Below are 132,418 nucleotides of genomic sequence, written 5' to 3'. Positions count from 1 at the left end.
TGCAGACTGAACAAATTACTATTTATGTAATGTTGAGATGAGATAATAGCAATCATTTGTTCCACGTCTTTCACAGACAAAGATAGTTATGCAGCTTACCTCTGTCCATTGCAGGCGGGATGGTGGTCTCACAGGACTACTCAATGAAATCACCAACTCAAACACAGAAGGTATTCCAAAACCCTCAGTTTTCATGCTCTTAAATGTCCATTGATGTGTTTGTACATTAACTCTCCTGTATCTCGTGTTGTCGTAGTGCCTAAATGGCTTTCAGTGAGTTCTGGTTTCACACTGGCGTTGCTCCGATGGTTCTCTTCCTTTCACGGCTCCCTGTTTCCTCATCTCACTGTAAGTTGTGCCCGCTGGTTAAATGTGTTGTTGACAGCTTAATACACTTAATTACCAGATGTTTTTTGGTGATGCATTTCAAATGGGTATCATCTGTTTTTCATTTGTTCCATAGATGAGCAGTGAGAACATGCTTGCTGAGTTTTCACAAGTGCTGAATTGGTAAGTGCCAACTTTGTGATCAGTAGTTTTATTTTTGCTGTCAAAAGTCAAATGATTGAAGATGTTGTTTATTATGATAAACTGGTGCTGAGCAGACATGCTGATGAAGGCTTGACAGTTTAGTGAATATTAGTATAACTGGACAGTAATTGCTGCAACAAATAGTTGATTCATCTTTCTTCGATCAACAGAAAATTGATCTGCAACAATTTTGACAATCAATTTATCGTCTAAATCTTTTGTTCAATGTTACCAAAAATGTGAGGCTTTTCTGTTTTTGATAGTCGTTAAAGTGAACGACTATATTAGATTTTTTAACTGTTGCTTGATTAAAACAAGCCACTTAATGATTGAAACACGGTAGGATCGTCACGTTTTTCAACTCTTTAAAACTGTCAAGACAAATGTTTTTGTCTCAAGTTTGTTCACTTCAATCAATTATTTCAATTAATTTTCTTAATCCCTCTCACTTGACCAGGTCTGACTGTGTGGTGCGAGCCTTTGCCTGGCATCCCCACGCAGATAAATTTGCCGTAGCCCTGCTGGACGACTCCATTAAGATCTACAACCCCAAAAGGTATCGCGGGGCGGCTGTGAGTCGGCCTCGTAGCGCAGCGCTGTTCTTTTATATCTCTTCGTCGTCCTGTGACAGTTTGATTTTCACCACCTCCTTCTGAACTCTTGTGTCTCAGTGCCACCACCCCCACACTGAAGCACCGTCTCCAGAGGAGCGTCGCAGCGGTGCAGTGGAAGCCGCTGTGTGCGTCCGCCCTCGCTGTCGCTTGTCAAAACTGTTTACTGGTGTGGCACGTGGACCCCTGCTCTCTGTCAACCAGGTACGTAAACTCCAGGGTAACTTTTTTATGACGGTTTTACTGTTTATTTATGGTCCTGTTTTTACTTTTACTATGTCTCTTGTGTACCCTCTGCTGCTGTAATGCTGCAATTTCCCCACTGTTGGACTAATAAAGGATTATCTTATCTTATCTTATCTTGACTGCAGAGCTTGAGAAGTCGTCAAATCACTTAAATCAAACGTTTTTTTGCATGTGGTTGCTGAATGTTTTGAGTTGTTATACTTCTCTAAATTGCAAGTGACACTGAAGCGACCGTGCAGGAGGCTTTAAAAGGCTTTAAAATCCTTTTTGTGGTTTTGTTGTCGGCACCATGACTGCATTAGTTTATAATTTGTCAATCCAGTCATCAATTTACTGGCACTTAACTAGATTCAGATCATGATAATTCCCTAATTGTTTAACTATGAATTATTGTTATAGAGTGCTGAAAGAAGTCTGACATGAGTGGGGTTTTTGGGGGTTTTGGGTTGGAAGCCTGAAGGTCTGTAGTTAACACAAGCTGGAGAGCTTTTCATGTTTTGTTCTGCGGTATAAATACATCAATGAATACTTGTAGGTGAGTTTTGTGATCATCTCTATTTACATTCATGCTGTCATAAAAAAAGCTCTTAAATTCAACTGCTGTCTCTTCTTCCACGGTGCTCGTCATCCTCTCGACCCGTCCAGGCCTTCATCCGGTTGCGCTCAGGTTCTGTCTCATCCCGGTCACTCTCCCGTCACTTCCATCGCCTGGTCTCCCAGCGGATCTCTCCTGGTGTCGGCCTCGCCCATGGACACCGCCATGATGGTACGACCTCTTCTTCACCCTGAAGTCTGGTTCATGTTATTTATGGATGGATGGGGGAAATTTGTTGTGAGAGTAGCGCCCAACACTTTACAGACAGACACCAAATGGCATAAACTAAATGCATAAAATATAAGAACAGGGATGAAAGATATATATATATATATATATATATATATATATATATATATATTTATTTATTTATTTATATATATATACATATATATATATATATATATATATATATATATATATATATATATTTATATATATATATATATATACATATATATATATATATATATATTTATATATATATATATATATATATATACATATATATATATATATATATATTTATATATATATATATATATATATATATATATATATACATATATATATATATTTATATATATATACATATATATATATATATATATATATATATTTATATATATATATATATATATATATATATATATATACATATATATACACACACACACAATAGAATACAAATAACTGTGCAGTGTGTATTTAAGGAAAATAATTTAAGTTTAAACAGAGTGCAAAATGCAAAGTATGTGTAGTATATATGAAGTGTAAATCAACAAAAATGTGAATGTTTACAGTGATTAATTAGTCCAATAAGATTCACGCTGTGACCGCTGTACCTTTTTCTTTTTGTTTTGGTGCATGAATGTACTTCAGGTTTGGGACGTTGCTTCAGAAAGCTGCGTGCCTCTCCAGCGTGTTGGAGGCGGCGGCGTCACCTTCCTCTCCTGGTCCCCTGACAACAGCCACGTCCTGGCCTCCACGCCGTCGGCCCTGTTCAGGTTAGACGCCGTTTATAATCGACCTTCCCTTCTTTTTTTTTCGAGCTACTTCAGCACATTTCATTTGAACGATATGTAAAGCTGCCAGTGAACATGTGTCAAATCTTCTCGATCATGATTAGTGCGTGTGGACACCGAGACAATTGCCAATTACTGTTTTATGATAGAGGCCCGCTCGCCTATAATAAATATTTATGAGCATGTAAGGGATTAGTGGCTGGTGTTATGAGATTATGAGTGGACGGAAAGTTGAGTTTTTACTCATCGACGAGAACAAACCTGTCTGTCTTCAGGGTTTGGGAGACCAGGATGTGGACCTGTGAGCGTTGGCCGTCGGTGAAAGGCCGCTGCCAGGTGAAGTCTTGTCACCACATTTTAACATTATTGCTCAATTAGGTAACAAAAACATATCTGTTTCTGTTTTTCTAATAAGAATGAGTTGTGTTGTTTTTGTTGGGGGGTTTGTAGTCCGGCTGTTGGAGTCCAGATGGGAGTCGACTTCTCTTCGCCGTGCAGGGAGAGACGGTCATCTACGCTCTGACCTTCGGCGATGCACCAGGTCATCTGTCTCACGCTTTACATAAAATAGCTTGTGATGCTGCAGAACGTGCAGCCACGTCGGTACATGGATGAAGAAGTGAATTGATACGTGATGCGACGATGATAACTTGTTTAAATTGACCTGTATGATGATGTCATTATTAAGCAGGCGTACCTACATGCACATCTAAAGGGCCTCAGGCAGCAGCAGTGGTGGCTGACCTTTCAGAGACGAGCTTCGACACACCAGACGGCGACATCATGTATGTATTCTAGCTACTTACTGAAAAAGTGTCCAAAAAGGCAAGATGTTTTCAAGCCCCTTGTTCACAAAAAAAAGCATTTTTTTGCAGCAATTGATGTGCACAAATCAGGAGGCAAGCGGTGTTCAGTGCTGCTTGACTTCCTATCAGCATATAACATCACAGCTACTCAGAGTCACTCACTGTCTAATTTGTCGTCCAGTGTTGGTGGAGAGGTCCACTCGTTGTCCTGGGACCCAACAGGAGAGAGGCTGGCAGTGCTTCTCAAGGGTTTGTCTCACTTTTCTTCTCTTCACCCCGATGAACCCAATCAGTGTTTCTTAGTTTTAATAAACTCGTCTCGGTGTCTAATCTCTCCTCAGGTGATCCACAAGCAGCGGACCGGCCTGCCATCATAGCCGTGTTCAAGACGAGAACCAACCCCATTTTTGAGCTTTTACCTTGGTTTGTGCTTTAAGTGTTTCATCCTCGTGGAGCTTCAGCGGAGCTCAAAAGTGCTGCGTTTCCCAGAGTCGTACGACGAGTACTGAACGTTTTGTTTGTTCTGTGTTTCAGTGGTTTTGTTGAAGGGGAGCCCGGCGCAGAGCCGAGGCTGATGCAGTTCCACCCAAACTTCCAGCACGGAGCGCTGCTCACTGTGGTCAGTTTTACCCTAAAAATATTCTATTTTAGTCCGTCATGAAGAGTTTATGCAGCTCCTGAGATGTCAGGAAAAAAATCACGGAGTAAATTTCCACAATTAATGAAAAATTTAAAAGTGTTATGCTTATTTTACAAAACATTTTCGCTTTGTTAGTTCTGAAACATTTATGTATTTGATTGTGCGCCGTAAGGAGAAGTTACACACTTTAACTAAAAGTTGTATTGTCTCAACATTTGATTCTGGAGGCTGTTTAATCTTTTCATCATGGAGTCATTTCATTGGTTTTATCATTCGGAATTATTCGTATAAGCAGATAGGAAGTAGAAGTGATATTATAGTTTAAAAAAAAAGTCCTCCCTCCTGGTTTACCTTGATACGTTGATACAGGTACTGAGTAGCGTTCTATGTGGTATTATTAATGCTCAAACTTAACTTGGTGGACCCTGCAGAAACACTGATCATATCAGTTTCTCCCTCTGGACTCTTATCGCCTCCATGTAACACTCTTTCTCTTTCTCTCTCTCTCTCTCTCTCTCTCTCTCTCTCTCTCTTTCTCTTTCTCTCTCCCCTCTCAGTGTTGGTCCAGTGGGAGAATCACCCACGTGCCTTTCTACTTCCTGAGCACCGGCGTCCCACATTTCGGCCTCAGCGGTAGTCCGTCACTGCCGCGGCCTCAAGAAAGACCAGCGGACTTTTCCAACCAGTCGCTCTTCACAGAGCTCATGTCGTGACGACACACACTCACATGTCATTTCTGTTATAGTGGATTATCAATAAATGTGTAAAGTTACTGAGACTTGTTTGCGCCTATATTGTTTAAATAGACACCGTTACCCTCAAAGTTAAAAGACTACGCCGTCAATTTAAGCATTACATTTTTATAACTTTGTCTCAATGAAAAGCTTCTTTTATACTTTATACCTTTTTAATATGGTTCTTAGTGGGTTTTTGATCTGTGGCGTGTTCACAAATAAAGTCTCACAAAATAGACAATATTGTCTAAATGTGCTCAGGTATCCCACAATGCAATGCACAGAAGAAATGTAGCAGCTGCTTCAGGGAAAAATAGATTGTGGGTGATCTTGAATCAGCTCCAAAATATCTTGGGGGGGAAAAAATGATTACATCTTAGGAACAACATGTGTGTTGCTTTACAAAGTCACACCTGGACAACCAATGTCACACACATATTGTATAATTTCCAGTTTGTTGTATCAAACTGCTAAACCAATATTCTGTGGCGATTAAGAAGGATGTCGGATGGATCTAGTAGAGCTTCCTTTTTTTTATTCCATGCATTTTTTTTTTTGGTTTTAGTTTTTTCAAAACCTTTAGTCATCAGCCCTGATTTGAGTCAGTTTATCAGATGTCGTGCAGCTCTCTGGGTCCTCAACAGGAATTATTAAGGAACTATTGTTTAATAAACACACATTGATGTGTAAAATCAGTAGACTTGCCCTCCTGTTGTCCTATATTTCTGTTATAATTCAGTCCTAATTTTTATCGCCCTTTTTTTGAGCATATTGTCAGTCATAACTTTTATTTGCACATGTACGTCTAATATTTGGAACAAGAATATGTAGCTGTGAAGGCTTAAGTCAAGCTTTTATTACTCTGGGAAGCTGGCCGCAGCACAAGACGCAGAAGCACGTTACTCTACAAAATACTTGATTCCAGTCAAGAAAATGTTCTTTATTTATGCCGATTAGTTCAGACAAAACAGGAGCCGTCTACGCCCGGCCCCACCCTGACACTGCAGAACAAATACAGTACTTTTGTTCCTGTTATGAGAGTCTCTCATATGAAAATACACACTTGCATCACAGTCTTTAACTTTCACACACCCTCAAATGCATACACACACACACACACACACACAACAGCCAATGCACCCACAGTCAAGAGTAACAAAGGATTAAAACAAAAAAAAACATTTAAGCACACATGAATGGTTCTGATGAAAGAAGATGGAGGTCCCCACGGCGTTTCTGGTTTTAATTCAATTAAAAAAAATCAACTTTGTTCTTAAATTCGGTTTTGGTTTTTTTATTTTCCAATTTACATCAATTAGGAGAGTGTAACAAAATAAAAACAAAAATGATCATCATAAAATTAGTTCAAAAAACAAATGTACACGCCCTCACACACACAGAGACAACCCACCCACCCGATCCCGACTCCCCTGTCTTATCCCGACTGCACCCCTCCAGGGTGGAGTGTGAGTGTGTGGTGTGAGGCTAGTGGGAATTGGGGTTTGAGTGTCGAGGGTGGGGGGGTGTTACAGAACTCATAGCACCTTCTGAAGAGAGAGCAACCCAAAGCAAAGATGGCCGTTCAGCCCCAGACTCAAGCAAATTTCTGGTCAGCTCAGATTTTTTCAGCGTGAGGTAGCTCTAAACAATCTGGATGACTTCAATAAAAGAAATTAAAAACAAATTTCCCTTAAATTCTTATGAAAAAAAAAATGTAATTTTTTTGAGAACTGGGCATTTCTCTGATGGGGTACGTTGAAACACACACACATCCCAAATGTAACCTCACTTTCCAAAAAAAGTGTTGGTGTGCATAAAGACACATGTACACATAATGTGGAAATATATATATAAAACCATCTGGTTGTTTATAAACACAGACTTTTACAACAATAGAACCAAGGATTTATAATACACAGTAAAGTTTTTTTTGTATTACTCCTGCTCACGATGTACAAGCCTGGAGCACCTGGATTAGGTTTTACTGAGGATATTTATTTTTGGTCTACACTGATTCAAAATGCCGTATTTGCGTGTCAGGAGGGAAACATGGAGGGAGGTGGAGTAGGACTGGGACAGAGCCGGTGCAGGTTGTTTTGTAGTGGAAAGGTGGGCTTGTCTTACAAAGTAAACCCGTCCAGTCCGACCTCAACTCTGCCCCTTCAGGTTAGACAATAAATAAGTGACATCAAGTCATGTTTCTGTTCTCCATAACTTGTTCGCTTGGTCCCTCTTCCTCCTGGCTCGGACTCATTCCCTGTCAACTGTGTGGGGCCATAAGGGGGCCGGGGGGAGGGGGGGGGCATGACTGGATCTCAGGGAGCAGGGTTGACAGAGAACGCTGGTGTGGTGTACAGATATTGCCGGTGCCCTTCGGTGCTGACATCCAGGGTTGTACAACTTGGAAGAGCACTTCGTTGTGAGAGGAAAAAGCATCAATTTTCTTTCTTTTTTTTCATAAATTTCCAGTCTTCTTTATTGTGGAAAGTGTGTGTGTAATGTTTCATGGTTGAGTTTATTTATTTCCGGTGTTTTTTGGGGGGGGGGAGGTGAGGGGGCCATTGTGATATTCCACTTTACAAGAAGCAGACTGCGCCTACTTCGACTCCGAACTCCTGATCCGCTCCTCCGATGTCCATGGGAGCAATGTCCACGATTGGCAGACGGGAGGTCTTCTGTGTTTTGTACTCAAAGACAGTCTTGCCCCACCGGTCGGTGTGTTTCTGTTGGTTGAGAGTGCAGGAATGTGTTAACGCCAGCCTTGCGCCACAATACCGATCAAACTCTATTTTGCAAAAAGCCTCACCTTGCAGCCGTCCTCCAACACGGTGTACGTGAAGCGACTGGTGCCCTCCGCGCGGAGCTCCACGTCGTTGGCGCCCTGCAGCTTCAGGCCCTTCTTCAGGTTGCCCGCGGCCTGGTCCATGTAGGCGATGCTGTTCTTGCAGTGGTAAGTGAGTTTCTGGGACGCCTCGGTGGACAGAAGCCTCAAGAAGGTCAGCTGGACACTGGCGGCGTTGGCGACGGAGCCGTCTTCAGCGTAGTTGAACTGCACGAACACGGGACAGGTCGACGAATTCATTAGCGAGCACACGGGGCATCTTATATCGCGTTTAAGGTCATTGAGTCTCACTTCAATGGACATTATCCGAAGCATCGTATTGGTTAAAGTGCACTCACGTGGAATCCTCCGTTCATGGTCTCTCCGAACCAGACGTGTTTGCGGTCGTTGCCCTTGCTGGTCCACCAGTTCTTCTTCGGTACCTCGGGAATGCTCGCAGAGACGCAGGTCTCTCCGCTCTCCATGTTGCAGAAGACCTTGATGGCATCAGCAATGCTGCCAATGTTGGGATCAACCCAATAGTTACCTGGAGAGACAAGAAACGTGGGTTGATAAGGAGTGACGCCTGTGTTTTTATTGTGGAAACAGATGGTTAGCCTGTTGAATGGCTCGCGCCCAAAGAACATAGATAAAAAATAGCAGGATTATCTGACAACCTGCCCCTTTTTTAAGGGTAAGGACCTAAGCCCATATCAGCAATTCTAAGTCCGGTTTGGACAGCAAGGGTGCTTGTCTTGGGCCACGACGGGAGATGAATCTGGACTTCTACTTACCGCTCTTCCACTCGGGGTGGCACAGTTTCAGGTCTCTGCAGGTGCGAGCGGGGTTCTTCTGGCTGCCGTCGGGGCTGCGCAGGTTCTCGATCTGGCTGTTGAGGGTCTTCAGCGTGGAATCGACCTCCACGTCGTGCTGCCTCAGGGAGCTGGAAGCCTCGTCGGCCCTCATGTACCGGAGAGGATCGGGGGACTTCTCGATCTGACCCATACCGGCAAAGGCCGACATGTCGATGCCCGGACCGGGAGGACCGGGTGGGCCGGGGGGTCCGGCGTTACCGGGAGGACCCTGTTTAGCGGGAAACGGATCAGGTGAGTACTCCGGCACAATCAGGCGCAGAGAGACAGTGTTGAAAAAACACAGTGGAGTTAGGACATGTTACATACGGCAGGACCACTTTCTCCAGAACGTCCACGGGGACCGGGGGGTCCGATGGGGCCAAGCTGTCCGTTTGATCCGTCTTTGCCAGCAGGTCCAGATGGTCCAGCTGGGCCCTGTAGAGACAGTGAGTGTAAGTGAAAGCCAGTGTACGCTAACATGTGTGCGTTTATCTGCAAACAAAACTTTATACATAACAGATTTGTGCTTCCTATTCAAAGAGTAGAACTGTGCTGGTTTCTTTCTTTTAGATCCATCATGCAGTCTGAATAAGAAAAAAAAGACAATCTGATTAAGCGATTCAAATAGGCGAGCAGTTCCTCTTTATCATCTCCATCCCCTTTTTTGCCTTATTATGCATGGAGAGTATTTGTATGGTGACATTTCTCTTCATTTTCCTTATCAGACACAGTGCTTAGCTAATCTAAAATAGACATTGAAGTCCATTTCCGATCTCTAGTAAGAGTGGCCCCTCATGTCCGCCTGTCTCTTTTCTGTGCAGAGAGTAATTACGAAACGCCTCGGCAGCCCATCTTATCGCGGCGGCGTGTAATTAAAGCGCGTGGCCTTCGCGTGGCCTTCGCTGTCCCCGTCTCCGTCAGGTGATTTGAGAATTACAAAAAGACGAACCCGTGCCCTCCATCACCATCACATATCCAGAGGTGTTAAAACTGCAGCATGGAAATGGAAGAAAGAGTTTTTCCCTCTCTTTCGCTCTCTGCTTTCTCACCTTAGCTCCGCTTGATCCGGCAGGTCCAGCGGCTCCAGAGTCCCCAGCGGAGCCCTGTGAGGACGAGGGGGCGGGGTTATAGACGGCAGAGGAAAACGGATCAGAAAGTGCTGTGGGGGGGATGGACTGTTAGATTTGGATTACTCACAGGAGGTCCAGGAAGACCCTGCAGACCAGTGAAACCACGGTGGCCCTTCTGTCCCCTCTCGCCAGCCTCGCCGCTCTCTCCCTTGTCTCCACGTGGTCCTTGGGGTCCCTGGAATAAAGTTTTTTAATGTGTTAAAATGCACACTGGCCTATGTGTGGCACTTTAAATAGGCTTAATTTAACCTTTTGGAAACCGTGCACGCAAATCTTCCTGCCCCCAATTGTAGGTCCCAGCATGCCCCATTCAGACAATCTTTTTGCATAAAATACATCATTTTTCCATTTTTAAACCAAATGACACAGGTTTTTTGACTAAAACTCCTTCGTAACAGGCCAAGGCTTTGTTTTATTGTGTTTGTTGTTGCAGATTCCGATTCTTTAGGTCCTAATCTTTCCAAAAAAGTGTCTTATTGACCGCTCCAGGAGGCATTTTTGGGGAATCTGGCTAATATCATGCTGAATGTTCATAGTTACGATCAAAATCTCTTCTTTTTTTTTTGCAGATATATATTTTATTCCCAAGACTTTGCTGAACAAATGCATACAACACAGGGGAAAAGGAGGTCTGGAGCCAAAATATTTAATGCGTTGAAAACTGTGAAACCGTTTTCAACGCATTAAATATTGCTGCCGTTAAGAGATGATGATACTCACAGCCATGCCTCTAGCGCCGCTTGGTCCAGAAGGTCCTGCAGGTCCTTGAGCGCCCTGATGAAAAGAAACAATGGCGTGGGGGTCAAAACGATGGATCCGTGCCTGTCTATTGTGCCTGCGGTCTCCCCACAGGATGCTGCGTTACTTACGCCCTCTCCTCTGTCTCCCTGCTTGCCGAGGGGTCCGACGGGTCCGGTGGATCCGGGGGCGCCGGGAGATCCGGGGGCACCAATGGGGCCGGTGTTACCTCGCTCTCCCTACAGGTCGGACGACAAGGCGAGGAATCAAGGAAAAAACAAACCAACAGCTCCAGGAGACTTTTGTCAAACTGTGGGATTTCCTGGACTAGAGTTGTATGTAGGAGGCTGAAGTCTCTCACCTTGACTCCAAGAGATCCGTCTCTACCTGGGGGTCCATCGGATCCAGGGGTACCCTGAGATACAGAGACGTCTTTTTTTAATTCAAATATTTCTTTTAATGGATGGAGATGACAGTATTATTTCATACAGCCGTAACGTGACGCACAACTGACAGAAAAACTGTCCTGACATTCGTAAAACATTTTGTTTGTCGTTATTGTTGTGTGGGTCTGACCTCTCGGCCAGTCTCTCCAGAAGGCCCAGTGAGACCAGGGGGTCCCACGGGTCCAGGGGGTCCGCGGTCGCCAGAAGAGCCAGAACCTCCTTGTTTACCAGGCTCCCCCTAAAACACAGAGGGAATAACTCCATTAGATTCCAGTAGCTCCTTTGACATCGCAGGGAAAATGCCTCACATTTAAGGCAGAGGTACAGGAAGATTAAGGTTCATCTGACTGAATTTAGTGGATATTAAAACATGTTAAAGAGCAACCAAATATAAAACAAAGACACTTACAGAAGGTCCAGGGAGACCAGCGAAACCTCTCTCTCCACGCTGACCGGGCAAACCAACAATACCGCGAGATCCAACCAGACCACTAGGACCTGTAGGCCCGTCCACACCCTACAGAGGGGGAAGAGAAGACTTCAGTGAGGTGCAGTTTTCATTCAGTTTATTTGTGAATAACAGAAGGTGATCGAGACTGAATGTTCTCTCACAATGTTTGTCACCAGTTAACCTTTTGGAAACCGATTTATGTTGCAGATTCTGATTCTTTAGGTACTAATCTTTCCAAAAAGGTGTCCTATTGACGGCTCCAGGAGGCATTTTTGGGAAATCTGGCTCATATCATCCTGGATTTTCCTACTTTTGTTTAAAATATTGCTATTGCTGAACAAATACATACAATATACACAAGTATTGGAATTAATTTGGGGTTCTTACGATGACTCGAACACAGGAGGTCTAGAGCCAAAATATAAACTCACAGGCTGCCCGATTGTTCCAGCCTCTCCCTTCTCTCCCTGCAAGCCGATAGGGCCACGGAGACCGGCGTCTCCTTGTCTTCCCGTGAGGCCGGCGTCACCGCGAGCGCCCTTCGGTCCGTCTTTACCAGGAGCGCCGGCGGGGCCAGCAGAGCCGGGGTTACCCTGTCGTGGATAAAGAGAGAGCGGATTTCAGTGAGTTTAGAGCAGAAACACATTCAGAAAACATGTGTACAAAATCATTTTAGAGCGACTGAGTGAATAGATTTTCACTCATAGGGATGTGTTATTGATGAAACACTCACATTGGGGCCAGGAGATCCAACTCTGCCAGCAGCACCAGGGAAACCAGTAGCTCCCTTTCAAAGAGAACAATAGTTCAGTAAACATCAACATGAAATATATCTGTCTCTCATGATCAATGACGAAGATACAATAGGTAGATGTGTTATCACCAGGAAGGATTCAACCATCAATGCATCTCAATTCACTGGCGTCTGATCTTAGACCTCTAATGTGAAATGTGCAGAGTTAAAACCACAGAACTGCTCTGAAGCTTATAGACATTTAGTCGTGTCACAGCAGGAAAAGCAGCAGATGTAAATAACAAAACCTCCCTTTCACTGCTTCAGTGTGTGGAGCCATCGCTAATGTTACTACCATTGTAACACAATTGTTTTCAAATATCTGCAGTGCAAAAGGCTTATAATGTTAATGTAAACAATAACATCTAGCGCTAATTGTACAGTGATATATATAATGATATATATATATATATATATATATATATATATATATATATATATATATATATATATATATATATATAAAGTGGGATTTCTTTTCCTCGTCTTATTTGAGAGCTCAGAATCTTTTGCTGCTGTGAAGGCCTGTAAAGCTTATTTCAATTCAATTCAATTCAGTTTATTTTGTATAGTTGCAGCACATTACATGAATATGACAAAAACATTCATATAATAAGCGGTAGGCATGGACCACGAACCAGATAGCCACAGTCCATTGTAGCATTGTTAATGACACAATGAACACAAGGGATATTATAGGTCTTACACATAAATGTCCACAGACGACTTAGGAAGACTCTATCAATATTTTTGGGCAGATCAATGTAGAATCATGTTGAATGTAGATTGACAACAATGTCATTTACTGTCAGTATCACATCTAACTTAACTCTGATGTTGTGTTGCATCTTCACATGTTTAGACATTTCATTACATAGTTTTAGTGAATGAATCTGCATCCAGCTGAAGTACTTTGCGATGGATTCTTCAAGTGATTGCGTAACCAAAGACATTACTCACAGCAGCACCCTGAGCACCGCGTGCTCCTTTAAGTCCAGACACACCAGTGGGTCCCTGAGGAAGAAAAACAACTATTAATTATGTTGTTATGACTCTGCAGTGCCTTCTGATCACTGTTGAGATCCTTAAATGCAACTAGATCAGGTTCCTGGACCTTATTTATATGATACAGATAAAAGCACCCACCACAGGTCCAGGAGCGCCAGAGGGTCCCTGAGGTCCAGGAGAACCGCCTTCTCCCTTCTGTCCAGACTCACCGAGCTCTCCCTTAGCACCGGGCTGACCGTCTGAACCCTGGAGAACAGTGACAGTGATATTATCATCTTAAAACCATCCTTCAGTTCTTTCATTTTGAACAAACGGCTCTGCGGTGACTTCACTCACAGGAGGTCCAGCGAAGCCGGCCGGCCCGTGAGGCCCGACCTCTCCACGGTCGCCCTGCAGGACAAGAGAGCTCAGGGTGAGATGTCTATGCAGCTTTTATTACTATTCTTTGACAGTTTAAAATCCTATTAAAGTCCTATCTGAGCATCGGCGGTTCGATCCCCGACTCCGCTAGCCCATGTCGATGTGTCCTTGAGCAAGACACTTAACTCTAAAATTGCTCCCGTAGCTGCGCCTATGGACTATGAATGGTTGATAATACTGATGTGGCACCTTGCATGGTGGCTCCTCCCATCAGGGTGTGAATGGGTGAATGATGTCATGTAGTGTTAAAGCGCTTTGAGTGGTCGGAAGACTAGAAAAGCGCTGTATGGGTCCATTTACCATTTATGACAGCAGTACTTCCAATCCTTGTCGCTTATTAGCATATAGAAGTGTTTAAGGTGCACATTTCCCCCGAGTCTGGCTTCCTTACACTGTCTAGCAGTTGCTCATAGAATTCATTTTTAAGATGTTATTGATTATGTACAAAGCCCTGCCCCGCGTTATCTATCTTACGCGGAGCTGCCTTGTGTTCTTTTATTTTGCCTCTTCTGATTGCTGTATGATGATATTTTAAGCAGATCATGGAGACTGGACTGTGGAGTGAGCTGCTTGAAGAGATCAAACTCTCAGCTTGTGAATCACTTCCAAAAACCCACCTGTGTTTTAAGACGCTGTAGTTTGTGTTGCTCTCTGTGTTTCTATGCGTTTAGTTTTTGGCACTGAGTTCATATCATCCTCCTTCGTAGATCACTTTGTAACAGGTGTTTTAATGATGTGCAGTATGATTCAAAGGGTATTATTAGTATCATAACTGTACACGTGACAAACAGAGGTACTTACAGGAGCACCACGAACACCAGTAGCACCGGTGGGGCCAGTGATTCCAGTTTCACCCTGGACAGGAGAGAACCAGCAGTCAGTCAAACCAACCAACACATGTCAACTCCATTGGTAACGTTTTCCTTTGATGGTCATGTGTTACTCTTACCTTGGCGCCGTTGGGTCCAGATGGGCCAGGAGGACCGATGGGACCGGTCAAACCCTGGGGAGAGAAAAAGAGCATGGGTACCAGTTATAGATCAAAGAGTTCGGGCGTGATCGAGGTGGGATTCTTCACACGGAGACCAAAGGATTCATTTTGAACTCACTCTTCCGCCGTCCTTTCCAGAAGCTCCCTCGGGTCCTTTCTGTCCATTGTCACCCTGTTGGCCAGAGAGGAAAGCTGCATGAGGCCTCTGGTCTAATAAATATCCCATTTGACTTGAGAACTACTACTTTGCAGAATCCAGCACTCACTCGGTCTCCCTTGGCTCCTGTGATGCCACCGTTTCCTCTCTCTCCGGGCATACCCTGCAGGCCGGGGGGCCCCTGGGATCCAGCAGAGCCAGAAGGTCCAATGGCTCCCTGAGTTAGGATGAGGAGATAACGTGTCAGTCAAGTGTGTTCATGTCTACTGGTTTCCTATGAACTAAATGAGTCCAGTGGTGACGTGCTGGTTCTTGTTTTTCCTGGCAAAACAAGAAATGTATAAAAGAACATGAAAAGCTGCTGATATAGTTTCACTCGTTCATCTAAAAGATGTCGACGTGTCTCGAGACAATGAGCACTTGACCAAAGCTGCAGGTCCAACATGTCCACTAAAGAATTATTCCACTGTCGAAGCTTTTTTCTTTGAAGGAATAGTTTGGCATTTTGGAAAATGTGCTCGCTGAGAATTAGATGAGAAGGTCTTTTATGTCTGTACGGTAAATATCAAGCTGTGGCTAGCCAGTTAGCTTAGCTTAGCAGGTGGGGACAGCTAGTTTAGCTCTGTGCAAAGTTAGCAAAATGTACTTAGCAGCACCTCTAAAGCTCTCTAATTAACATGTAACCCCAACGATGAGGCGTCTTTTAACCCTCTGGGCTCTGCCTATGAGATACATACCCATGTTTTACATGAACGATTGCAGAACAATCTCAGCTCTCTACATAATGAGCCACCATTGCCATGAGGCAAAAGTGTAAAGAGAAAGAAATTTTCTTGAGTGTTCATTGGTCAGTTTTTTCACAAAATGTCGAATGTGAATTGACAAATTACAGTGAAGGATTTCATGTGACGGGTACTTTTTTTTTTGCACCGCCAATGCCTCGTGTATCTCGCTGTGTGAGTCGCGTCAGATGACGCGGGAGGAAGACAAAGGAAGCTGGAAGTCTACTGTTTACGGTAGAAGTTGAGCCATATTTCTGGGATGTATAATCAAGAAGATTGAATATTTACAAAACGTAAACATTGTCAAAACGCGGATCTGCGTCGGCAGGCTCGGAAGCGGTTAAATGTTCGCCTTTCAAGAGCATCAAGGGGATCAGATATTCTGACAAGAAATCCACCTTGATGAAAGATTCGCACATATATGTTTTTTTCTTGAACCACAAACATAAATATCGTCGACTCAGAGCAACAATTTGATTCTCAACACGAAGTCGGTATCGAGGTCATCCACCGACCTTGGGCCCGTCAGATCCAGGTGTTCCTGGGACTCCACGAGGTCCCTGAAGACCCTGAGCTCCAGCGCCGCCTCGCTCTCCAGGGAAACCACGCTCTCCCTGTGAGGAGACAAGGAGACTCTGAATCAACACGAGGAACTAGAGGTGGGAGCCGTTGCTCGGAAGGAGCGCTTGTTGTACCCAAATTATGAAATGTATGAAAACACCAATGTAAATCACTTGGAATATGTACTTAGCAGCACATGCAAGTCATGAATAGCTCTGTGTGTGTCTCATCATCGAATATGAAGCTTTAAGAAACTCACTCTGGGTCCAACAGCACCAGGAACTCCGCCCTCTCCAGAAATACCCTGCACAGAGAGAAGAAGAGTAACACACATCTCAACTTCTGCTGAGCTTTCACTGTTCGTCCCAGTGAGAATACGACAATTAATCGTATAACAAAGTCATTTATCTGAGCTCCGAACGGAAAGAGGATTTTACAGAACTGTACTGTAGACAGATCTGTTAGTTATGGTTTCATTTGACAAAAAGTTGTGCTGAAATAAGATGCAACAAGTCTAAAATCTGAAGTTTGACTTTAGTATATTAGGGTTTTTTTGTTTTTTGTGGCAGTATTCACATTGATCACAAAAGCAAATGAGGCAGGAAGCGAACAATATTATATACAAAGAGAAAAATAGACATCTAGAAATATGAAATACACTAATACAAAACCTGAGAATAGAGACTATAATGATAACTAAACTGTTGTTTAACTACGAGAAGAATATTTGATGCTCAATGTATGTTTGGAAGGTGAATTACCCATTTTAACTCAAAGTTTAATGTTAAAGTTTAAAAATAATAAGATGTATGTATGTGTTCAACAGCCACTTGGGGATTAGCATTAAGCATTATCAATGTGATCTTCCTGTTACAGAATCACATTCATTCATGTTTTACAGTCTTTAACCAGCTGGTTCAGCTCATCCTTCATTGCTACATGTGCTGTTATTTTCAGGAGTGGCTTTCAGAAATAAATCTGATAAATTTGTCATGACGGTGGTGCATCACAGAGTCGAGGACACGTATAGTTTGTGTGGTTTCGTTGTCGGCCACAATAGACCAACAAATTAAGCAGATTCAGAGGAGCAGGCGTGTCACTCACTTGATCTCCAGGCTTTCCACTCTCTCCTGGGGCTCCAGATGGTCCAGGCAGACCCTGGACAGGAAAATAATTTGTTATATGATATCTATAAATATAGACCCAAGTCTGCTCGCATCCTGAGTAACTGTTTAATCTAATAAATATCAATCATTCTTATAATCTAGCTTTGATTTTTCTGTTTTTCCCGTACTGGTGTTTTCTGGATTGTGATGAGGAAAATGAGGAAAAACTCACCTGGAAGCCAGAAGGTCCGGCCTGTCCTTGCTCTCCTCTCTCTCCAGCGGGTCCCTGAGATGGACCCGGACACAAAGGGATCAGTCAGGGACGCGAAGAGCAACGTGAACACACATCTCACACAACGAGTAACTACTCTGAAACACTCACAGCGGGGCCAGAAGATCCAGTTGGACCGGTCTCACCATCTTTTCCAGCCAGACCCTGTTCAAAGAGGATTTAGATGATTAGAAGTGACCCAGAGATGATGAATCCCTTCGTGACGAGTTTAAGTTTTTAAAGAAGGTTAAGTATTTTAAGGGGGAAATGTACTCACTCTCAAACCAGGACGACCCACAAGACCCTTCTCTCCTGCCTTTCCAGCTTCACCCTGTCGAGAGAGAAGTCACCTTTAGCTTGGAGTGCTACAAGCTAACAGTTGTGGTAATATTTGTCTTCATTATGCTGCATGTACTCTCTTTAAAAAACTCACATTGGCTCCCTTTGGTCCAGGGAATCCCATCACTCCGGGCTGTCCTCGGGCTCCCAGAGGGCCGGGTGGGCCGGGGCGACCGTCCTCACCAGAAGCACCCTGTCAGAGACGCGAGGTGGGGAGTTGAACACTTGTGTGTGTGTTTGCAAACGTTCTTCCATCCAGTTCATTTTGAGTCACACTACAATGTCTCGTCTTATTCAATACTGTGGTAAATATGGGTTGGGATATTTCCTGTGTTTGTGCAATAAAGTGCTATTTTCACTACTGGGGAGCCACTCGGCTTGGGTCAGCTGAAGTATTTGTGTGTTTAAGAGTCTAATTATATCAGTAAATGTGGAAAAAAAACACATTCTCACTTTTTGTTTAATTTTTCTGTACCCAAAAATGTGTATAACTTGCGGCCCCTGCATGTAATACCAAATCAAACTGCTGCTCGTGACGATGGGATATCTTTTGCTTGGGGATCTTTCAAATAATCCTAAATTATGATCTTTCATAAGCATGACAGGATGAATATCGAACTCACTGAGGCTCCAACTTTGCCTTGAGGTCCAACATCTCCGGGACGTCCGGTGAGACCCTGCGAAAGGAAGGACCGCACATTTTAGAGCTCATCGGCTCTAAACACCCCTCTGGTTCTCTGGGTTTTCAGACAGAGACAAAGCGTAACGCTCGGCCGACCGCTCTGACTCACTCTGGCTCCGGGGAGGCCGGACTCTCCTGTGCGTCCCGGATCTCCTCCGACACCTTTGGGTCCACCGGCACCAGGAACACCTCGGTCACCGGGGGCGCCCTGGAGGGAAGATGAGATATCAGCAGGTTCAAGCTAGTTTTATGACCGAAATGCCATTTTTTTCTTTTTTGGTGGTGCAGCGTTCAGATGATGTGTTCGTGGCCTTACCTTAGCACCGGCGAGACCGTCCTGACCTGGGAAACCACGGTTACCAGGAGCGCCCTGTAGAGAATCAGAGTTACGTTGGATTAGATTGTGCATGAAGTAGCTCCTGGCGATCCATAATGTCACTTTTTGACTCTCAGAATCAGCTTTAATGGCCATGTACATTTTTTACAGACATAGAATTTGACACTGGTGGTTGAAGCTGTTCCTGTGTCTGGTGGTTTTGGCGTACAGTGCGCTGTAGCGCCCCCCAGAGGGGAGGATTTCTATTGCTATCGAACGCCCTGATTGACTCACTCTCTCTCCTGGAGGTCCGAGGGGTCCAGCAGTTCCGGGCTCTCCTCTTGCGCCTCGCTTTCCTTCTTCACCAGAAGGACCGGGGGCCCCGAGAGGACCGATGGGGCCCTGGGAGCGATAAAGATGCGTCAGTAAATCTGTGGTTTAATGCTGTGAGATGCTTCAAAGCGGTAGCGTTCGGCAGATATACGTACAAGCTCTCCCTTGGGTCCGGCTTCTCCTTTGAACCCGGTGAGGCCGGGGTCTCCCTGGACGCCGCAAAAAAGAGGACGATAAGTCATCACGACACAAACACGTAGGACGATCTCACAAAGTTTGAGATGCTTCCCGAGTGACTTACAGACTGTCCCTTTGGCCCCAGAGGTCCTGTGGCTCCCTGTGGTCCGGGTGGGCCACGAGGCCCGGGGAACCCAGGAGCACCAGCAATACCAGCGCCGCCCTTCAGGGAAGAAGAACACAAGATCAGAATGAAGTAAAAACAGTGACTTACAAAGAAAGGTGTGGCGATGGAGGACTCTAAAAGCACTCAGGGGACTCACAGCAGATCCTTTAGAGCCGGGGATTCCATCAGTACCGGGGTTTCCCTGCACACAGAGAGAGAAGAAGAAGAAGTTCAGGAACAGCAGACACAGTGTGCGAGTGGTACTGCTGCCTGCGTGCGCATCAAGAGTTTGGATGATCGCGACGATGGTAGACGAACCGATGCTCCGGAGGGTCCAGGGGATCCTGGGGTGCCGGCCTCTCCGCGAGGTCCCTGTGCTCCTTCAGTTCCACGGCCTCCAGTAGGACCAGCTTCTCCCTGACGGGACGCAACAACTCAGTTAACGGGAAGCAGAACAAGTCATGTCTTCGACATGTGAATTCAAACAGATGAAGATGGTTGTCTGTTTGGCACCTGTTCAGTTCTTATATGTACCAACACATATATATGTATGGACAACTACCTTTATTCTAAGTAAGCTAACTGAATATCACGAGTCAAAGCTGCTTCATACTCGGGTTTTACGAAGAGACGCAAGCACGCAAGACCCACAAGGGCCCCTTGAGTAGTCCCATCAGCCCTCTTGCATGCGTCGCCCAAAATTACGGACTATCCGACAAAGCTACGCATGCCGTTCGCAGCCCGCAAGGCTGTGATTGGTCTGCAGGTCGACTCTAAACGGTCGTTGCGCCAATCACTGTTCTGCCGTATGGAAAAGGCACGGGAACTATAAACCAAAACGAGTCCGTCGACGCAAATGCCCGATCAGCCGCAGTTGGAGTTGCAAGAGTGTATGTCGCCCTTCATGCATCTGTTTCTTTCTTGAAAGGATTACAGAGTAGTTTCTAGAATAAAGCACTCACGGATCATCTGTGTATATTAACTACAAATGAGACAGACTTCATGTCAGCAGACTGAATGAAGAGCTGGAAGTGCTTTAGGAAGAATTCACCGGGCGGTCAAGTACAACCTGAAGATGCCGTGAACCACAAATGCTTCAAGGGGAAGTCGCCAGGCTTTTTGTTTTGCCCTATTTTACAACGTAAGGTCGTAAATGAAGCCACTGGATATGAAATATGAGTTGGTGATAATGTGCTCTGCACAAACCTTGGATCCAGGCGACCCTGGGAAACCGGGAGCTCCAGCAGGACCAACGGGCCCCTGTGGACAGAACACAAAACCTGCAGGTTAGGGCTCATGTCTCATCCCTCTGGTGATGTGTCATCCAGAAGCTATGGCATTAACATTAGTTAATTGGATGCAAAATGGGAACTATGATACTCACAGGTGGACCAGCAGGACCGGGCAAGCCATCATTTCCACGAGCACCCTGAAGAGCAAAGAGGCAGGATAGTCAGTTGTGTAAAGATTATACACGTTTCTTAAAGGTGTCACAAAGATGACACCGATAGGTAAAAACACGTTGACGCTCAGGGGATGGACGCAGACGTCAGGGTGTTACTCACTGCAGCGCCGGCCGCTCCAGAACGTCCCCTCTCACCGGGAAGACCACGAGGGCCCTGCAACAGAAGATCAGTTCATCTTAATCATTATGAAAGTATTAAATGTATTCACATTTGTTTGGGCGAATGTGAAATAATATGGCAGAGCAGGAAAAAGCACTGGAGACTCACCATGGATCCGGGGGCGCCGTTCTCTCCAGAGGAACCAGACTCACCCTGATGGAAACGGACAGGAATTAGAGGAAGTGAGCGGGGTAAAAAAAACAAATCAGATGACATCATCACAAAATGGTGGTCTCTTACCTTGGCTCCTGCGGCACCGGTCTCTCCCTTAGCTCCATCCAGACCGTTGTGACCCTACACAGACACACCGTCAGCCCTCAGGGTACAAGGAATGTGCAATGAGTTGCAAGTTGCATGCGCAACGTTGAAACACTCACTCTGTGTCCTTTGATTCCAGGAAGTCCAGGAGTTCCAGGGAATCCACGAGCCCCCTATAATAGAAAATTAATAAATCTTAACACGAGCAACACTTCACATTACACCACATCTCTATTTTCCACTTTAGACTTTGCTTTGCGGCGTAATGCTGGAGTTAGTCACCTGAGGCCCTGCAGGTCCACGCTCACCAGATTTTCCAGGTTTGCCGGCCTCACCCTAGAAACAAACAGAAAGTAGAATGATTATTTCCCAAAGCAGCTGTTTGATAGGCAGTAGCAACAGGTTGAGGAAAGATATCATCATCCTCAGCAGCATTGTTGAGAGACTGCCCTCTGGTGGTGCATTTAGGCGTCAGGGACAAAGAAAACCTTTTTTTTTTTTTTATGTTGATTGACTCAAACAACATTGTGAAATAGTGAGGAAGTGAAATAGTTGCACTGATACCAGGAACAAAAGAGGAAAAAGGGAAACACTTGAACTGGGATTTGCTTTGACCTTTGACCTTAACATTGTGCCACTGTTGTGCGTTTGTTTTACTGAGCTGTGAGACACTTACATCGCTTCCAGGTTTTCCAGAAGCTCCAGATGGTCCACGAGGTCCCAATGATCCCTGGTGTAAAAGCAAAGATAAACATTTAGTGACATCTAATTACTCCAAGACAATTTGAAAAAAACGTCAAAATACAGTTGAAATAAATTTGTTTTTATGACGTGAAGGATTTTCACTGTGTGGGAGAAGTCAAACTACATTGAACTTAAATACGCTTATACTATAATTTATAATCAGCATTTGTTTCTGTGAAGGTAGGTGCAGCTGTCAAACCCTAAACATTACAGCCTGTTGTCTGTTGGGCACACAGATGCATTCTGGGATCTGTGTTAATACTTACAGCGGGACCAGGCTCTCCTGCCTCTCCAGGGCCGCCTTGGAAACCTTGTGGGCCCTTTAGGTACAAAGTAAAGCAAAGCAATATCGATTTATTCATTCATTCATACAGCCCTTCTCTATATGTCTCTACAGCAGCTGTGTGATCATATTGACATCGTGACTGTGATGAGTGTACTTACAGGAGCTCCACTGGGTCCAGGGGGGCCGCGGGGGCCCATGGGACCCTGAAGGAGGAACAAAACAAACAGAGACGTTAACCTGGAACCAGTCAGGTAGCTTGAAGTGAAAGGACCGAACCACAAGGTGGCAGCATTGCAGTTGTTATTGTTCACCACTTATCTTCAGCAGCAGCTCTGAGTCAAGCGTGTATGTATGAAGCATGTATGTATGAAGCATGTATGTATCAAGTATGTATGTATCAAGTATGTATGTATCAAGCGTGTATGTATGAAGCATGCATGTATGAAGTATGTATGTATCAAGCATGTATGTATGAAGTTTGTATGAAGTATGTATATATGAAGTATGTATCAAGCATGTATGTATGAAGTTTGTATGAAGTATGTATGTATGAAGTATGTATGTATCAAGCATGTATGTATCAAGCATGTATGTATCAAGCATGTATGTATCAAGCATGTATGTATGAAGTATGTATGAAGCATGTATGTACAAAGTATGTGTGTATCAGGTATGTATGTATTAAGCATGTATGTATGAAGTATGTATGTATGCAGCAAGTATGTATCAAGTATGTATGTATCAATTATGTATGTATGAAGTATGTATGTACCAAGCATGTATGTATCAGGTATGTATCAAGCATGTATGAAGTATATATGTATGAAGTATGTATCAAGCACATATATGTATGAAGCATGTATCAAGTATGGATGTATTTAATATGCATGTATCAAGTATGTATTAAGTATGTATCAAGCATGTACGTATCAGGTATGTATCAAGTATGTAATGAGTGTTATGTCCTTGTGAGAGATGAAACTGTTTCCATACCATAAACATAGACTCTTCCTGTTAGATATGTTCAGATATGCTCACCATGGGGCCCTGCATCACGCCCATCTGAGCGCCGCCAGACTTCTCATCAAAACCTCCAGCCATCTGAGCAGCAAAGTTCTGCAATACACAAAACACACAGAGTCAGTTTATTATCCTGATCTAAGTGGGCTATTACACGCAGCAGCACGTCAACTTCATTAACTGAATTAATTAACCAAACGGTGCATCAGTCACCATCAAATGAAATAGAAAGCTCCTGCTGAAGTAATGCGCACTTCATTTTCCTGCATACTGCACAAGGATACCAGGTCTGTTCTCCACAGATCGATGGTTTAATTATCTACAAAACTGTGGAACCAAATTTCTCTGAAAAGACTCGCACAGTAGCACCAAATCTTTTGCTACCATAGACGTGTTCATCGATTTGTTGGGAAGAAGTTATTCAGCATGAAAAAACAATAAAGAATGACTCATCGACTACAGAAATGTTTGTAGACTAGGATCAAAATGAGCAATAAATCAAATGAAAAGAGATTACATTCTTCCCCTCTTACTTCTTTAATACAAAATCAACTCATGTGTGGCTTGTTTTCATGTATTGATTGAGTCAAATGTACAAGGGACAAGGGATTCAGGGACGCCTAACACACTGATCACGTGTCGGGCCGATTTGACAGGCGGCCATTGTAAATATGAATTTGTTCTTATTGACTCGCCTGCTTAAATATGGGTTTAAATTTTTTTTGAGGGAGGGGGGGATTTATATCTACAGTTTACTATTTCATACATTTATGTTTAAATGTTCAGCCAAACATGGGTATCACTGTACCACGGGAGTAACGCTGTGCTTGTTCCTGCCGTGTGTCACAGACTCACCCCTCCGAGTCCTGCTGGTCCGGGTGGGCCGGCGGCTCCGGGGTTCCCAGGGATGCCGGGCTCACCGTCTCTTCCACGAGGTCCGATATTTCCCTAGGGAAAGAGAGAGCCGGTGATTTCCTCTAAAGTCTTCAGGACGACCAGAGAGGTCGGACATCACATCCTTTTTTCTTTACAACTATGCATTTGCAGGAGAAATCTCATATCTGTTGCGTAATGATTAGATGTGTAATGTTCCTCCTGCTTGTGGAGTAATGACTCTGCACATCTCCAACGAGAACAGAGCCGTGTGCGCTCAGTTATTCACATGATCGGAGATGCTGTCCCCGTGATGCTGAACTCACATGTTACTACGAGGCCGTTCTTTGCGAATAGAGCGAGTGTCGTCTCTTACCTTGTCACCCTTAGCGCCAGCTTCTCCGCGTCCTCCCTGGACACCTGAGGGGCCCTGCAAAAAACAAGATATTTGTCTCAGGATGCACTAAAACTCCTATTCAGAATCATATCGTTGTCGACCAATGCATATTACCATCAAGCAATGCTTGGATGAGTGTAGAATAAATGCAATAAACATAAAAGGTGTCATATTTACCATCGGGCCCTGTGGTCCTGTTGGTCCGACAACCTGCACAATGGTTGAAAAGAAAGTTTTTTGTCAATTACTCTTTATTAGAAGAGCAATCGTTCATGTTGAGACCGGTTGAGCTAAAACTAGAGAAGAACATTCCAGCTTCGCGGGAGGCGGACATCAAGCTACAAACACAATCTGATGAGGATTTCGCTTGACAGGACACATTTTCATGAAAACATCACCTCCTCTTAACCTCTGCTGTGGCCACCTGACATGTGCACTTGCAGCAAAGTTGCTGAGAGGATCTAAGAGGATTTGATCCGGTTCATTATGTCCAAGGAATGCCGGGTTTTTCCTTGTGTGATATAAAGTTCAATGAGGGATTGTTGGGCATTGTAGTTAGCTTGTCATGAGTGGGAAATTGTCCCTCTGATGAAAGTAGGACGATCAATAAATGAAATGTAAAAGTAACAAAACAATGGATATTTCTTCAGGGGTTTGAAGATAACTCTGTCAAGTCTAAATGTGTATTGTGTGGGTGATGATTATGGATGTAAATGGACACATTGTTGGACATTTAAAGTTGCTCAAAAGTAGAAAACAAAAGTCTGCAACATTGAAAGTGAGGTTTGTTTGGTGTGTTTTTGTGCAGTATTGAGACATGATGTATGACAAACTGCAGAGGATTCATACTTACATCTGAAATCTCTCCTGGTTCACCTTTTTGGCCCTAAATGACAACAGAAAGAAGTGATATCAGAGGCCCGAAAAACTCTTTACGAATCTACTTAAAGCTAGAGATTTGACAAGAACGGTAATTTTCAAAGCTAAAATGAATGGATGTCAGTGTTTTAACCCCTCACGGCCTCACCTGAGCACCAAACGTCTCTGATGTTGCAGATAGATGTGCGAAGGGAGGAAGAGAAGAACAAAACATTAAACATGTACACGGAAGTCGACACATTTCAGACGCTCGACTGATTAGATTCCTAGTTTGTGATTCTGAGGAAAAGTGATGGAGAAGGAACTCTTGAGGACGCTAGAAAGGGGATCAAATGCAATTCACCGAGCCCAAAATCATCGGACAACCCATCCAGATTATATTAATATATTAATGGTGAAATGTAATTCCAAGAGGGATGAAGCAGAAGCAAGCATAGACCAGAAGGTGAGATTTAGATCCAATCATTTAGGCAAAATGTGAAAGTAAGTAAAGCTGCAGCCGCCTCAGCAATAGTGTCCAGTTGTGTATCTTATATTGTTCTATAAAAAATACTATTTATACTAAATGAATGGGAACTGATTTATGTTCAAGCGACTAATTGTATTTCAAATATAAAAACACATCTATTTCTTTAACAGCTTTGTACCTATTTTTTTATAATACATCTGTCAAATCAACACTAAATATCTATAATACATATAAATAAAGTGTCTCTTTACGCAGCCTTGAATCTTTTGATTCATCTAAATAGTCTTGACGTGAGGCCTCGTACATAGAAGACCTCCAAGTGGGTCAAATAAATCATAGAGTTGAGGCTGAGCGTGACCCAAGGCTTCATCTTAGTCATGAGTTTAAAAAATAAATAAATAAATAACAAGCAGGAAGCGTCTCTACTGGTTTAGGAGAGAGCCAGACAACACATGACAGGATTCATCCAGTTCACCATGGAACAGACTTCCATTGGGGACGAGAGGATGCTGCTCATGTTGGTTCATCTGGCCTCCATCCAAACCAAGCACACTTTGGATTAGGGAACACCGTTATCTTTGTTAACTTAATTCCAAATCATGAAACTGAAAAGTTTGTTTTCGGTGCAGCCAAATCTACTAAAAAAAAAAAATCACATTTAGAGACAACGATCAGTGGCTGCTGCCCCGACCGGTCAGGGGATTTTGGATCCTGAGGCCGTTCCCTTATTCAAAAGTGTGATCCAGGGGGTGAGATAAATGCAAGCTAAGAGAGTAATTTATTTATGGGTATGTGAATAAATAAATTACAACCAATGGGGGCACTGGCATCAGCAGGGCAGATGGGACAGCACTCTCCAGATGGGATGAGAGGGTCGGCACATTCTTTGATCTCCTCGCAGATTATCTCATCACACAGCACCGCTCCGCTGTCGCACACACAGATGCGACACGGCTCGGGCTTCCACACATCCTTATCATTATACTGCAGGCCGTCCTGGATGCAGCCGCCTGCCTCCTCTGCGGTGGCCAGCAGGGGGCGCGCGGCAGGTGGACAGAAGGGGATGGGTTGGGGGGGGTGGGGAGGGACACGGAGGATGGTTCAAGAGAGAGAATTAGAAAGGTATTGGGGATTTTACAGTGTTGAGGGTTTGTGAAGATGTTGTTAGAAAAAAAAGTTGTGAGGATTGAAGGGGGGGTCAAGGGGCATGGCAAGGAAGTAGGAGGTAGGAGGTGTAAAAAGCAGTGTGGGGGTAAGATGGAGGAGGAAGGAGAGAGATACAAGTTATCCTGCATCAAATTAACACTGTGCACACTTCATATTCTAGTGCAAAGTACACAAAGTACACAGCATTACATGATAAAACATATAATTGATGTCAACGAAAAGGAAGTGGACTTGTGTTGGTGGTCTGACCCCAAAAAATCACACGGGTCCAACTCAGAAGCTGTGGACTGTAACTCTCACGTCTCCAAAATAACTAAAGAAGTTATCATAAGGGGAATATTTCCCGCGGCATAAAGTGTAACGTCAACAAGAGCCACAGTCAACAGCAGTGTCTGAAGCCCCCGCTGAGGTATTTCACGCCGTCGACTGAGTGTATTTGACCTGCGGGCCGGCGCGTATGAATGAAGCTCTCTTCCAGGGGACACTGTGCCCGTTTGACAAGCTGCTGCCTTGAGTCAACAAATGGGTCCTTCTACATTTCTCCATCTGGATCCCATGGCTGTGTCGTGTGCCAGTGCAAACACTTTGGGGAATTAAGAATGGGTGTTTTGTTTAATGCATACAGCTTAGGGCTCTGGCCTTCCAACTGCTGCTACTTGTTTGTTTTAGACAAGGTGATACTTAGTGCATACATGTCACAAGGTGATTTAGTTCCTTTGCTGTCTTCACCACCATGATTTGTTAACGATTTATGGTTTAATGTAATGCTAAAAGTGTCTTAATGCTGTAAGAGAGGGAACTGTACACGGTAAAGTCCCTCTTTCTATGAATACAGCGATGTGTCCATCATATGTTGGCTCCCTGCTGTGCAGCCTGTCCTCTGTCCCACTTCCTCGCCCGCTACCCTTTGAGCCTGCCAGCCTGGGGTCAAGCGCTGGCTGACCCCGTCACTTCACATCAAGAAAAACCTCAGATTCTGCTCCAGAAAGATCCTGTGGGGGGGAAAAGTTTGAACATTTTCTGCATAAAAAAACCCTCCCATTTTTTTTTACTAAATTTACAAAATCTCCAAGAAAATCTTGATGAAAGTGTTTCTTCTACATAATGGTAGGAGGAGAAGTGGGGGTGGAGGGGGTAATCCAACAGCATTTAGGGCATCAATAAGCTTGATTAAGGAGATTTGCTGCTTAAAGACTAACACAACAGTTTGAGCGAGCGCAGCAGGAAAGGCTGAGCAGCAGGACGCAGGTGAGGACAAACGGACACTTGTTCACCTGGCCCTCCATCCCATACAGATGTGCCTTGACAGCCTCACCTGTCCTTCAGAAAGACACAGACTGGCGTCCTTGGAAAGGCAACTGGTTGCCTGCTTGACATTATGCAATCGCTTCAACAGAAACTATTAACTAGATAACTTTAAAATAGCATGTAACGCTGGCCTTATGGCAGAATTAAAACGCTTCTCATCATTTGACATCACACCCCTGGCGTTTGATTTACTTTAACACTGTTGTTCTGAGACATCAGGGAGAGAAGACTGGGAAGGCAACAGGTAATGTCATCACAGCAAAACGAGTAAAAAACAAGAACAGTCAAGAAGAAAAAAAAGTGCAACTTACGGTCGTCCTCCTGACATCTGACCACGGATAGTAAAACAACTTGGGATGCTACAAGTAGCAGAACAGTCCTTGAATCCACAAAGCTAAACATGTCTAAATATTAGACATGCACTAGCTTGGGCGAGAAGTGAAGAGGTGGCCGAGAGACCGGGCTTTTCAGTCAGTGGTGTGTGGAGTTGTGTGTTCCCAAAGACTTATGGCACCATGCAGTCAAACCCTCCAAAATCTAAGTGAAAATCCAACGCGGGGCCCCAGCTTGGTACTCTGCACCCACCGCGTCAGGGCAAGCACGGCGGTTTTATGTCCACTGTGCCTTGTATGGATCTTCGTATATTCCAAAATACCAGTCCTTCCCCCAGACCCCCTGTCAAGCTGAAACCTGAGCCTCATCTCCCTCCCCTCCGTCCAGCAGCATCTACTCTCCCAGGGTTTCTTTTTTCTTTTTCTTTTTTTTAAACTCAAGCCCTCCTTCCTCTCTTGACCTCCTGCAAGAGATGCACCTTCACTTTCACATTAGAAAAGGAGCACAGGTCGAGCTCTGACTCCTCCACATGTCACGGCGTCGGTGGATTTTAAAATCTCAGAGCTTGCAGAAATAAATGTGGAAGAAACTTTGACAAATTCTCTGTTTCAATCACCCAATATGTTATTTAAAAGCTTTCTCGTAATAAACTAAAGTACCGAACACTTCAGCGGTTTATGCTGAAAGTCAAATGTTATGATGTACAAATAAAATCATGTTTGAGTTTTAAAGAATAAATATAGACCAACTACTATTGGCTTCATCAAATAATTAGAAGATAACTTTTCAAGACCTGCTCTGAACTGGTCTTTCCAGTCCTGCGGCAGACTTTTCTTACAATAGATGAACTATTATGAACCAACAGTAAGCAACAGTAAGTAAGTTAGCACAAACCTAAAATTTTTAAAAAAAGAATAATTACTTGCAAAGTCTGTTTTTTTTGCCAGTAAATATGAGTGAAATCCACAAAAGCATTGTGCGATTAAAGTTTTCATCTCACTACTGTGTAACTAAACTTAAATCCTCTCCCACTTGATCAAATGAACATTGTGGCTTTTGACTTTTTCTTTTTTTCCTCTGCTAGAATACATTTCATTTTCATCAAAGCGGTCTCAAATAGTCTGGCAAGGACCAAGAACATAGATGCTTATTTTCCAGAATAATGAGGAGCCCGTGTGCAGTTAAACTCTCAGGTTGTGGGAACTCAACAATGGGTCAGTGGGGTTGTTTGTTCCGGTCTAGTCTCCTGGATTACGGATTAATCCGCAGACTTTAGACAACCTCAAAGTGTTGAGCTGACCAATCAACAAGGCAGTTATGTCACGTTCACATGGCAGTCAAACTTTCTAAAGGCCTTGTCTGTTGGGACAAAGACCGCTGGCAAGAGGCTGTGAGATCCAGCGAAAAGAACAATCACACACAAGCATGTTCCACACGAGAGAGGATTAACATTTTCTGTATTCAGAAGTTAAACAATATGTCTGCATATCACAACTTAATTGTCCAGTAGATATGCAGCCAGATTTATTTACCTTCACAGTAAATTCCTGACGAAATAGCACATACACGCCAGAGGTATCTATTGTGAGGGCGAGCCAGACGGGGGATGAAACGCCGGTGTGATCTTTATCCTGTACCTCTCTCTCGATAGCCCAGGTGAGTGGGCTTGAAAGGGGGTCTTTGTCATGAGGAGAGGCGCAGTAATTCCAGGGTCACGGCCCTCCAGACAGCCCCCCTCATTCCACATGCAGGAAAGAAAGATGTGAAGCTCCCGTCTATCAGATCTACCAACTCTTTGGTACATTGGCATTGTGTTTAGGGAGGACTGATCCAACGTCGGCTCCGATCAGATCGCTGAAACCAAAAGGCGTCTTCTTCTTTATTGTGTTGTGTCCTCTTCCTCTGACTATCACGAGGGATCGTCATAGCTCGAAGGTCGGCACGGCCGACTTTATCCTGGTTTTCGTATGTTTCAAGTTTTTTTATTTGTTCGAGAGGGCCAACGTACATTGATGAAGACGTTAAATTAAAATGTGAATGCACCTTATTACAGCCGCAAGGCTGATTTACACTGTCTGTCCTTGATGAAACGTCCTGACCTAGATGAAGGTCATGGATCTTCTGGTGGATCTTCAGGTGGATCTTGTGGTTTTTCGTGATCTCAAGTTTACTGGGACAAAACAACACAGCGGTAACGAAAACATTTCAGGAATTTCAACAGCCAGTTACCCAGCTGAATACATAATCTGTGGCGTTTAGACAACAGCGGCGGTATACAGTGACATGTTGTGTTAAGTTTGCTGTGCCGGGGTCAAATCATTGTTGCTGTGTCGCGTAAAAAAGAAAGAAGAAGTTGCCGTTTCGGTTGGAAGGGGCTTTAACTCGGGGAATGAATGAGAGCCTATTCTACCGCACATGTTAACTTAGGCTTTTACAGCTCCTCTTGAAAAAAAAGAGAAAAGACTTCAGTGCAGTGAAATAGTAAAAATAGCTAAGAAACCAAACCACTCTGACATCACAGATGCGAGAAAGTAAAAAGAGACAAAGACCAGTTGATTGCACCTCGTCGGAGGCAACACTGAGGGGGAATGATCACAGATGATGACTCCAGAGATGCTAAAGAATTTACTGACACTTTCTATAGCGAAAGACATACAATCTCAACAAGAGAGCACAGCTGAGAGCCGCGAAGCAATCAATCAGCATTCATCTTCCACCGCTCTCTTTTAAAACCACGTTGCATTAATGTCACCGGGAACCGGTGCAACTTCAACTGCGGGGTCTGTATCAACGTACAGCTGTGTTCATTTCAGCTCCACACATCCTTTTTTCTCCGGCGCTCCGACTGTACGCTGCCGCCTCCCCGGCACACACAATAGGCCTCTGTGTGCACGGCCCGCGGAATGCTGCGAGATGGCAGAGCGGTGGGATAGCTGCACGGTGAGGATGGGGGGTTGAGGAAGGGTGTGGAAGCGAGGAGGGATGAAGGAGGAGGGGTTGGTTTGAGGGGTAGGGGAAGAGACGGCAGGGACGGGAGGAGGGTGGTGATGGAGGGAGGGAGAAGGAGGGTTGGGGGGGAGAGGGAGGGGGGGGGGGGCTGACCTTTCACAACTGTATGGGCTGCACAGAGGCTCCAGGGGTCTAGAAGGTGTCTAGGTTTCGGCACAGTGACCGCAGCAGAAGGGGCGGCCGAGGTCCTCTGTGTACACACAACGTGGTGACCGGAGGGGAAGTCGGCCCCCACCTGAGGGTGGAGGAGGGAGGAGGTGGGGTGGGGGGGGGGGGGGGCAGTATCCCAATCCTCATGAAAAACTCACTGTGTCAAAGTTCTGACTGTAATTACCCAAAAGGGACTCATCAAAGGAAAGTAAAGACGCCAACGTCGCCCTTAAAGAGCCTTTTTACCGTAATGACATCACTTTTATCGCAGTAAAAGGAGTGGAAGTAGCTTTGATGAGAGAAAAAACTGAAAACAGAAAAAAAGTGAATACTTAAAAACTCGTTTACAGGTAATTAACAATGCTAAATAGCCACGCCAGCTCCCCCTTGAGGCTGCAATGCTCATTGCATTCCATGGATCTGGAATGATGAATGAAATTGCTTGAATTGCATTTGCTGCTCAGAAAATGTAAAGTTTGGCCTGAGGTCGACAGCCAAGATATTACCTAAATCAAAAAAAAGGGTATTGCTCGTAGAATGTGCATCTTAGACTCGGTTTGTTAGCCTCAGCTCTGCCTTGTCAGACTTGGCTCAACTTGCAGATCAACTCCTGAAGGAAATATCTGTCTCTTTAGCTGCTAAATGCTCCACTATGTTCTGTCTGCCATTTGCTGAGCAGGTAGAGAACAGGGGGGTTTTTAGAGCTTTTCCCCTGAAAACAGATGCCTACTGCTGAGAGCGGTGAGAGAGAACCAAAAACAGTAGTTTGGCTGTCCAGCCATATATATATATATATATATATATATATATATATATATATATATATATATATATATATATATACACACACACGTGTTGAAAATACTAATGCTTTTCGTCCTTTTGAAGTTCTCTCATTAGCTTTAAAAGTATTCATCTTGTGGAAGCCATTTATGTCCCCAGACAATTAAATCTGCCAAAGTCCAAAAGTGCTGGACCAACACTTTACACTGACTGATCGTCAGAAAAACCTTTTAATGTAATTTAAAAGATCCCTGAGGTGAAAATCCAATATGATTCATAGATAGATAGATAGATAGATAGATAGATAGATGGATAGATAGATAGATAGATAGATGGATGGATGGATCGGTGGATGGGTGGATCGATCGATAGTTAAATAGGTGGATAGACGGATCGATGGATGGGGGGTTGTGTGTGTGCATGTGTGTGTTTGTGTAAGTGTCACTATGTGGGGTTTTAGGGAAGAGATTGGAAGTCCTCGCTCAGGGATTATGGCCCTCACCCTTTCATTTGAGAGATCTAAGGGTGCATTAAATCTCCACAAGCGTTTCTAATAAGGAGCTCATGGTTTCACATCGTACTGTTCTCATGTCATGCCTCTCCTTGGTATTACATTATCAGCATGCAGACAGTCTTACACAAGACTTTGTAGTGGGTTTTAAGGCTTAACTGAAACGGGAAATGTGATTAAATGAAGGTGTTTTAGGCACTTTGTCTCTGCGGTGGTAAAACATTCAGTTTAACACAAGAGGTGTGTGTTGAGGCCCAGAGGGGCTTCGGGTGATTTGGAAAAATAAGCATCAATCCTATTAAAATAGCAGAGCAATTGGTGTAATTTGCACAAATAATGTTTCCCGCTGCTTTAAAATGCTTTAGAACTAATATATATCTCTTTATTGAATGTTTATTACCACACATTTCAAATAATCTAACGATATAGTCTCCATCTTTGGCCATCTCTTTTTAAGTTCTTCGATGCCAGAACCAGTTATTTGTTTAATGAAGCCAAAGTAGGTATTTTTATCTGATGAATCTAAACGCTGTTCCAAACACATTTCAGTCGTTATTACACCTTTTTTTCCCCCCTTAAAGTTGTCTCTAAACCAGCGCTTTCGCCCAGACCTCCAGATTACTGAGCCTGAATCAAAGCCCCAGACCCGGTATGTTTCTTTTCCTGTGTGAGGTGGAAGGGGGAAGAGGTTAAGTTTGTGCAGGCTCGCTGAGTGCAGCGAGTGGGGGATTTCTCACACAAGATGGAGGATGAAGGGACAAAGGTGGCATTCATTGGCCCAGGAATGGAAAACATTTTTCGTCTGAAAACAGAGAAGCTACAACCGGCAGAGGTGCAGCGCAGAGAGGCCGCGGGTTAGCGTGCACCTCTTTGGAGAGGTCGCACACGCCTAGAAAATGCAGAGGAGACCTCCAGAACCTGGCAAGGCCTTGTTTATTTGGTAATGGAGATGATACCATCTCAACCTCTGGAGTCTGATTGGGAATTAATACGGCTCAGTGTGCAAACATTAGACGGGTAGAATGTGAAGGTTTGGCATGTGTGTGGTGTGAATTCATGGGCGGGGCGGGCTATCACCTGGATCCTTGACCTCCTGATTTATTTAAGTGGCCTTCGTAAGAAGATACATATCAAAAGATTCATATTTCTAATTATAGTATGTTGGAAAATACTCCATCTGACTGACTCTGACACCCCTGCACAGCCCTTCACACCTTATATTTAAATACATGTCACTTTAACCTTACACTTTCACTTACAACTGCAATACACTTGTTTATTGTACTTTTATGTTTGTCTGTGCAATTTATTTTAGATTATATTGTAAATGTAATATGTTTCTATTTATGGACTGTGTTGATTGTAAGATAAGATAGGAAAAGAAAATCTGTTATTAATCCTGCAGTGGGGAAATTGCAGGATTACAGCAGCAGTGCACACAAGAGACACAGTAAATAAAAATTAAGTAATATAAATATACAGTAAATCAGTAATAAAACAGTAAAGAAGATATAATTCACAATAGCATTAGTATATATACAGATGACATGACATGTATTTAAATGTATTTATATTGCACCAGTTGAATGTAATTGAATTAAAGTGACCAAAGTGATTGAAGTGATGTTAAGTGTTTTGTGTTTTCTGCAAGTTTGTTATGCAGCCTGACAGCAGCAGGGAGGAAGGACTTTGTTTTGTGTCTAATGTGTGCACCACCCGCCAAGACAAAGTCCTCGTATGTGTAACATACCCGGCAAATAAATGGTTCTGATTCTGATTCTGATCCCAGTCAGCCACCGTCTTACTGAGGAGCCGCTCTGTCAGCAAACGACATCAAAGACAGGAAGCCGGAGCTGAATCTCAAGAGGTCACACATCATACAGTAGATTGTGTTTGAAGCACCGGGAAACCGTCCAACACAAACCTGTGGAGAGGAAGGATCTCAGACACACGACTGTGATGCGTCCGAGAGGACAGAGACCGACCTGAGCGCAGGGTCCTGGAGTCAGTGCGCCACCTAGAGGACGACAGAGTAAGTCCGGTGTGTCAGTGTGGGAAAGTCGCCATGGGGTGTCACCATTTAACAGCAGTAGAAATGATTCTCTAGTGTAAACTGCTGGAGGCACTAAAGCTTGTTTCCATATGCATTACTGACAACAACACATGTTCATAACTGTTCGTGTTTAGATTAATAAAAGATGCAATGTAACAAATTAAAAATGAAGCTGAGAGACTTTCGTATAGAGGATTTAAATGAATTCTTGTTCTGATACTGACGGCTGGTAAATGTCACATTGGAGTGGTGATATAGTGTAATGAGCATTCCTTTTAAGAGCAAAAAGTAATTTGTATTATTGTGAAAATTATGCTTATTACTGTCTCATTATTATAACACCATTATTGAAATTGTTCACAATAATAATAATAATATGTATAATAATTATAATAGTTATGTGTTTGTGGAAGTCAGAGTAGTAGAAGAAGCAGTTCTGCAGCAAAAGCGTTGCAGAGGGACATAATTAACAGAAATTAAAGTTGCAGAAAGAAAAACATTTGTTTTTATTAAATATATAAAACTGTACAATTATACACTTATACAGAAGTCAAGGCTTTGAATGGTGTTATTTAAGCGATAAGAGTTACATAAACTGTTTTTTTTTCTGTTACACAAACAGTCTTCCAAGGCCGGTTTATGTTGAATGAAGCAATGTTTGGAGAATAAAGCAGATTGTTTGTGGGATATTTGAACACTTTCCAGCCCTTTAACCGAAGTTAAACTCAGTCAACATTCAAATCTGGGCCACAAATATCACTGAAATATCAGAGACAAATCTTGACTTTTACCACCTGTCTGCACTAATATCCAGTCCAAGTGGACGCGTGTGCCAAATTTGAAGAAATTCCCTCCAGGCATTTTTTTGTGACACACAGACTCGACGACTTTAAAGATAGAAAATGCACAAGCTTGTGTCACAAACAGGACAAAAAACTCAATGTATATATATATTTCTATATTGTACATATTAGTTAAATGTTAATGCTGACGCTTAGTTTCTAAACTCTGTTGTCTGTAGCCCTTTAAGCCCTCACCTTAACCCGATGTATTGTTTGAGTTGTGGTTACATGGGGACGATATATTATTGTAGCCATGATTTAAATGTTTAATTTGATACCTAACATGTTTTTTGGGGGGGATTTAAATATTTACAATAATATATCTTTACATTTCTCTTACACTTATACTGTATACTTGTATATTTACATTAGGTACAAAGAGAGCAAAGTGTAACCAGAGTCAAATTTCGTGTATGTGTAAACACACATGGCCAAAAAAGTGTATATATATATATATATATATATATATATATATATATATATATATATATATATATATATATATATATATATATACACTCCCATATTCATCAGCAGCTGCAGGAGAAAGTTGAACACCGGCGTGACGAGTAGCTGCTGGTTATTGACCCCACGGTCTGAACCAACGCGCCGCCGTGTCACAGACCCGCCCCCGAGCAGCAGCCTGCACTTGTCCGGTTACTTAACAGCAGCTGTCATTAAGGCTCTGAGGACCGAGGGGCGTCGTTCACACAAATCTCTCGATCGACTTGGAGGAAGAAAAAAAAAATCTTCTCTGAATTTTTAAAAAATATATACAGGCCCTTTAGTTTGTCACCACAATGCACTGCCTGAAAAGTCTAAGGACAACTAACCCGGGAATCTTGCAGCTCTTTAAAAATGCAGGGATCTCTGCCAGAGCTGGAGCTGACAGCATTGTTGTGTCCAGGACGCAGCAGCAACCTGTGCTGCTTCTCCCCTGCTGGGCCGCAGCATCACCTCACGCACACAGAGCCTTCCACCACCAGAAGGAGCCGGATGTGGACCAAGGACACCCAAAGTAGGTCACTGAACGAATAAATCACCATTAATTAGCTTAAATATTACCACACAGTATTTCTGATTGAGCTGTCCTGTGCACTAATTACTAACTAAAGAAATATATGGTAGTAGAAGTTCCTATAGTAGTACTTGTAGTGGTAGTAGTAGTACTAGTAGTGTTTTATTCAGTCACCCAATACAATACAATGAGTAAAGATATAAATTTAGGATAGGAATATATAAGCATTATGCTTCTACCTTTACATTTTCACTCTTTCTTTTTCTATATATTAGATTGTGGTTTTACTTATTGTAGTGTATGTAATGATTGACTTAATGAAACTCAAACTCAACTCAAGATTGTGTACAATCTAGTTTACAATATGACTGAAAAGGTATTGGCAGAAGCATAATGATTATATATTTGCCTATCTTAAATTATTATCAATTATAACCCTCTAGATAATTAGAAATCTAATGATACATCATCAAACATATATTGTGCAGTAAAATCTTTAAATAAAGTTGTTTGCATGCGCTTGTTACTCTGAAGTGCAACAGTACATTGTGAGAAATACTCTGAATATACAAATCGTTTGTGAAAGATGAGAAGAAATCTTAGACAGGAAGATACGGTTGTTACCTAACGCCGATTCTGATTGGTCAATCACAGCGCTCAAGATCCTGCAGCAAGGCCGCTCATCCTTTTGGCCTCGGTTAGCAGGGTTAATCCAACAAACGGTCAAATCAATGATAAAAACCAGGGACACCACTAGAAGCTCACTAATCAGCATTTTATATAAAGATTGTATAATATTCAATACAAGTAAAGCCTGAAAACAAGGTGTTTTAAAGTGAAACCTAATGCTAATGACGAGACGTTTAGCTAACGGTAACTATAAAACAGTCCAGTAAAAGGAAAAAGGTTATATAAAACAGGCCTGCAAAACTAACTTTTAGACTTTAGCTTTTCTAAAGGTTAATCAAACGAGATATAATGTGTTAATTGGCAAACTTTGTGCTGGTAGGCTATATTATTTATGTTTCATTGCTGTGCAAAGGAAGACTACCTTTTTCTTTTGCTACCAGTCTTTATGCTAAGTTAACATTGCATAACATCAGCTGCTTAACTCCCAGACAAAACAGTGGTGTTGTTTACTCGCAAGAAAGCAAATGAGCATTTAAAAAGGCATATTACTCATTGATTTTATAGTAATGATTATTGATTTACAAGTATAGAATTGGGGCAACTGGCATGTGGGCGTTTCATTCTACATTTTTACTTTTCTATTGTATTTTTAATTTAATGTTCAGCTCTTGTTATAACAAGAAAATAAATGGTTTTATTAACATAAACATACGGGTGAATATTATGTAAAAGTACATTATTGTAACCTATGTTTAAGGTACGCAAGACCCCAACAGTTAAGGGGTCAGGGAAAATAATCTATAATGTAAAAGAAACCTTTGTTGTATGGTAGTATTTCATGTACATACAGTCACGGCATAGGGGCCACAGCCTCTCTGAAACACACACGTTATGTAAAAAACTAGGAACAGCTGGACGTTTGCCAGTATTTTGATTACTGGTTGTGTTATTGACATAAACTTTGTCATACTGCTGACTGTTTTGAATTGACACATTGGAGCCAGTCCAAATTCAAAGATCACAACATACATATCGTGTGTGTCGTCTCTCCTGATAGAAGTCGGTTGATGTCCAGTATGGAGGACCTACTTTTCTACACCATCACCGAAGGAAAAGAGATGATCCCCTTGTCCCAGTTCATTTCTGTGAGTCCACAGCACACTCACATTTCCTCTGTCATGACTTTCCATGAAATATGTAGCCATACGCCCAAACACTATGTGCCCTACAGCAGTATTGCATTTCAGAGAAGCACCGATGAATGTCGTTAAATAAACCTTGGGGAGTGATATAGGAGCCCATAACTTGAACTTAGGGGGTCTCTAGCTGAACACAGGTTCAAGTTTAAAATGTGTTTAGGAACTTTCTTATGTAACAGGACTAAATATAGTAGGTGTGACACTGAGGTAATCACCATTAGAGAACAACGATGACAACATCTTTAGGTTAAACAACATAACCTAAGGACTAATATAGATTCACAAGCACATATCTACCTATACATGGGCTCACAGGCACACACACACACACACATACACAGACACACACTACTGAAGAGATGTTAAGCTTCTTTGAACTTGTGCCATAGTTCATACAATCAAAGTTGTACATTGTACATATCTCAGAAGATGACCGGGACATACGCTGTGTGGTGTTTTTGTGCTCTCTGATAACTAACAAGTTATTTCAAATCAACTGAGCCTCATTTAGCTTCATGCGCCGCGACCTTTAAGACACATTAAAAAAAAGCAGACATGGACATCTGGTGACCTGGGTGTCTATGGCAACTCAGTCATTTTTAAATAGGAGCATGCTTTTAGGAGAAGAGACATGAGTCAACACACATTTTATGCGGTGCCTCGGATGACTGGCTGTGTTTGAAGAGGGGACTTGGTTGGGACATACATGGAGAAAGTATCCGTATCAATACGTGTAGATTACTGCAAAATACATCAAACTTCTTTAAAAATAAATCTACTGTACGTGCTTTGCAATCATGGCTGGTTAAAAATACAAAACCAAAGGATAAATCTATAAAATTAGTGCACAAAATCCCCACGAGGGCAGCTCCCCCATCCTTTGTTTTCCTGCTCGGAGATTCAGAATGGTTCATAAACATTCGACAAAAGCAACAGCGAGCTTGCAGCCTCGTGCTCGTTCGCCCGTTTGGTCACAGAATCCGTTCTCAGATGACTCTGGAGCCTCTCTGGTCGTCAGTTTGGTGCTCATGGTGTTCCCAAAATAGATGCACGTGGGTCATACAGTGGCTGTCAGCTTGACGTGTGACTTATGAGAGGGATTCCAGCAATCTGGTGTATTTCCTCCTTCTTACCATGTTGGACACCGCTGAGCCTGTGAAGTCCCTTAACTATAAATCCCACGCTTGATATCCTGCTAATTGACTTTACATCAACACTGCTGTACACGACTCAACATGTTTGATAAAGTCTGTCATCTACCATTCCCTGCTTCTTCTTCTGTGTGTATTCACACTCATCCACCTCTTCTCCAGGCTTTGAGAAAAACAGGTCTGTTGACATCTGACCCTCGGCTACGCGACTGCGTCCGTCAGATGCGACAATCCTCGCGTGACTCTGTCGGACCAGTCATGATGGACCAGAAGCTCTTCAGAAGGTGAGAGAAGTGTTCATTTATGGGGGCGTAGTAATGCACACAGTTATTTAAATGGGAGGCGGGGAGGGGAGGATTCAACCTTTACCTGCATGTGAGAAGAAGACAGAACGTGTTTGAAGAAACACTGATGTTCTTCTCTGATCGGTTTCTTCTTGCATCATACAAAAAAAATAACATGCAAAGTTAGGTAGTTTTAGGTAGTCAAGTAAATGAGTAACAGGAGGAGTAGTCTGTGGCCAGCGCTATTTGAGTCCAAGAGATTGACAGAGACATGCGTTTTACGGCTAACAGCTGCTACTCACCAAATTCACACGCACACATGGCGGCCAAGAGCAAGGTGCAGAAAGACCGATGGGACTGTGGGACTGTCGATGAAAGGCCGCCATTCTGCTCGCGCTCCAGACTGTTGCAATTACTGTAGTAGACTCAGAAGATCTGTAAGCGCCATGCAAACTGCATCATTTGTGGGTGTGAGTCTCTGACATGAAACAGCAGAGGGCTTCACAGTCTTCGTCGAACCTAATTGGCCGTGCCCATCTGTCTTTGCTTGTTTTCTGTGATTTGTGAGGTTATCCTTCCCTTAAGCACACTTCAGAGCTCACTATGCTCCTCAAAATAGAGAGTGCTGTCTTCTATTTTTATTAGGTTTCTTTTTTTTTAAATGACCCATATGAATAATGCAAGCTCTCCCTCTCTCTCTCTCTCTCTCTCTCTCTCTCTCTCTCTCTCTCTCTCTCTCTCTCTCTGTCTCTCTCTCTCTCTCTCTCTCCGCCTCTCCGCTCTCGTCTCCCGGTGGCCCAAAACCTCGTGCTCGCATCGCCTCGGATCAGCGAGGGCTGCCGGCCAGATATTTTGGTTGAGACCAGCTGTGACAGAATGTGCATAACTTTCCTTGAGAGCTTACAGCATTGCTGACAAATCATAGCAATGAAAATCTATAATAACTATTACGATCTGCTGGCATAAGCAGGCGTGTTTGTTTACGCTTTCAATCGAGTATTTATTGGTTTGGAGTAGATCATTTTGAATTTCAGAGAGAAAGATGAAAGCCCGGTGAGGAGTTGAGCATTTTTAATTACATGAAAAATGATTGGAGGTTCAGTTGCATATTTAGCATTTCTCAGGTGAAACCAGTCTCAGTAATTGAGGCCATGTTGTTGAACGGTGGACTTAGACACAGCGGTTCAATTAGCCACACTCGCCTGTAGCTATCTTTGTTAGAGAGCTTATGAAAATGTTCACATAACACACAAAAAACCCACATTTTCTCAGTTACCTCTAGTGCTTTCGGGATGTCCAGATTGTTTTGATTTTACTTGCAGAAATATGAGATATTTGTCTTAGAGATTTCTGCCTCCACACCGATGCTATGGAGGTGAAATTACATTTATCTTGATTATTACTCTGGATAATCAACGATTTGAATTCAATTAAAACTGTTTTCAATTACAGTTTGCTTTCTTGCCAAGAGTAAACAACACCACTCTGAGTTAAGCAGCTGACGTTATGCAATGTTAGCTTAGCATAAAGACTGGTAACAAAAGGAAAAGGTAGTCTTCCTTTGCACAGCAATTAAACATACATAATATAGCCTACCAGCACATATTTAACACATTGTATCTTGTTTGATTGACCTTTATAAAAGCTGAAGTGTAAAAGTTAGTCTTACAGGCCTATTTTATATAACCTTTTTCCTTTTAACAGACTGTTTTATAGTTACCGTCGGCTAAACGTCTCGTCATTAGCATGAGGTTTCCCTTATAAACCACTTGTTTTTAGGCTTTACTTGCATTGAATATCATACAATATTGATATAAAATGCTGATTAGTGAGCTTTTAGTGTGATGTACCTGTTTTTTTATTGAGGGCTGAGACTTTGAAAACAAAGGGTCCAATATTTTTTTCCACACCGTGAGCACCAAAAGGAAAATTAGATTTGTCCCACTGTCTCCGAGTGGCAGCAGAAATCTTAAAGGCTGACATCTGGCTAGATACAACTGTAATGATCTGTGTGCTTATTCACGGCGAGGGGCTGAGTTCATAACGTGTCCTGTTGCAGGTGTCTTGGCAACAACATCATGCTGCTGACGAAGGCCTTCAGAAAAAAGTTCATCATTCCGAACTTTGAAGAGCTGACGCAGCAGATCAATAGGATGTATGACAGCGCACAGCAGCAGGAGGCGGGGCAAGTGAGTGATAAACTAACACCGCACTGATTCCCTGTCTGCTCGTTCATTCCAGTAACAGTAACACATGTCTTCATGCAGGTAGCTAACTACATTCCTCAGCTGGCTAAGTTCAGCCCTGACCTCTGGGGAGTATCTCTGTGCACTATCGATGGACAGAGGTACGGGATCATCTTCACTTGAATGAATGTTTCCATTCTGAAAAGAAAAAAAAAAAAAACGCCCACTGTGTGTATCACCACCTCACTCACACTCCTCCATCTTTGTTTGTTGCCATGCTTCCTCCATTACATCCTCGTGTAACGCAGACACTCTGTGGGTGACACCAAGGTTCCCTTCTGTCTGCAGTCGTGTGTGAAGCCTCTGGAGTACGCCATCGCCGTGCACGAGGTCGGCAGCGAGCACGTTCACCGCTTTGTGGGCAAAGAGCCCAGTGGATTCAAGTTCAACAAACTGTCCCTGAATGACGAAGGTGAGCGATTGACGTAATTGAGACCTCTGCTCAATAAAGTATCTATCTATCTATCTATCTATCTATCTATCTATCTATCTATCTATCTATCTATCTATCTATCTATCTATCTATCTATCTATCTATCTATCTATCTATCCATCTATCCATCTATCCAGCCATCCATCTATCTATCCAGCCATCCATCATATTGGATTTCCACCTCAGGGATCTTTTAAATTACATTAAAAGGTTTTTCTGACAATCAGTCATCTATCTATCCATCTGTCTTTGAGTGTGCATGTGATTAATCCTGGTATTGTAAAAAAGATATAACGACACAAAACACATTTTCTCCACCACTTTGTGATTGAGGAATCTTGGCAACCCTTGATCAGTAACGTCTGCAGACGTTTTCTTTTGTGAGAAAAGCAAATAACAAGCTCTCATTTTACTGCGAAAAAAAAGTTGTCTAGTTGAACTTTTTGCCAAATTGTGTCCCATTTTTATTATCTCACCTTTATGGCTTATTGCTAGTACATGCTCCCCCTCTGGCGCAGATAAATCGTCTTTCATGTGTTTGGTTTATTAGCTGATGTTTTTAAGTTCCTCGGTTGAAATATCGCCTCTAATCGCAGCACTTTATTGCTCTCGTGGTTTGGGGGCAAGTGAGTGATAACGTGCTCTCGTTCCTTGTGCAGATAAACCACACAACCCGATGGTGAACGCCGGAGCGATCGTCATCAGTTCTTTAATTAAGGTAAAACAAGAAGGATTGTCAGCAACGCATGCATCAAAGTGATCGTAGATGCAGAGGTTTTCCGTTTAGAGTATAGACACAACATGTGCAACAACACAGCCGGATGTCATTAATGAGGAGGTCAGGGTGAAAAACAAAGAGTGGACTCTCAGGCAGTGTGCGTTCATGGCCCCCGGCTCTCTGTTTTTAAACCCAGACGTTATGTTATTCCCCTTCAATTATTGCTGTGCAGCACAGCGTTCAGCTGCACTCCCTCACTGCGCGTCAACACAGTTCAAAAGGACAAATCATGTAGGCCTTAAAAAGTAATGACGAAGAAGCAGAAACTAAACCAGATCGACGTGTTTCTATGTTGAAAAGAGGTCAGTAAATGATGCTTTGAGGTTATTTTTTTTTTTAACATTGCTCTTTAGAAACATAAAGCTGGATAAAAAAAAAAAAAAAGTCAACACAAGGTCACTTATTGTGAAACGTGACACTGTCACTGTTTGCACACAGCAGTGGTAAAAGCATTATCGCTTTTGTGCTGTCAAACATTTGCTTCTGAAGACTGTATTGTGCGTTTCTTCGGCTTTTGGAGGCCTATAAGCGATCATTGGACTTCAGTGAGAAGCCACAACAGAGTTTTCCTAAAAGCCAAAGCTCTCAGTGATCAGAATCGAACCGTCCTATTGGCTGGTGGCTCGGTGCCCGTCCCGGTCGGACTATGGTCATCCTCATCTGACTGACCAGACTGCCTTATTTGTGAACTTTGGCCTCACTGTAAAGTGGAGTTTAGCCATATATGGTTGTGTATTTTCCCTCTGTGGAGTTTTCCTGACATCACCTCGCTGACTGAAGAGATACTCTGGACTTTTTAATCATTTGTGGGTCAGGTTCAGGAAGGGACTCTGTGGGCCTGACCACGGGGGCGTGTGTGTGCTTCTCGCCAATTGCAGCCGCCAGAACAGAAGGTGTGTTAACCCCCTCTGACTTGTGTGAGTGTGTAAGTGTACGTGTGTATGTGTGAGTGGAGGGGGAACATAGTGTGTTATTATATTTGCAAATGATGTATATTTATACATACTGAGGCGGTTACACACTTGAAAGCGTGATCATTTACACACAGGACAGAGAAACTATGACGCTGATAAAAGCCGTTATTGACTTCCTGCAATATTCATACCGCAGCGGGAGCAGCTGTATAGCTACACAAGTTGAAATGACACAAATGTGTATGTTTTGTTGAATAACTAGTTGTCAGAGCACTAGAGAGAAAGACATACATCAACTATTGGGCATGAGGTTGAGCCTGAGGTCACCCTCTCAATTCACAGTAATATTTGATATTATCATTAACATTTATAGGTAGAGTCATTAAATATGAATGTGACATGGGTCTCCATTCTTCAACTTTACAACTTGATTATAATCCCTTACTGTTTTTTTTCCCCCTCTGTGTCGACAGCCAGATTCAAACAAAGCCGAGAGGTTCGACTATGTGAGTAAATGTTTTTTCTTCCTTAAAAGCTTTTTCTTGATTCCACGTATTTGTTTGGTCGTCCTACTGAACCATTTCTAATGATGTCATTGCAGGTGATGGAGTACTTGAACAGGCTGTCTGGGTCAGAATATGTGGGCTTTAGCAATGCAACGTGAGTACTGTGCTTCAAGAAAATAGCAACCTTAATGTCATGTGAAATGCAACTTTCTAGAAAAAAAAAGAAAAAAAGTAGTTTTTTTCTTTCTTTATTTCAAATGAATTATCTGATTTAATTGATAATAATTTAGGATACAAATATATAACCATTTTTTGCTTCGACCTATACCTTTTCAGTCTCTGTTTTTGTATATTATGTAGAATGATATTGTATTGTATTATAATGATTGACTGAATAAAAACACACACAAAAACAAACAAACAAATTCCCGTTGTCTTCTTGCAGTTTCCAGTCAGAGAGGGAGACCGGTGATAGGAATTATGCAATTGGTTATTACCTCAAAGAGAAAAAAGTAAGTTTTTTTATGAGTTTTATGTTTAATTACAATCCCCTCAAGTGCTCGTCCAGCACTCAGGTTTTCAGGGAAAACAAATGAAGGTCCCAATCATGTGCTAACGTTTGATTTAAAATCTTGCAGTGCTTTCCTGTCAATGCAGATATGACAGCAGCCCTCGACTTCTACTTTCAAGTGAGTCTCTTTCTTTTTGACATCGTAGTACCTTAGTGTGGAAGAAACATTTTAAGGAAAGGTTGCCAGGCTAACTGTTTCCCCCTGTTTCCAGGCTTTATGCTAAGCCAAGCTAGCATATAGATGCTAGCTGTAGTGTGATTTCTAAAATCCTTTTTTCCCAGAAGTCATTGTACTGCTTTAAATGTTGTTTCAGTTGTGCTCCATCGAGGTGAACTGCGAGTCAGGAAGCGTCATGGCTGCCACGTTGGCCAACGGGGGTATCTGTCCAATCACAGGCGAGTCTGTGCTGAGCTCCGAAGCCGTTCGCAACACCCTGAGCCTCATGCATTCCTGCGGCATGTACGACTTCTCCGGACAGTTCGCCTTCCACGTGAGTCCCCCTGGACCCAAAAGCATCTGTTTTGAAGCATTGTTGCTCCTCCAAGTGGTGGCACGACATGACACATTGAATCCATTTTGAGATTTTTTGTTTGCCGCCCTTGTTCAGGTGGGCTTGCCCGCCAAATCTGGCGTTTCTGGTGCTGTTCTGCTGGTTGTCCCCAACGTCATGGGTATGATGTGTTGGTCTCCACCTTTAGATCGTCTCGGGAACAGTGTTCGAGGCATTCACTTCTGTCAGGTATATGCAGTCGCCATCGCAGTTGTATTGGTTTGTCTTTGTCTTGTAACGCGTCCACACGCTTCAAGCGCTCCACTTTAATCAACGTGTGATTCCCCAGGACCTGCTGTCACATTTCAACTTTCACAACTACGACAACCTGAGACACTTCACAAAGAAACACGACCCCAGGAGGAGATCGGATGATGAACCCGTAAGTTCAGAGTCACGAGTGTGAAGGCTGCACCCGTCGTTCTGACCACTAATGAAACATAAATCCTTTTCACACGAGCACTCTATCCCTGAAACGTTCTGGAACATTTGCTGCACGGAGCACATGGAGCAAACAAATTACAAGACCCCGCTGATAAAGTATTTAAATCTGAGGCTTGTTTAGGGTTTGCATTTACAAGAACAAGAACATTGACAAAAACAGCTCCTCGTCCCGGTACGCTTCTGAAAAAGATGATAAGCGTTTCTGACACGTACACAAGCATTCTTCTTCTTCTTCTTCTTCTTCTTCTTCTTCTTCTTCTTCTTCTTCTTCTTCTTCTTCTTCTTCTTCTTCTTCTTCTTCTTCTTCTTCTTCATGGCAGCTGGTATCCATACGTGTTGCATTATCACTATCAGCTAGACCTTTGCCTAGAGGTTATCCCAAGACCTTTTCCGGGATCTATGTGTGAAAAAGGCTGTAGATACTTCTCAGGGTGTCTTAGGAATAATGCACAATCCTGTTTGTATAGGAAGTCAACCATCATGTCGTAATGTTTGTCTTTTGGTCCATTAGAACAAGTCAGTGGTGAACCTGATGTTTGCAGCCCACAGTGGGGATCTCTCTGCTCTGAGGAGGTAAGTCCAATCAGAAACATGACCTTTCGTTCCCCATCACAAAGCTCCAACACCTACAATAATATGTATGATAATATCATCTGTGTGTTAAATATGAATCTGGAACAAGGTGCTCCTTAATGTAAATCTAATATATTTGTTTGTGTAATCTGTACAAAGGACGTTTAATTATTCAAACATGTGTGTGTATATATATATATATATATATATATATATATATATATATATATATATATATATATATATATATATAGGTGCTAGTAGGCAGCTAGTAGGCAGTTCATGCTAGCTGTTTCCCCCTGCTTCCAGTCTTTATGCTAAGCTAATTGTCTTCTGTCTGTAGCTTCATATCACATACAGACTTCCATTCTCTGCTTTTTAAAACATGTCATATAAAAAAAGTTCTTGACTAGTTTCTGACAGTTTACCATCACTCGAGTCGACCTTGTTTTATGTGTCCTTTGTTCTTCCTCCAGGTTTGCCCTTTCGGCTGTGAACATGGAGCAGAGAGACTACGACTCTCGCACAGCGCTCCACGTTGCCGCCGCAGAAGGTGGCACTTCATTATCTGTTCCTTCATTCCACGTTCAACAATCTCCGCTGCGATATTCAAACAGGAATAACTAAATGTGGCGTCGGCTTTGCTCTCGTTTGTCTTTCAGGTCACGCGGAAGCCGTTGTCTTCCTCACTGAAATATGTAAAGTGAATCCCAACATGAAAGACAGGTGAGGATTTTAAAGAAAAACGGATTCTTTGATTGAAAAATGTTAGATAAATGTGTACATTCTTATGATAGATAGATAGATAGATAGATAGATAGATAGATAGATAGATAGATAGATAGATAGATAGATAGATAGATAGATAGATAGATAGATAGATAGATAGATAGATAGATAGATAGATAGATAATGACTTTATTGATCCTTCAAGGGAAATTCAGGATCCAAGTAGCTCAAGACATCACACAAACATAATACATACATACACTCACTATACACACTATGAAAAAGGATTGTCAAAAAAATTAAAACACACACTATTCGAAGTTGAGTGAATAAAAAAAAGTCCAGGCTGTGGTGGAGGAGCGGCGTTGTGCAGAGGGCTAGTAGACAGTGAACATTGTGTAAACAGTGAGTGAGTTAGGGGCTGTGCATAAGGGCTAACATAGCCAGTGAACATTGGTATTGGTAATCTAGTCTGGCTCTAAAAATAGAGCAAAGGATAGAAGATCATGCAAAGGATGAACTAACCAAAGGAGAAGGTAGTTTACAAAATGCAACAAACATGTAAATTCTCATGAAGAGCATGCTGCGGTTCGGATCCTCGTCTGTCAGGTGCTTCTGTGTGGAGTTTTGCATGTTCTCCCCGTGTCAGCGTGGGTTCTCTTGGCTTCCTCCCACAGTCCAAAGACATACGTCTTAGGTTAATTGGACTCGAAATGTCCCGCAGGTGTGGATGTGAGTGTGAATGTCTGTCTCTACATCTGCCCTGTGATGGACTGGCGACTTGTCCAGGGTGAACCCTGCCTTCGCCCATTGACAGCTGGGATCGGCTCCAGCGCCCCGCGACCCTAAAGAGGATAAGCGGTTCGGATAATGGAACATGCTGCCAGTTCGACTAATGTTGAAGCCAAACATCCAGCTTAGCACAAGGTGTGTCAGGGGAGAGGAGGCGCCAACGCTGGGGGGCGGGTCTTATAGGCTGAAGGCTGTTGGCCAACCATCCAGGAACCTGCAGGGACAGTGAAAGACAGACGCAGCAACACAACACACACACATCCCGGCAGAGGCCCAACATATCCATAATACCATGTTGCATTGTGTTTTCTATCAGGTGGGGGAACACGCCTCTGGATGATGCCATGCAGTTTGGCCATGACATCATTGTTTCAGTCCTGCAAGACTACCAGCGCGAGTACGCCGACAGCAACGCCGACAGCAATGCACAAAGCGCCACCGAGGAGCAGAAGACCCCGCTGGACACGTTGAAGAGCATCGTCTAAAACTACCGAGGAGCCGAAGGGTTTGTAATGGAAATCAATCAATTTTATGATGAGAGGACTAAAAGGACACGGGACGATTGAGAGACCGGATGAATGATTGAGGGTATTTTTTATGTGGTAATAAGATGTTATATAATATATTGAGACTGTTGAAAAAGCTATTCAGTGCAGGATTAAGTCCCTCTATGATGTATTCATGCAGACGGGAGAAATTATTCAACAGTGTAAAGTATCAACAAAGCACTACATAATCAGGCAATCTGTTGTTTTATGCGGCGAAAAAATATATATAAATTCAAGCCGTGATTGGATTGTGTTGCAATATTAATGAGCTGTTTTTGTGTGCTCAGTTTGTGATATGAAATGCCACTGTGATGTAAATATCTAATATTTTGAGCGACTTATTGTTCAAATATGGAAATATGTTTTGCTTAATCAATACTTAATTTAATCAGGGGACTTCATGCCCCCTGTCTAAATATTCCCAAAGCTGCTTTGTTATCTAACTCAACAGGAGGTGTTTTAGTTGCACTTGAGACTAAGACTGGGAGGACTGGTTCTTTGGAGTTTACACCAGTTCATGAAGGCTCACAGGCCAGTGGATTCACTGCAGACACCTTGTGTTGATGAGGTTGTTGTTTTCTTTTCAGCCGTTTATTGGGCACTTGTGTATCAGAGACTTCTGCTTGTCTCAGGCGCTGGGAACGGTGCACATCTGAGTTATTCTATCACAAAATATATAATTAAATGTATACAAATTAATGAAAAAAACATTTCAAAAAGTATCACATACTTGTCTGGTTTGTGATTTTTAAAATGAAAGTTTGTGATTGTTGGTCTGCAGTAATGCAAAACTGAACTTAGTTGTGGGATGAATGTAATATTCTCCCATCTCAAATGATTGCATTTTATTACTTGTGTTTTATTTCATTTAACTCTGTGAAAGGCGGTGAAATGATTCCTAAACAGTACTTTAGTCTGTCACTGTAAATATGTATCATCCTGGTGTAAATAAAAGAGAAAAGTAAAAGCAGTTTTTTTTGGAATTTATTTATCAAACAATATACAGCGTGCGTATGAAAAAGATTTGTACTCTGTGTAATATCAGAGCAAAGCATTAAAATCAACTTAACAGTTTATGTTCCTCTCAAAAATAACCACACATCCTTTTCCTGTCACTAAGTCTGAGAGGTAACACATGAGGTACATGTGATCGCATGAGGCTCGATGACACACACAAAGTATGAACTTGCATTGTTACGAGTCGTTGTGAACCAACTGGACCGAGAACAAATTAACAGTCACCTGAAAATAAGCTGCAAATGATTCCGACGTAGATATTGCTTCTCTTTCCTGCGCTGTTGTGGTCAATTTTGCGGCTGTACAACACAGCACCACCACCACCACCACCACCACCACCACCACTATCCCAGTCCAGCTTCACTTTGGGCCTTCGGGCTCCTCCAGACCCGAGTGTGTGAGCAGCTCCCCGTCCCAAAGTCCAAACGCAGGGCAGAGGGGAGCCTTGAACTGGGCCCTGATGGTGTGAATGATGGTGTGTTTTTCGATGTCCATCAGCTCCAGAACACCCGCCTCGTAGTCGAGCCGGATGCCGATGCGGTCGGGCTTCCCAACCTGCGCCACGGGAACCACCTTGTTGCCGGTCATAGCGAACCACTTGCGCTGAGCGTAGCCGAACACCCAGGAAGACCCGTTGGTGCCCACGCAGTCCTCTCTGGACATCAGCGCCTCGGCCACGCCCAGGCGGAACTCTTGGGACTTTTTCACCGTCACCTCCCAGTAGTGACGGCCGCCGCTGATCTTCTCGTCGCCGAACACGTTGGCCCAGTCGCGGAAGCGCTCGGGGTTGCTCTGCACGTGGCTGGGGTCCAGGCCCAGCATGCGGTAGATGACGGCGGTGTTTTTCTTGAAGAGGTCCAGGCTGCTGTGAGCCGTCCGCTCATCGAGCCGGAACTGAAGGTCTACGGAGAACGATGAGAAAAGAAAAAATGTTTCATGACTTTCAGTTTGATATTTAATGGATTTGATGGAAAATTATCATTTACATTTGATAACACAATAATTTAAGAATATTTGCTAAAATCCTCAGTTGCAAGTGTTGTTATTATTGTTATTATACAATTAAGAGGACAGTGGCTGATCATAGTTTTAGGTTCAGTGTCCAAGGGCGATGTAAAGTCCTAGAAAAACTTGACATTCATGAATCCAGTTGCATGTCAAAAATGTATTTATAAGAGTATTAAAATACAACTATTTAACGTGGATTTGTTGGCAAACTGTGAGCTCAAAAGCAGGACAACGTGGTAAACTTGGACTTGCTAGTTTATTACCTTTAATAAAACAGACAGATGAGGATTTAGGACGTTTAGCAGCAAATTGGAGAGAACATGTAACAGTATGTGTCTAATCGGATTATAGACAAGGTGGAATGTGCAGGAAACGAGTGTAATTGTGGAATTTCCTGGTTATGCATCTATCCAAAGTAGTTTTTCCCCCAATTAAAAACGCCACTACTCAACTAACAGACTAACCTAACTAAGTTAAGTCTAGACAAAGTACATGTCTGTTTTTCTCCACTTCCCCAACTTTGGTTTTCTTATTTATTTCACCAATAAGACGTGTGGACGGTGACGTCGTTACAGCCCATGTGTGAAGTGTATTGTTGTGTCCCATAACGGGACAAAACGTTCAGGACAATAGCAAAACATCCATCATCTGCCGTCAGTGGCTGTGTGTCTGCTGGGGCGCTGACCTCTGTGCTGCAGCTCCACAAGCGAAAACTACCTATTTTCTCATTTAATTTTTACGAAATATAACCACTCACTGTTCCCCGTGGAGGCGGAGATGTAGCATCTCCTCGCCGGCAGACTGCGTGTGACTGACAATGAGGAGACAGTCCGTCCTGCCAGTCGACACAGACGGGCTGCTCTTACGGGTATCGCCATGTTTTTTTTTTTTCTAGTGCTTGCTGCTGCTCGCTCACATGTTTTTTTTGTCGGTCCCTTCGTCCTTTCTGGGTCGACTGCACGTGAAGCAGCCGCGCCCTCTGCTGCCCCCCGCAGGCCCGGAGAGGAACACCAAGACCCGCCACACCAACGAGAGCTGGAAGCAGGAAGAAGAAAGTCTCAACGTTTAAAACCGTTTCATTTCTCACGAAGTATACCTCTTAAACCACAACTGACCTTGACTTATATTTGACTGAATTATGGGAAACATGCAAATCAAAATGATCTGCTAGGCATATACAATGTCGATGGAACGGTGCAGCCTTGAAGATGTAAAAATACAGGAAGTCTTTGGTTTAATTTTAGTCTTCTGACCACTTAAAGCACTTTAACATGGGTGTCATCATTCAACCATTCACACATTTATGGGATGACGTGCCATGCAAGCTGCCACCTGTCCATCAGGACTATCAAACCTTCACACACATTCACACTCCGCAGGAACAGCCTGAGGGAGCAAGTTAAGTGTCTTGCCCAAAGGACACATCATCGGCATGGACTAGCGGAGCCAGGCAATTGAGAAGCTGGGGCCAGGTGGCATTTCTGCTGATGATGACTTAAATAGTCTTCAGTAAGGAGCAAGAATGAGCTAAAAGTGAGAAATAAATAAATAAACGTCCCCGAAGGAGGTAACACAATGGGGATTAAGATTGTGGCCATGTCACAAAAGTTTGATACACTCCTGAGAAAAGAGGCCGTAGGAGAGTTTTTCTGCATTGTATACACACAACAGTGAACTCCTGCATGCAGTAAAACGTGAAGCTCATGTATCAGCCAAAAATAATCAGATATAAGAGTAGCACGGACATGGAGCAGTTATCCGTGGTCATTGGATTCGCCCAGAACAAAAATGGCTATTTCTGTTATTTGTTAACGCGACGACCCGGTGAGGCCCGAGAGAAACAGACGCTGATCTGTAAACCTGCAAAGTTTGCACGTTTTATTTCTCACTGTAAAGGGTCTCAAAGGCTGCTTCGAAATCTCTCTCTCTCCACACTGCCAGAAGTTAGGTTTTGGTGAATCTTTTATTCATTGAATTGACCCGAAAGTAGTTAAAATTCAGAAATATTGACTCTACCGGAATACTCACCATGTCTAATTATTTTAACTGTAGAGTGCAAAGTCCCTCGGGGGTTGATAAAAACCCACACAATCCCTTGAGCAATCTGACCTCATTTTAAATGTGATTTAAAAGAAGTTAAATTGGAGTTTATGTTTTTGGCATTTGGCTCTAAACAGAGAGCAACGGGGATCCAAACTGAAAGCGAGCTTCAAACGTGGGCAGGACATGCTAGTGAATGCTTAAACTTCTATTCCATAACCAAAAAGTATCTTTTTCTGGAACATTATCACAACTGTTTGTTCCTCCATCGCCGTGGTTGAGGAGACAAATCACTGATCACGTTAATATACAGAACTTGAGTAAATGACTCGGTCACAAAAGTTTGCTTCAGCTTCCTTAATATGTTGAATTGAAGACACATCTCTGCATAAGTTATAGCTGTTGATACAGGATTTTTTACATAAGAACTGCTGCAGGGCACAGCGGTAAATGTTATGCATCTTTTAATGTCAGATAACATTCTTGTGCTTCATGCTGATGCATTTAAGGTGGGCGATGCATCTTTCATGACATGTAATAAATATTTTGTTATATTAACAAAGCTTGACTCGGCCTTGTTGCACAGTCAGATCCATTTTTCACGCCAGCATCCAGCTGGGGGACTAAATGTCATTGTTTATTCATGGTCCAATCTAAAAATGATTTTTCCTCCGCGGTGCCTGATGATGGCTTTGTCTTGGAGAGGAGCTGCTCAGATATCCTTCACCTCTTCAAACTGACACGCAGGCTCGAGTGGAGGCTTCCCATTCAAATTCCTTTTTCTCTACTTCAAGTCTGGATTTGATTCATTCATGACATGAATACTGAGCAACATACAGCAGAGCATCACTATTCTACATGGCATCCCAGAGGGAAATACACACAATTGATATGTCTTTTATGTCAAGTTTCTTGTGTCTACAAAGGGAATATTTGGCAAAAAAAACCCAGCAATATAAATATGTCAAAACGGGCTCTCGCTGTTTTAGATAAAGACATTTTTCTTGATTTGATAGACCAACAAAGAATTAACGAATTGACAATATAATCAGATTAATCAAGAACAAAAATATTTCAGTATAGGCTGAGATGTATAGTTTATTAATAATGCAACAATAACGATGAGAAACCATCGAAGGAAACAGCTCAAAGATAAATGTAATGAAAGATCTCAGTTCAGTTTTATGTGTTGTGAAGTATATGTTTTCCCCCACTGTCTGAATACTGAACTGTATTTTGTTCTGTGAGTGTGTTTAATCTTTAGTATTTGACTTTTATTTCATGTCTTTATACTTTATTGGCTGCGGGGAAGTGTTGCTCTCCCTCCATCTCTCATTGTTGGCACATGTTGCCACAGTCTGTTTACCCTGAGTTGCCAGGTTTGTCTGGATCCACCAGTCTCAGTGGTCGTGGTCGTCCGGCTGCATGTGGGCTAAAGGGGCACTGCACCAGTTTACCACACAAAAGTGGAGTCTAATTGTGTTGTCTTCTGCAATGCAAAGACCTTTGAGTGCATCCTTCATGTTTATGTTTATGTTCCCATAAAAAGAAAAGCTAAATGAGAGATTACGCTGAAAAACAGAGGCGAGATGCCTTCTTGTTGAAAGATGTTATGAGCTTTCCTCCTCGTGTATAAAGTCAGGACATCTGGAGACTCTGCAGCTTCGATTCTGCCCTTTCTCCTTATGATCCATCTCTCATGACATCCGTAATTTCATAGACGTGTGATAGTGAATTGCAATTGTTCGCCTTTAATTTCATCTCTCTCTCTCTCTCTCTCTCTCTCTCTCTCTCTCTCTCTCTCTCTCTCTCTCTCTCTCTCTCTCTCTCTATCTCTCTCTCTCTCTCTCTCTCTCTCCCTCTCCCTCTCTCTCTCTCTCTGGGCTGCGGTTAAGATGTGAAACTACAGTAACTCGCAGGTGAACAGCAGCGCGTCAGTCCACCTTCCTCTCCCTTCCTCTCCCCTCCTTTCCTCTCCTCTCCTTTCCTTTTCTCTTCTCTTCTCTCCTCTCCTCTCACTGCTGCCAGACACAAACACGAGCGGAGGGGAAAAAGAAGCTCACGACTCACCACCACCGACCAGAATAACCAACCCATCTTGACTCCCAAACACGTTGTTTTTTTTAAAATTTTCTTTCTGATTCCAGAGTGGGGGGAAAAAAAATCTCCTCACTTCACCCAAAAATCTGCGGATGTGGGAGGACGTGCGTAAAGGGCAGCTCCAGAGGAACTCTTAGTAAATGAGCCCGGAGTGTCAAAAGGATTCTCTCTCCTCTCGGGCTGCGGGGTTCCTCTTGTTGGCGTGCAGCGATGATGCGTGCTTCACTGGACGCGACCGGGGAATTTGCAGGCTGATGAAACACTTTGTCAATCTCCTTTCTTCTCCTCCTCTTTCTTTGCTGTCCTGCACCCCAGTGAGGAGAAACCTGCAACACATGACAGTAGCGCAGCGGCGATAGATCTTCTTATTGACATTTGGGTTGTGCATGCTTTCCAGTGGCGCTGCTCTTAGGAAATGCATCACTTCTATTGCCCGCATTTTTAGCCCGTTTGACTTTTTTTCCCCCATTTTTTTTCTTGCTAAAGAGTGATCAAAGCGTGTCTCCATCTGAGTGCGTGAGTGATGGCGACCGGAGTCCACGGGTGGTCGTTTTCACGTTCGCACACGTTCGGGTGGATGATGACCGCTTTATGCCACAGGTGAATGACTATATCGGCTCAATTTCTGTCTTGAAGCGTGTTTTCTGACTCGGATCGAGCTTGTTGCACACAGTGACAATGGATCTCAAAGTGGAAGCCGAAGAGATGGACGCGAATCAACCTCCACCCATAGAAGTTTTTGCGCACAGCTCGACTCTGCACGGAATCTCCCACATCTTCACGTACGAGCGCTTCTGCATCAAGCGCTGCCTGTGGGTCGTGTTTTTCTTGGGGTCTCTGACCTTCCTGCTGTTCGTGTGCGTGGACCGGATCCACTTCTACCTCGAGTACCCGCACGTCACCAAACTGGATGAGGTCACGACCCCGATCATGACGTTCCCCGCGGTCACCTTCTGCAACCTGAACGCGTTTCGGTTCAGCCGGGTGACGCGCAACGACCTGTACCACGCAGGGGAGCTGCTGGCCCTGCTCAACCAGAGGTACAGCCCGCTCAAAAGTTCCTTCTGCGTCCTGCTGCTCATGCTTTGTCATCTGGATGTTCATATCAAATCTTTCCTTCAACCCTCAGCCCCTTCCACTCGTTAATTGTGGATGTCTAAATGTGTTTAATGTTGCAAATATAAGTGATGGAATGTAACTATTTACTCAAACTTGAGGTACTTTTACTGTACTTGAGTGTTTCTATTACCGGCCAGAGGGAAATGTACTTTTTACTCCGCTGTCAGATTTATTTGATAGCTACTTTGCATATTAAGATTTAGACACGAAACCTACAATGTGCTTGTGAAATAATGTTACAAATTTATATAATTTGGCTCCATGTCGACCAGCTAAGTGAAATGCTGCAAACACATTATTGCAGAAGTAATACTTTTAGTTAACACTCACAGGGGCCACTTTTCTGCATTTTGATCATTTCAAAATTGCAAATATTTCTTATATAGTTTTATATCCAATGCACGACTTTTACTTGTTACGGAATGTCTTCACAGTTCTACTTTTGCTTAAAGCTGGGTTGGATAATCTATTTTAGAAAGATGTGTGTGATTCTCTGTCAGTAAATACAATTCCCTGACATAAAAGAGAGTAAAAACATTGGGTACATGTGACTCAGGACTGTAATTAGCCCATCTAATCACTTAATGTGGGTCTTATGGCTACATGTCTGTCTGCACTCTGTCTGTCTGCACTCTGCATGTCTGTCTGCAAACTGTCTGTCTGCACCCTGTCTGTCTGCACCCTGTCTGTCTGCACTCTGCATGTCTGTCTGCACCCTGTCTGTCTGCACCCTGTCTGTCTGCACTCTGCATGTGCGCTCACTGCTTGTCTTCCACATGCTGCTGATTGACAGCTGTGAGTAGATTACTTAATGTTCAATGTTTACGCTTAAAATGATCATTCGGTGTGACAGACTGAAGGTCTGTGTTTCCTCACTAGATGTAGTGACTTTCTCTCTTCACATTCCTCCTGATGCAAAATACACGACAGGAATGCACTGCTGTTATTTTGTTTTGTAGTGCCCGCCCGCCCCAAAGCGCACTCCACTTTATGTTCCTGTAAATGGGACCATAACTCACTAAATGAACATCATGCTGTATTAAAGAAGACGTGAAACTAGCGGTTAAGATCATAAACTCACGTTTACAATGTTTACTGAGGTAATAAATCAAGTGAGAAGTAGAGTAATTTCCTCATAGACTTCTATACAATCTGACTAGTTTTTGCAACCGGAGTGGTCGCCCCCTGCTGGCCAGTAGAGAGAATGCACGTTTAAAGACACTTCTGCATTGGCTCCACGTGGCGGAACCAGAGGTTTTCGCCTCGAAAAGGATGACAATAAAGGATGACAGGATGACAATAAATGATCCCTGAACCTTGAACCCTCTTGTGACTTTCATTGGAAAAGAGTTGGCCACACTGGGCTGGGTCTTCCTGTTGGATCATTTTTCAAATCCAGTATACTCATGCTGGTTTCTCTAACGCTCTCAAGTTTTCGGTAATCAATCTGAATACTTCATCCACTGGCAATCGCATCTCCCCGCTCATCCAATAAGCCCTAATAGTTGTCACCTTGTTGAGTCATTCAGTGCTCGTCAGGCTAGAATTAACTGAGGCGTTATAATCAGAAGTCTTGTTGGTGCAGCTGAGGGCTCTGGATGCCGGAGCCGGCCAACTCATGTACCGTATGAGCAGGAGGAAAAGAAGCAGAGAGTCTGCTTTCTTTGATTACAAGTGAAATGACAGATGCTCTGGGTATCTGTGTCAAGTTGTGCGGTTAAATCCTCATGTTTCTGCCACTTCAACAGAGCTGAAGACAACTCCACTCTTTCCCAGTCAGTCCACTTTGTTTCTGCGCCGTCAAAAGACTGCAACGTCTCTGGATAGTTTACGTTGATCAGGTTCATGCATGCGGATGTCCAAGCGGCAGGGAAAGAGGACAGATCTCATCGAGTGAGAGGCTTTGAAAAGTTGTTTCAAACAGGTTGCTCCCCCCCCCCCCCGCGCGGCGTCGTGATATCGTTCCAACGGCAGCCAAAATCAAACAAAACAGCAAGATGCGGTTATTCGCCACGTTTAGGCATCTGAGGCTCAGGCGACTTGATCCTCTGACAGGCCGTCAGTTACAGAGATCAAGGCGAGGGCTCGGCGCACGGCGCCGAAGGCCTCTGACGGCGTCTCTTTCTGGTGGATGTGCAGCCAACTTCTGTTTTAAATCTTTAATGAAGATCCCAGTTCGAACACTAAAATTAGCTCCTTGTTTTTTCTGTGTCACTGATGATCAACACTTGCCATCTGGATTTTGATTTTTTTCAACATTTTTTAAATGAATACATCTCATAATCTCACATTTCCGGGCAAAGGTTCACAAGAAAGACGGGGCGGAGTGTTTTTGAGACCAAAAGCATAGATGGGGCTGAGTTTCCTTCTCCGTGTACTCGTCTCAACTCTCACACTCTGAAGTAGGTTTAGTGCTCATTATCCTGCCTCCCTTGGCAAAGCATGGAGGTGATGCAACGGCACACTTAGCCGTTATACCCCCGGCCAGAAATGAAAGTGCTTGTGGCATGAAATCCATTTAAGGCCGTTCTCCACCCGCTTCCCATGTTTGGAGCCGTTGGTCTGGGAAATGTCTTGTGGCATGATATTTAAGCCGCACACATCCTGAAGTGTGAGCCTTCGCCGATCTCGGTGGCTCGTTTCTCTTGGGGGTTTTATCTCACAAAGTGCCTTCTTGGCGGGTTTGTCCACTACACAAACAGTGGGGATGCGAGTGCCTCGCCTCACTTTAGTTCTCTTTCAATCAAACAAAAACACTCTACAGCTCACGAGGCTTAATTAAATCTTAATGTCAGGAAAATAATCCTCGGACTAATTTCTATTATTGATTTGATGTTTGAAAGATTTCAGTTGGTACCTAATACATTTCAAGCTCTTTAAATGTTAAAGGGAGAATTTCGTCTTGTGTTAATGTAATCCTATAACGCATGAGGTGCAGTAAGAGTCACACAAAAGATCAATGAAAGACCGTATCCACACAAGAGTGGCTACATTCATAGGAGAACATTTCATTTGAGGCAGTCTTCTGGAAAAACGTCACGCAATTTGCTCTTTGGTGAGTCCATTAAAATGGTGACATTTTTAATAATGGCACAATGGGGGATCACAGCGAGGGTAGAGGCGGCGTGCATTCACAGCAATTCTGCTCTCTTTTGATATGAAGCAGCGTGGTCAGATTTTTGTGAGCTCCATTAAATGAAAAGGAAATTTCCCAGTGCCACCGATAATGCCGGGTTTGATGTGTGTCTGGCTCCCCACTCAGTTACTCGCAGGCCTTTTTTTAAAATTCCTAATGTAGGTTTTAAAAGAAGGCTCGGGCTGGTGATGCAGACAAAAACGAAATATCAAGTTTAACTGAATACCGAGCTATCATTAATGAGGCGATATCTGGGGCTGTTACCATGCAAGAAAACCCTTTGAGAACTCAAAGTATCATTCGAGATAAATATGAAACGTGAGAACGTTTATGCTTTATTTCGGCGAACAAGCTAATATGTGGGGAACATTGCATCACTGCTACTGTTATCGTAAGACCAGGAAACACAACCTCAATATTACAATATATCAAATATACATGTATTTTAAATATGGATAACAAATGAATATGGATTTTTTTTTTTAAAGCAACCCTCACAATTACTTGAAAAGAATCTTTGCTCCACAAACAAACCGTCTACAGCCGCGTTAGCTCTGCTAGCATGTGACAATGCTAACATGTAGGAGGTGGTATGTTGACAATCTTAGTTTGCGGCTATAATCTTGGATAATAACGTGAACATAATGTGATGACGTGTAGCGTAGAGATACAAGCAGCGTAGTGATGAACTTACAAACTAGTATTACTTGGATCTGCATCTCCTCTTGGCTTCGAGGTCGTTGTTTAGCTGTGTAGACCGCAATTATACTGTTTTGGCTCTCTCTCACTGCTCTCGTAGCTTCTTTTTTTCTGCACAAAATAAAAGCTCTTGAACTTCAAACAGACACTTTGCCACTCGCTAGTGAACACTGAGCAGCGTTTAGCAGATAAACTTCCAGATATTTTCCTCAGGAGTTGAGAGAGACCAAAAACAGAGCTAGCAAGAGAGTGACTATTGGACTTAATTATTCATGTGGCCAGAAACATGACTCCATATGAATGATAAGGTTGCTCTGTGAATACTGAATGTGTAAATAACAATATGATAATGTTGTGTCAATAACTTGTTTCCAAGTTTTCAGTTGTAGCAGTTTTAAAACAAAGTACAGTTGAGGCTGATGGGAATGTCATTAGTTGTTATCAGGTCATGAACAAAAGTATTGGACAAAAATATTTTGACCTGATTACTGCATGAGAAAAAAAAAAGAGGGCATCGCCGAAGTGATCACGATTCACCCGAGAGGGACCCCAACGTACCAAAGGGCGAGAGAAGCAATCCAATAATAGCTTTAGATGTAGAGTCAAAGCATCATGAACGTATGAATATCATCTGGGAAACATTCATGTCTGGACAAAATGTCTTGGACTTTAACCTTTTGGAAACCGTGTGCGGAAATCCTCCCACACCAATTTTAAGTCCCAGCATGCCCCATTCAGACAATCTTACGGCATAAAATATATAATTCCTCCATTTTCGAACCGAACGACACAGTTTTTTGACTAAAACTCCTTCGTAACAGGCCAAGGTTTTGTTTATTGGGATTTTTGTTGCAGATTCTGATCTTAATATTTCCAAAAAGGTGTCTTATTGACCGCTCCAAGAGGCATTTTTGGGGAATCTGGCTCGTATCATGCTGGATGTGCAGAGTAACAATCAAATTGTCTTTTAAAAGTGCTTTTTTTTTTTTTGCAGATTTACATTTTTTTCCGAAGATTTCGCTGAACAAATACATCCAATAAACACAAGTATTGGAATCAATTTGAGGTTCCTGTAACAACTCAAACACAGGAGAAAAGGAGACCTAGAGACAAAATTGGTTCCATAGTTTTCACTGTGCAAAATGCTGGACTTTGACTTTGCTCGTCTCGCTCAAGAAAAAGCCAGAAAATATCAACCCATTATGTTGTCGAGATTTTTCAGTCCGAACCAAAGTGGTGGAACGATGAAAAAAGTATAATAATACCATGAAAAACATCTAAAGCTGCATGTTCTTTAGTTGGTTTTTACAGGATTGAAAGTGTTTCTTTCTCGCATTGTACGAAGTGACAGAAATAACGAGCGGAGATACTTCTGAGTGAATTCATTCAAAGTCAAAAGTAGCATTATTATTGAAAATGTCATATTTTTCTTGCAACATTTTTTGTCAGGCTTGCTTTGAAATTTCAGACTTCATAAGAGAGTTTAACTGAATGTTCTCATAGCCCAAAAAAAAACAACCTCCAATAAAGATCTCTCCCACGTTTGAATCCAGTTGAGTGAGAATGGAGTTTAAAAGTAGCCCGAAGTCGCCAAAATCTACGCTGAATGGACGTCTGTCTTTATGCGCCGCAGGGTTCTCGTCTGAACTTTATTACGTGCTGTACGTTCAGGCGTTACGATCTGGTGGCGCCATCAGTTTGGAGCCAGAAAATGTCCCAGAAAAACCATCCATATATTGCTTTGCTCAGTTTTCTGTCTCTTGTGATTAATTCTGGACTACATTATTTTTAGCTTTGCTTCAGAGGGGGGAAGGTTGAGATGGGGACTCATAAACCTTCCTGGAGTGTGCAAATATATGAAGTCAAGTACTTTATCACCAGGCGGTGATCATTCACTGAATGAAAGTCCTCCATCCACACCTGCCTTCATCCAAATCTGCACTTAAAAACGTATGAAATACTCTTTTGACCTCTCTTTTTTTCCGCCTGTGGGTTCGTCCAGGTACGAGATCAGGGACATACACCTGGTGGAGGAGAGCGTCCTGGAGAGCCTGAAGGTGAAAGCCGACTTCCACAATTTCAAGCCGCGGCCCTTCAACATGCGGGAGTTCTACGACCGGACCGGCCACGACATCAACGACATGCTGCTGGCGTGCCACTTCCACGGCACCGAGTGCCGAGCGGAGGACTTCAAAGTGGTACGTTGTCTCCCGAGGGGAGTTGATCCGATCTCGAGTCCAGGACGAGTTTGTTTGACTGTCGAGAAATCCTGATAAAGAGCAAAACCAACAATGAGTTCATCCCGCGGTGACCAGCGTGTGTAGCCGAAGCTGGACACAGCACGCTCCTCTTCTTCAAGTCACGCTAACAGTTGAAGGTTTAAAACTTTCTGTCAAAGGAAGAGTAGATAGACAGACACGTTATTATTAAATTAAATGTAGACAGAAGGTGCAATCGAATACAAATATATATTTTTTTTTTTTTACAAAATGTACCAAAACACTGGCGAAGAGGAAGAATAAATATGAACACAATTTAAATGACACGCAATCTGGTTTGAATTGACATCAAACTCTACATTATTGAGCCTGTTCACATTTTCCCCAATTATTCAAGAAAGGAGAAATCCTCTTTTTCTCTCACCTTTTTGTATAAGCGGCGTCATCCGGGTGGCGTTTCCCATAGCAACAGCTGACTGACATTTGAGAGCTGACGTCACAGCCCTAAAAGGTTACAAACGCTGATACCAGACATTTCTCTCCTCTCTTTGTCAACAAGCACATGTAACGGGGCGCAGACCGTAAATATAGTTAACTCATATCAGTATATCTGTGAACATGCTGGTTATTAAAGCGCTGTTGCACTTTGCATTTCACAAGAAAAACATTGTCATACAGTGACGAGCGACTATGCATATTTTGCACTAGACAAGTAAAAGGCAGCACATAAAGACACTCCTGCACATTCACTCATTCACACTGTTGCTTTAACATTCAGGGAGATATGCATTGTTTGTTTATTTACGGTCAATATTTGGGCGAATGCACCACGCTGTTCTGTTTGTATACCAAGATGACAGTTAGACATTGTCATGTTGAAACCCGGAAATGTATTATTATGTATCAGAATCAGACTCAGCTTTAATGGCCGTGTAAATTTGCATATACATGGAATTTGACTCCGGTTTCTCTTTGCTCTTCATACTTATATACAAAAGATTAATGTAAAAGACAAAAAAAGATATTAAAAAAAACAGAAAAACAGTTACCAGTGGTTCAGAAATAATTTTAAAAAAATATTATTTTGTAATTACATCTTTTTACAGATCAAATAAGAACTCAAAGTCAAAGTAGACGCAATATTTATGCTGATTTCTCACATCAACAAGAGAAGTTGATCCCACGCATGCTGTCCTTCCTTTCCCTAAACACAAGCACATGTAAATTAAAATTTACATGTGCAAAAAAACATACAAGTGCATGTAAATTAAAATTTACAAATAGGAAGTTAAAGTCAAAATACACACATGTTATGCTGATTTCTCACACCAATAAACCACAATGTGTGTTTGGAGTGGATCCCACGTCCGCTGTCCTTCCTTTCTTAAACACAAGCGCATGTAAATAGGAATGTACATACACCAAATCCGCCGCGGGAAATAGCTCACAACAAACGCCTTTAATCCTGTTTGAGTAACGGTCGCTGAAAACTACAACGTCCTTTGTTTCAGAAAAAGAAAGATTTTCCTCTCAAGTCATTTGAGGGTCACAGACAGGAAAGTCAGAAAGTGTTGTGAGGTGATGAACAATGAGCACGTTGCTAAAACATGTTGTTGGTGTTGCTCTATTCACAGATTAATTATTTTTTCACAATAAGAGTAGTACTTTTTCCCCCTCCTTTATATTTTTAAATGTTTAAAATAACGCAGTCCATTTCATTCTTTGTGTCACAGACAACACTCACTGTATAAATCATAGCGCCGTCTATTTATAGTGAGTTAAAGAATGATGAAACCCCGACAGCAGAGAGAGAGAGCGAGAGAGAGAGAGAGAGAGAGAGAGAGAGAGAGAGAGAGAGAGAGAGAGAGAGAGAGAAACTGAAGGAAAAGACATTTTTCTGGGTTAGTTTTTCATAACTGGGTGAAACGTGCTGTGATTTGTCTGCTAGTTTCAATAGAAAACCTCCTCCGGTGCGGTTGTACGGCACAGTGCATGTTGTTGCGTGAACATGCGTGTCTTTTTCATTCGCACAACACGTGTCCGACAACAGCTGAACTACACCTCCATGATTCATTCTTCTTTCTCTGGTTTTAAAAAGGTGGAAACATCCGGGTGCGTTCATCAGCCGAGATTCACGATCAAATATTCTTTTGGGGCTTTTTATTCCTTCAATTGAATCCCTACAGCTCTGAACTACCATTTCATCTTTGTATCATCAAGTATATTTAGTCACAAAGCAAGCGGGAGGGGGGTTGCATTGTGCAGCGAGGTGTGGAGAGATGCAGTTGCAGGTCACAGAAGCGTTTGTCTTTCCTCCAGTCCACTGACTTGATTGTATACAGTATGTCCGCGTGACCGAAGCTGCTGTGAGTTTACTCTGCAGCAAAAAAGTACGGGCGGGAATGTCTCCGACATAAAAGATTGCTGTCGCTGCTGTCGCACCCAGACGCCGGTGCCAACGGTCACTGGCATCAGACGTGCTTTTTTAATTTGGAGCCGAGCATTGATCCTTCCTCACAGCAGCCTCACTCAATAGATTGGATTATCTTTAATGTTATTTTATCTTTCCCCAAGAAGATTCATGTCTCTCTTCGCTGGACATTGTAGTAGATCTTCTGTATATATATTATTACAGCCAAATGGTTCTTTCCTTGATGTAACCAGCAGAGATGGTAAAGAAGATAGCTGTATTTTTGGCTGGGTGAACATTAATACACACAATCACACACAATGACACCAAATAGGAGTTCAACAAGCTGCCACTTCCCACAGCAGCTGCATTGAAGTAGCTTTGAAGTGATATTTTCGGCTCATGGGCAATTTTTACAAATGTTCCCACTAACCCAATGACTAGTCGAAGCTGTTATGCAGTTTGAAGTAGTGACATCAGCGTGGATCAACTCCGTTATTAGACATAGCAAGCAGCAGCTCTGATGCATTTTGATGTCTTTACAACGGCTCCTTTTTGAATTCAGAATTACATTCGGGCCTCTTGCCGTTGTGGTGTTTCACGGCTCTGCGTGGTCCGGCTCCTGCCGGCACTAAAGGACACGAAAGGAGGCTCATAAACGAGGGAAAACTCGTGAACGCTGCAAATATGTTTTAAAGTGCGGCTCGAGGCCACAACTGTTTACAGTCGCCTTTTGTTTCGTGTTTTGTATTTACTTAATTCATTATTTTGTTTTTTTTCCACACTCATGTTGTGTCTGGACTATGTTTAAAGTTCATTTATCAAAATTACAATTTTGCCTCTGAAGGGCTTAACAATCGCTGCACTCTTTTCATTCATCGTCTTTCACTTTTGTGTTTTATTTCGGGGAAAAAACTTTCCCGTCTTCATCTGATGGAAGGAAAATAGATGCACGTTACCGTTTCGGAGGCGGGGGGGGGGGGGGGGGGAGTTGAACACTCACAGTGACGTGTCAGTTACCGCCTCGTGTAAACTTACGTAACAAGGACTTAAACATCAGTCTGACTCTTAATGAGTCACAGCTCCATCCCGACAGGGATGTCGCTGAAATAATCTGTGTAGCTTTCAGCAGGGAGGCGTCCCGTCCTGCTGACTGAGAGCTCTGCCGTCCACTCAGCTGTGATTCAGTCGATTACTTCCTTATCGAAAGACTACGACACTCATCACATCATGGTTGCTTCAGTGCTTTTCACTAACGGATGGCCCTACACTTGTATTAAACTGAATGTATGTATGAGTGTGATGTGTTCACTTACTGCTGCACGTTGGATGGATGCGATCATTTAGCTGAGTGTGGGGGGGGGGGGAGACCAAACTGCAAAGGCAGTGACTTTGAATCTTTTCACTGAACTAAAGGCAATTTGAGTCACAAGTGATTTGTAACTTCCACCTCTACGCAGAGGAGACTCGATAGTTTTTTACGACTTAATGCATATATTCACTAAATGACTCCATGAGTCAGTTCAACAGTGGTACAAACTACTTCCTCCAAAATGATCATAAAGTTGAATCAGCACCTCACTGCGACATGATGACAGTGTGGCCTTCGTGAAAATCGGATTTTTAACGCCGTTGCAGTTTTCCAACCATCAACCAGATGCTCTGAAACTTTCAATTGTCACTCCCCCTCTTTTCCCCATCGACACACCTGTTCCACTCTCCCTGCATGTACCTGCTCCTTTCTCCCCAGTCAGTTACCAGTTGTCAGTGTTGCTCTCGTCTTGCCTGCCTGGACCTTTTCTCTGCCTCGTTCTCTCAGACACTTTTTGTTTGGACTCGCTCCCCTCAGCAGGAAGCCTCCACACCGTCACTTTCCTCACTGAACCAGGGAATTGTCCCCAGTCTGCCGCGACATGCCTTCTTTCTCCCTCTGCCACCTGAATTCAACCTTGTGACAGTTCCCTTCACCGCTGTAACAAGTTAATTTCCCCTCTGGGTGGAAGAAAAGTCAGTCAGAGTTTTTATTCTTAGCATTAAACCGAGAGCGAGGGAGCCGGAACTGGTATTCAGACCTGTGCAGAGTGTTTAATAGGGTGGCATTTAATATTTCTGAGCCATTTCTTTGAGTAGAGATGTCATAACAATTTAAGTTGTGTGGAAAATGCTGCTGATCCACTTTCCGTAACTTTGAAGCTCTTGTACACCGGAGATGAATTGCGTTGGGTTTTTTTTATTACTTGTGACATTCTGAACTTAATAAATGTGTCATGTTCGGGTGTGAACAGCAAAAACTTAAGCGCAGGAGGAGACGACAGGAGTCCATGAGGCAAAAAAATCCAAAACGTTCTTTACTTTGTAAAGATGACGACAAACGAACAATAGAAAACTTACAGATGGTGGTGATGAAACACGGACTAGAGAAAGACAATCCTGCAACAGGCGTGGGGGTCCACACAGATACACAGGGGGAAGACAAGGAGACACAGGTGGAAACAATCAGGGCGGGGCTTCACAATCACACATGTGAAAAGCACAGGAGGAGGGCGGAGTCTGAAACCAGGACAGGTGAAGTTAATCAACAATCAGCAACAGATGCATACATTACTAGAGCAGCTAACCATCGATGGCTAAAGATTATTGCCTCGTATGTTTTCACACAGTAAGTGAATAATGTTTTTACGTATTGCACTTTTTACAGACAAAGGTCACAAAGTGCTGAACAGGAGTCAGGAAAAATACATGAATAAATAAGAGTTTAAAACCATTTTTGACAGTTACAGGGCCTAACATTTCAACAGAAAAAGAGATAAAAAGCCAGTCCGAGAGTATGTGTTTAACCAAACGCTAGTGTAAATAAGCACGAACATTAAACAATACAGTGCAAGAAATAGCAGCATGACATTTACAATGAATAGAAAATTACAATGAAGTGCACAGACAAACAGATAACAGTACTTTAAACAAAAGAAATGTAAGTGTGATATGAAAATGTATTTAAAAATGAGGTATGAAGAGATGTATTTTATTAATGCATTTTTAGTAGCTTTTGAGCACAAATTAATCTCGAGGATGAACTTTTGTCACAGCTGCAGAAACACAGGAGTAAATAATCAAACGAATGATTTCTGAGCTTCAGTTTTAAATCCCTGGTTCTGTCTCTCTGACCGACTCCAACGATTGTTAACGAGTTCTTTAAAACATGAAAACGATCTGCGCCGAAACCGCCTCTGAACCGTGAAACATATCGCTCGGCTTAAGTTTATTGTCCTCAGAGGAGGAAGTTAAAATATTATACCACTCAAACAGAACAGTGCCTCGTACTGAGAGGTGACGAACGAGGTCCTGTGGCACTTTAATGATGCAGCAGTTGTTGTTGGCGGAGCAGAGTGCTCGTCTCCTAAACCCCCAAACATTACGTCATGACACTTTTCCCTGACCGGACTTGAGACTCGAGCCTTCTGGTTCTGAGCACATGCTCCCAAACATTTGCTTAGTTCTGCCTCAATAGTTCAATTCAAAATGTGAAAATGCACACATATTAAACATGTAAATAATTGTTTATCGTGTGTGTGTGTGTGTGTGTGTGTGTGTGTGTGTGTCCTAGTCCCAGCACCCCCTCAAGCATCTGATTGACCTTTCCATTTCTTTGTCCACTTCGAGGGGGATGGATAATTTATGTGGTAGTTCATTTATGTAGCTCACACGTCCAAGACTTGTTTCTCTCCTCCTCCTCTTCCTCTTCCTCCTCCTCCTCCTCGGCTCTCAGCCGCGATGGAGCAATTTCTCTTCCCTTTGAAGAGCATCGCGGCGTTCGGTAAATTGCATCTGGCCAGAACGTCGCGGCGGCAGAGAGGTGTTCCCCCTGGAGAGGTTTAAGGCCTTCATTCCTCTCCTCTCGACTTCCCTTTGTTATCTACATCACCGCACAGCTCCGGAAAAACTGGAAAACGCTCTTCCTTTGAAGACCGTCTTTGATGCATTGCATTGTTAATCTTTTCATTGTTTCATTGCAAAGTGCTTGATGAATAAGGAAAGAGGTATATCCCAACTGACTGTTCTTTGTGAGAAGATCAAAAGAGTGAAAGAGAGAGAGGCTGATAAGAAACTATTTCCAGCCGTATGCGATGAGAATACATAATCCAGCGCTCAACTGAATTGACAGGATCACTTTTTTAAAAACATGAATACAGCCCTGTCGTGTTATTTGGAAAACAAAAGAGTGATTGTAAGACGCCTCGAGGGCAGACTTCTCCAATTGATGACACGCACAGAAGGTTGACAGCGCGCTGTCGTCTCCCGTCACAAACGAACCCGTTCATCTTCAACAGCAGCTCCATTCCTCCTCTGTTGAGGTGTTTAATAATACACCCGTATGATGAAGAGCCCCCCCGCCTCCTCCGCCCACCTCCCCAAAAAAAGGGAGCTAGATACAATATTAGTTTCAAATTAAAAACAAGATTCACTTTGACAGGATTCTTCTGAGATTTCAAACTTTGATCAGAAACTTGAGTTTGCTTCTTTTTTTTGTTGTTGTTGAAGAGTTCTTGGAGGCCGTCCGCGTCTCAAAACGCCGGCTGTGCCTCTTTCATCCTTTTCATCCGAGCTGTTTTGGGAAAGTCACGCTCTTGCCTGCGCACGCTGTTACTAGGCAACCAAAACTTGCACGCTGTGATGATGATGATGATGATTAAGTTGCGTTAATTTAGCAAAAAAACCTCACTGACTAAACTAAACTAAGTTAAAATAAATGGATCACAGTGGCTTCGCTGCTTGATTCTTCATCTTGTCCGACCTTTTGACCTGATGTTAAGAAATCCTCGGACGAAAAAAAAAAGGTGACGCAAAAAGTAAAAGTGTCTGTAGGAGAGGTCGCAACGCTCATGATTAAGGAAGTAGGAAGCGCACAGGACACGTGGCTTCAATGGGAGTAATTCTTTCAAATTCTTTCTATGATAAAAGAAAAGACTTTCTTGTCGTGCAAAGTTATGTCTCTGACCAACATACAAATTCTTTTACAAAATCAGATCCCACGGTGGTCACAGCTTCGCCTCTTTACAATTAAACAATGTTAAACAAAGTGTTCAACAGACAGCGAACGAGGAGTTGTAGAATACGGACGAGCAACAAGCTTCATCTTTTGTCAGACGGATTGAACGAGACGCAAGAGGAGAGATGGCACCGAGTTACAGGAGCTCTCTGTGACCTTCTGATACGAGCTGGTCTTGGGAAGTGCATGAACCTTTTTGCATCAATTTGCTGACAAACACTTTCTTTGAAGGCTGCCCGCCGGGTTTAAAAAGGCAGAAGCTCAGAGGTCAGAGACAAAATTACAACCCCGAGGCCGTCTAAGAAGTCCGCCGTCCCATCAACCTTGTTTTCTTCCGTTCTGACTAATAACGTGTTGCCGGATCCCTGAAGTGTCATGGCGGCGAGGACAGAGAGACGCTGAATCAGACAGCAGCAACTTCCTGCTGCGACCTTAACCTTTTGAAAACTGTGCACAAAAATCCTCCCGATACAATTTTAAGTTCCAGCATGCCCCATTCAAACAATCTTTTTTTTACATAAAATACATAATTTTTTAATCGAACGACACAGTTTTTTGACTAAAAGTGCTTCCTGACGGGCCAAGGCTTTGTTTGTTGTTGCAGATTCTGATTCTTTAGGTCCTAATCTTTCCAAAAAGGTGTCTTCCTCTGAAAGCCATCCACTACACTGTGTTTTTAAAGAATTCAAAAGTTCATTCAGTGTGCAATTCAGGATGCCAAAGTGTTCGAGTGAGCGACTGAGAAAGTCTTTTGTCCCGGCAGCAGTTCGATTTTTTTTTAATGAACACCTTTAGTTGTGTTTTTTAGATTTAAATTTCGCATCTTTCTATGTCGGTCATGTGTCTTGTTGTCTTGTTTCTTTTGGCATTTTCTGGTGTTTGTTCTTGTAATGTGTTTTTTGTCTGTTGTCACTGTGAACCTCGTCTGTTGTTGTCTGTATGAGTCTGTTGTTGTCTATGGTGACAAATGAGTTTCCCCACTGGTGATTAATAAAGTTATCTATCTATCTATATCTGTCTATCTCTCTATCTCTCTATCTATCTGTCTTCTTGACCGCTCGAGGAAGCATTGTTGGAGAATCTGGCTCATATCATGCTGGATGTTTATAGTTACCATCAAAATATATTTTAAAAGTGATTTCTTTTTTGCAGATATACACTTTTTTCCCAAGACTTTGCTGAACAAATACATAGAATAAACACACGTATTGGAATGGACTTGGGGTTCATACGACGACTCAAACGCAGGAGAAAAGGAGGTCTGGTGACAACATTGGTTCCAGAGTTTTCAACGGGTTTTAAACAGGTGTGTCCCTGAAGGAGAGAGAGAGACAGAGAGAGAGACAACTCTGCCTCTACTTCCAACCGCTCTGCTCCGCTTATCAGAGCGGCAGAGGAACGATGACCAGCAATGGGAGTAAACAACGAACGCAAAGCCAATTTGCTTTTTAAGATATAGCTGTCATTAGCCTCCGCGGTGACGGATGTCCTCTGTTCCGGGTGGTTATGCGGACCTCGCCCGCTAAGTGGAAATGCTCGTTTTGCCTATTGTCGATGCGTAGTGACATGAGGGATGCGTTTCATTTTCATTTCATTATACGAAGCCAAGCGTTGTTGCGTCACATCTGAAGTGTGTGGGAGGTAAGCGGAGAAAAAAAGTCCATTCATCCAAATGATGCGCTTGATTTTCAGAGATAAACCCCGAGCAGTGTATGAAGTCGCAGGATAACGAGGAACATTAGCGTGTTAAAAAGCAGTAACAGATGGAGGTCAAGTGGATTTAATGTGATTTCCAGCTTTCCATTTCACGTTTGTGTTGTAAGACACACACAAGTACTTGTAATAATCAGTGATCAACGGAGCGAAGGAGATCTTCTTTGGCAGTGAGCAGAAAATACACTCCACTTTATGAGGACTTTCAAGGGAGCCGTTCAATCCCCCATACGAGTTTTCTTTTTCCTTTATTTACAGTCGAATTGATGGATTTACAGGCCGCAAACAGGCCGCTGACATTTTATCGCCTCCGAACGCTGACTCAGCAAACCTCTTTGTTGCCCACTAACACATCCAGCAGACACGGGGCGACGTTAGCGTTTCATTTGCAGTCTTGTTTGTGTCCACCTGACGAATGCACGTCCAATATTGCAATATTTTTGGCGCTGATTTCGCTCTCCACCGACTCTTGAAGCTAATAGCTGGTTTTTTAGCGGCGTCATGCTAAATCAGCTCGTTGCCAACAGCGTCTGCTGTTTGGTGCTGGGCAGGTATTGTACTGCCCGGGGAGGAAGAAAGAGAGCGAAATACACCCTTAAGTGCTCTGCCATGTAAATGTGTCTCGGTGCTCCTGTGCTATTTGCATGTATTTGAATCAGCGAGCATACATTTGGGGGAAATTGTCCCCTTTCTATGCAAATTAGCCTCATTGCAAAAACAGTCCTATTCATAAAAAATCAGCCACACGCTGTTTCGGTGGAATTATTCACGTCTTCGGAGAGTTGGTGGGAACAATATAAGCGTTGAATGATTTCTTTTTCCTTTTTTCTCCTTTGCTTCAAACCATCTTCTCAAGTCTGACAGCATGTATTTGAAGAAAAAAAAACAAAAAAAAAACCCCAAGGGCACCGGCACACCGGGATGTTAAATCCCAAACACGCTTTTGAATTCCTTTCCCTGAAGTTTTGAGGAATGCCTCCGCAGCCTCTCCCGTAATGGGCGGCAGCTCACTGTCTGATGAATTCACATTTCTTATTCTTTCTGCCGTTGCTGAAAAACGCTGCAAAACTCGAAGCGGCGTGCTAGAGCCGTGATATCATTAGCAGCAATATCTTTCTGTGAATCGGACCTGGAGAGGGGGCCGATAGCGGCTGCGCGTGATGCACAATTCATGGCCTCAATTTTGTATTCGCCTATCAGAGCTTTTTTTTTGTTATTGTTGCTGCAACCAACAACAACCCTCGATGAGGGAGGCGAGAGTGAAGGTGCAGCCCGTAAAAAAACAAACCACAGAGGTGGAACGAGGCTAAAATGCTCTGTTGATCTGACGGGAACTGCAGTTATATGTGATTTTTAGCAGAAGATTGTGAAGAGCAGTTGTAACATGTGCAGCTTCAAATTATTAAAAATTGCAAAGGTAAATCTCGGTAACTCGTATCATGCACTTATTGAACGAGACATGTCACATCTTACATGGGAAATCACTATTAATTGAGCAGATACGTGAACGTCAGACATTATTAATAGTTATTGAACAGTCTCCCCGGTCCATTCTCTCCTTTTCCCTCTTCCACCCTTCCCCCCTCCCCCACCCAGTCAGCCTGTAAATGTCTTTCTATCTGTCCCCTGTCGGTCCGCATTGTATTCTGTGCGATAATGGCAAAATGTCACAATGATAATCTTTCGAGAAAAGCGTCGCATCCAGAGCAACCGAGGTCTCAACCAATCAACAATACACACACGCACGCACGCACACACACATATCCACGCTGTCAACTGTGGCTTCTGCCGGCGTGCCGTTTATTTCCCACGGACACATTACAAAGTAAAAAAAAAAAACAAACAGATAAAAGTGTAGAAACTCAGGCTGCAGGCCGGCGCTGGCTAACTGATTAGCTCAGTAATTGTGGTGGAAATGCCAGTCGGAGGTGGATATAAAAGTGCAAAAGCACATCCAGGAAATACTAATCAGTCTCCTGGCGGTTCTCCCAGGAGGCCGCTGCTGTGAATGCCACTGCCTCCTGCAACAGTGCTTTATGTGTTTGGTTTGTGTTTCTGGGTGTGTGTTGCATATGAGCCCGGCTGTCTGATCCTGTTGGCAAAGAAATCGTTAATATGAGCGGAGCAAATTTTAGGCAGGATTTGTGCTGCACATTAAAATAAATGGCCATTAAAGCAGTGTCAATGTAAGACATGCTTGTCCTCATCTCCCAGCGCGTTCTCCTTCCATTCCAAAAACCTCCTAATTATCACCCTCGTTTTCTTTTTGTTTCGTTCTAAATAACATGCCTCCAGCTCACTCTTTCCTTCTCCCCCTCTTTCTTTCATCCGTTCGTCCTTGCCTCGCCTCCGTTCCTTCCCGTTGCGACGCGTTTCACACCTACAGCGGCTGCAGCCCACGTCCTCCTCACCTGTCACTACGACTGCTCCCATCTGTCTTTTCTCACTTCCGTCCTGCCCTGCGTCCATTTCTCCCGACCTCGTCACACACACTGAGCCGCCGTCTGTCTGCGCGCGGTTTTTGTGGAGGGGAAAAAAAAAGAGCTAAAAGCTGGTTTACTCTGCAGCTCCCTCCATCTCTCTCCGTCTGTGTGTTTGTGTCTCTGTCAAAGCTGTTTGCACTGTGGCAGCATCATTTGATTGTTTACAGGTTTAGTGCTGTCTGCTAGCGTTCAGCTGTGTTTACGGACATGTTCCCCCACAATACAGGATTATTGGGAGTTGCTGTGTGTGTGTGTGTGTGTGTGTGTGTGTGTGCGTGTGTGCGCATCTGACTGGGGAAACTATTTTAAAAACACAAAATAATTTAATAAATTCTTGCCGCTTTATTTCTTCCACTCTTTCATCTGTTCTTCACCTCTGTGCTACTGCGCTTCATTAAAGCAATATCACATTCATACTGAGAGAAATATTAAAATCCAGTATTTCATGTTTTGACGGTGGTGTCGTTTCATCAAATTAAAAAAGTCTTGTGATTGTAATTCAGTCTGACATGATACCCATGATTTTACCACTTTAGTGTGTCTGAGATGTTATCCGTCCTGATCCATCGGATCCACACACTGGTAGAAGAAGTACTCCTTTACTTCAAGTTACTATACGAGGAACTCTCATTTGGAGTTGACTCTGGCGGCCCCTGTGGACGGAGGTGGTATTGTTTCCATGAACCAGAGTCCCTTCAGAAAACTGCTAATTCTACCGCAGCAGGGTGTGGCGGTCTGCTCCAGTCGGTCTTGGTTCTGCTTCCCCCTGCGCCTCTCTTCCCTGCAGCGGGTCCAGCAATACAGGCAGCGTCTCCCAGACAATCATCCCCACCAATCAAACGTATCAGCCCGAATCCAACGACATTTTAAGTCGACACTGATGCGTGCCCACTGGTGTAGCCAGGAAGAAAAGAGTGGAACGGAGCAATGTCGGGCAATGATGAGCGTTTACGACGCGAAGCTCGACAACGCCGTTATAGTCTGGGCCTGCTGGCACCGATAGGCTCGATCATTAGTGCCCCCGTCGCTCCTTTTTTTATGTCACAATGTTAGAAGAGTCTGTCAACTTGAACTAGAGTGGCCAGTTTCAAAGATCTGGACCCTTAAGGAGGACAGGCTAACAACTCACGGACATTTTAAACATGACAAGAGACCCAGGACACAAGCCAGACCTCTGGTTTGAGCTTCACTCATACATCCTATATTATAAATGCGTTTTTAATGTAAGGAGTGGATGTGAAAACAGCTGTCAGATAAATGCAATGTAAATTTTTGTTTTACAATATTGATGCATGTACTTTATTTCCTTCCACCACTGACTCCCCGGCCTCCCTGCCGCGTCTATCAGAGGCCTTTTTGCGTCTCAGGCAGCCTCTAACACACAATTAGTCTTATTTGGGGTCAGGCGAGTACAGAGGATTTTGGTGGTCTGGACTGCAGCATCATTCCTCCTCTGTCTCATCTTCTTAACTCCATCCAGCAGTCTGAGTCACAGCCAGCCCTTTGTGAGCACAGAGCCCTGCCTTCAAGTCACCTGCACTAATCCTCAGGATAAATAAACCATGTGAAGAGCAGCGCAGCCAAACCCCGGCTATTTTCAGCCCATCTATGCTTTATTTTTATTTTTTTCCTCTCTCTCTCTTTCTCTCTCCTCCCTTCTACTTCCTTCGTCCGAAATGTCTTGATAGAAAAGCCCCCCCCGCCCCCCGCCTCCTCTCTCAGGCCGGGGCAAATAGAGCGTGCTGGAGCAGCTTTACTGATCCGTCTAGAAACCAGTTGGAGTCACAGAGAGGCTGTGTGGCTCTCCGCCCCTTTTACAAGGTGAAATAAGATATCTCGGGGGTTTGAGATGAACACATTTTGTTTTGGGTTATGAAAGTGGGAGTTACAGTTAAAGCCCCGAAGAGAATGATGAGGCTATTAGTATGCTAACACAACTGGTGATGTGTTTAAAGCCATTTTCTTTCCCTGTAAAAGCAGAGTTTTGCTTTTTGTGTCAAAACTGTCTTCTTCCATCCTTCCTTCTCCTTTTACCTGCACTTGATGATGCATTAAACCTCCACTTCTTCCTAAAAACCATTCAGTTTCTCCAGTCTTAAAGGGTAGAAATCTATAATATTTATAATTTAGAAGTGTTTCTGCAATACGGGGAAACAAAGGTAAGCGATTAGGAGACAAAACTGAAGATACAAGAAGAAAAGACAGTAAGCGTGTTTCCATCAAACGGTTATTGAATGCATTTTAAATTTGAACATAAAAAAACAATTGAAAGCAAAATTCAGTATTCAGTAGGTGGGGAAGCTGGTGGATCAATTAATAAAGTGTGACTCGGTGCACATAAAAGCTAATAACATTCCTGAAATGAATACATGAATCACACATAAATGTTTAGGACGTTTGATCGTTGCTCTTTCAGTAACGTAATCGTCTTACGGCGTGCACTACGATGCGTCGCGTTACCGTCTCATGAGTGTGAAAGAGTATTTCTGTATGCTGTCACCATGCAAACTGTTAAATCTCCAGGATGAACAGCTGCAGAAGCAAACAGAGATCTTAATAAACAAACAAACGGAGGTTCGGCATTATAACTGGAGCGACGTGGCCGCAGAATCGTAATTTAACATCGGCTCTAAACTGGATGGGTTTAATCTGCGGTGAATGTTCATTAAAGTTCCTGTTTTAAAATACACTCGACGAAAGTTGCACTCCTGCTGCGTTTGGCAGTCTTGCTGCTGACAATTGACTTTTTGTGCGCGGGATTACTTTCCATTATGAGGCCGGAGTACTCACCTGCTGATCGAGGTAATGCGGTTACTCTGCCCCTAAATCAGTCTTTGGAGGCGGTCAGCACTAAATACCCCCTCGATCAGCACTTTGGGGCGAATATTAATTTAATCCTCTAAGTGCGTTCGTATGTTTATTGCAGGGGGAATACATTTAAGAGGCTGTTTGGGTGACTTCCTCCGCACTAATTACTCCACCCCTCACCTCAAGATCTCTTCACCGAGATTCCTTTTTGCTTTGTTTTAACTCTCGGCTCGTGAGCCGGAAAGCGGAAAGGGTTTGGGGGGGGGGATGTCATGGGAGCAAGAAAACAAAGGAAAGGGCATACGCGTAAAGGGAGGGATCTGGAGATAAAGAGAGGAGGGAGAGAGAGGAGAGAGCATGACATGAAAACGTAATGAGGATGGTCATGCCCACGGGGGGCTGATGTGAGGGATGAACCGTGCAGGGGTTGAGATGAAGGAGCATTGCAGCAGACGCAGACAGACAGGAGGGGAGAGAGGGAAAAAAATGGGGGAACACAAATGAGGATAAACACTGTGACCGAGAGGTGACATAACTTTTGCTGGCTCAGCGCGGGGAGGAGGATGCGACAGATTCTGGTGCCAAGATGTGGAGCGCAGCTGTGCTGACCCACGCGCCGCTGGGCATTGTGGGTGGTGGCTGTGCTTCACATCTGTCGCTTCAGGCCACTAAACCCAGAGGAGGCGCACGGCCGCCTGAGTGTATTGCTGCCGGGGGAGAGAAGGGCTGTTTCCACCCCCAGGAGTCTGGTTCTTTTCCAGTTCCCAACACGGCCGGAGCTGTCAGAGAAATCGGAGCTCATCGTCACCCTCTGGGTTGCTTTTTTCGGAGAGCTCGGGTTGCGGCTGAAGACCATGGCTCTGTCTGACTGGAAACCAGACGTGTGAGAGAGCATCACTGGGTTTGTTTCCAATCCCGCACTTCAGTGACAACTTCACATCGCAGAAGTGAAACTGTGTTATGGAGGTGGTGTTAGATGCTTTATTCCACCGCTACAGGGTTCGTGTATGTTTCACATTAATGCTCAACGTACATTTTTAGATCTCCTACCTTTACCTCGCCTACCATTTGGAGCAATCCAAATGTTTAGTCACCTTTTCGCCTTTAATTGCCATCAAAAGTCACTTTTTGTCTGCTGCGTTCAAAACGACAACGCTTTGGGAAATAGAAAGAAGAAAGTATCTTTTATTAATCCCGTTGGGGGAATTATTTTCTGCATTTAAACCCACACTTAGCGATTAAGGAGCAGTGTGCTGCCCTTTCTTGCTCAAGAACACTTCGACCTGCGAACTACGGGGAGACCAGGGATCGAACCGTGAACCTTTCAGTCGCGGGACGTCCGCTCCACCCACTGAAAGTCACAGTTGCCACATTGTTGATGGTGACGTAGTAGAGATACTGGATTTACAACAAACAGGTATTTTTATATCAGGATTCTTAAGTACGTTTACGGCCTCACACCACTTTGTTTCTTCGCAGCACGTCTCACATTTCGCCCCGAAAAAATGAACAAATCTACAAATGCGCATCGCCTTCTCGAGACATGACAGCAGCGACCAGAGCGCAGAAAATATAACACGACTGTCGCGATAGCGCAGCGGCGTGCCGAGAGCTCGCAGACGCACATATCACCCCCGGGTGGAGCTGTCAAGAGCGCGAATTTGACAAACAAAAGAGGGCCGAGCATCAGAGCAAGAGAAGAGGCTCTTTGCTCCGTTCTACTTTGCTCTGGAGTTCACTGGTGAACTGGTTTTCATAAGCACGGTCTCTCCCCCCCGACTGCTTCAGAAATACCTCACGAGTCCAATTAGCAGCGATGATTTTCTGCAAACTGTTGAGGAGCAGAAGGGGAGCGCCGGGTGCTTTCGATGACTCCGTAAAATAACCTCAAAGAGTTTTTCACTTGGGCGGAAGAACACGTTGACGTCACTTGAGCTCGACCGGTTTTCCCTTTTATTGTCTCATGAAATAAAATCAATTATCCGAGTATATAGTGGAAAAGTTATGGGAGGAAAACAACAGCATCAACGATGAAAGAAAGAAACGATTCTGCCTCTCTTGCTTTGAAGCTGTGGTGAGTTGTTTGGGGGATTTCACTTCCTGAGTTCGATGAGAAGATTGCTTCCACCTTCATGTCCGTGAAGCAAATATGAAGCTACAGCCTGTTGCAGCTGGCTAGTTTATTTTTTATAGTTTATCTAAACGCTGAACTGTCTTTTTTTGCAATTTAATTTCTGTACAGCCTAATCAAACACAATACAATGTGTCAATTCGTGAGTTTTAGAGGTAATAGTATTACCTTTGGCCAAAGTCAAGCTAGCTGTTTCCTTGTTTCCAGTCTTTGCGCTAAGCTAAGCTAAAGTCATGTCGGCTAAACAATGAGCTGAAACTCACTTCAAAGCTCCGTGAAGCCGAGCTTGAGATTCAGGACATAATTCCAGCTGTTTCCTTGTTTCCAGCCTTCGCGCTAAGCTAAGCTAAACTCAGCTAAGCTAACATAACTGTCTCTTGGCCGTGGACACAAAGACAGTGGACTTGTGGCTTTAAGGAGTAGTTTGAAGTTGGACACAAGTCCACTGTCTTTGTGTCCAAGGCCAGGAGACAGTTAGCTTAGCTGAGTTTAGCTTAGCTTAGCTTAACCAAAACTATAATTGTCGGTGGGTTAACTTTTACAAACAAGTCACGCGATCCTTTATTGACATGAAAATATTGATTCAGCGCACAGGAAATACACTAAAATATAACTGTTGAGCCACAATTATCAAGCTGTAGCGAGAGACAGAGAGAGAGAGAGAGAGAGAGAGAGAGAGAGAGAGAGAGAGAGAGAGTTCATATGGTAGGGTAATTAAAATAGTAAATACCTTAAGACAATAACCTACTTATGGAAGGCCACTGGGCAATCAGCGCGTTAATCCTGACACTTTCAAATTAATTATGTCCCTCTCATTATGACTGTGTGGTTGCTTGGTAACGAGGCAGTGATTGTGTGCCCGCGTGCGTCTTTTCAGCAGTTATCCGAGCCCCGCGTTATCACCTCTGACACCTTATTATGGACGCCATTGTTTTAATTATACACGCCGGTATCAGCGAGCAGAGATAACTTTATTTTGTGTCGGATGAGTGTTTGAAGACAAAGAGTTCCGCAGTGTGAACGCTGAAAGGAAAGCATAATAATCTGCAAAAAAACGAGAAGGAGAGAGGTGACTGATAGGCCCCCAGCTGTAAAAGGCAATTTCTACCTTTGTAGATGACATGCATATGATAAAAAAAAAGGTTCCTCTCAGACTTGTAGAAGAGCACACGAATGAATCTGGGCAAACGAGAGCCGTCACATTTCACACGTTCTCTTTCCTCACTTCCATCCAGCCTCACTGTCACTGTCCTTTTGAAACTGCTGTTATTCTTTCACCACACACAGTCACAAAGCTAGAATATATATATACAGACAATATATATTCTCAGTGAGACCGGGCGGACTTGTGATTTCACAGGTCAGTGCTTTCTACGATGGAGCCAGGCGGGAAGCGAATGAAGCCAATTAGCCACCGGAGGTGTTTGTGTTTTCCACTTGAACAGGAAGGAAATGTTGGTGCGGCGGCACCGTGTCGGCTGCACAGGTGTTTCTCCTCATTCTGTATTCCCCATTTCATTTCATGATATCTTCGTTGTTGTTCATAGTTGCTGAATTCCTCCAAAGTTGACCCAGAATCTGAATGTGAATGTATTTATGTTGCAGACTTAGTTGTCTCTCTTTATCTTCCACACAAAGGGGAAGATAGCACACTTTTAAGGCAATGATGGCGGTCTGTAAGTTTGGCGGTCGTAACCTTTCATTTTTAGGTCATATTCTCTTATGCAGTTCATTTTCTGGGCTGGGGGGACTTCCAGATTGCCCAAAATAGCAACTCCATTGGTACATGGAGTCTGATGGCCTCATGTCACAGCTGATATAAGTGAAAACACTTGTGTCGGTGTGCAGGGCCTTTAAGTGGTATTAAAAAAAAGAGGATTAGTCAGAAGGTTAACCTTATGGCATCGAGCCCTGTTTTCTGAAAATCCAAATGGTTAATATAGCCATACTAAATTCAGATTATCTCCTCATCCATAAGGTCTATTTCAATAATTTAAAAACGTATACTATACAAAAAACCTTGTGAACATAGATAATATGTTCATATATGTGTTACTGGTATATCTGTTTATGGTACCGCACGGAAAAGGAAAAAAATATATATTTAGCTAAGAAATTATAATTAAAAGTTGTATTTTCTTATCGTAACTATATTTGCTATATTTGAATTTAATATGTAACATATGTTAAGAGTATCTGTGCGAAGTTTAGCTTTGATTGAGGGACGTTAAGTATTTCTTATAATTACCAGTACCTGAACAATCCTGTACATCCCTTTGTTTCAATACCGGCTTATATTCCTTGTCACAGAAGGGACAGGACCATACATCCCATCATGCATTGTGGTACCCTCTGGACCTTCTTTCTGTGAACCACCATACAGCGCAGAACGTACATTACAAAATGTATGGCTTCAAAGAAACCCCCCTCACAGTAATCCTCGAGTGGAGCCCTTTTCATCTTGCTTTTTAGGACGTTTCCGGTTTCCTTTCAGTTGCTCCAGCAGTCGGAGCGGCTCGATGGGAACTCACCGCGGACGCTGAGAACGCGCCGAGAACGTCAACGTGGTTAAAGACGTACGAAGGAGACATTGTGCCATGCCGAGAGGAGTCTCCACGTAGTTTATTCCAGTGGTTCTCAAATGAGGGTAGATTTCAAATATGTATATTTATAATTAGCACCAATTTAAAATTCATTTAAAAATTGTTATTTAATACATATTCAATAAGATAATAAATCATCTAAGAGAGAGAGAGAGAGAGAGAGAGAGAGAGAGAGAGAGAGAGAGAGATCATCCAAGCCTCAGGATTACTGTGCCAGTTTTCATCCTGACGGCTTCATTGGATCCTGATGTTTTCAATAAGAGTTGAAATTAAAAACTTGGCCCTTTTTTTTTTTATTTTTTAAAACATGCAGTTGCGAATTGTCGATACACAGATGCTGCTCCGGAGCGAGCGCTGTGTGCTTCTGCTTTCCCTTTTGATTTGTGCAGCGACGAGCAGGTCGCTCATCAAGTCATCATGTGATTGCATCGTTGTATTTCGCCGATAACGAGGAACGCCATCGCCCTCCAATTGTTGCCTCAGATTATTAGCGGGGGCGCCTCAGACCCGGGCCTCCGCTCTTCCAGACAAGGAAGATGACTGCGTTATCCCCCCATCCACCCCACCCCACCCCACCCCCCCTCTCAGCTCCTGTAGAATACCTTGAACGCATCTTTACTTGCAGAAAATGAACAGGTAAACAGACAGATGGACGTGTCCTCTCGCAATAATCCGTCCTCTCGCAATAATCCGACACCTGCTGTCGGATCTGTGTTTGGGGTCACAGCGGCTGTTTGGCCTCCTCGATACCCACGTTTTTAAGTCACCATGGCAACCTGCAGCCCGCGAGGAGGCTGCACAGACCTGACCCTCAACTTTCACCAGCGCCACTTACACTCGCTGTGTGGAAGCTCAGTGGGATTTCTAAAATGAACCCGTTCCCAGCAAAAAATGGAAGAAAAAAATAAGAAAAACCCAACAGCGGAAAGCTTCTTTTTTTTCATCTACTAACTGATAAGAAAGAAAAAAAAAATGTAATTCCATAAAGTCATTCGAGGGAGAAAAGTCATGAGACATAATTCATAAGAGACAATCGTTTACAGATTCAAATCAATTTCATGTCCATTTGTCACAGATTGTAATGCCTCTGGATAATTGCCTCCCTCTGTCGTTTACTAGTTGTGTGAAATATTGTTTGAAAATCTTTTTTTTTCTTATTTTCAGCAGCTTCCAATTATTTTTTGAACGTTTCGCAAATGGCCTCAGATAGTTCTGCCATTTCAATTTGCACTCACTCTTTCACATGTTTCTTTCTGTTTTTTTCTTTCTCTCACTCCTTGTCTTGTTAGGGAGGAAAACAAACTGTATCACGACAATGTGGTAAACAAGTTGCAGCACCCAGAGCCCGCTGTTCTTCTGGCACATTGCGGTGACTTTTGACTCTTTGTGACTCATGAGTGCACTGATTGTGTCCACTTCTCTTGGCACATTCGGCCTTTCAGCTGCTGTCAATCAAACGTCAAACACAGACACGCCCACTCCAGCCAACTCAGACGAAAAAAATCTGTATTTAAAGATATTTTTTATTTTTTTTTGTATTATATAAAGGAATGCATTATGTATTATCGACACATAACAAACATGTCGAACATGGATGAATGGACGTAGCCGGACTGAAAGTGTTGTGTCGTACGTGTTGTTGTTGGTGTCGTCGCCTGCTGTTTTTTTCTTTCAGGACACAGCGGGGGAAACTGTTTCACCTGAGTGTTTATTCCAGCCCAAACACACACAGACACGCATCCATCTAACCAAAGCAGAGAAACAAACACAGCGTGAGGCAATAAAACACAGATTGATTCCTTGTAACACAATGCACAACACAAAATTGAACGGCTGAACGAACCATAGCTCAATCCTCCTGAAAGTGAAGCATTTTTTCTTTTTGCTTTCAGTCTCTCCAAATAGAATTAGTAATAAATGAAATGTAAGCTATGGATTCATCTTTAAAAAAGAAGAAATAATCATCCGACTTCTTTTAACACTTATCTTCTAATATATTTTTACTGCCGTCTGGGCTTTTGTGTAAAACATGAAAAGGTCTTTAACACATCTCTGCTCATCAATAGAGGACTCATAAGAGTCGCTCGTAAAGTTATATGCTGTTTAATGATCGCTGGCTGCAACCGCGGTAATGTTTTAATAAAAATGATGCAGTCGAGCTTAACAGAATTTCTGCTTTGAGGCGCTTTGCAAACACAAACATTGCATACTCACTTTTAACTTAATAGCGACCTTGTTAGTAAACCGCTGCTTACACACTCAACAGTTACAGAGAAACACAGTATTTTCCACCAGATGAACGTCAGTAAGTGGATTCTCTTTTAGTTTTTGGCTCCACAAACCTCCTGAGGGAAACGTTTGCACATTAAGCTCCTAAATGCTCCGCTATGTTCACCAGCTAGCTGCTAACTTTGTCTGGCTGCTGTTTGGTGTTGAACAGGTGGCGTTCAGCGGGAGTTTTTGGCACTTGAACGCGATGAGAACGGACAGCTGAAACTGTATGTACAGCTGACGGGAACTCTGTTCACCGCCACGAGGACTGTGGATCAGAGAGCGGGCCACGTCCATGTGTCCTTGGGCAAGACACTTAACCCCAAAATGACTCCCGTAGCTGTCCCGACGATGTGTGAATGTTAGTTAGTCTTAATGGACAATTATTGAGGTGGTCTCCTCCACAGTGTCACGTTACTTTCCCCATTGTAGTGAAAACAATGAATGTTGAGGCTTCGACGCATTTTTCATTAATTGAATTATACTCTGAAGTTGTTCAAATCAATTTGGCGTTGTGGCTTTCGCCAACTGTTGTATATTACACAGGATTCGTGGTATTTAGTTCTGCACGTTGACCTTTGTGTGTCCTGTCTGCTATCTCGCCTCCCAGCTTGAAGCTTCCCTTGTTGTCGCTTTGAGATCGGCCAGGTAGTGACGGCGTGAAGGCCGCGCGTTCGGGGTGTCTGAGTCGCTTACATGCACCATCTGCGAGATGAATTAAGTCTCTCGGTGTTCAGCAACGGCATGTGACAGGCTGGGAAATCTAAAGCCTCAGCGGATTCCTCTCAGCGGAGTGTGAAATTTGTCACATGGAGGAGGTTCACTACGGGGGAAAAGAGCCGCAGGGCCTTTTTTTTCCCCCCTTGACAGTTTTCCCGCCCTCTAAACTGCACCAAAAAAAAAAAAAAAAGTGACAGCAGTCTCGTAAATGAATGCATTAATTAATCGAGGTTGGTCCCACCTTTTGCTGCGTGGTATTTTGGGAAGAGCAAAAATGAAAGTGATGCAAGAGGGGCTTGTTAGCTGCAGAGAGACGCAGAGAGGTGCTCCTCTCCAGCAGCACCCTTATCTGTCTTTTGGTGTTTCCGCACTAATGAGGGTGACGGCTCCTTCTCCGCTGTCGGGACGCCGTCCCCGCTGATCAAACTGGCTGCTAAGCAAGAGCTCGGGGGCTGCGGCGACTCTTCCTGTCCGGTTTCCAACCAGGGGGGGGGGGCGATCTCCTGTACGAGCTCATCCCCCTGAGGAGCTCAAGTACGTTATTACAGCCACTCAGATGTTGAATCACGGAGCTGTTCCTGAAATACATCTACGAGTGCTCTATTGTGCAACTGAGCTGTAAGTGTGTGTGTGTGCGCGTGTGTGTGTGTGTGTGTGCGTGTGTGTGTGTGTGTGTGTTTACGAGGCTTGTCCTGAAAGGAATGGAGTCGTACTGTATGTCACGCATCATCTCCATTGTGCATCCCTGCATGTGGTTGGTGTTACTCTGACATATTACCATATGTCTCTGCGTACTTACGGTCTTCATCTCGCCTTAGAACATGCTGTGTTTTATTTATTTATGTGGCTTTCCCCTCCCCCCCACCCCCCTTCCCCGGAAGCCGTCTGGCTGCTGCACAGCATTTCCTTTTGTCGAGCTCTCCCAGCACACATTACACATTACACTGCCACCTCAGCACCGCTGTGAGGAAAAGGGGGTCGGGGCGTCTGTCAAGCGGACTTGACTTAACTTAGGGGAAAGAAAAAGAAGGAAAAAAAGTCATTAAAAGTAACTTTAGGCATGATACACAATTTAATTAAGCCAGTAAAGTCGATATCGATTTCAGTCAGCGTAAATTATGAGAAAAGTCCGGATGAATGTGCAAAGTGAAACATGCAATTTGGAAAACCTTCTGGGGCCATTAGAGAGTTCAAGGTGTCAGGTGAAATGACAGCCACTTGGCTTTCCTAAATTAATTTCGCTCCACCCTGCGGGAAGGTGATTACGTCTCATTAGCATGTATTGCATATTATTAGACATGCACTAAGGAGACATCCGCTCCAATTTAAATATTCAAATGGCCACACGTATTGGTGACAGACAGACTGACATTTACACACACACAAACATCTACCCGTGGTAGGCCCGAAATATTTCATCAACCACGTATTACAGCTAATAATGTGTCATTCACAGATGACCTTTTTGTCTCCGGCTCTGCAGCCAGACGGACATGCGATCATCTGTCTGCAGAGATTAATCCAAACTCACCTGGAACGACCCGAGCCGTCGTTATAGTCTCACGGAGATTATTTATCGTTATATCATCCATCTGGGCTGTGCTGGAGATTTAGTGTGCAACAGATGAGATTGTGATAAACAATACACACATGTTGAAATACGCAGAATGTATTTGTCCCAAAACGTGCGACAGAAGCATAGAAATTGTTTCAGCCCTAGTTTATTTGACCTAATCATTGCTGTTCGAAAGTCTCACCCAGTCGATGGTTTTTATGGACTGTGGCTCGAGGGAGAGAGAGGAGTTGTCGAGGTTTCCTTAAGCGATGCGCTGAACACCGAGTCGTTGCTGAGTGTATGATGCAATTGGAATATTTAATTAGTTTCTCAAAGTTTGGAACACACGTCCATATTTGTCGGGTCATGTGAGCTGACTGCATCCACCGCAGGTGTACTGAAAATGATATTCGGCAGAAAGACACACAGTATGGTGAAATGTAAGCACACTGACTCATTAGTGCGATGATGAAGTTATCTATTTGCATTCTTCACAAACTGTATAATGAATATGATTTATCGGGAATATAATTAGCTCGTTTGCAAGAAAACTGGAGAGAAAAAACTTAGCCTTTCAAGTCTGATTGGACTCAGAGGTCAAAATGACAACACTAATGTGTCTATTTGACTGTCTTTTACATTCGTTTTTATTTTTTATTTAGGTTTTCTTTTGGTAACTTCGAACCTAGTTCTAGCTTTTTTTTGTCATAGTTTTACTCAACACTGCTGAAGAGAGCATCCTGACGGGGGGACAGCACAAAGTGGTTTGGGACCTTGAGGCGCTGCAGTGGGTGGCGCGGTCACATTACAGGATGTAATTCTCCGGGCCACTAGCGACCCCAACAGTGACCTCTTGGAGGCGAGCTCAGAGGAGACGAGGACACGTTCCTTCCCCTCAGACTGTCAGACACCTTTACGTCGACCTTCATCAGAGACTTTGTGCTCAGCCACAGCGTCACGTCTGCTTTATGAGAAGCCTCAAACTCATGTTATCGTCTCTCTTTTTTCATCTACTGCATTGTTTTTGCATCACACGTGCATATTCTCTTTTGCACAATCGAGACTTTGCACTTGACACATACAGATTTAATCCCAGTTAACCCTGCCGTCTGCACACTTTAAGTGCCCTCAGCTGTAGTACGGGCCTGACTGGGCCCGGGGCTGTTTATCCCACGATGTTTACTCAGCTGTGCGTGACGAGAAGCCGGCTGCACGCCGGAGTTATGAGGCTGCGACTGTAGCCGCCGCTGTAATGGCCTCTCTGCCGAGCGTGGGGTTTCTTCTGCACACGACTGGCACAAGCAGGCGGGCCGGGCAGGAGATTTGTAGGCGACTGAGGAGGATTGAGACATGCAGAGGAGGTTGGCACGAGGGATGGAGAGAGAGAGAGAGAGAAAGAGAGAGAGAAAGAGAGGGAGAGAGGCAAAGGAAGGAAGGGAAGGCTGTGATGATGCTGAGATTAATGATACATGTCACAATTTGCAAGCAGTGCAAGAACTTTCAAACTGCCATCGAGCTATTTTACTTTATATAATCATATCGCTAAAAAAAGTACCGTACGACTGCGTCCCATGAGTGGCTGATAGTGGAGGATGTCTCGGCCCTCCGACGCAGCCGTTTACCATCTCACTTCTACTCTACTGTTGGTCACTTGGGAGAGAACAAGAGAGGAGGCTGATGACTTGCGAGAGCCTCTGTCGAAAAGCTCTGAATGGATGTGAACTGACAATTCCAAGACATTTACGTCGCTCCATCCAAATTCACAAGACCGTTTCCATTATTCACAGAGAGGCTCCCGCAGTTTTTCAGTTGCATTTCAAGTTGCTTTTGACCAGAAATGCCTCTCTCTCTTTCTCTCTCTCTCGCTCTGGAAAGGCAAGGTGGGAGGAATGGCAGGAACTTTCCCTCAGGGCGTTATTTCCTCTCAGCGGGTGCTGCCATACTGCAGGTCCATCCACCACAGAGACCAGGGATTGCATTAAAACCAACAATTAGTTGTCCCCAGAGACAGATAGCGAACCCGCAGGCGCCGCTGCCTCCGCTTGATCAGCCGTTATGTTGTTTTGTTGTGACTTTCCCCCGTTTTTTCCCTCGGGAAAAAAGTTTCGCTTTAATTCTCTACTGATTTGGATCCCAGTGTGCCTCATCCATCACAACGAGTTTAAGCGTCGGTGCTATAGTTAGTGCTGATTAATCATTTTCATCCCATTGTTTGGGCTGTAAAATGCCAAAACGAGTGGAAAAAGTATCGTCGAGGTTTCTCAGAGTCGAAGGTGACATCTTCAAACTGTCTAACACCAAAATATGTTGATTTTATGGTAATGGACTAACTCATTTATCGACTAATTGTTTTACCCCTAAATGTGTTGAAAGTTGACTTTCTTCATAAATAATTTACTAACTCTGTGTGAAGAGTTATAGTCCACCATATCCGCAGTAATGTATGTTTGCTGCAGTAACTTTATCCCCTCTAACTCTCTTCTAACTAGCCTTCGTGACTTTAATAGTCAGGCAACTTCTACTGTTAAAGTGGAAGACACATACGCTCGATACAGTTGTGGAAGTTTACTAATTAAATTCACTCAAGCACTGAAACCTTTTCAGGTAATTGCATTTATATGTTTTGCTGTTTTAAACTTGAAAAACACCGTATGTTTTAGTCCACTGCACCACTGATTACTTTGTCAGATGTACGTAAAATGCATTTGTTAAATGTTCATTTTCTTTGCTTCTGATTGAATGTCTAGTTTGGGACACCTTCATGTTTCAGATGTATGAGATATCTATCATAATGTCTATCATAATTTTTCTGCAGAATGAGTACTTTTACTTGCAATATTTAGAGTACCTTTTGCTGGTTGTATATGTACATGGACTCAGGTAAAGGATGTAAATACTTTCATCCATACGTGCTAAACACAACCTCTCTCCCTCTTCTCTTGAGGGCTTATCTTAAATTCCCTTTGTCATGCTGTGATTGGTCAGCACAGCCTTGATGTTCAGATCGAGGCCGTTCGCCGAGGCATACACACACTTCCATTTTTCTTCATAGGATATTCTCCCCGCTCTCCTGGGGTGCCCCTCGCCCGGCGTTATGATGTTATCGTCTCTGAAGGTGATAGGTACTGAGAGCTCGGACGCTGACTGAGAATAGTACGAGCGATGAGGAGGAGGACTGTCTCTACTGGCCTGTGAAATATTCATCAAGTGAAGCCAGGGCGGGTGGGGAAGTGCGGCAGGAGTCCACAGGGGAAAGAACATCACAGCTCGGGAGACACAAGGGAGGGAAGAGTGATGCCGACCGGGAAGGAAGGAAGGAAGGGAATGTAGTGTAGGAGGGGAGGAAACATTTCTTTATTGTGTGGGGGGGACTTGGGGGTGGAAATCCCAAATATGATAGATATAAAATCCCCTCACAGCAGCGGAGGAGGTTCTTTATGATGTTTCATCTATCAAGCAGCAGGTAAAATAGGACAGAGACGGATGATGGTTTCCTTGAAGTATTGAATTCTGACGTTTAAACTGATTTCTGATTCATTTTCCTCGAGCACTGAAGAGGTTCAGCTAACAGCTTCTGTCTGCTGGTTCCTCCTCTGTGGTCAGTCACCTCAGGTGTTCCTCTGCACCGTTCAGGCGATCGCTACGCGGTGCCGAACCCGCGGCCCGCAGCACCCCGAGGTGTCATCCAACAGTCAATGCTTCAGGATGGCATGGTCTTGATTTGCATGATCAATGCTCACTCATTATGTTGACTTTGACCTCCAGAAGAAATACAATCTTTACACTTCTGCCAAATTCTGGTTGAATATTCAAAGGGTAAATTAGCTGTGGAGACAAAAGCCTGATATTATTCCTGAAAATAATCAGCAACAAAAACAGTATTTAGATGGTTTTGTTAAAAACTAGTCTAGGAAATGTCCATGCGTTTTGTCTTTTAGTCAATTAGTGGTGTTGCTATTCCTGCAATTTTGTACAGGCGTCAAATGTCTCAAGAAATAGATATTATTATTACATCCTGAGGGGAACATCTGTATGAAATTTCGCTGCAATAAATCCAGTCGCTGACATTTAAATACAGAAATGTGCTTCTATAGAGGAAAAGTCACTGCGCTTCATCCTCTGGGGACCATGAATGCCTGTGCATAATTGTATTGGCAATCCATCCAATAGTTGACCTATTTCAGTCTGGACCAAAGTGGCTCAACAGACTGACATCCAACCTTGCAGCTATGTCGCTAATGAGGCTGAAAAAACAAAGCATATCAAATATAGATATGAAGCATTCACTTTGAAACTACAGGTTCATCCATTCACCCATTCAGTCATTCATTCCTGCAGCTGTTGTCTCTGTCGTGTTTCGTCAGTGGAGAAAGAGACTTTGGTTTCTGTACGAAGCCTTTTAGGGATCTCTATCCCTGCGGTTCACTTCTACCTTTTCTATTTTTGACTTCTTTATTTTGACCATCAGTGACTCAGGGTCTGATTCCATGTTCAGGGCATCATTATTACACACACACACGCACGCGCGCGCACACACACGCACACACACATTCCTCTGTGCCTCTGGCTTTCAATTCCCTGCCTAGTTTATTTTCTCTGTGGAGAGAAAAGACTGTTTATTAGCGTGGTGAGTAAGCTATTCATTTTAGAACCAAACAGAGGGGGGGGGGAGGTGTTTGGCTCATGAGGATTTTATTCCTGAATTATTTGTATCTTTGTGCTGCAAACTTTAGTGATCTGACGCCAAGCTCCCCCATCGCGAGCAGGGTAGACTGTAATTAGTCATCAGTCTACGCTGGCGCTTGTAGCTCTGCTGCTTTCCTTTGGTTCTTAGCGCTCATCAGCAGACTGTCTGAACAATCAGTTGTTTTGTTGTTTCTTGTTCCAGTCGGCTGGATTGTCTACGACATTTCGTACAAACATTCGTGCTTTCCCCAGGCGATGTATCTTATTAATTTTGGTGATCTCCTGACCTCCGCTGTATTGCCATCATAAGATTGACATTTTCTGGTTTCCAGTGAAATACCTTTTTATTGTAGGACCGATCTCCTCTCCAGGTATCTAGATGATGATATATCTCACGATTGTCATGAAATATGGTCCGGATATCAAAAAAGTAGATGTTTATATTAAATAAATACTCAATTACCCGAACCGGTTTAGCAGGTAACAAGAGATTAATGAATAACAAACACATGGACAGAAGACTAGAACTTCAAAAACCTGCAGAACTTAACTTTTAAGGCCTCTGCTGTACTTTGTGTTTAGTGATCATTATCAAAACTTATGTTATCCTGCAAGCTTAGATGGTGACCATGGTAAACAGTATACTTGTTAAAACATTGTATAAATTCTATTAGGGCTGTACTTTGTGTTTAGTGATCATAATCATGCAAGCTTAGATGGTGACCATGATAAACAGCATACTTGTATTATTATAAATTATATTAGCGTTGTGATAGTGAGCGTTTTAGCATGCCGATGTTCATCCTTTCTAAACGCAGCCTCGCAGCGCTGCTGGCGTGGCCGTCCACTGTTAAGTCTTATTAATATGAATCCCTTCATTTATTTCCGTAAAGTTTATTCATGTATGAAGGCACCCAGTTTTTCCAGGTCAACTGAAAATCCTCGTCGGGTATAAAGAGTCAAAAATTATACAAGCTGCACAATAAGATGCAAAAAAAAAAAAAAAACAATGTGGATGTGTTTTAGTGCCGGTCATCGGGGGCCGTTGGCTGCTCGCTGTTGCATTTAAACAGCATTTTTTCCAAGAGAAGCATACAGCATAAAAACAGTAAAAGTGTTGGCACTTAACAGGGAGACGGCTTTACAATCTTTCAAAACGTCCCCGTGAAACAACAGAGCACTAATGGATTGAACTTCCCCGGCTGAGACGTCTTTTAGCCGCTCACAGATTCGGCTAAATGGACGAGAACGCGCGTGTATTTGTGGTTCAGGGATTCTTTCACAAACCTGACATGGCTCTGAAAACAGATATGTATAATTATGTGCATAATGATTAATTACAGCGGCGCTCTGGTGAGTGCTTTTCAATACATGGAAAATTGTGTCTGAGTGACAGCTTTATTGATCACAGAGCTCTGGAGATTATACTCTCTCTTTTTTCTTTTTTTTTAAACTTGCAGTCAGTAAGTCATTTATTAAATTCTGTGGGAAATGAGGATTGATTTTTCTGAAGTATACCTTCACAGTAAAACAGTGATAAAAGCATCAGCGGGTCACAATTAACAAGCTAACTCAATCTTTTGGTCACGTGTCTCTTCCTTCTTCTGCTGCAGAAAGCCACATGTTTTCACATGTCCATCATTTATTAACTCCTCATAACAAGCAGAACAATGCGTTCTGTGCATTATACATGTTTGATGTTTTCCTTCTTCTCTGTCACATCAGATATTCAACAAGAGGCAACTGTTAGCCGACATCACCTCACGTCAGCTTATCAATCGAGACGCCGGTGAACATCATGCTCCCGTCATACACCATGGTTTTTTACATTTATGTAATGCTTTATGTATTCATGAAGTACAGCAAGTGCAGCCGCTGTGTGATCTGACACATTTATGCTTTCATTTGTGGAGAAAGGGAAGAGCCTCTCTGACAGCTGGGTTAGTTCTTACAGATGTGTATAATGAGGCAGCAGAGTTCAGCGGATTAATAAGTGTGAGTGAACGTGTGCAGTGAAGGCCACCGGCAGCAGGTTGATGAAAGAAGTCAGCAGACGAAGGAATGGAGAGTTTCAACGAGACGCTGATGATCGCCGGCCACGCTAGCTGCGTATGTGATGACGATGCCGCGAGGCTGTCCAGACTAAACTATCTCAACAACTATAAAAGGGATTGCCATAAATCATGAGGATGAATCCTCAAGACTCGTTGTGTCCTGACTTGCTGCAGCCTCATAGCTTTGGCGCTACTTTAGGTTTAATATTACAAATGTTAGCATGCTAAGCTAAGATGGGGATATTGGTGAGCATTACCCTCAAACATTAGATGTTAGCATTTAGCTAAAGCAGGTTAAATAATGGTTATCTGCACCAACAAAACTATCTCGGTCATATCAGCTATTCAACAAGAGGCAGGTCAAAACATTTTTGGGCGGCTGTAGCTCATGGAGAGAGCGGTCGTCCTGAAACCACAAGCTAGCCGGTTTGATCGCTGGTCTTCCCATAGTTCGCGTGTCGGAGTGTCCTCGAGCAAGACACTGAACCAACGATTGCTCTCTGAGCGCCTCACGGCAGCACACTGCTCCTTGATTGCTATGGTAACGGTAAAATACAGAGATCAATTTCCCCAAGGGGATTAATAAAGGATCATTTCTTCTTCTTTAAAAAAGTGTTTAAAGTTTGTTTGAAAGGCTTCACTCGCAGTCTGGGCGAAAAACTGGTCATCATAAGAGATGGGGGGGAGAACATTTGCGTAACAAATGGAAAAAAATAGAGCTCGTCGGAGCACTTTAAAACCCTTTCTCACCTCCTGGCATCCTATGTGTGAAGCGTGTGTGTGTGTGTGTGTGTGTGTGTGTGTGTGTGTGTGTGTGTGTGTGTATGTGTTTGTTGGGTAACCTTGCAAACATCTAGCTCATAAATCCTGTTCATGTGAAAAACAGACATTCCCTCTGAAAGAAAAGCTGACAAACACCTCCAGGTTTGTCTGTGTTTTTGTGTGTGTGTTTGCGTGTGTATGTGTGCACACTATTGTCTGTTGCTCGCCGTGCGCTCCCCTCGGGTTGCTGTCTGTCTCCGACAGCTAGCCGTCGCTAACTGACTGCATGATAAGGCTGAAATGTTCAAATGGCCAGTGGCGGGGCCCAAACTCTTTCTCTGCAATTACTTGGTTGGTTTGTTCTTTCTAATCTTAGATATGTCATTCTGTCCCATAACGCTGAACAATAGTCTGCTCCGAGCGCTAGCAGCTAACTCCCCCTTCCCTCTCTTTCTGTCCCTTTCACTTTACGTCCCTGCTCTCTGTTCCTCCCGACTCTCCCACTCTCTCCCTTCTTCTCCCTTCATGGATTATGTGACTCACACCACACTAAACGCTCTGGTGAAAGATTCACTCTTTGCCCAGCTCAATATTCATCCGTCTATTTACTACCATGCACGTGGGCTACTCACACAGCTTTCCATCTCACATCTCGGCTTTCCTTAAAAAAAAAAAAAAAGGAAAGGAAGGCCGCATCCTTACTGGCCGGGATGCTTTGTCTCCATGGTAACATCAGGTTCATTATAAAGTGCCATAAAGAACATGATGGGGAATGTTAAATCCCCCGTGTGCGAGTCTACATCACCTCTCTGGCTTGATTGCGTAACCCACAAACCTCTCAGGAGGACTTCCTTTAATCACTTCCCTATAATCTCTCTCCTTTACTCCGCCGCTTTTTTTTTTCTCTCTTCCTGTGACACACGTCCTCCTTTTCGCACACACTATCTCTGTTGCGCACACACACACACACACACACACACACACACACACACACACACACACACACACAAAACACAGAAATAGTCAAACACTGCCCCCTAGTGGACAAAGCATTGGTACGAATCCTTTTGAAGTTTTGCAGAGCTAATGAAAAGAAATCTCTCTCTCTCTCTCTCTCTCTCTCTCTCTCTCTCTCTCTCTCTCTCTCTCTCTCTCTCTCTCTCTCTCTCTCTCTCTCTCTCTCTCTCTCTCTCTCTCCTCCCTCCCTCCCTCCCAGGTCTTCACTCGCTACGGGAAGTGTTACACCTTTAACGCCGGCGGTGATGGACGCACTCCTCTCTTCACCACTAAGGGAGGAATGGGCAACGGACTGGAGCTCATGCTGGACATCCAGCAGGACGAGTACCTGCCCATCTGGGGGGAAACAGGTGAGGCGAGTGGGCGGGTCTCAATACCTGAGAGAGTGACACTCTGCAGTGGGAGAAGAAGTATTCAGATCTTCGACCTGAGTGAAAGTACGCACTGGACTACAAAGTAAAAGCCCTGCAGTCCAAACCTTGCAAAATGCACTGCAAGTATCAAAAGTACTCATTGTGCTGTAAAATGTTCACGGTCAGCATTTTACTATTATACATGATGAATATTACTGATGCAGTAATGTTTATGTTGCACTTTAGTGCTGGAGGTGTTTACAGTCGTGCATGGTCACATGCTGCTAGAACCATGTTTCTAGACAGTAAATATATATTCCATGAGCCCAGAACAACTGCCCAGTTTTGTGATGATGCAATTTTCAGGTGATACATTAAGGTTGTTTTTTTAAATATTTTGTTTTATTAAGAAAGAGAATTTTCTCAACCTATAAAGAAACATTTTAAACACATCTGGAGCTCTGTATTAGGAAGGCCATGAAAAGAAACTATAGCACAGTAAAAAAAAAAAAGACACTATTTGCCTCTGAGGTATAGTTTAAAGTATAATAATGCAATAAATACTCAAGTAAATTACAATAACCTACATGTGTAGTACTTTAGTACACAAATGTAGGCACATTGCAGCAGAGACAAAACTCTGGATTTATTGGTTAAACACATTTTCACTCTTCTCATTTCTGCAGATGAGACTTCATTTGAAGCAGGGGTCAAAGTTCAGATCCACAGTCAGGACGAGCCGTCCTTCATTGACCAGCTCGGGTTCGGAGTGGCGCCCGGCTTCCAGACTTTTGTTTCCTGTCAGGAGCAGAGGGTATGATCTGATCATCACGTGGCGTTGCGTGATCATGTGACTGCTGGTGTTTCTCGACCAGTTGTGATACACCAGAATACCTTTAAAGTCATTGTATTCTATATCACTTGTCAGATATATAGAATACAACTAGATGTTGCTGTTTTATTCCTGTATCTTATATCCTGCATTCTTTTTGATTCATAGATGTTTGTTCTTTATTTGCTTTGATTTACATTTAAGCCCCTATACATTTAGTATACTTTGTACTTGATCTTCTACAGTAAATACTACCTAAAAGTGTCAGTAATAGTATTTGTAGCTGCTTGTGTATAATGAGTGATGTCTGTTTGTTGCAGTTGATATATCTTCCTCCTCCCTGGGGAGACTGTAAAGTGACAGCGATGGATTCAGACTTCTTCGACACGTACAGCATCACGGCCTGTCGCATTGACTGCGAAACTCGCTACCTGGTGGACAACTGCAACTGTCGCATGGTGCACATGCCTGGTAGGATATATCTACCTCCCACCAGTCACTAAACATAGCACCGCTTACCGACTGTGTGTTATAAAGGAGTCAAAACGACTGCTCTGTGAATGTGTGTCGCTCTCTCTGACTGCAGGCGATGCTCCCTACTGCACCCCCGAGCTGTACAAAGAATGTGCTGACCCAGCTCTTGGTGAGAGAAAAAAAGGCTTCGTCCACGTCTGGTCTGAATCTTTACGCAACAGATACAAAGCGCACACACACACGCACACAATCCCATGACATTTTAAAGTCAGGGCAGCGTTGATCTGTTGGAAAAGGTCAGACAGATCTCTGCTCCTCTTCTCTGCAGACTTCCTGGTGGAGAGAGACAATGATTTCTGTGTGTGTGAGACGCCGTGCAACATGACCAGATACAGCAAAGAGCTGTCCTTCGTCAAGATCCCCAGCAAGGCCTCTGCCAAATATCTGGCGAAGAAATACAACAAGTCCGAGCAGTATATTAAGTAAGTGTCCATCGGCTATTTTGTGAAATGCAAACACTGTACAGAAAGTGATTTATCACGTACATTGATTTTTAGTGCACACATTTCCCAATTACACTGCATTATTTCTGCAGTGTTCAAATATTCAAACAAGATATGTTTTGCTTTAGAGGAGGAAAAAAGAACCAGATAGGAAGAAAATCACATACATAATTAGATTATATTTGATTCATATTTTTCCTTAAAGACGAAACAAACCAAAAAATGCAAATGTACTGCAAAAAAAGAAAAGATACATATCAATAATATAATAAGAGCAAATTAATAATGTAATACTTTACTCACAGCAGTCTATGAATATTACATAAATGGTTTCACTAGAATGTTGTGTAATAAGTATGTACAAGGATCATTTGTGAAATTAAAACTTCTCATATGAAGACATATTTTACAAAATGATCATTTGCAATCTGTTTCACTCACCAGCCTCCTTGTAAAGCTTCTCACAGGAGGGGTTATAATATGTTAATGTGTTATAAGCTTTTAATTAAATGCCTATAATATATTGAATAGTGTGACTCAGAGTAAAGTGTTGCCTTAAGTGGAATAATAATGTTTTGACTCTCTTTCTTTTCTCCACAGAGAGAATATTATGGTGTTAGACATCTTCTTTGAGGCTCTCAACTATGAAACTATTGAGCAGAAGAAGGCTTATGAAGTGGCCGGGCTTTTAGGTACATTAGTTTTATTGTATACGAGCCGTAGACGAGCTTTCTCTCTTTACGGTCAATGATGTTTTTTCATCAGTCTGAATCGTATCATTCCAGGTGATATCGGTGGCCAGATGGGGCTTTTTATCGGAGCGAGCATACTCAGCATCCTGGAACTATTTGACTACCTTTATGAGGTGAGAAGTGATTAGATGGATGAATAATCCTGCTGCACGTAAATATTACCAGACCATTGAGGTCTTTTTTTCCCCCGGGAATGTGAAGGTTTTAGCATCCTTCGGGGAGCCAAAATGTATACAATTGCATTTCAAAAGCAGATTCCACTAAACTCATGTTACATTTTTGTCACGGAAAGCACTGAGTGTGAGGACCCAAACAGTTTAAAGTAATTTATTTGAACAAAAAACACTAATTAAACAGAGACATACTACTCACGGGGACCGGGGTGACACACACGGGGTGACACACACGGGGTGACACACACGGGGTGACACACACGGGGTGACACACACGGGGTACGAACCGACAAAGAGACAGGAGACAAACAGGGTTTAAATACAAGAGGGAGGTAACGAGACACAGGTGGAAACAATGAGGGCAGCACAGGTGAAGGGAATACGCAATCAGGAACCAGGTAGACAGACAATCCCAGAATACCACCAGGGCAGGAAGTGCAGAGACACAGAGGACACAGGACTACAAAATAAAACAGGAAACAGAAAACTACAAATCATGACCTTTTTCATTTAGACCTTCATCGTGGGAAATAAACATGTAATTGAATGGATGAGTGACTATAATATGAACATATTGTCGCGGTTGACCCTCCTCTGTTTTCGCCCCTCTCAGGTGATAAAGTATAAGTTGTGTCGCTGCTCCGACAAGAAGCACAAGCACAACAACAACAACAACGACCAGGGAACGGTCTTGAGCTTGGACGATGTCAAGTGTCACGTCAGTAACTTTCATTAGGCTCCCCCCAGCGGGCGCGAGGAGGTCGTCTCGTGGACTTTGTTCGCTGCGGTGTTTCCAGCCTGCAGGAGCGAGCGAGCAGAAGGAAAGTGTCTTAACTGTGCCAGGAGAGGTTTGTGAGTACAACATGTGGCTGTCAGGGAGGAGAGGCCACACAGACAGAAACATATCACACGTGTCGTGATGACTTCAAAAAATAAAAGGTCAGACTAACTGCATGGTCATGTGTAAACAGCTTCTCGAGATAGCAACAGATCCAGTACATGCGGGCATGAGCCGAGCTGAGCGTCGTGTGTGTTCAGTGAATCAGCGTCAGACGTCCCGGCTGTGTTTTCATCCGTCAATCTGAAGGAGCTCTTTGTGAAAATAATTGATGTGACAGGTTTGTTTTCGCTTAGAATATGTTATTTATTACTTTATTATGAATAAATATAAACTTTTGGGGGGTTGTGTCTCAGTGCCACACATGCTTTCATTGCTGTTGTTCTTGACTTTGTTCCTCTTTCTTTCCACCAACTTTTCTTTTTTTTTTCAAATATTCATGTCGTCCGACCTCATTTCATGACCGACGTCTTCCCTTGTTAAAAACCTGAGCATTTTGCCCATATACTGTACTACCTCATCTTGCAGGTCGACGGTGCCCTTGAGAATTCACAAGCCCGGCAATTGAATAATAAAATAAGTCAATTTCCATGTATAAAAATGAGCAGAACAGGTAGAAGAGGAAAGTAATCTGCCTGTATTAATGCCAGCCCAACATTTGCTGACAGATCTTTTTAACAGAAGACATTTTCACATGTCACAGTAGGAAAATCAAAGTATCTAACAGTATCCAACTCATGTTTTCTCATATTAGCCACCATAAGCTACTGCTCACATTAGACCCCAATGCTGTACTGAACTGAATTGAGAATAGTTTGCCTTTTGTGAAATACGCATATTTACAGAGAATTAGACGAGACGACGGATACTATTCACTCTCAGCAAAATATGACGCGGCAGCCAGGAGCTTGTCGTTAGCTTAGCACAAAGAGTGGAAACAGGTGGTAACAGCTGGCCAGGTTGCAACAAATGGGAACTAAATCCACCTTTAAGTCTGAACCCGTAAAACCACGTGTGTCGTTTTTGCTGGCATTGGAATCGTTGCCTTTGGACAGAGCCGGGCGAGCTGATTCCCCCTGTTTCCAGTCATTAAGCTAAGCTAAGCTAAGCTAACTGGCTGTAGACATTCTCCACTCTCTCCACTAGAAGGCTGTTTTTCTTTTGCTTTGAACTACTTTTATTGTTTTGAAGAATATACAACAAAATGAGCTAAATCAAGTATACTTTAACGTGATGAAGAGATGATTGGATACACAGCAACCATTAAATTAAATGTGCACACAGGTGTGCAACCAGGTGCTATACGTATGATTTACCTTCAAAACCCCTTCCTATGGCAATCACCACCGTATACATTTTAGAGACAGAAATATAGACATTAATCTAAGGCAGTGTCTTACATTTGTACATGTAGATGCTGTTATTTTCGGTGTTTGTTAACAGGGCAAGAAAAAACTAGCAAGTATGAATATGTTGAATGTGTTTTGCCATCTTCTAGGGCTCTGAGTTGCATGTACAGTAGACGTCTTAAATGTGCTCCATCGATTAACAAAGTCAGTTTACGTCATCATCTGTCTGCGTGTTTGGTTGGATATTAATTATTTTTATTTGTGTTAGTGTATGTGTGTTTTTTTTTAACAATGTTCAGAATAAAAATCCTAATTCAACTCTCATATCCAAAACACTGTATCTGCTATCAGTTATTAAACATGTGGGCTCTGGCGGTGCATGTTCAATACGGTGTCTATTCTAACTCTGTTTACAACAATCTAACAATATTCTGTTGGCGTTAATCTACTCGCACTCATCCCCATTGAGCTCAGTGTTTTCTTAACATGAGATGGGAACTGTATAGGGTGTAGCTGTGTAGTGTTATTATCAAGCACAATCATGCCATCAACTGCAATGTACTGTAAATATTGGACAATAATGTCATTGTAATTCCGATAATCTGATCTGTGTAATGTTGTACTTGTTGTATTTATTTAATCTGGACTTTTGCGTGTCTCTTTTTCTGTATATATTATTGTAGGTTTATTTATGAGAAGTATATTTATCAAATATAAAAGTATGAGGCTATTTATAATTATTTTGCTTGTTTTGCAACAGTCACAGCTCCTTCAAATGTATTATCGGTAAATAAAAATGAACAGCGGGATTGTTGTTCTCAACAATGAGGTCATGCATCTCAATACAAGTTCTCCATTTTTTGAGACATTAAAAGGTGATTATTCTAGTCTGGTGACGTAAAAAAATTCAATGGTCTTGAAGCAGTTGTTGTATTAAAGATGAAATGATAACTTGACGTTTCTTTTCAGTGGATACAACTTCTACAGATTTTCGGTTCTTTTTGATAAATTCCCATCAGATTTCATACAGACGTTCATGGTTCCCAGATGATGTACTGTCATTACTTCGGTAATCCTCTGACTTTTTTGAAAGATGTTTTGTTTACACATTTATGTTCCCTGTCAAGAGTAATTGTAATGACTTTGGTGATCTCTTTATGTATTATTACGTGCCATAATCAGATCAAAATTGCAATTTGTGCAATATAAATAACTCTAAATATAATGACATTCCCATCAGCCTCGGTTGTACTTTGTGTTAAGTGCTTTATACCAAATTTTAGCATGTTAACACACTAACTAAATGCTGAACAGCATTTAACTTCAAGATACTGCAGATGGAACAATGACTGCAGCCTTTTTAGAACATATTACTTCATTAATAAATTCAGACTTCTTTAACAAGCAAAGTGAAGGTTGAACCATTAATAAAAACATGCAGTCTGTATGTTTCTGACTGCTGGTTGAGTATAGAGGTACCTAAATGTAAACAGCATTGCAATATTTGACTTCAGAATACTAAAGTTTGTTGAGGTGGAGACACAATCTTTCATGATGAATGAATGAGTGAATGAAAATGAATGAATATATACTTTATTAATCCCCATAGGGAAATTTGTTGACGAAGTAGTAGCTTACAGACACAAAATACATAAACAGGGATGAAAGATGTATATATAAATAAAATAAAAATAGCTTAGAGGAGAGATATGTACAGCGTATTAATTAAGGAAATCAAATGTAAACCGTGGAGAAGTACAAAAATGCAAAGTATGTATGTGAGTGTATATGAAGTGTAAATAAATAAAAACGTATCTGGCAAGAGGTGATTTATTGTATAGTCGTATTGTCGTGGGCAGGAATGTGTTCCTCTGTCTGTCATTGTGTCTTGTCTCTCCACCACAAACACACTCAGTTGGAATTGTGTTGATAGAAACCAGACTGAGGAATCAGGAGTTGTGTTACTTCCTTCTCTTCTGTTAGTTCCAGCTCTTATGCAACAAATTCCCCTTTTGTGTGAGTCCTCTAGACCAAATAATTTCTCGCACTGTGCACTTTTATTCTTCTTAGTGTGCCAGCTATATTGTGCAGTGACCATTCAACACAGGCTACATCCTGTGCGCGTACTGTGGAGAGAAGAATGCATAACAGAAAGACTTGTAGTACATAAGTCGAGGCGAAGCCACAGTGCTTTATTTATTAAGTTAACGTAGCATTACTAGGCAATAATGTACAAGTAAAAGTCCAGCAATGTAGCTGCAATGCAAACCCCCAACGAAATAATGGATTTAAGGAGCTTTCAGGCAGTTTATTTAATGATATCATTGTCTCATAGTTGATGCAATCAGTTGCCAGTGTTCACATGGGGACTTTAGTCCGCCTTACTTTAAGCCTACTGACCTCTAGTCAGCTGGATGAATGAGTGACCAGACTTTTAGAGGGCGGGCACATTTGTCTCCCCTCGGAAGGGCCAATGAAACCGGCGTGCAGCCAGCAGCTCGCTGCGTTGCGTAACTTTACTGCAGGTTCACACAGCCGCATTCAAGTGTCCGCAATCAGTGTCTCCTCCACCGGCTGTTCATTGGCTTAACGCTCCCTCTCGCTCCCTCTTCCACAATGGCAGCGCCGAAGAAAGTATGCGTCATTGGCTCTGGAAACTGGCAAGTTTTTTTCTGTTTGTGTGCGTTTTGCGCTGGTATAAACTCTGGCGCACGTTGCCGTCTTCGTGAGTCAGATTATCGCGTGTGAAACCATGCCAGCCGGCTAGCTAACGTCAACTAGCAATTAGCCGATTTTCTCCCTCCCTACGTTAACGTGATAAGTTTCACCTTTTAAACTACAGCGTGACATCTTGTCTACGTCAGAAGGAGCACGAGACGGTTGTATTATCCATTATATTGAGAGGAAACCGGCTGAGGACACAGCACTGGACGCATGTTCGTCGCGTTTAACGTTGCTCGTTTTTTTTGTTTTTTTAATTACCGTTAAGTTCGCCATGATGTCAACGTCACTGTGTCTGCTACATACATGCATACAGCATGTTAACACCACTACAGTATTAATGTGTTGATGCTATTCTGCACCTGCCACCCAATCACCCCCCTTTTACAACGGGTCTACATGCCTCCTGTCAGAAGCCCCCGGTGGGTTGTTTTCTCTGTCTAACGCCAAACCGCGTTCAACGGAGTTGTGATTTTAAAGAAACCATGTCTGCTTCAAAATGCCACGAGGGGAAAAATATAAAAACAAGCTATGCATGAATACTTTAGTCGTCTGGTAAATTCGGCGTGTAGCTTTAGTTTATGAACCGAACACATGTGTTTGAGTTAAAAACGTGGTGTTATACTCTGTGACCGAGTTGTATCAATTGTTGGAAAGAAAGCATGTTTTTATTTTCATTGATGTATTGTTTTTATGCCGAATTAATGTATTGGTCCCGAATTATTGAAAGCCTCAAAATCATGTTAAATGCTATAGTATTACTATATTAGTATTACATAAAGTATCACAGTATTACTGCGGGATAGAGGAATATAAAATCAGCAGAATTTTCAATGGAGTTTTACACACTGTCAGCAACAGAAATGCTACGTCAGCTTTTTCTTCTCCACAGTAGAAATGTTTGCTAGTTTACTCTCACTATCTAAGCTTTACACTCTTACCAACAGAAGCCCCAATGAGTGTTTTTCTCCCAGTAATGCCAAACTCCTTTAACAGTCTTTATCATTAAAAGACCACAAAAAAACAGAGGTAAAACATAAAATCAAGCATCGAACTATTGTTTTTTTTTTAAAGTTCTTTTGAAAAATTTGGCATAAAGCTTTTGTCTATTGACTACACAGATGTATTTGATAAGTTAAAACATATTATTTTTACACAGTTCAGGATGTAAAAGTTTATTAAGCTCAAACGCTTTATGTTTATCTCCTTTTTTATATTATTACTGTTGACTGAACAAACATAGAAGCTGAATAGTTCTCAATGCTGTTTGTCGTGGTGTCGACACCCTCAACGGACACATGCTTCATCTTATCTGGAGCCTACCAAGGCATCCTGTTGGTGATCAAAGAGCAGTTTAAAGAGAAGTAGGAAACACACAAGGGGATTGTCACGATATGAATAACTCTGAGAAGTGTTTGACATCTAGACTTTAAATATGGCAAAATCACTCTTATGCTGATGTCTTCTGGAACCCACAATGTCTGTTTTTTTAAACACATGATTTACTAAGTAAATTAAATACTAAACCCCATTGAACTTTTTTAACAATACAGGGGTTCTGCCATTGCCAAAATCGTGGGTGCCAATGCTGCTGAGAATTCAAATTTTGACACCACTGTAAAGATGTGGGTGTTTGAGGAGATGGTGAACGGCCGCAAACTGACTGAAATCATCAACAATGACCACGAAAATGTGAAGTACCTTCCTGGGCACACGCTGCCAGCAAATGTGGTAAGAAAAACAGTTTAGTGTATATAGGTTTGTTGAGGTATTGTGTGTACAGAAACTTTTTTTTCTTTGATTTGCATTAGTTCTTGTTGCCTTTTTACAAAGCCTCAGGTTTTTTCCTCATAATGCATAACTAGTACATGTATTCTGAACATGTTCTTAGACTTTAATGTTGCTTGCATTTGATTTTTAAGTGCCACATCTCCTCTAAAATCTTACGATTTCTCCTCAGGTGGCTGTCGCAGACCTCGTGGAGGCGTCCAGCGACGCAGACATTTTAGTCTTTGTGATCCCGCATCAGTTTGTTGGGAAAGTGTGTGACACCATAAAGGGCAAGATAAAGACAGACGCTCTGGGGATATCTCTCATCAAGGTTGGACTCTGCTCTTTGATTTTTGTCACCTTTTTCTGTCTCTGGATATTCTCTGCTTCATGTTGCATGCCAGTCTTTCGCAGTTTATTTCCAGGTTAAAGCAGCCGTAAGGCAGATTGTGTAGTCTTTGACGTGTGTGTGTGTGTGTGTGTGTGTGTGTGTGTGTGTGTGTGTGTGTGTGTGTGTGTGTGTGTGTGTGTGTGTGTGTGTGTGTGTGTGTGTTTCTAGGGCGTAGATGAAGGGCCTGATGGACTTCGACTCATCTCTGATGTGATCCAGGAGAAGATTGGTATCACCATGAGTGTGCTAATGGGAGCCAACATTGCCAATGAGGTCGCTGATGAGAAGTTTTGTGAGACCACCATTGGTTAGTCCAATAAATGTGTATTTCTGATTGATCAGCATATGGATGTTTTCAAAGCCGGTCTTATTAGACATTACAATAAGCTGGTTTTAGTCTTAAAGCAGGAAGTATGTTTGTTGTGGTTTGCGTTCTCTAGCTTTCGGCATCGTCAGCATAAGGGCGACACTTTGAATCTTCCTGTATAAATGACAAAGTGGGCTTCTTCAGTTTGACTTTTTTTTTTCTACACGTCTTCGTACGCACCACATGACTGCATGCTGTATGGGATTTGCCGTTAGTGTGTGACAGGATTATTTGTTTGATTAGTGGTTGTTTTAAGGTCTTGGAGCCTTACAGCTGAACTCTAGAAGATGGAAAATCACTGTTTTTAATTAGGGCTTTAACCAAAGAAAGACATTTTTAGTCAGCTGATATTCTCATTCCCCAAAAGGACATTGTGTCTTAAGTAAAAATGTATTGACAGCAGCACAATATGGCTACACGTAACAACAGAAATGTTACTTTGCAAACGTCGGGAACCAGAGTGTTGGCAGTTCGAAACAGGACGTTTCGAGAGAAATGTTTTGAACTGGTTGATCTCCAGTGATTCCAGGACATTTGCCAAGCAGGGAAGTTTAGAAATTGGCCCCTAATTAATTAGGTTGCCGTTGTCTCCTTCATTGTACAAAATCCTCCCGTCAGCAGACTTCCTGATACTGGTAATAAATTAAAAAAAATACTTCAGTGTTAAATGGAGTGGGAAGCTTGGAAGAAAAACTAACTAATCAAGTTTTGTCTGCTCCAGTTAAACTCCTGTGATCGATGGTTTGTAAAGTGTCCCTGTGATTCATCAAGGAGAAATGGGTTGTAGTGTGAACTGATAAGTGGGTTTTAAAGTTACTTAGAAGTATAAATAATGGATGTGGGAGCCATTCCTCACTGCCCAACCTGGAAACATCTGCATTATTCCACCATTTAACTCTCTACATTAGAGCAGCACTGAGCGCTCCCACACGGAGCAGTAGTTGAAAGATGGAGGCTACATCATTGTCAAAATGACTGTTCCTCGTTGTTAAATACGGTGGGAGACGCTTATAATGATGACAGTAACACTTGTATGGGTCACTGCGTGACTAAAAGAAAACAAAGGTTACAATAAGCATTTTGGTGATCAAAGGCTTACACAGACGTGATCACTATAAGATGTTTCCACTGTCATCAACTAACCAATCAGAAGTCTAGTTTTCAACAAATCACCTCTGGCCAGATCCTTTGTTGACTAATTATTCACTGTGGACATTTACATTTATGTTGATCTACACCTCACTCACTTCATATACACAGTCTTTTTGTTGTCTGCTTGCAGGATGTAAGAATAAAAACCACGGTGCTCTCCTGAAGGAACTCATGCAGACCATCAACTTCCGGGTCACCGTAGTGGAAGAGTACGATGTGGTGGAGATCTGTGGAGCCCTGAAAGTGAGTGTCCATCACAAAACACCGCTGCACGCAGACAAACATTGCGTCTCACATGGCGTCATCTCGCATTTGTTTTTGTTTAGCGAGCGGACATCACACAAACACTCGTGTACGTAGTCCTGTCAAATATAATGTCTGTGAAGGTAAAACACATAAGATCATACCCTCGGTAAAGAATGCTGACACATCACAGAAAGTAAGTAGTCTTCCTCCAAGCAGCAACACTTACAGATTGTATTTTGAATATTTATTCCCTCATGTAGACTTCACACATTATAATAAAATATATTATGTGTAACTTGTCCCTAATGTCTTGTTTACCAGCTGAAACACTTATGTTAATAATAAACTAAGTAGATTTTAAGAAATATTACAAAAACATTCCTCTAATTCTACCTCAAACATGACAATATGTGCCTTTTCTGTTTTATATTAATGTACAAAGTAATACCTTGAAGGTAGGTTGTGAATGTATAAATGCACTTTCTTTTAAATCTAGACAAATTAAAATGTATTTTTACAATCCCTTTTTCTCAAGCATCAGACAGCTTATCAGGGTGTTTCGCATCACATATCTCTGTATTGTCGTATGATGGTACTTATGTTTTAACCGGTTTGGAGGTCTGGGAGGAATTCTCTCCCTCGGAAAGTTAACTTCCCCTCCTCGTCGTCCTCCAGAACATCGTTGCGGTCGGCGCCGGGTTCAGTGACGGTTTGGGCTTCGGGGACAACACCAAGGCCGCCGTGATCCGGCTGGGCCTGATGGAGATGATCGCGTTCGCCCGCATCTTCTGCACCGCCGGTCCCGTGTCCTCCGCCACCTTCCTGGAGAGCTGCGGCGTGGCGGACCTCATCACGACCTGCTACGGCGGCCGCAACCGCAAAGTAGCAGAAGCCTTCGTGAAGACGGGGAAGGTGAGAGCTGAGATCAGATTACGCGCTTTCACACCTTTTTGAAGATTAAACGGGTTCAATTTATTATTTTTCACGGGAGCAGGCCAAAAGTGCTTGTTTGCGTTCTAAGGCGACCAGATTAAGCAGTCAAAGCTAATAAATGGATAAAAAGTTGTTTAAAACTAGAAGAGCATTTCCTGCAGAAAATGCATTGGAATGCAAAAAGCTGAAGCTTAAAGCATTCTGATTGGTTGAGAGTGAGTCACGGGGGTGGTTTATTCAGACAATAAAGTACTGTACAGCCTGTTTACATTAACCAGCGTTCCATATCAGTGCGCACTCAAAATAATAGGTAGATTTAAATTGCGCGACCGTTAGTTGTCATTTCCAGCTTGACATTTACCAAACATGTAGAGCGGTGGTTTCTCTCGCGCCTATACTTTTAAAATAATAAAATAACAACAGGCCGCTTTAGTTTGGGGGTTCAAACGTCCGTCGCACTTGCCAGCACAATGGGAGGAGTCTGTTTACTCACACAATAGTGCATCTCTTGTTGAGTTCAAATGCAACAACAAACATTTAAACATGACACCCAGCCTCTGCCTCGCTGTTTCCCCAGCATGAAGGTTCTCACATAAATAACTAGAAAGAGCATTTCCTGCAGAAAATGCGATACAATGCAGAAAGCTGAAGCTTTCTTTGAAGCTGAAGCTAAGTGCGTGTGTGTGTTTTGAGGAAGCTTATAAAAGGAAGACTTGATGTTTCCTTCAGACCATCGAGGAGCTGGAGAAGGAGATGCTGAACGGTCAGAAGCTGCAGGGACCGGCGACGGCTTCCGAGGTTTATCTCATCCTCAAGCACAAAGACCTGATCGACAAGTAAGTGAAGCACACGGGATCTCGCAGGTGGAAACACACAAATCTAGCATTATTTTTTCAACAATGCCTCCTCCTTCCTCCTTCCCTCCTAGGTTCCCACTCTTCAATGCAGTCTATCAGATCTGCTTTCAGGGCCATCCGGTCTCAGAGTTCATAAGCTGTTTGCAGAACCACCCCGAGCACATGTAAAGGAAAGAAAAGATGTACGGCAAACAGACCAAGTGCCTTTTTTTAAAATGTAGAACATTACCTTCTCACCGGTTACCAAACAGGAGACGGGGGACCGGTCACTCCAGCAAGGGCGACGTCCACGCTGTGGAGAGGATCTGTAACATCCGTGTGTTCAGCTCTAGTCTTACCACTCTGTCCTTAACACTCTTTTAAAGTGCATTCGTTCATTTCCCGACGTAGACAAGGAATATTGATGAAAGGGTTTCTTTTCCCGTGTTGTCGGATAGCTCTTTTTGCTCTTTTTTTCTGAGCGATTTAAAATTCGAATGCATTCCTAAAAAGCAACCATATTAAAAAAAACACTAATAAACATATCCAGACTTTACTGGATAACAAATTGATCACCTCAACGATATTTTTCTGAAAGTGTTTATTGCCTGTTTTAGTCGACACTTGACTGCCATTGATTCAGTGACATGTTTGTACCATGTTTATATGGCACCATGCAGATAAAGGCGTATCAACGGCCTTCTGTTGGGATTTATTGTTATCTAACATTATTGTTGCCGTCCAGTGAATGCCTGTAATGTCATACCTCATTTAATTATGTTTATTTGCTCTAAAAGTGTCTTGCATAACTCACTGTTTCCTGTCTTGTACTGTATATTAACACTGTCGAAGTGCCTTAGAATGCACGCTTTCTAATTCTTCGCCATTGTTTGTCTGTTTTGGTGTCCAACCAAAGACTGAACGACTTAACATCCGTCCAATATTCCCTTTGTTATTGTGACCCTGCCTGATTTTCACTGTTACGGCTCATGCATGTTGGTAATTATATCAACATTTGTCTGTGAATAAACTTAATTCTAATCAGAATCATTAAAAAGGAAATCTATTTATTTATTTTAATACACATCACCGCAGCGGGAATATTAGCTGTAACAAATACTGCCAGAATATTCAGTTTTTTCGTACACAAACTGATTCTCTAAAACAAAGTTTCCTAATAGTTGAAGGAAAGTAAAGCAGTTATTGATAATATCAAAATGGTTCACTTTGAATGCCAACAAGGCTTAAATATTAACATTTATTCTAATAAGAAAAGCTTTTGTCTCATTTAGGAAAGTGCGTTGATAATTGAAGACAAGTAACTGAGACTGTTCTGTAAAAAATAAGATTTTAGGGGCCAGAGATAAATGTCAGATTAGAGTATTCATAAACAAATCAACTCAAGCTATGCAGTCTTGTGTTTTTCAAGGTGGGGAACTGCTGCTTGTTTATAAGGCAGATGGGAACACAGCCAGTGGAAAGAGCTTTTTAAAAAAAGCTTACACAGTGGGATTAACATTGTTAAAAAAAAACACTTTGAGACTCAACATGTGAAGGACTCAAAGGCTTTAGTTTGGCCATGACGTCCTCTGCAGTGCACGATGCAAGAGGCTGAATGTTTAGCAGAGAAGAAGGGTCACAGCTGGCAATTCTGGAGTTAATTCATATATTTTGGATGTGAAGAAGGATGAAAACGCATATCTTTAGAACGGATTCAGTTTGTTGTGTAGGAGGGGTGATTGCACTCATTATTGAACAGATTCAAATTTGGGGTTTGCAAATCAAGGTCACTGTATATTTCGCTTTTCTCAAGAATTAATTCTAATTGACAATTTCCCACAAATGTCTAACAGCATAAAATTATGAATAGATAGAAACATCTTGCCTTCGACCGTGAGGCGGCTTAATCTAGTTAACTTTGTAGAAATGTAAATAAATAAGGTACCATGCGTGTCGATTGAAGCAATAAAAACCACGTAGCATGAAACACTTAAACAGAGTAGCAAAGCTGGTTTATTCATGACGAGTTGTGGAAATGTAGCTAGCTTTACAGAGCGAGTGTGCCGTTAACGACAGTATTCAGTACGGCATATCACAGACATTCATATTTTGAAATATGGAATGAACATCAGCAGCATAAACCTAAAAAACATGTAAACAAAAAAAGGGAAGTAAGCTCAGAAGAAGGCTACTAGAGCTTGTTTGTCCATAAGGACACTTAAGACTATTCCAGTATGAATGCTTTGAAGAGAAAGATGCCTGCCATGCCCTTTAAAAAACATCTAGCTAAAAGAGGAGGCAGAAAGAGAGTGCGCAACCGAGTCATTAATAACTGCAGACTACGCATAATGGTATTACAATCACAATGGTTATTAAGAGTGACAGCTGTGGAGCGATCATTTCTCATGTCTGCTGAGTTCAGTTACCCTCTTTGGTACAAAAGTGTGTTGTTTTGTTGCTCCGCTATTGTTATTCTATAGTCATTCCATTTACCATCCCGACATCCAGACATGGAGCCAGTTCATCAGACATGTTTTGTTCTCATTATTTTGTTCACAGATGTATTTATTTGTTGTTCCCTCTGCAACTGATTTGGTCCCACCTCTCAAATACAACCTGGAAAGTTGCTTTAAAAGCATGCAAGAAAAAAAACAGAAAAAAAAACAACACAAAAGCTGCAACATACGCCCATTGTGACAGTGTACATTAATAATTATCTCGTCTGATGAACTGGTTCCAAGGAATAATTGCCATACCTGAGAAATAATAGCTTGCTTCTGCTACAGCGATGCATCCACATAGTGGAAACGCCTTCTTCCTCAAAAGACCCTCCAGCAGGACACGGCTCGCTCACCCCTCCTCTTATCCTACCTCTACTCTTCCCTCATCTCATCACAATTCACAGTCTGTGAGGGTTGACCCATTTGTAAGTGCCTTCGTAGCGAAATCCAACTTTCTTTGCAAGGTCGTCTGCTTCTGTTGGGCCCCGACTGAGAAACAAGAAGTGAAACATTCACAAATCAACACCTTTGGTTTTAAACACCTTTTCCACTTGAGGGCACAGTGCAACAACAATTCCTACCTTCCGTATTTGTAAGCAATAGGTTTAGGCTTTTCTTTGTCTATGTGATGGAGCAGAGGTGTGAAGATCCTCCATGCTTCCCTCAGTTCATCACTGCAAAGACAAACAATTCAGCGTGCAGTGGAGGACATTACATCATTGCTGCATGGTTTTTACAACCCTTTCCTTTATGCTGAGGAAGCAAAAGGAGGCACTATGTCGCCATCTAGTGCAAAGAACTGGTAGGTTCACTGACAGGTTTACAACATGAGACAACACGAGTGAAGAACAAAGACAGACCTGCGCACAAAGTGCATTTGACTTCCGCAGAAGACGTCCAGGATGAGACGTTCGTAAGCGTCTGGAAGCTTCACATCCTGGAAACAAGAATAATTTAAAATAGTTACTTTCATAATAAAAACAATACGGCTCAGAAATCGAAGCCGCGATACAGATAGCTGCTTTCTTTGTAAAGCCATTTAAAATGGCGTGAAAAAAATCAACTTGCTCATGCCTTGTATCTGCTCTTGTAGGTGAGGTCCAGCTCCGTTTCCTCGGGGCTGAAGTAGACGCCGGGCTTCTTGCTCATCATCTTGGCGTAGACGGCCTCGTTGGGCTGCACGCGCACCACCAGCTCATTCCTGCGACACTGATTTCCAAAAATGTCCCCCGGGACGTCAGTGAACTGCAGCCGCACCTCAGCTTTCCTCTCGTTCAGAGCTTTTCCACAGCGAAGGATGAAGGGAACACCTGAGGAGCGAGAAACATTTTCATGCCAAAGCATTATGAAGGAGCACGAGAGAATGGGATATCACTGGGGTATCAGTTGTTTTTACCATCCCAGCGTTCGTTGTGCACATAGAGTACAGCGGTGGTGAAGGTGGCCTGGGTTGATCCCTTAGGAACTGTGGGATCATCGAGATAACCCAGTTTGGCGTCTCCCTCCCCCTCTGGATTCCCCACATACTGACCCAGCACCACATCCGATATGGACAGAGGAGCGATGCACTTCAGCACCTTCACCTGTAAGGAGGGAACACATACGCACCATTCGAAACACAAACTGTAAACACACTGATTTCCTTATTTCCTTATTTGTAATGGTCGTGGAGACGTCGAGAGTCACGACTCTCTGGGAGACTATGTCGTACCTTTTCATCTCTGACATCATCAGAGCTGGTGGAAGCTGGTTTCTCCATGGCGACCAGGCAGAGCATCTGGAGCAGGTGGTTCTGCATGACATCGCTGATCGGGGCAAAGAGAGAACACGGTCACACAAAAGACGGAGCGGGGGATGGGATGGCTGCGAACATAATCATGAAATTATATTCAGTAGTTTATTGCAAAGTAATCACGTTTTATGTCATCAAAATGTACCTTCAAAAGGGAGATTAGTTATGTATTTAATTACTTTTATCTACATGGGAGTGGACGAATATGCATGCTTTATGCAAATACATGAATATTATTTAAAATCAATAAACACAAAACAATTGTAAACGTTGTCCAGAAACCTGAAGTCTGGTCAGAAGCCAAACAGGAAACAGCTGCCAGCTGACTTTTCCCACAATGCTCTCCACTCACTCTCATAAATAACTTCACTTTAAACCTCAGTGCAAAAGCATTCAACTTTAATATTGATGCTAACAGACAAACTTCAAGGATGATCTTTTCTCCACTCACCGGATGATGCCAAAATCATCAAAGTAGCCTCCTCGTCCCTGAGTCCCAAACGGTTCTTTAAAGGTGAGAACGACACAGGCTATGCTGTCCCTGTTCCAGATTGGCCCGAAGATTCGGTTCCCAAACCTGCGAAGAGCACCGCATTATTGTTCTCTGCTCAGCGGGGCACAAGAACACAGAGGGAAATGGCCGCTGTTCGTGACAACATGCAAATACAAACTTTAACGGGTTGAGACTTTGTTCCTCTTCACATGTTCACCAGCAAACGTTTGAAAATATCCTCTTTGATGAGTAAATGCAGTTAGTGAAGTGTTCTTCTCACCTGAGCACCATGAGGTTCTGCACCATTTCTTTGCCCAGATAGTGATCTATACGGTAGATTTGGTCTTCAGTGAAGAGCGAGGAGAGGTGAGTGGACAGCTCCTCGGAGCTCTGAAGGTCGTGTCCAAACGGCTTCTCTACAATCACCCTGGTCCAGCCTCTGTACAACACACACACACACACACACGGAAAAAAAAAAACACATCAAGTCCACTTTGCTTGACCTTAATGACACATTAGTGGGACAAAATGTAAATGAGGTTTTCTGCTTAGATTTAAATTAAAAGACAGCCAAGATCATAAGAAGAACATTATAATAGAAGCTGTTGAGGGACACGTCTCAGACTTAAATTGTGAGAGAAATAGACAACGCTGAACAAAGAAAAACTTTTACTATTTGCAGTGTAACAAAGCAGAAGTGGTGTACTGACTTGGTGCCCATGCAGCAGTGCTTGATGTTCTTGGTGACATCGTGGTACACGGTGGGTGGCAGCGCCAGGTAGAAGAGACGGTTTGCCTCGGGTCCTCCGGGGAGAGACGTGATGTGCGCGTCGAGTTTGGAGAAGGAACTCTCGTCTGCATATTTCCCGCTGATGTACGTGTTCCTCTTGAAGAAGGCCGACAACCGCTCTGCGTCTTTATCCGTCACCTAGGTCAGAGGGTGGGAACATTTATAAACACCCCACTAGGAGCTAACTTAGTTAGGCCACTTGGGGGCAGCAGAAACAAGCCGGTAACACAACACTGACATCATCTTTTAGGTTCACATGGCCAACTTGTTAGTCGGTTTCTGGACCTTTTTACAGAAACCAGCTGCTCGCTGTGGCCCAAAACGACACTGAGGAGCGGAGAGTGTGAACCACATCAGAAAAGTTGCAAACCGTAGAGCTAACCAATGAGCTTAAACTCACTCTAAAGCTCTGTAAAGCCGAGTGGAGCTGGAGATTAAGGTGATAAATCGCTGAAGGTTCATCATTGCTTTAAGGACTAAGCCAATGGAGGGAAGAAGAGGAGCAAAGGGAATGCGAGGGAGGAATGGTAGATGGAACTGAATACATAATTGTCTTGCTTTAAAGGGTTTTATATACGTAGCGTTTGTATATTATTTTTGCTACCGTGTCCTCTGAATTCCTTTATTGCCCCTTACGTAAATAAAAGGTCCAGTTTTACCTTCAGGTATGGCATGCAAGAAGTCCGAATGGCATCAACCGTCAGGTCAGAGCGAGCAAAGCCAACAAAATACGTCTGCTCAGGGAGGAGGCCGTCTCTGTACAGCCACCTGGAGAGAACAGATCAACACATGCATTAAACTTCAGAACCTGCAGTGCAGTTTGGTGGAGCATCACCGCTCAGACTCTGCTTCGCTGTCACTGGGGTCAGAGGTTCACTCACCATAGAGTTGGGTAGATTTTCTTCTTAGCCAGATCCCCCTACAAGTGCAAACACACAATCAGAAATATGATTTCACCCGATAAATGTAGGACACAAACATAATCATCAGGTGCGGGTGCCGTGTTTTGTTTTACTTGTACAATTTAAAACCGATGCAATTTGTCGGAGTGGTTCTTTATTTTTCCATGACACGAATTGTGGCAGCACCACAGGTCACCGTCTGGCAACAGGTAAGTAGGCCACTTTGGCTTATTTAAGGATTGCGCCACCTTGGTAATCCCACTGAGAGTAAAGGCCAAACACAAACAGATTGTGAGGAGACAAAGGATGGTGCCTGGTGCCAAAAGAACATGTTGCTTATTGGTTTTAAGAGAAGAGGGATGAAATCAGAGAGGACCTGAGGCATAGCTCAAACTAACACAAGGACAAGATGGGGGAGGCCATTAGAAGTCAACTTGATTAGAACATCGTTTCCATCACAGTATACTGTTGGCTTGAATCACAATCTGACTTCTCCCTTTATTCATCTATTCCTCAACTGGTTTACCTTGCTTATTTGTTTAAGACTGTGTATTTTAAAGAACTGCAGATGAGAAGAACTGAAATGTGTCTACAATGTCACACCTGGGTGAAGAAGTTGGTCATTCATTGGGTCTGTTATGTACAATGTTATAACACAAGCAAAGGACAACCCTGTTGAACAAACCTTTCATATCAGGTGTGAAGCTGAACTGCTAAACTATTGAATTAGTATCAGTAAGGAAATATTTGAAAGTGTGAGGTGTGACTGTAAGTAAACACTTGATGATGAACCTGAAAAAGTATGTTGCATTTTATGCAGCCTTTTTTAAAATTATTTTAAAGCAGCAGAAACACACATCTAAAAAACCGGTATGACCAGAGAGCGATTGCGCAATCCAGCCGTTCCTGATCTGCTTTTGCTCGTGAAAGAAAAGAGCTGACTGTCAGTGACGCGGCAAAAAAAGCTCTTTCATTTTCCAAACTGAGCAAACAATGCAAGAGAAAGGACACGCCGAACGCAATATGCAGACAGAGGAAAACAATAGATTAGAGCAAAATCTAAATTCTGCAATAAACAAAGGCCAACTAACATGAACTAAAATAAAAGATATTTACAACACTAAACATTAAAATTAGATGAGTACAGAGCTTTGAAATGAGTCAATTGAACTCCGGAGATTATTTTTCTTAAAAATGAACTGTTGAGTTGATAATCAAAATTAAAAGAAATGGTAAACCGGGTGTGTAATATAGTTTATGCTCGAATTCCTTGGCTTTCATATGTTTATTTATGTATCAAATCACTGATGTTAAAAACCTCAAACCAAGCCAGAAGTCGAGGAGTAGTTTATGGATTGAGACCTCAACCTGAACAGCCATATAAAGACCATTACAAAAATTCAGCATACTATCCCCAATATATTAAGGTTTAGAGGATTCATGTCTCAACCAGAGTTGGAATAACTTGTCCATGCATATCTTCAGTAGACTTGACAACTGTAACGGTACGGTTACAGGTCTCTAAATTGGCTGCACCTTTCCAATTGACTTTTTACAAAGTCCTCACTAAGACCGCTATTGACTTTAAAATCCTGCTGCTGGTTTATAAAGCACTGATGGTTTAGGGCCTTAATACATTTCTGATCTGCTGCGACCTCATGAACCATCCCATCACGTCGTCTGGGACGGGTCTATTCTGTACAACAAGCACTTTGAATTGCCTTATTGTTGAAACATGCACATGCCTGGTGCATGTAAATAGGCATATGATGATCATATATGATTTGCATTTGCAGACACAGTTACACATGTGCTAAACAAATAAACTTGCCTTTACTTGTTTAGCCTTGCGACAGAGTCCTCAAGTACATTGAGGACTCGACAGTGGACGGCCCTAAACGCTCACAGACTTTGCAGGAACGCGCCTCAAAGAACACGAGTCTGTGCAAGTGCACATTGGGTTTGGGCCTTTGTGTTGTTAGCATTCTTAGCTTCAACCTGCCTGCTCAGCCCTCGCCATTGTTGAGAGCTGTGTGGAGGCAATATACGTGCTTTGAATTCAATATAATGAACTTTTAATAGATAGAAACAAATTGATGAGAAAAGAGACACATTTAGACAGACTGAAACCCTGGTAGAGAAAAAGGATGCAAAGAAAGAAACATTATGCAACAAAGAGACAAGGAAACAGTTCTAAAAATGCCTGAAATGATTTTACTTCCTCAACTTGACACCAGACCAGTGTGAGAAAAAAAGTAAGTTAACATTATTTGGATTGATGAACTTTGTATTTCATTTATTTTAGCAGTCAATGAAATATAATATGTCCGCAACATTTAAAGCCACGACGTGGTTGACTTATTCTTTGCAAAATAACACAATTGAAATACAATGTTTGAATGTGTCACTGTATTTCATGTAATGAAAGTTGTTAGACAACTAATTTATTTTGTAAATTATCTTATCTGTATGAATACAATAAACAGAGGCGTTTGAGGAGTGTGTTTGATTTAAATTGAGATATATTTTACCCAATCAGAGGTGCCACACACTATTGAAACGATAAGTAAAAAGAGGATGGTGGTGCTTGCTTGCATAAGATTGGTGAAACCAGTTTCAACAGTTCCTTAATCTCTCTCTCACACACACACACACACACACACACACACACACACACACACACACACACACACACACACACACACACACACACACACAATGTGCAATTATTGCAGTATATTGGTGCGTTGTAATTGTGACCAACAAGTCTTGGCTAATGGGCCTCAACTTTAAATGTGGCAAAAATAATAGAGTAACAGAGAGAAAAGTTACTTAATTGCACATTTTGTGCAATTAACAGTATACATTTCTATTTAACAAGGGTTTATTGCATGAACAGTTCCCCTTTTCTTTTCTTTTTTTAAACCTTATTTATATAATTTACTAACTAGATTTTGACTCTCACCGATGCTCCCATGATGATGAAGATGTGAGCGGACTGATCGAATTCTTCATCTTCATGCAGCTCCTTCCTCAGCTCCCCGAACACCTCGGACCGAGAGAGAGGGAGGTTGCTCATTTTCTGGAGAGGAACTGCATCGGATACAATAAAACACAATAAAAAGAAGTGAGGTGGTCTGAAGTTTTAGTTCCGTAACTACAAGCGCTGTTTGACTCCACATTTCTGCCGACCTTTGTGAAATGCATATCGCACATTTTTCTGACATTTTAAAAACACTTAATTATTTTGTTAGTCAATGAATTGACTGATACATATTGGTTCAAGAATTATTTCAGGTATTTGCTGAATTATAAACATTTATAGACCAAGCAATTGATCAAAATAAAAAAAATATTATTACTGGCAGAAAGCAATACGTGCCAGAAACAACAGTATGATATTCTTCTTACTCTCCATATATATATATATATATATATATATATATATATATATATATATATATATATATATATATATATATATATATATATATATATACACATATATACACACACACACACACACTACATTTTATCCAGGACCTCTGCACTACTTTATGTCTTTTATTTTGTTTGTTGCACTGTTGTCATTTTCAACAACAGGCTCTGTAATATTAATTGATGGGCATATACCAAATAAAGATTTGATTAAATCCTTAAAACACAGCATTGTTGTTCGAAAATGGTATGCTGTGACGTAAAGTATAGGCTATACATGGGACTTTACTAATGGGCTAAGACGGTAAAGTAAACACTGGCATTGGTCCATTACTTCCTCAATTATCCAACATTTAAAAAGATAAGGAGTAACATTTTTAAGAGATAATAAACTTGGATCATGGTCGCAAAGCCAAATCAGGAAGTATTTTTTTCAGTGATTTCCCCCCCGACTTTAATACAAATAGACAAGTTAACTAAGCCTGCGTTGATGCCAAATCTGCAACGCAATCATGAAAAGCTCAATTTACAAACACCAACAGTCTCGTGAGGTCACAAAAAACAAAACAACACTCAGAAGGACTACACGTGCATCTCCTGTCAGACGGTCACTAGCTCCCAGACTCAACCTGACACTAGAAAACATAACGATATTAGGCAAATCCTCCACCAAATCCCGTATTTAGACTTTGGATACGCCCGGCTCACACGTCAACATAACGAGGGCTGACATGTTGCTGGTCGCATTACAGTACGTTGGCTAGCCACGAACATCCAGGCTCAAACCGCTCACAATAGGCTGCTATTCAACAACACAACGTTAGTTTTGTGCCCCCCCCCCCCCCCCTCCCGCCCCCGCCCTCGCTCACTGCATGTTGGGCTAACATACAACTAAAACAGCACCGTCATCATACCCTAATAATATTCACACGCCGATGTGTTAAAGGGACGGATTTGACACAAGAGATGAAAACAATTCAAAACTTCCGCTCTTCCGGCTAGCAGACAGCTAAGCTAGCTTAAAACCAACGTTAGCTCCATCGCGCGACAGTAACCTACAATTTACGCTCGCGTGATAGAAGTGAACCAACGGCTACTCACGAGTCCGTTAACGAGATGAGAACCTGGCAGTTAGCGACGAACCCTCAACTCACACTCACTCACGGTGGAGGTTGTGTGTCTTCTGCTGCTGCTGCTGCTGCTGCTGCTCCGCCTCTGACTCAAGTCCTGCCTACTTCCCTGTTCAAGTGACAAAAGAATAAACGGGCGAGCTTTTTTTATTGGTTTGGGAGAAACTCACCAGCAGCGCTCGCTCGAGTCCCCATCGCTCTCCAATCCACAAAGTGACCTCATCGACTCTGCCGAGGGGCGTGGTTTAACGCTCCTTGAGCACACGCGCACACACAAACACACAGGTAATTAGGAAAAACCGGACAAGTAGGAGTTCATTCTTCTCGACAACGACGAGGAAACAAAGCAACAATAGTAAAAAGGAGCACTTTTTTGTTTAATCTTTGAACACAATCTCTCAGCTACTGACTATGTTGTATTGTTACAACAAACATTTAAATAAAATAAAATATGTTTTAAAGGAAAAGTCTGGTGATCATCTATGATAATTGTTAGCGTGTATCAATATCGGAAGCCTGGTGTAACCTCCAGAAGAGTTCAGTTCGACAACTTCTCTCTTTTTCGTAATTTATTTCCTCAATCACAGGTGAACTAACATGCGTTGCAGTTGCAAAAGCAATGAGTTGAACAACCAACTTTCAGGTCGGCAAAAGAACAACTTCCCCAGAAACGGAAGTGGGGCCTTTTCATACACAGTTTATCGTCACAGGTTCGTCTCCCCTCGTCCTAACATCTGATTCGCTCTATCCTGTCAGGAGGAGGAGAATCCCGTGTTCTCATCTTTTCTCACAGAAGGAGACGTGCAATGTCCAGTCTGCTTCTCTCTAATGTCAATATACTGATAAACAGGCGTGGGTGTTGAGAAGTGCAAGCGTGTGACTACAGTTCCCTTGAAAACCAGACATTTGTAGACACAACTACAGCTGCATAACTGTGTTGTACTGACCTTACTAACATAATCTGAACTTCACTGGGCATGAATATAAAAAGCATCTTCAGGAATTTTAGATTTATATTATCATCCCATAGTGGAAGAACTACTCACAATCATTGCTGAAGTAAAAAATAGCCTACTATAACACCACACTGGAAATAATATATACATATAAATATCATAGTGTGCCTTATATTATCTTGATAGGTGAACCAGCCATGTCGAATAGATTGATACACGTTTTTTAAATAAATCCCATTTTTATTTCATGTATGTTATTGAAAACATTCACACGTCACATACTTTATAAATTAACCCAAATAAATACATTTACGAGGACAGGATGTTGTTTTTCCTCTCATCAGTAAAACAAAACAAAAGTACGCTGGCCATTCCTATTGTATTTAGTGTAGGCTAATATAATATGATATAATATGAATATTCTGTATCCCTCATTTAGCTTAAAGCTGAACTTCAGATATAAATATTAAATAAAAGATCATGGAATAAATTTTGCAAATATGTGTACTGACCCTAGTAAAACTCCTGCTCCCCAGTCTTTGGAGAAATGACTCAAAAGAAATCATGTCCATGTTATTGGTAATAAAGAAACATGTCACGCAGTGCAACAATGTGACTCATTGAAGAGTTTTATTACGATCAAGCTTTGACTACACAAGCAATGAGTTGTCCATCGTATAAGATAATTGTTGTTTTTGATCTTTTAATGTAATTTGTTGACTATTGGAAATATATAAAATACAACTTATCCTTTCATTGAATCATTGCATGTCCAAATGTTCATTGGATGAAAGAGGTAACGGTCAGTGTAATGACTCCTCCTGTTGATACTGGCCGTAATGTTGTTGCCCCGACTCACACTGCGCAAAACAGCCTTCAAAAGTTCAGGCGAAGCTAACGTGAGGCTTTATCCTTCTGAGTTAACCAAATTCCTGAGGGTGTTTTCCAAAAAGTCACAAATGTCCCTCTTTGTGTGTAGAGTTTTCTAAGTTGGCCAGAGGGATATTACTTAAGACCGTAACGATGTCAGATGTCACTTGATTTGGTTCGTGAGACTATTAGCTTCGGCTGAACTTTAACAGGCATTTTTGCACAGAACAAAGACATGGATTCATCTCCCGTCTTTCACAGTTTGTAGACTTTAAACATGTCGGTGCATCTCCTGACAAGGAGAAAGATTTGACCTGATCAGATGGGTTCTCTGAACTCTAGTGTGTGTCATCAATATCGATCATTATTATAAGGGGAGTTGTGTTAAGACAAATGTGAAGTTAAACGTCCACAAATGGGACTCCATGAGTCAGAGGAAGTCCCAGGTTTGGTTGACTTGGTTGGATTTGCAGGCAGCCACAATCACTGTTCCCTGCGATACTGTCAAGCACTTCCCAGACGACGTGTTCTTCAGTTTGTTGTTCTGAAATCAACAACAATGTAAACTCTGAAATGATTGCATTCACATTAAGAAACTGTAAAGTTTGAGTTGATGTAGAAACATGTGTCGTACCTCCGTGTAGATCCACACTTGCTCGGGCGCTGCTGCGGTTACTCTTCCCTTCAAACGACAGAAGTCAAGAGACACACGAGCTCTTCCTCGGGTTGCATGTAAACACAGCAAATTGCTGATGCTGAGCCGTAGCTCTTTCCGGGATGTGTATTCAAAATACTACAAAGACACAAAGAATGGTATTTTGAAGATGGGTGAAATCATCCTGAATCATATTATCGCCAATACATTTTAAACTGTATAAAGTAGTTTTCTATGTTCATCTGAATCTGATTTCTCAGTTTTTTTGCTTGCAAGGCCCTAAAATAAAGTAAACTTGAGGCGGCTCATCACAAGGATTTTAACTCAGAGTGGTTCTTTCATTTTACATTGCAGCATTTCAAGGACTTTTAGTCAAAGTCAAAGTCAGTTTTATTGTCAATTTTACATACGTGCAAACATACAGAAGATGAAAGTTTGTTTCTCTTCTGTCCAACTTAAAGCGAATAATAATAAAAACAATAATAAAGTGCAAAAAGGTTTAAAAGTTTAAGAAAAAAGAGAGAAACATATAAGCATTATAAACAACATATTAGAATCCTGAAGGGCTGAAAGTTTCATATTTTTGAATAAGAAATGTGCAAAGAAGTAAAAAACAATATCAGAACACTAACAGAAGTTGGCGTACCTGTGCTGCAGCTGTATTGCATTTGAACTCTGGAACAGGTTTCCATTTGTTTTTTGTCTTCTTCACATACAGATAGCATTTCCAAGCAACGTTTAGCAACTGTACAAAAAATAATAAAACAGTAACTGGACAACCAACAGTCTGGATGTCCTTCTATTATAACTTTTAGCTTACGGTTTGAATAAAACAGGAAGAAATTATGTTCTGAAAGAAACTTTAAAAGAGAATATCATCTATATTTCCTGCATAAATACAAATGAGCATGTAAAATTACTCAAAAGCGCACACGTGTGTGTTTTTGAAAACTGTAACATTCATTCCATTGAAGATATTAAAATGTTGATAGACTATTAAATATTTCACCTTTCCGTATTTAACCGGCCTGATATCCGGCACATAGGCCTCTGGATAAATGTTCCTCAGGTACCACGAGAAGTTCTGGCACTTTAATCTCTTCCGGAGTTTACGGCGTTCAGAAACGTCTCCGTATGAATTCTGAGGGGGAAAATGATAAAGATGAAGGCACGACCTCCAGCGTGATGAATGAGATGTGACTAACTTCCTGTACCTTTTTACTAACCTGTAGGAAAGTCAAATTAGCCTGTCTGCGTGAACGATAGAAGGCAAATTTGTAGTCGTCCATCCAGACCTCGGCCAGCCGGACCAGGTTGCGAGTGATCATTGTATTTCCTCTGGGGAAGCTGTGCGGGTTCTTCAGGCGGAAAATGTGCCCCACGACAGAGCAAGGTATGATTTCTATTTGACCTCCACATTGCCAGACCTGCAGTGGAGAGGAACAACGGCGTGAGGTAAGACTGAAGCTGATAACATTTTTAAAGCATATGCAGTATGTTGAAAAACATGAACAAACTCTTACCCTGAAGGACATTTCCAAATTCTCACCTCCCCAGAACTCCATCTGCTCGTCGTAAGTCCCGATGTGCTGGAAGTATGACTTAGATATTGAGAACAGGCCACCAGCAAAAGTAGGAGTTCTACAAAACCAGACACAAATCAATCAATACCAATGGTCCTAACTGATTTTATTCAAATGATTCAGTTGGTGAATTTACTTTCTTTCACAGAGTTAGGTGAGAAAATGAACACCAGCTCTCAAATCAGGTTAGCTTATATTCATTCACTTTATTTCTAGGTCATGCAAAACATGTGGCCCACTGTGTTTCATACATCTTTGGTTCTTGTTTATACAAAGCATGTGAAAAAAAGAAGAAAAAAACAGATAACGCAAAAAAGAAAAGAAAAAGAAAGAAAGATAGCTTTGCAAAGAGATGGGAAACAGCTAGCCTGGCTCTCTATGAAGAAAATACAATCTGCCTACCAACACCTGTCAGCTCACTAAAACATCTTCTTGTGTGTTTAATCCATAAAAGTTAAGAAGGTTATCGCTCCCAGCAAAGAATTTGACTAAATTTCAAGCTTAAAAAAAAGGTATCCTATAGAAGAAAAAGAAAGAAATCATTCCTTTAAATCAGCTCATTTGTGTCCTAGCAGGGTCAAACTAACACATTTTAGAGTCAATTTGTGAAATGAACTATGAATGTACCGTATCTGATAAACCTATCATGATTACAATTACTTAAAAAAAAAAAATCAAGTCTTAGATCTGCGTGTATGTATCCTCATATCTACCTGATGGGATGTGTCTCGTTCGTCCTTTCCTTCCTCTCCTCTTCAGGGATGAGCTCCCACCCAAACTGGAGCTTCCAGTTAAAATTGCCTCGGACGTGGTAAAGCCAATTAGGGTCTGGCTTTTTTAACTTTAGATCATTATGGTCGATAGTGGAAATTCTTGGGCTCACCACAGCAGCAGGCCGCTCCACTATCCGAGCTAGAAGAGGCTCCAGCCATCCGGGGAAGCATTCACCTATACGGGAATGAAGAAGAAAGGAGTAACGGTTGTCAGTCTGTAAAAATATTGTTTTCACAATCAGGGGCGTAGTTCAGAAAATGTTAGTTCGAATGTGATGGCTGCTGGCCCCCAGATAGTCTTCACAAGTTCTCTTTCCACCAAATAACAAGACCAGATTCTCATTTCAGGAACTATCGTAATCATTTTTGACCAACAGTTCAAAACATCCAACTGAATTCTGCATGCAAATGGTGGCAAACATTGCATCATGGGGAGGGCTGTGTATCATGTATAAGAACAAATGAATAGTTTTGCATGCAGCCAATCACCACAAGCGTTCTTCCACTAAAGGCAACGTGTGATTGGTTCTCTACCGTAGCAGCTATTCATACAGTTTGTGGTGTGGTAAAGTTGACGTGTCTCAAATGAAGTAGGAAAAAGGTACTTTAGGACTCTATTGGTATCACTTCAAGGGTGTTGGTACTGGTATCACTATTGATTTTCTGATGCCCAGCCCTAAAGGCACATACAGTGGGAATCCATGAAGGTGAGGACTTCTCCTTGTGCAGCCTGCACTCCCATCAGTCTGGCTGTGATCAGGCCTTTCCTCTCCGGCTGACGTAAAACACGCACTATATTCAGCTGTCGCACAAAGTCATCCAGACGAGTCTTCAGGTGATCTAAGGAGAGAATCAGCAAGTTAATTAGGTGAATGAGATGTTTCAGTAAGAGGTATACGGGGGATTTGAGAGCTTTTTAGCTCAAAACAGCTGTTTTAAGTCAAACATACTACTATGTTCATTTTATGACAATTAATATTTCTTCTCTGCTGTATTTCAGAAGGACATTTTTAACGTTTTGCTTCACAACAACTAGTTTCATTACTCTAATAACAGTAATAGAACATAAGGAATTTAAAAATTTGAATTTTCCCTACAAAACATGTGATATACTGATAAAATATCAATATTATTACTTTTCTATTTTAGTTGACTTATTTTACTAATTATCTTATTATTGTTATTATTTAAGGCTGTGGTGTTGGAGTTACTTAATACAACTTATATTTATTTCCCTTGTTTTTTCTTGTATTTTTGTAATTGAAAAGCATTGTTGTAATTTAGCATTATTTTCTATAGACTATATTTACAACTCTATTGTTCATATATGTTCATATTTTCACTCTCTGTCTTTCTGTTGTAATTTTGAAACAATCTCCAATAATTGTAGGCCTGTCCGTTTCTTCAGGATTAATTAAATTATATCTTGTTTTATTTCCTTTATATAGAGTGAGTGCATGAATGGAAAGTGAAAAGATGTTTTAGAGACCGGTGATGAAATATGAAGAGACGTATATATCTGTCTACTTATTTGGATAAGATGCATATTGACGTGCACGCTCACCCTCCGTGCTGGCATCATCCACCAGCAAGATCTCTGTGAGCAGGGCTGCAGGAGCGCTGTGCAAGACACTGTAGACCGTCCTCAGCAGGGTGGACCAGGCCTCGTTGTAAAACACTATGATCACGCTGGTGGTCGGGAGGCCAGGGCAGCGCTGAAACCTCTGCTTCAAGCAACTGTCAAAGCCAAACTGAAAGTTAACAGCTGTCAGATTTGTAACTGGATGAACAGGATGAGACGGCGGAGAGGCCAAAGTATGAAATGGATCCATTTCATGGATTCATTTCACCCTCCTGTTTTCCTGCATTCTGCAGGAAAACAACTTTTTTTTCTTTTTTCTCAAAAAAGGGAATTTTTCGGCCATCAATATGTCTTTTTTACAAAATGTTATGATGAGTTTGTTTTTGAGACAGTTGACAAACAGACAAACAGTTCTTTTTGTTTGAAGAACCAAACTCTGCACAATGGTTCAATCGGACAATTCAAAGGACAGAACAAGACAAAGATATCTGCGAGAAACATTGGCATAAAAATAGAAGACACTGTGATTGTTAGGAGAAACTGAAAGATTTAAATAGGAACAGAATCATACATCAGTGTGTCAGTGACCGTTTGCTGGGATGATAAACAACGTGCTCACTCTGGATGACGTGTGTCTTCACCCAGATCACGGTGCAGGGAGATGCGGTCACTGGCAAACTGGTTGAACTGGGTCTTATTAAACCCATCTATTTTCTCTTTGCGTTCCTCGGGACTCAGGCGACGTTTCCCAAACGGTTTGCCACCTGCACCTGGTGCGCCGGGATCTTGGGGAGGCCTCTGCAGGTGAGGCTTGAGCTCCTCTTCAGTGTAAAAACCAGCTTGACAAGAAAAAACTGAAGACTGATCAACCGGTCTGAGAAAGGCTTCATTGAGTTTCACCGCACCTGCCTCAGGTAGGTGTGGTGGAATGTGTGTTGGTTTGTGTGTTAATGTGTGTGGTGGTCCTGGCAATGCTGTGTAGTATTTGATGAATAATATGATCAGCAAGAAGGAAGCGGTAACCTTAATTAGTAGGCCACCTTTACAGAACCATATTCGCATGGTGGACCCAGGGAAGGACCTAAAACAAAGATCAAATATAAATGAAATATAAACTGACTCATCACATTCATTCATCACATTGATGTTAAGATTTTCAGGGCACATAATGCGCTGTTGACATTGGTGCATCCATTTCCTCCTCAAATTCCCAGATTTTAAGTTTTTGTTCCATCTCGAGGGGTGTTCCCGTTAATGTCATCAGTGGGAAACATATTTTTCAGATTATTCCGATGAGCATACATCTGGCCACGCTAATGGCAAGTAAAAAATACTCGAAATGCGTGTAATGTACAAATAATCTCAAACGCAGAGTGAAAAACATAACCTTTTTTGCGGAGCTGTCTAATGTATTTTTAATCTAACGTTTGCGGATGGGTTTCCTTGTTGATTTGTTGTTTTATTTGTTTTTTGCAGGCTTTGGGTACTGACACTGACACTTGAACGGTGCACCGGACCGTACCGTATTACTCTCACCCCGATTCATGCCATGCCAAATGTGTATTAGATGACTACGTTTACATTGTTCTATTATGTACATAGTTAGTCAAATAATATGGAAAGCAGCTTGCTACTTGTTGACAATACAATGTTTTAGCAAAGATGGCATGCAGAGAATTACTTAAATAATATTCAGAAGAGGAATTTCTGTTTTATTTCCTAAAAGATACAAGTTAAAAAATATATATATATATATATAAATTTACAAAATGTAGTAACATTAGAAATGTAATAATTTATACATGTAAATTAAATAAACATTACTTACTACTTGGGCTGCAGGTGAACGAGCCGCTCCACCTGTGCTCGCGTTTCCTGTGTCTGCAGGCATGCAGCTTTCTTTCAGGAATTGTCTTGTTTCTATTTTTTGTAAATTAACCTGTACGTAGATGATCTCATGGTTGTACTTCCCGTAAGCACAGCCAAGGACAGCAACAAGTGATCAAACCAGTTTATATAGATAAACTCACCACACTCATTCATCACATTGGGGACATAAATACCATACATAAGAATGTGTACTTGCAGAAAACTTGCAGAAAAAATGTCAGGTTTAACTTTGCTTCCCATTCCAAATAAACATTCAAGTATCAAATACTAGTGTACACAAATCAATCTGTAGTACAGTACAATACTATTGTAGTGGGAATACATGATGATCATCATCCCTTATGTCCTGTGTTGCCCTGAGGTCAAATCAAAGATGCTGCTTAAAATATAAAATATATTTTCAACGTTTCCTTCAAAAGAGAGGGTTGGTGGGCGGGGCTAGTTGTTGCCACGGTGACGCCTGAACCAAAAGTTTAGGCGTCGCAGCTGAAGTCACGTGACCGCATCATGGCCTTCTTCGGTGTGACACACCTGGGTTATCAAAACCCGATAGGTGATAATCTACTAGTGAGGCACAGATTAGCGTCTCATCCTCAAGGTAAGAGGAGCTGCACCTCGCTAATATTAAACTACCTGTAGTTAGCTAAGCTAGCTAGCCGCTAACCTTTTAGCACAGAGCTAACGTTTACAAAGTATTGTAGCGACCCTGTACAGGCGTCTGTCTTCGGCCAATCACAGGGAAGCAGCGTGCTTGTTGGTAGGTTTGTGGCCTGTGATTGGTGGAGCGGAGTGAGGGGGGGGGGGGGGGGGGGGTTCGGAGGAAGTGCCGTTGTGTATGTTGTTGTATGTGAGTGCGTAGGATGCTACGTGAGCTTGTTAGCTGTTCTGCATGAGCTACTGTTAGCGAAGAGCCCGTTACATGAATGTGAACATTGGTGCAATAAACCTGTAAGTTAAAGAGACCAAGGTCTGCGAGTCATTACTGTGGACGTTACAGTATTTAGTTAGCTAAAAGAGTAAGAATAATGAAAATAGAGTTGGTACAGTTCAGGATAGTATTTGCTCATATTTCATGCACTTGACGTTCATTGACTATAATTACACACATTTTTTATTGGGGGTTTTCTTTAGGGCTCTTTGATTATGTATAAAACATGTTATATTTTAGTATTTTTATGAAATCTTAAGATTAATACAATCATTAGACTTAAGTGAAAGTTAAACTTGCACTTAAGTCTAATGTGTTTCTCATAATAGTGTCAGGACTATTAATGCAATGAATGATTAGTCTACATAGTAACATATCTCTATACAGATGGTGGGAACGTCAAACCAGGAGTGCCTCCATCTTTTCAAGGACGTCAGGGACCCCTCCGATGTATAGACACCTGCAGCATTTACCACGGGCCCCTTAAGTACGGCACTGACATACACCATGGGAGCCACGAGCAATACAAAGAGATGGTCAAACGGGTTCAAACGCCCAGATGTGAGTGGACGTAAAAAAGAGACATTAACGGCCGGTATGGACTACGTAGGATCTAAATTACTGTATCCCTCCTGTCTTGTGCAGCCCCTGACCAGCTGTACATCACACCTCTGACAAACAACCAGCAGTATGGATGGATGTTGTCCAGGGGTCCTGAACCGTGGACCCAAATCAAACGGTTTCCCCGAATGAACAGCGAGATGACACAGTAGGTTCCATTTCCAATTCTCATTCAAATATATATATTCATATTTGCCCATATAAGGTGGCTCTCTGCAAGTGTAATCCACATGTTGCTTTTACAGGTTTGTTGAAGAAATGTCAGCAACAGACCGGGATTTCAGCCTATTCTGACAGCCACACACACACACACACACACACACACACACACACACACACACACACACACACACACACACATCAGTATAAATGAATTATTAAATTGGTTGCAGATCCACTTTTGCCTTTTTTTCTTAAATTTTTGTCTTTTAAATCGGTCAAAATAATTACTAATAAAATCACGAAACATAACAGTGTTTGCAGACGGTTGCTTAAATGCACGAGCAGCAGAAACGTTGAGCTGGCGAAGAACATTTCATCACTCAGCGGCAAAGAAAAACATGTTTACGTTATTCTTCCTGAAGAAATATTTCACAGATATTTCAGTGCAGAGGGATTGAATCCTAAAGAGGGCCTTGGTAGATTCAGGTCCTCTGGGAGACACAGGAAGTTAAAGGAGACCCCCGGCATTCTCAGGCTGGATCTGAACTCCAGCTCTAACCCCTCAAACTGCATCATACATCTAAATAAGTCAATTCTACAAAGTGGCAGATCAGTGTGTAAAAAAAACTCACAAAAAAATGGTACTTACCATAACCTGTCTGTAGATGGTGCAAAAGGGAACTCAGTGATGCTACTGGTCCTACCACTCTGCAACTAAATACTAATGGTTTGTTCTGGTCTCTGGTGCTTTCCATCAATGAAAGTGTCCTTGTTTTGGTGGCCACTTATAGCTCCTCGTCCAACCCCCCAATGAGTCTGCAAACTCAAGTGTTAACCAGTTGGCTTATTTCTCAGTAAAAAAAAAAAAGGCGACTGGTGAACAAGGCGTCTCTTTTGTATGTTTACTGTCATCTACTTTTGAAGAATATCTTTGTTTGCAGGCTTGAGTCTAAATGATGTTTAAACAATACATTCTGATCTGTGAAATAAGTCAAACTAGTGGCCTGTGAAGATAAATATCAAAACATCAAAAACAAGGGTTTCCAGTTACAGCCAGTCTGAGTACATCTTCAGTCAGCTCACACAGAATCCTGATGGTTTTTAAATGTAAAAGTAGATTATTTTTAGTATGTGTATATTCACAAGTAAACCACTTTCTAATCCTTTAAATATGACATTGTTATTACATAATGTATGACAGGCCGCTGGAATACCTTTTACAAACATTAGTAAATATATGAACACGCAAACAGCCATTGATTTTTTTTATTTTTTTTTCTTCAAGGGGAAATGTTATTTTTCTCTTTGTCATAGTCCTCAACTCTTCTTCACCGTCGACTTTGCAACAAACCAAAAAAAACACTCCCCTTTCAACTCCTCCAACTCAGGGAAAATACAAATAAAACAAAAACAAACAAGGAAGGATTCATCAGGCCTGAGCAGAACACTGTTTCAGTAGTATGGGGACAACCTTCCTCTCACCTCCCTCCCCCTCCAAAAAAACCCAAAACATCCCAAGAGTTAACAATCAACACAAGTCTATGGACAGCAATAGAAATAGAATACATACAATGCACATTTTTATAAACTCGTGTCCTTTCTATAAACTCTTTGCTTATATGAATCACTCTTCATTAGCGATCTCTATTAGATTACTGTCCTCTGGTGCCCCGCCCCCCCAGGGCCAAATCTCATTGCACAGAAGGGGGACCAATACATAGCACAAAGGCTGCGTGAGCTGGCTTTGGTACAAACATGATCAACTGTTGGTCGCCGTTGTCGAGTGTGGTCGGAAGAGCTAAACCGGTGGGAGGTGTCGGGGGGGGGCGATTCTCCCAATTTACAAAAAGTTGAAGCCGGAAAAAAACAAAGTCTTTGCAACGATGTGAGAATGTTTACTGGAGATTATTCTCGACGAGCCCTTATCCCTTTTTCCTCCGTCCAAACATCAGCGGTCCAGGCAGGGCGAGCAGGCACTGTTCCTGTTCGCTGATGTTTCTATGATTTGTTTATTAACTTAAGGCAATTAAACTCAGCTATTAGGACTTCTGAGTGTGGAAGGAAGAGGGAGGGCGGGAGGAAATAATACTATATATATATATATATATATATATATATATATATATATATATATATATATATATATATGTGTGTGTGTGTGTGTGTGTGTATAGGTTTTTAATTATGTCCTCTTCACATAGTGCAACACCAGGGATGTCATTTGTTACTACTGAGAAATGAACGTGTGGGAGAGGAGAGG

General features: G+C 42.5%; 9 protein-coding genes across 17 annotated transcripts in view; 5 read left to right on the top strand and 4 right to left on the bottom strand.

Moving 5' to 3' along the window:
• aaas (achalasia, adrenocortical insufficiency, alacrimia) overlaps positions 1–5,262 on the top strand; it is a 6,912-nt gene extending 1,650 nt beyond the window's left edge. The window contains exons 4-17 of the mRNA XM_068597888.1: positions 115–170; positions 257–348; positions 464–510; positions 989–1,087; positions 1,203–1,346; positions 2,034–2,154; positions 2,866–2,990; positions 3,284–3,344; positions 3,459–3,549; positions 3,700–3,793; positions 3,996–4,063; positions 4,156–4,237; positions 4,349–4,433; positions 5,012–5,262. Coding sequence (XP_068453989.1) covers positions 115–170; positions 257–348; positions 464–510; positions 989–1,087; positions 1,203–1,346; positions 2,034–2,154; positions 2,866–2,990; positions 3,284–3,344; positions 3,459–3,549; positions 3,700–3,793; positions 3,996–4,063; positions 4,156–4,237; positions 4,349–4,433; positions 5,012–5,167 — 1,321 coding nt within the window. The 3' untranslated portion in view covers positions 5,168–5,262. The remainder of the gene's footprint in view (positions 1–114; positions 171–256; positions 349–463; positions 511–988; positions 1,088–1,202; positions 1,347–2,033; positions 2,155–2,865; positions 2,991–3,283; positions 3,345–3,458; positions 3,550–3,699; positions 3,794–3,995; positions 4,064–4,155; positions 4,238–4,348; positions 4,434–5,011) is intronic.
• Positions 5,263–7,725: 2,463 nt separating this feature from the next.
• Positions 7,726–29,158, bottom strand: LOC137800154 (collagen alpha-1(II) chain-like). The gene is made up of 54 exons (XM_068597198.1): positions 29,068–29,158; positions 27,106–27,300; positions 25,961–25,977; positions 25,787–25,819; positions 25,111–25,143; positions 24,913–24,966; positions 24,519–24,611; positions 23,682–23,759; positions 22,802–22,846; positions 22,624–22,677; positions 22,290–22,343; positions 21,896–21,949; positions 21,733–21,786; positions 21,596–21,649; positions 21,464–21,508; positions 21,296–21,349; positions 21,115–21,159; positions 20,937–20,990; positions 20,049–20,147; positions 19,888–19,932; positions 19,689–19,787; positions 19,543–19,596; positions 19,349–19,456; positions 19,055–19,108; positions 18,848–18,946; positions 18,680–18,733; positions 18,151–18,249; positions 17,995–18,048; positions 17,829–17,882; positions 17,679–17,732; positions 17,445–17,498; positions 16,600–16,644; positions 16,295–16,393; positions 15,107–15,214; positions 14,959–15,012; positions 14,799–14,852; positions 14,651–14,704; positions 13,766–13,819; positions 13,568–13,675; positions 13,382–13,435; positions 12,362–12,415; positions 12,060–12,221; positions 11,587–11,694; positions 11,308–11,415; positions 11,093–11,146; positions 10,863–10,970; positions 10,714–10,767; positions 10,061–10,168; positions 9,913–9,966; positions 9,191–9,298; positions 8,804–9,092; positions 8,369–8,556; positions 7,995–8,237; positions 7,726–7,911 (listed from the first exon to the last, which is right to left on the bottom strand). Exons 1-54 carry the CDS (start codon positions 29,156–29,158, stop codon positions 7,765–7,767), a joined length of 4,449 nt encoding a protein of 1,482 aa, XP_068453299.1. The 3' UTR covers positions 7,726–7,764.
• Positions 29,159–37,132: 7,974 nt separating this feature from the next.
• On the top strand, positions 37,133–50,753 carry LOC137800625 (glutaminase liver isoform, mitochondrial-like). 2 transcript variants are annotated; one of them, XM_068597892.1, is made up of 18 exons: positions 37,133–37,455; positions 39,143–39,230; positions 40,598–40,719; positions 42,779–42,908; positions 42,987–43,066; positions 43,214–43,377; positions 44,058–44,116; positions 45,564–45,596; positions 45,692–45,750; positions 46,042–46,108; positions 46,235–46,285; positions 46,482–46,658; positions 46,776–46,907; positions 47,008–47,100; positions 47,674–47,735; positions 48,212–48,288; positions 48,398–48,461; positions 49,573–50,753. In XM_068597892.1, exons 1-18 carry the CDS (start codon positions 37,238–37,240, stop codon positions 49,739–49,741), a joined length of 1,845 nt encoding a protein of 614 aa, XP_068453993.1. In that variant the 5' UTR covers positions 37,133–37,237; the 3' UTR covers positions 49,742–50,753. The 2 variants fall into 2 exon arrangements, with proteins under 2 accessions (XP_068453993.1, XP_068453994.1); XM_068597893.1 differs by lacking the exons at positions 37,133–37,455; positions 39,143–39,230; positions 40,598–40,719; ... (1 more) ...; positions 42,987–43,066; positions 43,214–43,377 and having other exon boundaries at positions 44,080–44,116; positions 45,568–45,596.
• A 61-nt stretch (positions 50,754–50,814) lies between these two features.
• On the bottom strand, positions 50,815–52,763 carry spryd4 (SPRY domain containing 4). The gene is made up of 2 exons (XM_068598206.1): positions 52,587–52,763; positions 50,815–51,723 (listed from the first exon to the last, which is right to left on the bottom strand). Exons 1-2 carry the CDS (start codon positions 52,705–52,707, stop codon positions 51,182–51,184), a joined length of 663 nt encoding a protein of 220 aa, XP_068454307.1. The 5' UTR covers positions 52,708–52,763; the 3' UTR covers positions 50,815–51,181.
• Positions 52,764–55,988: 3,225 nt separating this feature from the next.
• Positions 55,989–102,490, top strand: LOC137800728 (acid-sensing ion channel 1B-like). 2 transcript variants are annotated; one of them, XM_068598048.1, is made up of 10 exons: positions 55,989–57,009; positions 62,926–63,121; positions 95,602–95,752; positions 96,442–96,569; positions 96,908–97,058; positions 97,174–97,230; positions 97,390–97,543; positions 98,165–98,256; positions 98,350–98,429; positions 99,103–102,490. In XM_068598048.1, the coding sequence occupies exons 1-10, from the start codon at positions 56,648–56,650 to the stop codon at positions 99,223–99,225; spliced, it is 1,494 nt and encodes a 497-aa protein (XP_068454149.1). In that variant the 5' UTR covers positions 55,989–56,647; the 3' UTR covers positions 99,226–102,490. The 2 variants fall into 2 exon arrangements, with proteins under 2 accessions (XP_068454149.1, XP_068454150.1); XM_068598049.1 differs by lacking the exons at positions 55,989–57,009; positions 62,926–63,121 and adding an exon at positions 95,100–95,111.
• Positions 102,491–103,207: 717 nt separating this feature from the next.
• On the top strand, positions 103,208–110,123 carry LOC137800249 (glycerol-3-phosphate dehydrogenase [NAD(+)], cytoplasmic). Of its 2 annotated transcripts, none has more exons than XM_068597347.1 (8): positions 103,208–103,336; positions 104,951–105,128; positions 105,358–105,498; positions 105,727–105,865; positions 107,208–107,320; positions 107,999–108,235; positions 108,986–109,092; positions 109,185–110,123. In XM_068597347.1, exons 1-8 carry the CDS (start codon positions 103,293–103,295, stop codon positions 109,279–109,281), a joined length of 1,056 nt encoding a protein of 351 aa, XP_068453448.1. In that variant the 5' UTR covers positions 103,208–103,292; the 3' UTR covers positions 109,282–110,123. The 2 variants fall into 2 exon arrangements, with proteins under 2 accessions (XP_068453448.1, XP_068453447.1); XM_068597346.1 differs by lacking the exon at positions 103,208–103,336 and adding an exon at positions 104,623–104,761.
• A 959-nt stretch (positions 110,124–111,082) lies between these two features.
• LOC137800429 (glucose-6-phosphate 1-dehydrogenase) lies at positions 111,083–120,372 on the bottom strand. 6 transcript variants are annotated; one of them, XM_068597622.1, is made up of 13 exons: positions 120,309–120,372; positions 118,536–118,663; positions 115,550–115,587; positions 115,328–115,436; positions 114,589–114,806; positions 114,159–114,317; positions 113,837–113,962; positions 113,305–113,398; positions 112,990–113,176; positions 112,668–112,903; positions 112,454–112,530; positions 112,175–112,267; positions 111,083–112,082 (listed from the first exon to the last, which is right to left on the bottom strand). In XM_068597622.1, the coding sequence occupies exons 1-13, from the start codon at positions 120,331–120,333 to the stop codon at positions 111,992–111,994; spliced, it is 1,581 nt and encodes a 526-aa protein (XP_068453723.1). In that variant the 5' UTR covers positions 120,334–120,372; the 3' UTR covers positions 111,083–111,991. The 6 variants fall into 6 exon arrangements, with proteins under 6 accessions (XP_068453723.1, XP_068453724.1, XP_068453726.1 ...); XM_068597623.1 differs by having other exon boundaries at positions 120,110–120,352; XM_068597625.1 differs by having other exon boundaries at positions 120,163–120,352.
• Positions 120,373–122,394: 2,022 nt separating this feature from the next.
• Positions 122,395–128,103, bottom strand: LOC137800932 (polypeptide N-acetylgalactosaminyltransferase 6-like). Its single transcript, XM_068598301.1, has 11 exons — positions 128,094–128,103; positions 127,177–127,396; positions 126,540–126,712; positions 125,666–125,815; positions 124,916–125,150; positions 124,143–124,260; positions 123,846–124,046; positions 123,629–123,760; positions 123,266–123,364; positions 122,599–122,757; positions 122,395–122,508 (listed from the first exon to the last, which is right to left on the bottom strand). The coding sequence occupies exons 1-11, from the start codon at positions 128,101–128,103 to the stop codon at positions 122,395–122,397; spliced, it is 1,611 nt and encodes a 536-aa protein (XP_068454402.1).
• An 802-nt stretch (positions 128,104–128,905) lies between these two features.
• Positions 128,906–130,373, top strand: LOC137801056 (sperm microtubule inner protein 11). Its single transcript, XM_068598459.1, has 4 exons — positions 128,906–129,045; positions 129,763–129,936; positions 130,021–130,144; positions 130,242–130,373. Exons 1-4 carry the CDS (start codon positions 128,955–128,957, stop codon positions 130,288–130,290), a joined length of 438 nt encoding a protein of 145 aa, XP_068454560.1. The 5' UTR covers positions 128,906–128,954; the 3' UTR covers positions 130,291–130,373.
• Positions 130,374–132,418: the final 2,045 nt, after the last annotated feature.

Source organism: Clinocottus analis, unplaced genomic scaffold (assembly GCF_023055335.1).
Source record: "Clinocottus analis isolate CAN_PGR_092001 unplaced genomic scaffold, fCliAna1.0.p SCAF_4, whole genome shotgun sequence".
NCBI classification, from domain to species: Eukaryota; Metazoa; Chordata; class Actinopteri; order Perciformes; family Cottidae; genus Clinocottus; species Clinocottus analis.
The sequence above is the reverse complement of the archived record's forward strand: the minus strand, read 5'-3'. Positions and strand labels throughout refer to the sequence as shown.

Coding starts and splice junctions, on each gene's coding strand:
- LOC137800728 (XM_068598048.1), top strand. CDS start 56,648: ATGGATCTCAAAGTGGAAGCCGAAGAGATGGACGCGAATCAACCTCCA. Junction 63,122..95,601: donor GAGCGGAGGACTTCAAAGTG/GTACGTTGTCTC, acceptor CCTCCCTCCCAG/GTCTTCACTCGCTACGGGAA. Junction 97,059..97,173: donor TCGCATGGTGCACATGCCTG/GTAGGATATATC, acceptor CTCTGACTGCAG/GCGATGCTCCCTACTGCACC.
- LOC137800154 (XM_068597198.1), bottom strand. CDS start 29,158: ATGTTTAGCTTTGTGGATTCAAGGACTGTTCTGCTACTTGTAGCATCC. Junction 27,301..29,067: donor CAGATGTCAGGAGGACGACC/GTAAGTTGCACT, acceptor TGGCCACCGCAG/AGGAGGCAGGCGGCTGCATC. Junction 13,820..14,650: donor CTGGTGTTCGTGGTGCTCCT/GTAAGTACCTCT, acceptor CTTGTCCTGCAG/GGCGACCGTGGAGAGGTCGG.
- LOC137800932 (XM_068598301.1), bottom strand. Junction 125,816..126,539: donor GGATGATGCCAGCACGGAGG/GTGAGCGTGCAC, acceptor TTCTCTCCTTAG/ATCACCTGAAGACTCGTCTG. Junction 124,047..124,142: donor ATTTGGAAATGTCCTTCAGG/GTAAGAGTTTGT, acceptor TCTCCACTGCAG/GTCTGGCAATGTGGAGGTCA.
- LOC137800625 (XM_068597892.1), top strand. CDS start 37,238: ATGCACTGCCTGAAAAGTCTAAGGACAACTAACCCGGGAATCTTGCAG. Junction 42,909..42,986: donor AGCAGCAGGAGGCGGGGCAA/GTGAGTGATAAA, acceptor GTCTTCATGCAG/GTAGCTAACTACATTCCTCA. Junction 44,117..45,563: donor TCATCAGTTCTTTAATTAAG/GTAAAACAAGAA, acceptor CTGTGTCGACAG/CCAGATTCAAACAAAGCCGA.
- LOC137800429 (XM_068597622.1), bottom strand. CDS start 120,333: ATGGGGACTCGAGCGAGCGCTGCTG. Junction 115,437..115,549: donor AAAATCTACCCAACTCTATG/GTGAGTGAACCT, acceptor TGTTCTCTCCAG/GTGGCTGTACAGAGACGGCC. Junction 112,531..112,667: donor CCTACAAGAGCAGATACAAG/GCATGAGCAAGT, acceptor TCTTGTTTCCAG/GATGTGAAGCTTCCAGACGC.
- spryd4 (XM_068598206.1), bottom strand. CDS start 52,707: ATGGCGATACCCGTAAGAGCAGCCCGTCTGTGTCGACTGGCAGGACGG. Junction 51,724..52,586: donor CTCCGCCTCCACGGGGAACA/GTGAGTGGTTAT, acceptor CGTTCTCCGTAG/ACCTTCAGTTCCGGCTCGAT.
- LOC137801056 (XM_068598459.1), top strand. CDS start 128,955: ATGGCCTTCTTCGGTGTGACACACCTGGGTTATCAAAACCCGATAGGT. Junction 129,937..130,020: donor ACGGGTTCAAACGCCCAGAT/GTGAGTGGACGT, acceptor TGTCTTGTGCAG/CCCCTGACCAGCTGTACATC. Junction 130,145..130,241: donor ATGAACAGCGAGATGACACA/GTAGGTTCCATT, acceptor TTGCTTTTACAG/GTTTGTTGAAGAAATGTCAG.
- LOC137800249 (XM_068597346.1), top strand. CDS start 104,658: ATGCTGTTTGTCGTGGTGTCGACACCCTCAACGGACACATGCTTCATC. Junction 104,762..104,950: donor AAAGAGCAGTTTAAAGAGAA/GTAGGAAACACA, acceptor TTAACAATACAG/GGGTTCTGCCATTGCCAAAA. Junction 105,129..105,357: donor ACACGCTGCCAGCAAATGTG/GTAAGAAAAACA, acceptor ATTTCTCCTCAG/GTGGCTGTCGCAGACCTCGT.